This window comes from Dysidea avara, chromosome 11 (genome assembly GCF_963678975.1).
Source record: "Dysidea avara chromosome 11, odDysAvar1.4, whole genome shotgun sequence".
Classification (NCBI taxonomy): Eukaryota; Metazoa; Porifera; class Demospongiae; order Dictyoceratida; family Dysideidae; genus Dysidea; species Dysidea avara.
In genome coordinates, this window is record NC_089282.1 from 15,456,772 (window position 1) to 15,593,722 (window position 136,951).

General features: G+C 38.2%; 1 protein-coding gene, 3 long non-coding RNA genes and 1 pseudogene across 7 annotated transcripts; 3 read left to right on the top strand and 2 right to left on the bottom strand.

Moving 5' to 3' along the window:
• Positions 1-1,533: 1,533 nt before the first annotated feature.
• LOC136237613 (long-chain-fatty-acid--CoA ligase ACSBG2-like) lies at positions 1,534-117,562 on the bottom strand. Of its 4 annotated transcripts, XM_066027821.1 has the most exons (23): positions 116,625-117,562; positions 113,366-113,617; positions 113,230-113,318; positions 110,685-110,805; positions 89,664-89,744; positions 76,017-76,118; positions 73,142-73,189; positions 72,968-73,075; positions 71,129-71,197; positions 71,025-71,083; positions 70,909-70,974; positions 70,534-70,861; positions 65,841-65,957; positions 65,744-65,777; positions 65,550-65,689; positions 65,296-65,490; positions 65,191-65,245; positions 65,052-65,141; positions 34,132-34,718; positions 28,628-28,777; positions 8,797-8,974; positions 5,866-5,973; positions 1,534-1,763 (listed from the first exon to the last, which is right to left on the bottom strand). In XM_066027821.1, the coding sequence occupies exons 1-23, from the start codon at positions 117,546-117,548 to the stop codon at positions 1,693-1,695; spliced, it is 3,972 nt and encodes a 1,323-aa protein (XP_065883893.1). In that variant the 5' UTR covers positions 117,549-117,562; the 3' UTR covers positions 1,534-1,692. The 4 variants fall into 4 exon arrangements, with proteins under 4 accessions (XP_065883893.1, XP_065883894.1, XP_065883895.1 ...); XM_066027822.1 differs by lacking the exon at positions 72,968-73,075; XM_066027823.1 differs by lacking the exon at positions 5,866-5,973.
• On the top strand, positions 29,337-30,832 carry LOC136237618 (uncharacterized). The gene is made up of 3 exons (XR_010692586.1): positions 29,337-29,459; positions 29,527-29,647; positions 30,635-30,832. It is a non-coding gene; the product is annotated as an uncharacterized lncRNA (long non-coding RNA).
• Positions 41,226-42,832, top strand: LOC136237619 (uncharacterized). Its single transcript, XR_010692587.1, has 3 exons — positions 41,226-41,264; positions 41,329-41,458; positions 42,759-42,832. It is a non-coding gene; the product is annotated as an uncharacterized lncRNA (long non-coding RNA).
• LOC136239175 (uncharacterized) lies at positions 91,059-93,273 on the top strand (annotated as a pseudogene).
• On the bottom strand, positions 102,017-102,677 carry LOC136237984 (uncharacterized). The gene is made up of 3 exons (XR_010692694.1): positions 102,596-102,677; positions 102,269-102,502; positions 102,017-102,217 (listed from the first exon to the last, which is right to left on the bottom strand). It is a non-coding gene; the product is annotated as an uncharacterized lncRNA (long non-coding RNA).
• Positions 117,563-136,951: the final 19,389 nt, after the last annotated feature.

The following is a 136,951-nucleotide window of genomic DNA, read 5'->3' on the forward strand; positions in this document are numbered from 1 at the left end:
AGATATTTTGTGAGTGGTACAATGAGTAATGAACTACAGGAAAATTTTGGTGTAGAAAAGTTTTGTCTATTAAAATTTCAACGCAACGAATTTTCGTGACTGGCATAATCGACAAAAATTTGTTGTCCTAACATTAATGGCTATTTGTATGCCTTCATTGATCTGTGCTTGCTTTCAATCTCCTTTTGCATCGGTGTATGTGTTTGTGGTAATTAAAAATCACCATCTCCAGTTAGAAGTATACTGACTTTAAAGCTCAGTTTAGTATTTTATAGCTACCTAAAAACGAGAATCCTACAAATTTTGGATCTAGTTTCACAGTTTTAGTTCTACGCTTTATAAACTTTGTCATTGGATACCTAAGTATGTTTGTAACAAAAGTATGGAAGTAATTATTTGAAGTACTTGATCAAATGAGCTATTGAACTCTCTAAATTTTCTATGAAAAATAGTAATCTCTCTTTTGAAGCCATAGTAGTCATTAGGCATGAGGCTATTATGCTCCAAAAATTGAGCATTATGCTTTTGAGCAGTGCTCAAAAAATCATCTATTATGCTTTTGAGTATTGCCCATTATTCCCAAAATTGTGCCACAATAATTGGCTAATAATGCCAGTTTATTGCTGTATCAGACCATTTTCATTGATGTTTAAGCTTCCAATAGTCTTGAATTCTTTAGCTGGTTGTTGTATTAGAGTATTTTGTTTCAGTGTGACTGCTTTATTAGAGTAAATAATATTCAGTGACTGTTCTATTAGAGTTACTGACTGCTCTATTAGAGTATCTCGATTTTTTAATGGAATTGTGCAATCTGCAGATTTTCCTACTGTTAAAGCTTTATAATCACCTCAAAATGCTAGCATAATTCCTGATTCCCACACATACCTATTATGCCTGAAATTATTCCGGCATAATTGCTGCATCCCTAGTTGTCATTCCTAAAAAAACTGTTTCCATACTTTTAAAGATAATGTTATTACAAGCCACTGCAAGAATTTTTGGGAGTTTCACAATTAGCTGTACTATGTAAATCTTAGTTTAAGACTGCCAAATCATAAGGTGGTGTATGGTTGACTGCTATTCATTATACCACTCAAAGGTTTTAAGGTTAAAACCATATAATTATATGTATTATGTATATAGAAGCTAGTGCTTGATATTATTTCGATATATAATCAGTATATGCCTTAGTTAGATGGCATTTTACACCTCCACTAAATACGAAAGTACAGTTTCTACTCAAGACAGAATTGTGTTGGCAAGCTTATTGCAGTATATTGTTGTACACCAGTCCATATCCTTTCATATGTACACTTTTCATACAAATATTTCGGAGAAGCTTTACAAGATTGTTTTTTTAGATTGTATCAAAAACAGATACTGTGTTTAAATAAATACGCAGTATCTTGCTCAGCACTATGCCATGGATGCTAAATCCGTTGAGTGGTAAGTCAGGTAGTAGGTATCACATATATATAGCTGACTAGCATGATTAAACTCATGCCAAAAATGTCAAGTGGTTAAAACAGTAAGTCTGACCATTCATTAAAAATATTTATGCTACAAAATATTACTGTGAATGCCACTCAGTTGTATGAACAAAAAGACACATACATGTAGATACCTATAGCATGTGCATGTACAGTGAATGCAGAAAAACAAGAGTAAAATTGCAGCTTCTCATTCCATATATCATTTTGACTCTGCTTCAGTAGGCGTGTGGGGTTCACGGCTTGATGGATTGTCATGATATTGAATTGCACCTGCAAGTAAAATTGTCAGTTAAGATATATATGAAACATAAAAATTTTATCGAGTCTTAATGCTGCTACCAGTGCATTAATTATTTGATTGCTGCGACATCTGAAATTTTGCATAGATATTGGATTGTCTATCCATTATAATGTGTTTATATGCTTAAAACTTCTTTTTAAAAACAAGCTGTAAATACATAATATGTGATTGGATTTGAGAAAAGGGGTCTTCCACACACATCCAATTCTACGAACTTGGAAGACCATAACTTAGTGATAAAGAAACATATTAACCTGACATTTCCTCCATCTACTAAGCTGTGTTGGTTCTCACTACTGATCAAATGTGAAGTCCACAGCTTTTTCTAGTCTTAAGGTATGAGTCATCAAAGTTAGTAAATTGGATGTGTGTGGAAGACCCCTTTTTGCAAATCCAGTCACATATTATGCAGTTGCAGGTTTAGAGGGGTTTAAAAAGTTTACTGCTTCTGCAACAGACAAGATTTTATTTAATTATTTTTATTTATTAATACTTTACAACACAAGTGTTGAAGGTCTGTAGGACACTTGGTCCTACTTTAATTACATTTTGTGGTGTGCATTTAAAATTAGTGGTGCGCATGCTCAGTGCTGTGTGAATAGACAAGACACATATGAAGCCATTACAGTAGTTTAGACAATGAAATACTCCTTTGCAGCATTGTTGCTGAAATGATCGAAACACTCTAATAGAGCAGTCACCTCTGTAGTAAAATATTCTAATAGAGCAGTCAAATGTTTTGTTAACTATCCCACCAGGGGCCTGCATTGAAAGCCTGTGAATTGATGGACTATAGCTGGCGTAAATTAACTGTATGGATTATCTAAGTCATCAACACAAAAAATTAGCTACTCCAAATTATAAACATATTGAAAAATTTAACCATTGGACATAAAAGAGATTTACAAAGCAATTTAACAAACTGACTGCCTGTATATACAAGTGGGAAGTTGTACCTGCAACCTCAGGATAAAAGTCACATGATGGAGATATCATGGGGTATGTAACAGCTGGACTTTATATCAAGTTGAAGTGGCTTCAATAAGAAGACTAAGGACACAGTCATGGAGGGGGGCCACTTCAGCCTGAGAAACAACTGCTGCATATCCCATCATATAACTTCTAATCTGGAAGCAGCAGAAGCAGTTTACAAAGCTTGTACATGTAATAGGGACTGTCAGTTAACTAGCTAGAATACTTTGTGAATATCTTCATGTTTTAATAGTTGAAGTGTTTTTGGTAGCTAACTTTCAGTGTTGATGAGTTAGCTAGTCTACATACTTAATCTATACCAGCTATAGTCCATCAATTCACAGGCTTTCAATGCAAGTCCCTGGTAGGATAGTGAACCATACATTCTTGACTGCTCTATTGGAATATTTTAATGCAGGTGATTGTTCTATTAGAGTACTTCGAACGTTTTAGTAGAAGGATCCAAAAATGCTGCAAAGATGCATTTCGCTGCAAAATCCAACCAGTATTGCATGATGATCTCTATCCAGCATTTTCTGTTGGTCATTCCCGTCCCCGCTTTCTACTCCAATTTTCCTAGAATTTTACTTACCCCTTGTCTGATAAGCAGCTCTGAGTTGAGTTCTCACAGCATTGGTTTTACAAGCTGTACTTTCAGTGCAGTATGCACAAAGTGTAACTTGTAGAAACCTACAATCGGGTATCAGTTAACTATCGGTAAAATATGGCAAAAAAATATCAGTAATTGGTGGCTTCGCCTAAAAATGGGAATTGGTACAACATTACGATAGTAACCTTAAATTGATGCTAAAACAGATTAGTTGCATGTAAGGCCTTCAAAATGCAATCAGTGTTAATTGTCCATTGTGCAACCACTGAATGCTGTGTATGTCCATTGCCCATAAAAATATATTGAAGCCAATGGGAAAACAATGATATCCTACAGTAAAACTTACAAAGTATAGGGTATGTTCAATTTTCTGTACATGGAAAGAAACTACATCGATCTTTCTGTCGTTTCGTGGTTATCTGCTGTGAATAGGATGAAAGATGCCTGAGTTATAGGGTAAGACAGTTACCAGACAAAAAGCTTTTCACAGCTGATATTTGTAAGTTCAGAGTTAGAAAATCATTCAAGAATGCCAACAAATCTTAACTGACAATAAGCTTTGTTGTGAATTGCTTTGCAAGAAAGTGCCAAATCAACATGACAACCATCTAAGTTAACAGCATGTTCAGCAAGCCCAGCACATTATCCAGGCGATTCAGTAGCACTTGTTCTTGTAGTGTACCTAAGGAAAACAAGCAGCTGTCTGCATATTTCGTCTTGCAAAAACATTTTCATCACTACTATACTTTACTGGCTCATAATTCACTATTGGCTTAGTGCATTCAAATATCACAGGGCGTAGAAATCAATGTAGTGTAGTTTCCAGTGCTGCTTTGGATAGATTCTAGGTGACAATAGATTTTGTGCCCATGGTCATTTTTATGCCTAACTACAGCATCCATTGGTTGTGCAAATGCAACTTGTTTAAGTACTTTCCCTTACATGCAACTGGTTTATCAGGTGTGGATCCAGGACCTGGCAAGGGGAGGGGCACAAATAGGCCAAGTTGTAGGTGGTTGGGGAGAGCCAGCTGCAGATTCTCAGTTGCTGCATTTTGAAACAACAAATAATACACCTCATAGTAGTATCACACTGTTGATTTTTACAATTTTGGCCTTTGAAGATGGTTGTGAAGTTTTAAAAACTGTTTAAAAGGCTCTGAATGTCTTAAACAACAGCAACACAATAATTATTTTTAGAGGTGCTTAGTATGCACGAAGGTGCAGGGTGACAATTTCATAGCTAGACTTTGGTTCGCTTTGGTTTCAGGTGAATTTGCAATAAATGCTAATAAAATGTGCATATTTTTGTGAATTATATCAGTTGATCTTGGCCTGACAAAGTTTAGTATTTTAATTAGAAGTATGGCTCCTCCACAAGTTGAGGAGGGGGCCCATCCTGGATCTGCCATTGCTTATTGTATCCAAATGCAGTCTCAGAGCATCTATATATATATATCTCAAAATTAAGCATGCTCCCAGACCATCTAACACATACTGCAATGTGCATGTGCTTCACACAATAACTTGAATGTCAACTATATACACTTGAAACCCCCTTTACAAATTTCTAGATTTGCTATTACTATAGTACACGTAAATCGTTAGTCCAGTTCAGTTTGGTTTGTTGTTTCACGTGTGAAATATCAAGGGCATATCATTGGTAGGTTGGTATATAAATGAAAATATGAATTAACAGAAACCAGATAAGTGCAGAAATTGAAATACAGTGGAATCTGTTAATCAGAAAATTTGAAAATGAGGACACCTGCATAATCCGGCACTTGGTAATGGTCTCGAGGTATAATACTAACTGACCTGGAAAATCATGACACCTTGACAATCAGGGCTCACTTAAGGTATCAGGGGCGGATCCAGAGTTTGGAAAGAGGGGGGGCACCTTTCTGAAAAACAGTTGAAGACCAAAAAAACTTGCTGAAAACCAGTTGAAGACCAAAAAAAAAAAAAAAAGGTCACGACAATAATAGCTAGTTATCCTTACCAACTATATCACGTCTGTTATGTAAAATAAAATCCTATTTATAGCTTCATAGGTAAGCTACACTGCCTCATGAACATTGTGACTGCTTTATTAGAGTAATTGACTGCTCTATTAGAGTATCTCGATCTTGTATGCAATTTCTTGAAGGGGGGGGGGGGGGGGGGGGCATTTGCCCCAAATGCCCCATCCTGGATCCGCCACTGGGTATCCTTATTACAAGGTGTCTTATTACACAGGTTTCACTAAAAATTAAGAGAGAGGATGTGGTCTGGATACTGAGTATAGCTCATTTGCAGTCATAGTGTCTGTAGGAAGACATTTGTGTGTGAACAGGAGAGTTAAATGAACTAGAATGAATACAAGGCTGTGGTCACAGATTATAGTAATATTTTTAGTTTGATTTTTTATAGGTTGGTTGGTCGAGCCTGGGGAAACAGTAAGCTGACTTGGCCTAACTGTATATTGTAATCATTTAATTGTGAAGGCACCTGATGAATTCCTCAATGCAAATGCTTCATTACTCCATCTCTCCATTCCACTAGAGGTATATGTATAATACACAGACAATTCTTGCATATGTGGACAGCTGGCAGCAACTACAAAAAGTGGAAATTGTAGTAAGCAGTAGCATGTTAAACATAGTTCTATCTTTGTACATACAACATGAGCAGGCACACAGGGTGTCTACAAGCACACAGGTCTAACCAGTTGACATGCACTAATAGTGTGTAGCACCACTTTTTGCATAGCAATGTCACACATTGCATCTGCAAAGTTTGCATTCACTGCTTTTCAGTACTTACTCCTGACCCCAATATACACATTTGAATAAAGGAGTGCAGTGAAACTGTTTGACAAATATGTAATACTGATAGCAAGTTAGAGCCATAGCAATATGAGAGATGTGCATGCCACAGTGATGTCCCATTCATGTCACAGTGATGTCCCAATGTATCACCAAATTTGTGTGCCTTACATAACAATGTAGTGTCCCACCCTATTTGGTGACCAGATCTGCAAGCACCCAGTTAGGTGGTGTTTTGCTTTACAAGTGCCAATGTAAAGCATATAGTATTTTAAAAATTGTTAATTTAAAAATGAAGTAGGGATCTATACAATAAAAAGTAGTGAAACAAGAGATGAATGATGGTGTTACAGCATGGCTCAGTGGGAAGTCCCTACTTTGGCATTGAACAAAATAATAATAGCTAATGTGCCAAAGTAGGGACTTTCCCACTGAGCTATGCTGTAATACCATCATTCATCTCTTGTTTCACTACTTTTTATTGTATAGATCCCTACTTCATTTTTAAATTAACAATTTTTAAATACTAGTTTGTTTAGTTGTTTTGTTGTGGCACAGTTAGCTACAATATAACTTGTATTAGTCCACTAGTATTTTCCACATCTGCAGGTATGGGAAAGGCAGATACCATCACTTATAAACATCTTGCCCATTTGCTCAGTGAGAAGTGGAGTTCCCTATATTCTGTGGTTATGGGCAGGCTTCGCTGTAGTTTGAGGTTCTCCTTGCTGCACTCTTCAGTAATGAGTATCAGGGATCGCATTCTAGATGCAAGCGTCCCTGTGTGTCTCCAGCTGTCGACCTTGCTGTTGCTGAGGGGTACCTGTCTCCTTTAGAACAATGTTATACTAATATTATAATATTATTGTGCTTGCTTCTTTTTCTTATAACAATAACTATGTCTTCCAGAACAATGTAACTTGTAACTGTTCCATCATACATGACTGTTGTATTAGAGTGACTGTTGTATTAGAATATATCTCGAGTCAGCTAAAGGGTGTGCAGCTAGCTATAACAACAAGGAGTGAGGTGATCGTGTTTATTGCTAAGTAAACAGCTAGATTGTTAAGAGGTCGGGTCTTAGTACTCTTTCGCGATTATCTTTATTTGGGGGGCGTGGTAGCAAACCTATCGCGAACGGGATCCCAATCGTGAAGTTGCAGATATCTAGCAAGGTAACTCATATAGTAGCGCCGGGACTGAAGCGCTTCTGAAACCCAGCTCTGAAATAATTCTGTAGCATCTATATATGCTCCTGAAAGAAAGCGTTGATACGAAAAATTAACGCCTCGATATGGTTTCGTTGGATGAAGAAGAAGACAAGCAGCTTGATTGAAGATAAAAGAAAAGACAAGGTGCAGAGGGCCTACACTCGTCAGAACCCCAAAAAGGCACATCCCACTGGTGAGTTTATTATTGTGGCTTAAAATGGTGGCCATGCGCTGCTTCGTTTGGCCTCTAGTCTTGCGACTGTGGTCAGGCAGTGAGGCAGTGAGGATAAAATTCGAGTTTTGTTGATTTAAAATTCTATATCCGGCCACCTGTTAACCATGTAAAACAATTGAAATAGTTGCCAAAAACTGGTTAGTCATTTAAGGCTGTGTCATGAGTGTTAATTGATTTTTGTGATTGGGTGAACCCAGATTCTATTGAGCTTAATGCACAAGTGTAGTAGTGATGACATAATGATGTAATATCTAGGATGACCATGTGTATCATATCCACAATTATTCTATAGTGCACTGCGTTTGTTCAATAAACACAACCACTGAGATATTTCACTGACCATCATTGTATGATACCACAAAGTACAGTACTAGCAAATTAGAAGTTCTGCATGGGTGGATGTCTTTCAAGAATAATTAAAACCTGGGCTATTTGAAATTGAATATTAAGGTATTTCAGTTCATGGTTATAGTGTAGCAAAACGAGAAAAAAATTCAGGCTTTCTGAGATTAAATCTAGGGGTAATTTTGCTGGCTGTGCATGCCATTTTGAAAGTAAACCGGCTAAATTCTTTTGCAAAATTATACTCTCTGAGATGAATTTAAGGACGAGTTAAGCATATTACTGTATTTAGAAAACAACTAAGAAGTTTGGACTCTCAGATATTGAATAGCCATCACTTTATGTAGGGATTTTTGTCAGTCGTATACTGTATGTACCCTAGGAGATTTTTAAAAATCAATGATCTGATACTGAATCTGAGAGCTTTAAATTTTTAAGGTTATGTTTGCAACTTTTAACCTGGGAAAATTTTACTTATTTAAACACTCTGAGATTGAATTTGAGAGAATTTTTGATACGTTTTGTGTGCCAATATAAAAACAAATTTAACCTAATTGTAGTGTACTCACTCATAATTTTAGGGAGTGAGTCTGAGATTTTGGGGGGGGGAGTTCCCCCCTAACAGCCCTAGAATAAACACTGGTGTGGAAAGACAAACAAATATACAAACAAACAAACACACACATGCTTTTGGAAGAAAATAAACATGTGCCCACAATCAGCTGCAAGGCAGCTGCAGGTGTGCACCTAATAAAAAGCACAAATTTGTGACAAATGCAATACACAAAAAGTAGAGGTAGTATTACTTAAATACCATATATAATACCTTGAATTAGCAGAGTCATAGTAGAAAGCACTTTAGGTTGATCACCTTGCTGATTATGAGTATGTATCTCAAAAGTGGTATACAGTTGAACAAAAGTACTCTGACGAATTACCCTGATTCTGAAACATGGTGAATGCTCATCCTGACAACTTTGATGTATGATTTTATTAGCACTGACCTACAATTAATGAAAATGACAATTCACTCAACTCTCAGACATCACGTTAATCAATCAGATATATTAAATAAGTATTCTGTAGTATCAAGACCCACAGTAGTGTGTCGTGCGGCCAAGAAAGTCAGTGCACCACATTGTGAGTATATTGAAAAGAAGAAAGAAAACAGCATTTTCGTGCATGCATAGCTCCATGGCCCCTTCTTTAAAGCGCATCAGTTTTGCATTCTAGCTGTCTGCAAAGTAGGGTAGGTCACACAGCAAATTTGATTAAACTCGCACCAGCCATTTGCAAGATATGGGAGTTCAAAGTTTCCTAATTTCTTCATTTTGTTTCTTGTTAAGCCATAGGGGAGCTACGAGGGCTTTGATTTATTTGAAGAGCTATAAAACACAAACGTGTAAATTTGATCTTTGGTGCAAATGAAGACAGTATAAAGGTGAATCACGTACAAAGTTTGCTGAATCTGATGAACATTCAAGGATTTATGAGCATTTATTAATGCAAACATCTGTCATGGCTATAGGGTAAGTGTATACATAAGCTGATCATTGTAGCAGTGCCTTTTGATGGTTTGAATGAAAAGCAATAGAGTTATAGCTAAAAAGTTATGAAGTAAAAACCCAAACAAGTGTAAAATCACAGGTTCAAGATACTCTAATAACTATAGAGCAGTCACCGCGGGGCAAAAAGGTGCACAAAATATGAAAAAAATCTTATCACAGTTTGAATTAACCAGGGACCTCCATACCTAACACCTGCATCCTCAACCACTAAACTGCTGCTATCTTGGCTGATCACCTTAGTTTAAACAGATTTTAAAGAATTTAATGTTATAACGGCACGTCATGTGTTGTGTACAATACTTTAATGAACACTATTTAGAATAAAATGCATGCATGTATTCAGACTCACACATTTCATAAGTCTGGTTGCAGGTAGTAGTTGCTTCTGATATTCTTCCCCTCGAGTTCCTGCCCAGGACAGAGAGATACGAACAGCACTGAACCAGTTCGCCAGGGGAAGTGACAAAGACCAACCGGTTTGTCCCAACCTGAGACTCACCCTCATACCAGAAAGAGGGCAAGAAGCGAGGCCTCCCCTTCCAGAGGCAGATCTAGGATTTTTTGAAAGGGGGGGCTAAGCTGGACAGGGACATAGGTAACTAGCCAGACATTAGAAGATACCAAGCCTTCTCACAAGGTCCTAGTGGTAAGATTCCTGTAGTATCCATCGTCAAATTAGCTATTTGGAATAATGATTACATTAGTGTGCCAACCTAGGGGTCTGAGGAAATGCCCCCCCCCCCCCCTCTGAAAATTAGGCCCTCTAAAGATGAATCTGAGAGTGTTTTTAGCGGTTTTGGAAAATAATGGAATTTCAGTTTGTATTATCATTAAATTTTACTTTTCCATTAGATCAAGACTGATTGCAATATGCATTGAGTTGCTATCATGGGTGCATAATAATCTTTTCATTTGTAGCTACCAAGCATTTAGATATAGCTAGCTACGTATATACCATAATGCATCAGCTCCTCTTAGTCATGCTCTAATCAGCTAAATCTGTGAGGCAGAAACATGTATAGCGGAGTAGTAGTGGTGTTGAATGTCACAATTAATAGTATGCATGCTCCTTAGCCTAGTAACACATTTTGTTAGACTTAACAGCAATAAAGTGTACTGAAAGCAAATGCAGTGAAGGGTACTAGTAGGTATTAGCTAGTCCTTAGCAAAGTGCAACTGTATTTGCATTTATGGGCTTTCTGAATTTGCTGTTGTGATAGTCAACTTATTTATAGACCTTGCTGGATTATGAAGACTGATCTGGTGAATATGCTATAGCTGTCTTATGAGACTGTAAATTACCAAATGACTACAGTTTGCTAAATGGCTGCCTACATATTATACTGAAGCTGATAACTCTAAACCAATTAAACCAACTAACACCTTTTTGAATATATAACCACATTAATCACCTCCTATAGCCATAGTGGATAATTATCTGAATAAAACAAAACCCACAATTAAAACTTTTGTAACTGGAGATGTAACTTCCAATCGAAACCTGTTTTTTTGAAGAACTTTTGAGGAAAAGGAAGCTATACTCCCCTGGAATAGAGTTGAACAATAGGTATAGTTCATCGTTGAAACCGGGTCACTACTGCTGACCTGGATGACCCACTGATCCAGATAGCAATCCGGGTCAGACCCGGATTAATTAAAGCCGAGGCGTGTGATAAGAGCTATGTTTCGGGTAGTCTCGAGCGAACAAGACTACATTTTGAGCATTCGATTCGTGTTGAGTAAACGAGTAGTTATGTGATAACTAAGCCGGTAAGTTTATAATTTAAAGTCAGTCAGTGGGTTTGGTTCCACGTAGCTACTGTGTGTTTACAGACAGCAATTGGGTGTAGCTTCGTGCATACCTATTATTACAATTTCCTGATATATAAAAGTGGGTGTGGCTGAGTATATGTTTGTAACATGATAAGTGGGCGTGGCTCATGAAAGAGCTATGTGATTAGCATTTATAAGTTTCCACGTCATCAAACGAACAATTTTGTTTCTCACGTGATCCATTCCGGATCAGACCTGGATAATTTGTAAACCAGGTCGGACCCGGATGACCTGGAGAAAGGTTGACCTGACCTGGTTTCAATGCTGGTATAGTTACATAGATACTATTTGTGTTGGTAGTGATACATAGTGAATAAGTCTGCTTTTGATACACATAGAAGATTTAGGGTTTTATTGGCCAAGTACTAACTTAGAAAGGAAAAGGGGGAGCTACAGCCCCTTAGCCCCCCCCCCCCCCCCCCCCCTAAATCTTCCCCTGTCTTCAGCAACACACTCCTCTACTTGTTCTTCTACAGTGCACGTGGCACTGCGTCAATGCGTTCCTGTTACACTGTGGCGGCCTGTTCACCTTTGACCCAGGAAGTTACAAACAACTTGGTGAAGGTTTAATCATCCATTCCCGCCAATCAACTACTGAGACCTGCTAATATCCCAATCATTGTTCAAGCCGTTGGTCATGCTCTATCTACAGCTTTTGCAGGAAGTTTAATATCAGGATCCACATTAGTCAACTCTGGATCTACAACCAATGCACGACCTCCAGCCAGGTTCACCACATGGATCTACAGTCACACTTCATGCACCACCTGCTATATCTGCTAACCATGCTCCCCGTAAGTTCTTAGTTGTGCATATTCAAGTGCCTTAGGTTAATTGTGGCTACAATATGCTGTATCAGTTCACGTTGTGTTACCTATAGTGGTCTGAATATCCATTATGGCTGTGTGAAGTGTTACGCTTGCTGCATGTGACTGTACATATATGGAAATGTTGTCTTTCTGTGTGTATATCAATATACGTATGTGGAAAACATCACTTAACTATATGTTTGTCATATGAGTGCATTATCAGTATGTACATGCATTTACTGTATAAGTCTGTGGGTCGTATAAATCATATTAGGACGTACGCTGTACCAGTTTATCAGATTAATGAATGCATCATTGTGTTCCTGCATATCGCATTGTTTTTACATACCTTTTGTTGTGTTGTGCATATCCCGTATCTAATCTCTCTACTGTCACCTTATCTTGCCACACAGCTCTGGGCCAATTGCCACCACCATCACAGATAGCCCACATAGTTCAAATCTATACTTCCTAACATTAGTGCTGTCATTGCATCCAGCACTAGCAGTTACCTAGCTCCAAGGGCAGCTGCTACTACCCACTTGGTTTGTCAGATAATACATTAGCACCTCCACATTGTACAAATCAGCAAGATTTTGCTTTAATTGCTCTCGGTCTACCACCCATTACAAAGAAAATCCTTGAGAGAATAGAGCTGGGCAGTTTTATTAAAAATGGCCAAACTGTTACTGAAAACCTTAGCCTATCCATAGCTGCAGATAGGGACCAACCAAATACCAAAAAAATAAAATGCCATGTAGTTACTGATACGGTAGAATGACTTCACAGTTTCAGTACGTACACAGCAATAGTATTTTACAAGCAACCAGACCAAGTCTCAAATCTCTTGGGCTACCAAAACTTCATCATCCAGGCTTCTCGGGTAATTCTTGGCTGGGTTATGATTGCCGTTTTAGTCCTTGTCATCCATCTTCTGCCTGCTCACTGTTACATAATAGGAGTCATAATGCTAACCAAGGACAATTTATCAAGTCAATCAACCTTCCCATTCCAACAATCAACCTCTCAGCAATGCCAAAGGTCACCTTCTGGTCAGCTGTATTATTAAACAAAGAAAAAACGATCCTTTTTCGTCAGGATGTTCACCTGTACTTGGGAAAGACTGATGTTTATATTTGCCCAGTGACTGCTCTCCTGCCCCACCTGTCCTCACAGGCAACACCCTAGGGCTGTTGTTTGTTCTTGAAGATGGTTGATTTTTAAACTCGATCCCCCTTTTCAATAATTTCCTGGACAATTCGTTAGATGAACTACATCTCAGAAAGGAACACTAATATGCACAGTTATTTCAAATTGGTGCAGCATCTTCTGCCCAAGCCGCTAATATTCCTGATCCTCAAATTCAAATGCTTGGCAGGCGGAGGAGTGATGCTTACAAGTTATACATCAAGACCTCTACATCAAGACCTCTCCATCAGATCTTGCTAAATTGTCAAAAGTGTTAGCAGCTGGTCCTCAATCATAATTACACTACCTGCACTCCAGTTTATAATTTGTACAGCTAACGATCTATTAGATATATATATATATATATACAGATATATATATGTTTTTGTTTTCACATTGTACTTGGAGATCTACAGTTCATGTACAATCTACAGTATATTATGTGTGTGTTTATATATGCTTTAGCTGTAATCAGTCTCTGGATCCAGGCTGCCAGTTTCCAAATAGTCGTTATGATCATATCTGCTGTTGGTGTATTTTAACCCCTTTAATTACCAATAAACATCACAAGGCTTTATATTGCCCCAGCCAGTCTCAACAAGCTTTAAGACCTTTGTTTCTCAGCATTAGTCAGCATGTTGCCCACATCCCACCTTTGAAAATCACCCTAGAGAGATCCTACGCGATGAAAATCACCTTTAAGGAATAGTACTAGTTCATATGATATATAATACAGCATAAAATATAACAAAACGCTTACAAGTGACTGGATATAGGATTTTTTAAAAATCGCCAAAACTTGAATTTTAGTCTCACTGCCTGACTGACCACAATTGCAAGGCTAGAGCCTAAATGAAGCAGCGCACGGCCCTCATTTTATGTCACAATAAAAACTCACCAGTGGGATGTGCCTTGTGAGGTTCCAGTGAGTGTAGGCCCTCTGCGCCTTGTCTTTTCTTTTATCTCCAATCAGGCTACTAGTCTTCTTCATCCATTGAAACCATATTGAGGCATTAATTTACCATATCAACACTTTTTTCAGTAGCATATTTAGATGCCACAGAATTATTTCAGAGCTGGATTTTGAAGCACTTCAGTCCTAGCGCTACTATAAGAGGTGTACTAGCTAGATATCTGCAACTTTGCAATTGGGATCACGTTTGTCTGGTGGCGCCATGCAAATGGGTGGGCACTGCCTGACTAGTTTGTGATAGGTTTGCGACCACACCCATCTAGGTTAACTAATCACGATAGACTACGGAGACCATACCTCTTCACAGTCTAGCTATTAACTTAACAGAAAACAATATCTTATTGGTGTAGCTAGCTGCACACCCCTTGTCTGACTCAAGATACTCTAATACAACAGTCATGCATTTATGATATTCTAATAGAACAGTCACAAGTCTAGCTGAGCTACAACTAAAAACTAAACAAACTATATAGTATTTTTTAATAATTGTCAATTTTAAAAAATGAAGTAGGGATCTATGCAATAAAAAGTAATGAAACAAGAGATGAATGATGGTATTACAGCATAGCTCGGTGGGACAGTCCCTACTTTGGCACTGTTATAGCTCTTTGGCTCTTGTTGTCCTCTCTTATAGCTAATGTAGGGACTTTTCCACTGAGCTATGCTGTAATACCATCATTCATCTCGTTTCATTACTATTTATTGCATAGATCTGTACTTCATTTTTTTAAATTGACAATTTAAAAAAAATACTATTTCTGTATAGATATGCGCAATCATATACCATATATGTGTATATTATTCATCAGTTTGAGTTGTTCACTGAATTGCATACAAGTGTATATACATGTACCCAGAATTGAAACATACACATGGACGGAGCACCTTCCAGAGTCCTAGTTCTTCCCCAACCTTGCCAGATTCATACACTTCTTGTTGTCCTCAACTGGTCTAGAGCTTTTCAGTCCTACCCATTACAATCACTTTCTGAGTCCTTCCTTTCTGGTATCACCCATGGTCGGTTTCAATAGGCCGCCTGCTCCCCTTATAAGTGCTCGCATGCTTCATCCATAAGTGGTAGATGATTGTCTCCAGATGGAGGTTGATAGTAACAGAGTTGCTGCATCACATAGAGTGAATGATGGCATCCCTCATACTTTATGCAGCTTGAAGTCTATTACAATTGATGATGCTATTAATCAAATCATTGACACTGGCCCTAGTGCACTTCTTGCCAAAGTCGATATCAAACATGCCTTTTGCCTATCAACCCTGCTGATCGTCATTTCCTTGTCTTCCCTTTGGGCTTAGATCTACTCCTAAACTTTTTAACATCTTAGCTGACTTGCTTTAGTGGATCTCACAATGTTCGTAATGCACTATTTCGTGGATCTCACAGCAACATTGGGTGACATTCATAATGCACTATTTAGGTCAATTCCATGATACATGGAACCTCGCAGCTAAAAATTAAACTAAAAAAATCTTCAAACCATTATGTAATCATAAATACTCATATGCCTTGTAGTTTCACATAATACTATTGAACAAAAATTTTTGGCCAAAACAGCTGAGTTATGGCGGTATTATGATGAACCATTTTTAAATGTAAAATTTCATCATTTTGACACTTTAAAACTCAAAAGGGCAGAAATTCCAAATGATAAGGTCATTTTAGTCAATAATTGTTTAATGGATCAATTTTCATATGTTTTGTAAGAAATTATCACTAAAATCTTGTATTAATGTTTAAGAGTGCTATAAAGTGGTGAGCAATTAGAGCAATGCAGTACTGTACGTCGTAACGCATATACACACTAAAGTTTTTGCAGCAGTTATAAATTTTATGCCACTTTATCATACAGTACGATAGTAACTGTATAGTAGGGACCACAAAGGAGTAGGCGTGGCCCACGAAATAATATCACCCAAAAACCAGCCTCGATTTTCCCTTACGACGATGAGGCAGTATTGGTGAGGTAAAACTAAGCCCAAACAAGCTTTCAGATCGACCCGAAACGCTTTCAACAAGTTGCTATGGAATATTAAAAAATTTTTATTCAATGGAATTTTCTACTGACTGACTGAGTAACTGACTGACTGAGTGACTGACTGATGCCTTCAGACAAGCGTAACTCGATAACAGCTAAGGCTACGGGCTTGATTTTTTCACTGTTCGACGTCGCTTCGGCCCGACAGGTGCCTTTTGGCATACCACAGTACGTGCAATGCATTCTTCATGGACTTACCAGTGTCCTCCTTTGCATCCCATTCATCTTTGCTGACAGGGAAAGGTGTCGATTTGGCACGAGCACGTGATGGCTTCCCTTCGAAACGGAAATCGTCCATATTTTTCACCGTGGCTATTTCAATTGCAGAGGTGCTTTTCAAACAGTTCTTGATTCGTACTGCTGTGTAACGGGTTGAACATAGCCTACAGCAAAGCGTAATGGATACTTTACTTTTCAGATGATAATTAATATGAATGGGGTGCGCGGCATGATTTCTTTCTTTTGGTATGCGTGGATTGTAGAGGTGCTTTTTGAACAGTTCTTGATTCGAAATGCTGTGTAACGGGTTGAACATAGCTGACAACGAAGCGTAACGGATACTTCACTTTTTAGACGATAATTGATATAGCTGGGACGCGCGGTGCCTTTTCAGATGCGGTATGCGTGGGTTCACTAGTCATGATAAAATTATTTACAAAAAAAGTTAACAAACAAGTACACGAAAAAATTTGGTTGAGCACAGTAGGGATATAACACTTCTTATTGTTTTACAGTGATTTAATATCATGGACTACTCCAACTTGTTTCAGTACTTTTTATCGATGTGCTATGGTCCCTACTCTAGTTGAAAATTCCAAATTTTTTCGTGTACTTGTATTATAAATAAGCTTCCAATAAGGCACAACTACATACCGTAAAAATTGTGATTTTATTTAAAGAACAGTTAGTACTGGTGTTACGGATGTACAAATTGTTTGTACGTCCGTAACGTCCGTCCGTAACATGAATGGGAAACCCACCAGTATACTGCTTCTGAATGCTGTACAACAGCTTTATGATAAACTTCTTGTCAACAATAAAGTACATAACTGAGTTCAGCTCTCTTTAATACATGGTCATAGAATTAGAAGGCAATTGTACTGGAATGACCATAAAAGTCTCCCAGATCTACTAGAATCAGTTGGTAGTAGCCTTGTTGTCAGTCACCTTACCACACTCTTTTAATGGCAAATGGAAAGTATTAAGCAGCAAATAAATGCAGTATTCAGGTGACCTTGATTGTACATGTTTCTATGCATTATCTGCTGTTTGGCAGAGACTGGAATCATTGGATGTACAAGGTGTATCTCCAGGTTGTGGTAGTATCTGATCATGATTTGCTTTGAGAATCTAGGCTACCAACAGCTGTACAACATGCACCTAGGACACTGTCATTGGAATCGCTTCAGCTAATGTTCTGATATTTTCAAAGAGGAGATGGGCTCTCAAAAAGGGAATGAACCCCTAACCTAGCTTAGTCTGAGTAATCTGTCTCCCAACCCATTTTTGAGATTTAAAATTACACTAAATACAGTAATGATTCTTTCTTGGCCAGTTGAAATGTGTAAAAACTTTTACAATATCCTGTTGTAAAACTATATCAGAAATATTTCTTTTACAGTGTAATGATACAATGATGTGTACAAACTGTGAATGTACGTTCGTAACAACAGAATAGGCCATACTAGAAATAACTTATATGTACATGCCTCACTATGCTGTAATGTGCTTCAAATGTTACTCACAATGTTAAAATAAGTTATTCTGTGGAACATCCCCTCCCCCTTCAAAAAATAGCAGGATCAAGGATACAGAAGGGTACTGTTTTTGTTAGTACTATACGGAGCTGTATGTATGCAGCCTGTATTAGTAGTACAACTATACACACCATCTGTTTTCATGTCTACACACTGTTTATGCATAGTAGCTGTACAACGTGAACTGTACAAGTCCTCACTAAGTATTGAGCATATAAATCTATCTTATAAGCAAACTGAAATCAGAGCTGTACGTCCGTAACATAAGATTTGTATGTCCGTAACACCATAAAGCAGCTGCTAATTTCATATGAACTAAAAAACATAGTTCTCTTGCACTTAATTATAAAAGCCATCTCTATGGTGAAAATGTCTTCAATAAACATTGTTGAATATACTCCCATAGTTCACAGAATTTTAGAGTTTTAATCTTTGTATCAGAATTCGAGCAAGTTTCCACGTACGTCCGTAACGCTTAATATTATCCTTTTCTTGTCCAATTAAAGTAAGCAAAATATTTTTACACTGTGCTATGGTAAAGGTATGGCAGATATATACGTCCTTGTGATATTAGTATGATGAAACAATACTGTGTAATAATAGAGTAAGTAGAGGAAGTGTGTGAATGTATGTCCATAACAATGGAATTGACCTTTAGATGATTTTTCTCATAACTGGTCCCATCTGTCAACACAACCTGGAGATCTTTACACAAGCTTGTGCAACAGATCTAGAGAAAGCCGAGGAACCCTCCACACAGCTCACCTTCCTGGGCATTGTCTTAGATATACCCATCGTATTGAGATCCGTCCCCCTGATGACAAACTCCAATGCATTCATGCAGAACTGACATCTTGGCTGCACAAAGATTCTACTACCAAATGAGAAATCTTATCTCTGTAGGCCTACTGCAACATGCCACTAAAGTTGTGCAGAGTGGTAGAACATTTGTAGCCCGGATGTATTGTATTTGTATTGGCTGTAATAACTTCTTTTTGTTACTAGGTTTGTGACCTAGAGGGAGTGGATTTTCTCCCGGGATAGATGGAATGCCACCCCCAGAACTGGCTGTCAAGTGCTGGACAGCTGGATACCATGCAGGATTTGCAATACTGCTAAGAGAAATCAGGAGGTCGAAAATAAAAGTGGGTGCCCCTACCTAGCTGGCTTATATCAAGTCACTATGGGTATTTCTATCACATGTAAGTGGATGGTGTGTGAAGCACAAAGCATACTCATTCTAGGGCTGAGGGCATGCCCCCTACCCACTCCTCCTCCCTGGTAGCACTGAGGATTGATGTTTCCTGAAACAGACAATCAGCATTAAGAAGAAAAGCTTACAGTCATTATTATGTCTATTTGCCAACATGGGACAGTCCTTTTTTTTAAAGTGCACTTTGTGAAATATTGAATTGTATTGCTGCATGTTAGTCATTGTTTACTTGCGTGACATGTGATATGAGCAATTCAATTAATCACTACCTATCTGGCTATTGCTGCACGTATCAATTAGCCATTGTGTTTAGTTGGATGACATGAGATATGAGCAATTAATGGCTAGCTGTCTGGCTTCGAGCACCATGAACTTCAGGTCTGAATTTGGGAGTGAGTTTGTACGAGTAAAGGTAATCGCATGATATCACATGGATGGCGCTAAATGGAATTATCCTGAAAACTCTCCCTAGGGAAGTTACGTTCTTCTCGCTTTCACAGTACATTTATATGAGCGCTGGGATATGAGTCCATGCCGCATCTTTAAAAGTTATTTTTTGGATTAAGTTACATTAGTACGACCGATACAAGCAATATTTTGTGTATGCATGTATAATTTACTCTGTGTGTGCTTGTTTACAATGTGTGTGTGTGAGCATGTAAAAAAAATACAGTGCACATGTGTACTGTACCAGTTTGTGATTGATCTCCTTTACAAAAGCTGTGGCCTGTTTACCAACAACCTGTGCAGCAAGTGGCAAACCACCAGTAATCTTAACTACTGGCATGCCTTCCTCCAGTAAATCAATGTCTGATTTTCACTGCATGCCAAGAAAAACAACACTTTCAATGTGAAGAGAAGAGATTTTGGTAACAAGTTCGACATGCACTGTAGAGCACATTTACCATGCACAGTCAAAAATGAGAGGTTCTACACAATCTCATTGCACATAGGAAAACCAGGACACCTTCCTCATAATCTAGACACTGGTGCTTAGTACTTGTTACTAGTAATTGATCTGTAAAATAAAAGAAAATGACCCGGCCATGTGAAACTATTGGGACACCAAACATCTTACACCCAGACCATTGCCAGTCAGCACACAGCAAAAAATACATTAATCATACAAATGTTTATTTTCTATAGCTACCTGCAGCCGAAGTTCCTGGGACTTCCAATGATGCAGCCATCCAACACTGATAACTCCACACTACGTAGTTGCTCTATATGAATTCAGTCATTTAGAACACTGCCAGTCAGTATGCAGCTGGTCAAGAGTCACAACTATAACTGGACATAATATAGATGTCTGTGATGCGGTTCTATCCCTTGTGATGCAGTAGTCACAGACCACAAAAATGAGACCTTGACAAATGACAATGCAGGATAACCTCAGACCTCATAGTATAAACAACAAATTGGCACTAAAAATACGTAAAACAAGTTCTTTCAGCAGTTTTAATATACACCATGCAAGGTGAATTTCAACATCTAGCAAAACGTGACGAAACTTACTTTAGCTCTTCTCATGCTGCCTGACTTTAATGCAAACAACATATAAAGTATCAACCATCGTCTGAGGTTCCTCCTTACACATGCACCTTAACTGCTAACTCTAATAGATTCACTCATTTTCAGTCAAGAGAAGGGCTGAAATGCCTCACACATACAAAAACATCTGTAAAGCTTACAGTTACCTTCACAAAGTAAGCAAAGGTGATGTTCCATTTCCGTATTTGGCCATACCACTTCATACACGTGCCATACCCGGCCAGTAGATTATAGACACGTGTCAACCCATACAGCAGGCCATATATAGGGTGCGTGGCACTCAAATTTCATGATCAGTGACGTAGCCAAGGATGGGCATAAGCGGGCATTTACACAACCATCGCAGTTGCTTGCCCGACCATCATCAACTTTGCGGTGTAGGGGAAGTCCCTTGGAAAGTCCCTTTCACACCTCCAGTAGATGCATACGTGAACACTTGTAAACACATCAATACCCTTATAGATCATAACCGTGTGTCCTTTGTCCGAAGACACCAGTGGGAGTACACGATTAATGTATTGGAGTGCCATGAGGGATCCACTGCATCATGTTGGTAGCAATGTGAACTGTTCTTAGTAACTATGCTCTTGTATGGAAGAACGACTATGCCTATCTAAAAAAATTGTCCATGCAGTTAACCAAATCATAGCTTTAAGTCACTCCAGTAGTTCTTTATTTAAATTCTTATTCTTATTAGTACTTTACAGTGTCCAACACTGATAAAATGAATCTTATTCAATTTCAAAGGGAAAGTTTTTAAAACTATCCTGTGAGACATATGCATATCCAAGCAGACCCCCATAGTTGGCATGCTCTGCATGTGAAAAGCACACTAATGTGTATGTCCTCATATCCTCAGGTCTCCGCCATCAGAAAACATCTTGGCTACAAGCACCCATCCTCCCTTCTAAAAGTTGTTCCCTCTGCCTCTGTAATGGTACTCAAACATGCCAGTACAGTCTACCAACATACCAAAAGAGGTAATCACATTGTGAGATAAATCATGACATTAACATAATATTGGTGATACAGTACATAAGCAATTAATATTGATTTCACATTACATCAATTATTGTGATGTCAATGATAATCCTTCACTTCCCAGTACCTCTGTTTGGAGCACTGCAAGAACTTTTTAACACCTAGTAAGGACACTTGACTACTAGCTCACCTACAAGAGCATTGTGATATTAACTTGTTTACATCAAGTACAACCAATATGTGGTGTATATGTGTGAACATGTATAGTGTTTGCACATTTTGTGTGTGTGTCTTGTGATGTATGCATTTGTCTATGTAGAAATGAAATAATATTATAATCTGGTGTAAGGTGTACCACATTTGTGATCTCTTTAATAGACCGTCAGCAAAGCATCTTGTGCTGCGATTGGCAAACATAGTTACTAAGCTAATCTCAGGACACTACGGTCACTATGGTAGCGGCCATAGCAGGGTTTTATTCATGAAAAAATACTCTAATAGAACAGTCAGGCAATAATACTCTAATAGAACAGTCATCAAACAATATAGCAGAAAATATAAATTTCTGTCTGCAAACACACCCAGATGTAATCTCAAAAGTTGCTATGTCTCAAATGGAGCATCTCTAGACAACCTAGAAAAGCATGCCTTGCAAATACGTTTTTTGCACACATCTTTAGTGGTAATCTTGACTGTAGCCAGTACTTGGTCTGACCTAGTAAAGTGCAGTTTCCACCAGCCATGGTTCTAATAACAATTCACAACTACTAGGAATGCGTGATATATGTTCACCACTTATCAGCAGCTTTGTGTTTAGTCACAACACTTCCTCAATGCAGAATTTATCATACACTCCCATGGCTTGGTCAATTAATTGAGTCTGTAAATTATTAAACTGATAAAAATTAGTGATATCCCCCCAAAACACCTTTGCTGTAAAAAAAGGCGCGTCCAAGAAACTACAAGTACCTGTAACCCCACTCAGCTGTAGAAAAAGACTCTATGAAATTAACTAGCAACTGAAAGAGCTGATATCTGGAGCGGCCAAGAATCAATGTTACTACAACTAACTATGATGACCACCAAAGTTTTACCAAATACATACAAGAATACCTTAGTTGTTTAAAAAAGGTAAGTAAAAGTAACTGGCAACCAAAACAGTTGATATCTGAAGCGGCCAAGAATAAAATTTTTGTTGATGCGACTAACTACAATTATTCTTGCAACATTGAATCTTAATCATTCAACTGTGCTTTACATTCACCCTTGCTACATTCTAAATTAATTCTTTGTAACTCTAATTGGCTGGTAATTTGGCCGTCTTTTTTCTCTACACTAACTGTAAAAAACAGGTGGCCAAATTACCAGCCAATTAGAGCTACAAAGAATTATTTTAGGATGTAACAAGGGTGAATGTAAAATACAGTTGAATGATTAAGATTAAATGTTACAAGAATAATTGTAGTTAGTCACATCAACAAAATTTTATTATTGGCCGCTTCATATATCAGCTGTTTTGGTTGCCAGTTACTTTTACTTACCTGTTTTACACAGCTAAGGTATTCTTGTATGGATTTGGTAAAACTTTGGTCATCATAGTTAGTTGTAGTAGCGTTGATTCTTGGCCGCTCCAGATATCAGCTCTTTCAGTTTCCAGTTAATTTCATAGAGTCTTTTTCTACAGCTGAATGGGGTTACAGGTACTTGTAGTTTCTTGGACACGCCTTTTTTTACAGCAAAGGTGTTTTGGGGGATATATTTCACATGAGCTGGGTCATTTGTATTAAAATGATCACATGATGCTGTGGATATGCTGCAAGACCAAAAAAATTTAGAGAACAAGTGTGAATGAAATACAATACCAGAATGTCATGGATATGTCAGTGTGCACAAGTACGTGGAGCATTGCTGATGGCGGCAGACAGTAGCTACATACAATAATAGCAGTTAATAGCAAGCACAACCATGCACACAGCAATTATCAGCCTGAGGGCACATTTTGTGTATATTATGTTTGTTCTCTCCATCAGCGTTCAGTACGTGGGATGCAATTTGGCAGTGAATATTTATGTAGTATTCTCAGGGCCCATATCAGTGATCAGTCTGGCTGGCTGGAACTAAGAGGCTTCAGGTGGAGAGCTATGCATCATCACACAAACTTACCAGCTGGAAACTGCACCTTCTTCGCACAATGGCTTGCCAGGTGAGCCTTTCTCCCATCCCAAACCCGAGTGAAGGCAGCCTAGTTATGTGAGACTAAAGAAATAAGACTATCAAAGTGTATTAACCAACACAAACTAACCTCCAGTGATTAGTAGCAACTTCCAATCATGTTGTTTATTAAGCAGGCGTAGCAACCACTTGTCTTCCAATCAAAATAGTCGTTGTCGCCCACTGTCAAACACAAATGAACAGTAGTCTGCTTGTCTAGTGGGTGTCACGTGCTAACTGTTTTGATTGGCATTAAATAGAATTGTCGTGTGTTTCTATCACCTCCACAAAAACACCCGCCCATTATACAATTGTCTCTTTGTTCAACATGGATTCTATTCCCGGTGAGTGCGAAGCCTTAGGCCTTGTAGTTTTCTCAAACATTATTTATTTATAAATTCATTATTTATGACGTAATTTTAACCGCATTTCATATTATCTTTAGTACTTGGTTGTATAACTAGGCCTGGGGCACATACAACCAAGTACAATCACCAATGGGACAACCTACTAATAGGGCATGTATGGCCAGCACAGTGTGTGTGGGTGGAAAAAATGCACATACACAGTATTACAATTCTACTGGCACATAAACATAACCAGCATATTATCCCATATGGTACAATACACCCTGCTGTAACTAGAGACCGTTGTTTTGCACCTATCAATGTATTGCCTCACTACCCCCCTCGGGCAAATATGGGCTATAGTGGGGATTTGACACAGCTGAATGTCAAATGCCCCATAGAAGGGCAAACCTATTGTGTCAAATCCCCACTGTTGGTCCCAGTTGCAACATGGTGATTTATTATTATTATTATTGTTGTTGGCCCATGGTGATTTACTCGGGATTTGACATAACGTAGAAAGTTACAACAACAAAAATACTTGGGTGCTTAATGAACGATCGTCAAATGCTCCATAGTGGGACAGCAGTTTCGTGTCAATTCCCCCTGTAAAACCCCACTTATGCCTGAGGGTGGGGGGTGGGGCAATACATTGATAGCTGCATTATATACCAGTATACCAGCAGTGTGGCATTAGCACAGTGATCACAGTTTATATGCATAGTTGCATACACAACATACAGGAGATGGGTATGCACATGATTGTAGAAATGCTGGTATCAAGGTTGGTATGCAGCAATGCATCAATATTGCAGTGACTGTAGAAAATAATTCAGCTAGCAAGCCAGGTGAAGGATGAAACATACAAAATGCACAATACAAACAAAAGACTGAAACATTCTTTTCACCTTGTTATTCACGAGTGCATCAGCTGGTTGTTAAGTCACAAGCCACATACAAACTAACTAAAACAAACAATAAACATACTTGTAATGTTGTTGTTTACATGTAAAGTGCCTTCTGGCTCGCCTGCATTCACTCCATGGATGGACGCTACTCTTCTCCTTCGCACTACTTGAAGGGTGTGGTCCCTGGGAATTAAATAGAATGACATGCAGTGTTCATTCACCAGCATGAACAGGTCTAGTTATTATACGAATGTCTGTTTGTATAACATGGATTGAAATCCCGGTTAGTATGTAGCTCTGGGCCACGTAGTTTTCTCAAACATTATTATTTATTATTATTATTATTATTATCTAGGACAGCATCACATACAACCAAGTACATATACCAACATGACAGCCCCCTGGTGAGGCTATTAGGTGGTGAAGGCACGATCCCCAAATCAACTCAATATGTCACAGTAGTGACAGATACAACACAATAGTGGCATCGTAACTAAAGGCCACCAGTAGTAGCTAAGTGCCAGTACATCATTGGTGGGGTAATGGCACAGTGATGTGTACACAGTATATGCATACACAACCTACAGGAGATGCACATTACTGTAGGAGTATACAAGCCAGATGAACCAGATAAAGGAAGACAGCCAAGCCAGCCAGAGCCTAGTAAGCTAGGTAAAGGAAAAATGTACAATAATACAAGAAAACATTTAAAACATACCACACTATTTACAATACATTAGTACAAACAGACAACCAAACCAACCAGAGCCTAGCAAGCCAGAAAAAATATAAAATACAAGACATATGTACATTACAATACAAACAAACATACCTGTCCTTGTGCAGTTGGCATGTCAAACCTATTCAGGCGTCCTGCAGCCATAGATACATGGAGCGCATCCACTGGCAGCTGGCATGGCGACTTGAGACTTAGTGTGCCAGCTGGCAACACTTTCAAACACAAGTGAACAGCAATTCGCTCGTCTAAATAGCCATTTGAATCTGCTCGATTGGTAGTGGGTATATCACGTGCTGTTTTGATCGGCATTAAATAGAATTCGTACGTTTCTATCACCTCCATGGAAACATTCACCCATTATACGATTATCTCTTCGTACAACATGGATTCTATTCCCGGTGAGTGTGAAGCCTTAGGCCTTGTAGTTTTCTCAAACATTATTTATTAATTAATTAATTATTTATTCATTCATTATTAATGACGTAATTTTAACCGCATTTCGTATTATTCTTAGTACTTGGTTGTATAATTATTTATTTCTTTCATTATTTAATTATTTATGATGTAATCTCAACCGCACTTCTTATTATTCTTAGTACTTGGTTGTATAACTATGCCCGGGGCACATTCAACGAAGTACCATCACCAATGGGACAACCTACTAATAGGGTATGTACAAACAGTGCATCGCCAGCACAGTGTGTGTGGATGGAACAGATGCACATACACAGTAATACAATTCTAGAGGATTTGACTGGTACATAAGCATAAGTAATATATTATAGCACACAATTGCAATTAGTATGAATTCTGAGGGCCTATTATATCGAGTGACCGTTGTCTTGATTACTTGATCATGGAGATGTGAGAGCGTGTGATTACATTCAAACTGTGAGAATCATGGTATTGTATCCCACACATACAAGCAGTGAAGCTTAACAAACACTAAAGGATATTATTGTGTCACAGTTGTTTAAATGAGGATGGGTCAGGGCTCTGGATTAAGACATGGTTGGAGTTGCCAAAAGCAGACCACAGTGAGATGTGGAAGCAGAGTATTTCAACTGCCTGTCATCTACAACTGTTATCTCAGCTGTCGTTTGTCAAAAAATGATTACATGATGCAATGGATACTCTGCAAGACGAAATTAAATTTATGGAGAACATATCACTGCTTGTGGCTGAAATGCAATGCCAGAATTTAATGAATGTCATCAGTTTGCACAAGTACAATTCCAGTGTGTGGCAGTATTGCTGATGGTAGAAATTTTGTATTATTTTACTTCATATTAGCTAGTTGCTAAATGTTGCATGTATAAAGGGATCTTAAAACACGCTTGTTTCATATATGTATGGTTAGTTTTTGCATTATAACTAATTGATATTTAAACGATTTCCATTATGTTACTGAAGGTTTGTACTTTGATAGTTACCTGACATGTGCAACTAGTTCACATAAGTGTTTTAGCTGGTGGGCGTGACAACAAATCACAGCAAAGACGACTGCTCTACTGGAGTATCTTAATTGCATGACTTATGTATATGTTTCATGTGTATTTTGACTACTTACTTTTGAAAATTTTATTTTGTAGTACTCTAATAGAGTGCACCTTTTTCTGAGCACTTCTAATACAATGCACATAAATTGTTCTAGAACAGTTTAGAGTTTCCATGGATAGATCTATGAAATTATATTCTGGTGCAGTAAAGAATTTAAGGTAGAAATTAAGTGAGACGAGCAACTGACAGCAGTGGTAGAGTAGTAAGGGGTTTGGGCATATAGTCCCTGGTTTGAATGCTGAACAATTGTTAGACATTTTTTGAGCAAGTTTTTTTTACGTTTGTGACTGTTTTATTAGAATGTCTCAATCACATTTTTGGTTTTTGCTTTATATTTCCTTAGCTGATACTTTCAGTACTTTCAAATCACTAAAGGTCCGTACTACGATGGTTAGCTTATCTGCATACTGATTCTTAGTTGTTTCTGTCAGTAATTTGCCCAGCAAGCGTGACAAAAATTGCTCTCAATTTTGGAATATTGCTCCTAATTTAGCTCCACTTCTACTAATCTGTATGCAAATTGAAAGATAAATGCACTACAATATGCTCTTCATACTCTCCAAATTTGAAAAGAATCCAATAAGGCTTTATAAGTTATGGAAATTTTTGTAAGTGGTGCAAAAAGAAAAATTAACAGCAGAAGAAAAACGCAATGAAAAATCTTTGAAGGCATGTATCTCAAAGACGCTGGATCAAATTTTGTATGGATGATGTCCCACTCAGAGGGATTCTTTAAAGGAAAAATGGCTTTCTGTTTAGCTGTTACTGAGATATGAATGCGTGAAAATTGTGTTTTCTTGGTTCCTGTAAATTACACACTTAATTGTCTGTCGTGTGTCCAGACACATTGGCTTTCTTTGGCCACATGACATGACACACTATAATAAATGTGTGTCCTGATAAAAAAACTTTATTGTCATCTACTTACTGTGGAAAATTTATGCATATCATGTTATAATTATACTTACGGAGTTATGTCCAGAATAAGAAATACTCCAGCCATTCCCTTGACGTTTGTTTAAATGTAAATCAACGTCCTGGTGGTCAAAAATTTCTATGATTTCTTCATTTTCTTTGTCTTTTATCTTATCTTCTTTTATGTATTTGTCCTCAATTGTCTATAAAAACACAATAACTTATAAGTAAAACATGAATTTAAAAGGATGCAAGCTAAAACTTATTAAAACAGTCTTCAGAGTTGAAGATAATATAATAAAAATGTAATATGTTATGCAATAATCAATAACCAGTGCATTACATGACAGTAACAAGCAATAAATTGTAACACATCAATATGCATTGTATCCACCATGTTATTGGTTGTATTTTGGGTCCAGGCAGCACAGGAGACAGAATTGCAGGCATGAAAAAAGAGTGATGGTGTATGGGAAGTGACCTTAATTGAGGCCAAGACAGGGGCGGATCCAGGAGCTGGCAAAGGGAGGGGCACAAACAGGGTAAGTTGGAAGAGAATAGATTCTCTTGTTCATTGCTGTAACTTTGAAGAAGCAAATAATCACCTCGTAGTAGTATGATTTTCCAGTTTGGCCTTTACAGATGGCTGTAAAGTCTTAAAACTGATTAAAAGGCTATAGGATGTCTCAAACACCAGGAAAGAAAAATTATTTTTAGAGGTGCTTAGTATGGACGAAGGTGCTGGTTGGTCATTTGCATAGATTATATATACTACGTACCCGGGATTGGAAACGCCGGTTTTTATCCAAACTATCCGCGTTGGAGCGCACCCTTATGACAGCGAAGCGCCTAGCCAGGCGAGTAGTTGATTCTTTTCATCTTCTTGTGAGTTCATAGCTAGCTAATAGAGATATAAAGGCTATAACTTAACTCATCATTTCGTATTTCGTAGATTTACTAAATGAAGGCATTATTTGGAGTTAGCTGACCAGGTGAACTCTACAGGAATGGGCGGTCAGCGGCGGGGTCACCAGTTCTTTGAATTCTTACTCAGACCATGCTCAGACACAATGGTACGTACGTTATTGTTACAGAGCAGACAGCACACGTGATATGGCAAGGGAAATTACAAAACAAATTAAATTTTATGCAATTACAAAATTAGAGTGCATCTCTAGATGGAAAGTAGCCCTTAGAGTAGAAATTTTACTGGTGTGATGAGTTTGGGAGAATGGGACAATGACATTGATGGTATAGCCTGGTGGATCTTTCCATTGTAATGAAATAGTTGAACCATCCAGTTGGTGTCTAAAATTGTATCGGAATCTACCAATGATTGAAGTCTTCTGGTTTTATCATAATGTAATGTAATTTAAGCACACGGGGTCACTAATACTGCATGCTTGTGATGTAACCTCATGACATGTCAAGACAAATGGGGATTTGAAACAGACCATTTCTCCCCTACCCAGTGAGAAAGAGAAAAAAAAGTGGTCTGGCCTAACGGTATGGGTACCAGTCTTAAAACAACTACAGCATGTTCCATTGACGGGGTAACAGTAACTGTAGCTATGGTTGCAAGTATGGTGCATTTCTTGTACAATATTACGTTGTAATACAATTAACCATTGTGGGATTCTTCCATTGCTGAGGACAAGCTAAGTGTCCAGAATTACCTGCCCTACTTACCTTAAAGTGAATGTGCCATAGTAGTGACAAGAGTAGTGGTGATAAACGTACATGGCATCTCTGCTTAGCACAGTGCAGTATATGATTCCTGTGATTTCCCTCTCTTTTGACTGTTGCATTGCGAATGCATGACATCAATGTGTTTGATGTACAGTGGAACCTGTCCTAAGCCGGTCACCTTCAGGCCAACATTTCTTGACGTTTGCTTTATACAATTGGGTTAGTGTATAGCTGCCTCACTAAAGGAATTAAAGTTAGCCAATTTCAAGAGGTGACCTTTCTATACAGGACAGGTTCCACTATACATTATACAATGTTAGTGTTGCATTTGCTAATGTAGCTCAATCTTTATATGTAGACTGTTTTTGTAGGTCAACAAAACTCTTCCTGTGCTGTGTCTTTCTACCACTTGTCAAAGGATACAGTGACAGTGCTTGTTGCTGTGAAAGATTCATCTCACATTGAAACTGATAGGATTTTTGTAGTGGACAAGTTGACTATAGAAAAATTATATAATTTCTATGCTGTACCAAGCTCAGGCTGTTCTTAGTAATAAACTAACAACATGATGGTACGGCACAACAGTGTATGTTGCAACATATTGCTAGAGGGATGGTTGTGTGTATCCAGCAATGGAGTTGGGTATGACATGTCACTTATCTAGACTCTGTAGTTGCTGTGAATACATGTAGCTAAAACAGCCACTGCCGTGAAATTGAGTATGGTGGTAGGATGTAACATGCTCTATTACAACATTCATTATGTACACTCAATTGACTTTCTGTTCCGACACAGAAACATTGTACACTTGTCTCAATCAGTGCTCCATGTGACTATCAAATGTTAAAACTGTGTAGCTATTAGTAGGTCTTCTTTGGATAAATATTTTGACTAGCTGAAGTATTATTCAAGTTTGAGAGCTGTACAGTACCACTCTATATGGAATTGCCTATCATTTTAACTTCTGAAATCGTCCAGTTTACAAATGATTGAGACCAGAAGCACTTATGAGTATTAGGCCACACCAAGTCAAACCTTAGTTTCTGGTCATCCGCCCGCATGGTAAACCTGGAACCCTAGTTTATGAGGACTATTATTAATATTACAGGTGCTTAAGTGCATGTGACCCAGCAAGACACTTATTTTTTACTGCAAAAGATCGAGATACTCTAATAGAGCAGTCAGGGATTCCAATAGAGCAGTCACACTACTCTTAACTCTAATATTAGGTATATATGCCACACTAATAAAATGTTTCTAACTATAGCTAGTTTTGTCCTTGATTATATAGCTGTTCAGATTATAACTGTTACTAATGCTTCTGTAACCAAAGTAATTTCAATAGCATTAACTACTAGTCCATGCAGATGGGCCATAGCTTTAACTTTATAATTCAAATGTAGTCCTCTAATGATTAGTCTAGTAACTTCAAATTCCTTATCACTGAACACTACAGGGGTATGGAAAGCCGGCAACATTCGGTGAGCTTAAACTTAAACTTTTCCATAACTATAAAATTAGATTGGCAAGTAGAAACCCTTATAGTTTAAACATTCCCAGATGATCACTAAAAAACACCAGTCTGGAGCACTCAATGACTCAAAACTTTGACAGTTACTTTTCTCAAGGTTACTGAATAGAAGACTGGAAACACATAGCTAGTGGGCTAAGACTTCACATTTGAATGAAGAATTTCTGATGTGAAAATAGAAGTTAAATTTCATTTTGGATCATGATCATTTGAACAACTTAGCTATAAGTCATAGTAATACTTTCATTTCACTTGGAAAGCATAAGTAGCTACATGAGCAAAACATTTCCTATAGTATATTCTAAATAAATAAATAAATATACTTAAATGCTATACATCAGTATATAGCTAGCCATGATCCATCAACAACTTTCCTAGTGCATTTTTTGCCGAAGCACAATATTTATGTTGTGGTTAAGTTTGACTAAAAACAAAATCAACATGAATTTGCTAAATTGAGCAAATAATAATACCATACAGTATATTGTCACAGTAGAGTCTATAGTCCTGAAGTCCTGATCATCCGCCCACCCGCATCCATTTGTAGGCTTGGGAGTGACCAGAAACTAAGGTATGACTTGGAGTGGCCTTACCATATTCTTGTAGAGGGGGTAGGAACGAGGGTAGGAACAAAACAGCTAAGAAAGGGACATAATTACTTAGCTAGTACCACTTGGGTAACTAAATGTTAACCTCGTATACATTTTTTGTGGGTTTGAAATGCTCCCACTACACTGCACACTCCCGATAACTTTTTTGAGTCCATCGGCTAAATGGTTTAGACGCGACAGAACAACGAATTCACTAGGTACGAATCTCTGGCCCCGGTAGGCGTCTAAGTAGCTATTAACCTACCAGTATTAGTGGCTTTAGGCGTATCTCAACCTGGATATTAAGCCTTCTCCTTCGTCTTCTACCATTCAAACACTTTGAAAATGGGCGGTTATTTGGGGGGTGCGCTCCAACGCGGATTGCTTTTAGCAAATGTACACGAGTAATTGGATCACGTGTCTCCGTTTCCAATCCCGGGTACGTAGTATATATAATCTATGTCATTTGACAGGTGATTTAATTTTTCTTTTAGGTGATTCTGCAATAAATGGCACTAATATAGGAATATTTTTCATGAGATCTTGGCCTGACATAGGTTTAGTAAAGTATAAGTGCATGGCTAGATACTCCACAAAGTGGGAGGGGGGCATTTGCCCTAAATTCCCCATCCTGGATCCACCATTGCAAGATGCTATGCTTTGTGACTGAAATAGATCAGAGAATTAGGGTTTTGCTTGTCTTACTTTATAGCTTGTAACGAACAAATGTAATACGTAATATTGAGTAATGTGTAAGATGTAACTCATTGCCTTTTTCTGGTAGTAATATATGTAACAGAATATCGTTAATGCATAATATGTAACGAGTTACAATTTTAGAGCAACAACCCCAACCCTGCAAGTCTATATATAGCACCACAATTACCAACAGATACATATGTCATACATTAGCCATTGGTTATTGTGTATGTACTTGCATGCACACAATCTGCATAGACATGATATGATGTCTCTCCATCATAACTATTGTATTAGTTTTCCTAACAGTTTGCTACAGTACAACTATTTCAAGTTAGAAAATCTTCATCTGTAGTAACAGTAACTATGGGCTCTGTACAATAACAATGAGAATATATTCAACAGTATTAAATCTGTCGCCTTTTGCATTGTGAATTTTTCTTATTATTGCAGGTAATACAGGTTTTGGTAGTTGAATTCATCACTTAGGCGATAGAATTCGTCACTTTGGCAAATGAATTCATCCCCTTGGCAATTGAATTTGTCCCATTGGCAATTGAAGTTGTCACTTTGACAATTGAATTCATCGCTTTGCCATTAAAATTCATCGGTAGCAAGATCGGCAGCTGGAGAAAACACAAAAACAAGATGTGACAGCTGCTAAAAGACCTTGTTCAGGTACAACTGTAGTAAACAACTCTTTATAAGGTGATGATTCTTCCAGTACAGCTTCTTCAGCAACGTTCGCAACTGTACTACACCATTAGCGATGGGCATGGTCACTTGCGAGCAAGCTAATTAACTTACCAGACAGCTATCAGCTTCACTTACAATCAGCTTAAATTACCTTCTAGCATCTCAAGTGTAACTCTCCAAGGTGAAAATGATTCACTTTGTGATGGGCGATTGTTTTCTTGAAGACAATTTAATTATGGTGAATTCTAATGCCAAAGTGACGAATTCAATTGCCAAAACCTGTAAATTAGATTAGATCATAAATACTGCAGCAAAAAGGATGCAAACGTAATGGAAATAGATACATACCTACCTTTTTAAGGTACTTCAAATTACAACAAAGACAAATCTCAATGGTAAAGTCATCTAATTCTGCATAATTCTTTGGCAGAAATTGACGCACTATTACGTAATCAGGAACTGCTACACTATCAGTTTTCTTTACTACACATGTACATTTAGACTTGGTCTTGTAGGTATAGACTGTGCTCCTTATTTTACAGTGACCGGGGTAATTGCTGGAAGCTTCACACATCTCATCATCATAGCTCTGATATCCAGACCTACTTCCTTTCTGGACTTCCATGATACGTAAAGAAGTAATATCTTGTTCCTTTGTAATAACAGCATGATGCTCCACTTCTACAATCAGGTGCTCTTTAAAGTCATATTCAGTTCCTATTGACACATAGGGACTGATACGAGAGTGCCCATTTGGAATTTTATATGACCCAAACAAACTGGCAGAAACTTCAATTGCAGCTATGTGGCCTTTTTCAACTGCCCCTTTAGGAATGATCACTGTTACATTATGCTCTTCAATTTCTACTTTATGTCCATAGTGGGTACATTTTATTGAATGTGAAATTGAATCAGCCAAATGGCACTGCTCTTTTTCAACTACACAAACAATATTAAAGCAATCACATAAGGTAACAAACCATATTGATATAAAATATATATCCACCCCAAAAACACCTTTGCTGTAAAAAGGCACATCCAAGAAACTACAAGTACCTGTAACCCACCAATTGTAAAAATAACTGGTAACTTAAAGAGCTGATATCTGGAGCGGCCAAAAATACAACTAACTACATTTACCAAAGTTTTAATCCATGCAAGAACACTTTGGCTATAAAACAGGTGCACTCATGAAAATAAAAGTAACTGGTAACCAGAACAGCTGATATCTGAAACAGCCAAGAATGAATCTTGATATACATTTAATTACAATTAACAAAAAATTAACATTAAACTTTTATCATTCAGCTGTGTTCTATATTCACTCTTGCTGAATTAATTTCTTTTAACTCTAATTGGCTGGTAATTTGGCCTCCTTTTTAATAATAGTCAGTGTATAGAGCAAAAAAAGGCGACCAAATTACCAGCAAATTAGAGCTAAGAGAAATTAATTTTGGATGCAGCAAGAGTGGACCACAGCTGAATGATAAAGGTTCAGTGTTAAATTTGTGTTAATAATTTGGTTGTATATCAACATTCATTCGTGGCTGCTTCAGATTTCAGCTGTTTTGGTTGCCAGTTATTTTTACTTTCATGGGTGTACCAATCTTACAGCCAATGTGTTCTTGCTAAAACTTTGGTAATTATAGTAAGATTGGTTTTTGGCCACTCCAGATATCAGTTCTTTAAGTTACCAGTTGTTTTTACTTTTATGAGGTGTTTCTCTACAATTGAGCTGTTTTTACATTGGGTTACAGGCACTCGTAATTTCTTGGATGCACCTTTTTTATAGCGAAGATGTTTTCGGGGTGGATGTCACTCATTTTTATCAGTGATAGGTTAACTGGGGAGCTAGAGCCTCACATTTCCCAGGCCTCATAGTACATGGAATAGCAGTTTATACCAAACAGATCTAATACATTGGATATGTAACCTGATAGCTAAATACATAGCCATTATTATCAAGAGCCCATGCATAATAAGAGTCCATTATGGACTTTTAATTGTTACTATCATACAACCATTTTTTGCAGAAAGGTAATACGGTGGTCACAGCTTCAGGATTGGAGCAGCAGAGAAAAGAGTAGAGGACTCAATCATCATGACTCGGGGAGATGAAACATGCACTATTGCCATGAACAATTAATTAATGTACCACAAGGGCATCAGAGTACAACTAGTGCATGAGATCAGAGCCTCTATCACCAATTATTTTTGACTGAAATTAAACAAACTTTCAAACTTGATGAAGCAATTAAAACTAATAATTGCAGTACTTGTACTTTCCTGAGGGAGCATGCCCCCAGACTCCATACAGACTAGTTGCCTTCAGTTCAGCAGCATTATAGAAGCCATAGCTACCATTTTCACCTTTACTCTGGTACCCCTGATGTATCAGAAACATACAGTAACTGTAGATAAAGCCAGCTAGTTAAAGCCATAATGTAGCAGGGGTGGGCTTTGCCTACCATCACAGTTCTTTGCCTGACCATCACACAAAAAAATTTGGCAGTGCACAAATAATTCTTGACAGCTTATAGTATCACATTGTCGAACCATGACTAAGAAGAAGTACCACCAGCCTGACAAGTGTCATGTGATCTATTCAGGGAAAATCTCTTGGAAAGTCCTCGTAACACCTCAAGTGGACACACAATACATGGTTTAAAATTGAATGTTAAAATGACAGTTCGAGTGTTGAGACAGATGAGGAGAGAGAAGTAAAGCCATAGTACAAATAATAAGCATTTGTTGTATTGTAACTGGATTTCATTTCTTGATAATGGAGTGGTGAGGTGTACTTTAATGCGAAACTGAAATGTTGTACACTGCTTCAGTGAAGAAGTCGAGTGGATCAGATCAGATAAGAGTCTAGAAAACTGATGTACTCAATGATATATATTGTGGAGGTTAATGAAATGAGTAGTGAAGAAAGATGAAGTTAGTATTTGAAGTGCCACATTGCCACTCACTGATTAACCATGATTGGTTTTTAGATGAGTGCAGTGCAAATTTACTGAGACCAAGCTAAAACTTCTGATGGTACCAAGCAGCAAATGCCAGTATTTTCTCATGGCAGGATTGTTGACAGGGTCTGGCCTGCAATTCACATAATTGTCCAGTGATTCAGTCTTGTGGCAAACAGGTCTAGTGTGCATGGTCCCAGACAAGCACAGATTTTGTTGAAAACCTTCTTGTGGAGCTTCTACTTTGCAGATATCTGTACTTACTGAGATTCTTGGTCTGTCCCATGGTTCTCCAAATCTGGTACATGTGATGGTGAGATGGCTATCTTCCATTGAAGACACCGGTCCCAAATCTGACATGCCACTTCCATCAGTCTGTGTCTCCCATCTTGGTCATGTATGAAAGAAGTCCATTCTGAGGTGAATGTGAACATGCTTCCTGTCTTTTGTGAAGGCTTTTACAGCAAACATTCCTTCATTCAGTAGTACATTGATGGGTTCTAGCTGCTCTTCCTGGAATCACAGCCCCTTGTTTGCACACCATTATATATTGCTCACCAGCCCACTAAGGAAGCGTCTGTCTATTATAAGGTTGGATGAGGTCTTTCCCATTCCAAGCAGTTACGTAGTTGGTCTGTCCACTATTGTACCATTGTTCAATGTGAAAGGTTGATTGAACGCTGCCTCAGAAACTGTATCTTCAGGAGTTGGAGGTGTTGGTATCATAATTATTAGCACTGACAGAATTGCTGGTGCAGCTGCTGTCATCTTTCCCAGTAGTTAGGAAAGTTGACAGGTTGTAACAGTCGGCTGCTTCAAAAGACTCTGGCTTGTCCATGCAATGTTGTGGACCTTCTCTTGTGGAAGCAACAGTATTATCAAGTTGGAGTTCTCTAGGAACACCAAGAATTGAAACTGTGTGTTGGGATGGTCTGTGATTTGAATCACTCAGGATGGCCTTCCGTTCCTCCTCCATCAGGTTCCGTTCAAAATTCACTTCTACAGATGACTTCTTACGTTGCTGAACTCTCTACAGGGTGACTTGTTGTAGCTGAATTCTCTACAGGGTGACTTGTTTGTAGCTGAACATTTTACAGGGTTAATTCTATTGTAGCTGAACTCTCTACAGGATGAATTGTTTGTAAATGAACCTCTACATGGTAACTTGATTTAATTTGTAGCTGAACTTTCTCTCTACAGGGTGAATTGTTTGCAGCTAAGCTGTCTACAGGGTGACTAGTACTGTAGTTGAACTCTCTACAAGGTGACTTATTGTAGCTGAACTCTCTACAGGGTGAATTGTTTCATAGCTAAACTGTCTACGGGTGACTTGTAGTCAAACTCTGTACATTTGTAGCTGAACTCTCTACAGGGAGACCTTACTAGTATAGCTGAAACTCTACTTGCTGTAGCTGAATTCTCTACAGGGTGACTTCTAATGTGACCAAACTCTCTACAGGGTACTGGTTGTAACTGAACTCTTTACAGGTTGGCTTGTTTGAAGCTGAACTCTCTACAGGGTGACTTGATGTATAGCTAAACTCTCTACCGGGTGACTTCTAATGTAGCTGAACACTTTATAGGGTGACTTGTTGTAGCTGAACTCTCTACAGAGTGAATTGTTTTTAGCTGAACTTTCTACATGGTGACTGGATTGTGACTTTTTTGTACCTGAACTCTATACAGGATGGCTTATAACAGAGGTAAATCCTCTACAAGGTGACTTGTGACATAGCTGAATGTTTTAATAGAGTAATTTATCTCTAAGTTGACTGCTCTATTAGGGTGGTTGCACTATTAGAATATTTCGATCTTGCACTTGCTGCATGTAGTTGGTTTTCATATTATAACTCAACAGCTTTAAATCTGATTCTCTCTAAACTATTAAAGGACCTTTCTAAGATGATAAATACATCTATACGCTGATTTTCAGCTAATTCCCCTGAGCGGTTTGTCCAGTAGGCATGGCAGGTAATCATTTTTAAAAGCAGTCTCGATAGTGTAGTTGTTACATACTGTTGATTTTTTTGCTGTATCTTTATGGTATTTACCTCGATTGGTTTCTAACTGCAAAGGTGTGAGGTTCAATAGTTACCCTATCCACGTACTGATTTTCAGCTTCTTCCTATAAGTGGTTTACCCTGTAGGTGTGACAACTTACTGGTATTATTTTTTGTGAATAATCGCTAATAATTCCTTGACTGTTTATTGTATTCGAACAAACATGGTACCAAGATGTGCCACTTTACCTCCCCCCTTCCCTTAAATGTGCCAAATATCAAGGCAATTGAATAATGCGCTCACATTTTATGGCAACGTTTCTAAGTGTTAAGCTGTGCTACTTCTAAAAACCAGGTTCCCAGTAAATACTACCCTTTGCCCTTGAATTAATTTTTTTTTTTTTTTTTTTTTTTACTCTTTATAAATTAACACGCAGCATGCTATTAATTATCGTAGTTTTGCTTCTCACCTTCTTTTGTAACAATACCTGCTGTACATTATTTATTTATTTATTTATTTAACCCATTAATGGCCACTGCTGCCATATGGTGGCATGATATCATAACTTGATCATAGAATAAACTTTAGCCTTGCCATAACTTGTAAAATGCATTTCATAACAAGATGCGGTAGTACTGAAATGGACACGCCTATAGAGGTCCTGTTTCTGGGATAACCGGACCTTTCCCAGACTAGTGCGTGTTTGTTATGCAATAGCATAAAGTGTAACCTATTATAATAGGCAAATTAAATCGTTCTTCGAATTAAAACCTAGTAGCTGATTACAAAGAAAGTGTTATACATTGATGGAGACAGGTAAAGTCGACAGTCAGCTGCTTTATCTCAGACATGGCATGGTGGACACAAGTGCAGATACGCATGTGCAACAGCAGAAATGGGACAAATCACAAAGAAACCAGCTATGGAATGGATCGCACTGTAAGTAAACTGTATAGAATAGTTCTTTGGAGTGTAATACACCTTAGTAAACAGTTAGTTGGGATTCCGTTGTTTGTTCGGGCTGGTTTTTACCAAGGTTTAGACTTTATTGTTTGAGTTATGTAAACAAAAACAGCACAGTTGACCTCCTTAGTTTATAGCAAGTATTTAGATATATGGTTTCTAAGTAGTTCTGTGTACTGGACGGTTAGTATGATGCGATTCCATAATTCGGCCAGGGGTCCTGGAGAATTTGTCCGTCAATGGGTTAATAAGGTTTTACAGCATGAGTGCTAAAGGTCTGTAGGGTACCTGGTCCTACAGCCTATTTAAAGATGTTCTATTAAGCATGTTTAAAGGGGTGCCAAGATTAAAATTCAATGGATTTCATGCTGTACATCGCTTTAGTAAGCATAACTAAAACAAACCACTTTAAATAACAAATTATGCACAGAAATGTCTTCTCAACTGTTTTATAGTTTGTTTATTGTGTTTTCATATACAAATTCTCTATAGAAAGCTTCATGGCTGCTTTTAATATTTACTTAAGTGCAAAGGGGACATGCCCCCTTTCAACTTGAAAGGATACACCATTCCTGGTAGCTTACAACGCCTGTTACATTGTTTTTCAGTCATTATACACCTATAACAGCATATAGCCTAGCCTCTACCAAATGTTTCAAGTGGCTGGACACACCCCCTTCAAGTAAACACAATGAAAACATAAAGCTAACCTTTAAAATAGTACATAACAGCCTCTATGTAGGTCAAAGTTTGTTTGCTCACGTGGGTGTTGGACAGGCATACCGACATTTAGACACACAGTTTTGTCAAACCAATTTCAAGAAACAGGCACATGTGAAGGCTGGCTGTGGGTGCATGCCTGGTTTATAAACACAATTGTGACTTTTTTTTATCCATAATAATTATTGTGTCTGTAGAAATGTGGGCAAAAACAAATCCATAGATTATATATACTATGTACCCGGGATTGGAAACGCCAGTTTTTATCCAAACTATCCGCATTGGATTGCATCCTTAAGACAGCGACGTGCCTAGCCAGTAGGGACGCGTCGATTTTTCTGACAAAATTTTTGGCATAATGGGTGGGTAAAAGCAAAGAGCAAAATACTGGCATAATAGGTGCATTTGTTGTGAAGTGGACATAAAAACTGTACAAAAGATCGAGATACTCTAATAGAACAGTCACATGTGATAAAAGTAATATCAACAATACATAGCTAACTGTTACAGGAAGAACAAGAGATGATCGAGATACCCTAATAGAACAGTCACACATGTTAAGCAATATACTAGCTAGTTTCTTGCTATGCATTGTGAGAGCAAGTGCAGATCGAGATACTCTAATAGAAGTCACTTTAAGGTGAAATTGTGATTTTCACTTGGAGATGGTCAATTAACAAAGACTAATTGTGAGCAAAATATATAATTTTTGAGCAAAATATGGAGCATAATAGGTGAAAATAAAAGAATTGCTGGAAAGAAAAATAGGTGGGAAAAAAGCAAAATAGACTTGTCCCTACTAGCCAGGTGAGTAGTTGATTCTTTTCATTTTCTTGTGAGTTCATAGCTAGCTAATAGTAACATAAAGGCTACTGAACTCAACATTTCGTATTTCATAGGTTTACTAAACGAAGGCATTATTTGGAGTTAGCTGACCAGGTGAACTCGACAGGAATGGGCGGTCAGCGGCGAGGTCACCGGTTCATTGAATTCGAGATTGAATTACTCAGACCATGCTCAGACACAATGGTACGTACATTATTGTTACAGAGCAGACAGCACAGGTGATATTAGTCTGGTGCCACCCACCCCTTTGCAAAAAGTAAGGGTCTGATGAAATACAGATACTAAATCATTTCTACTGCTCAGATTCGGAGGTAGTCATTTAATGCGTGCCAATGACGTTCACACATAAATTGCCTTGGCAACACAATGTGTTTGTTCGAATTGAAGGGCAATCATCTGACATCACCAGCAGTAAGTGCGCTGTCTAATTGAATTCCTTTTGAAATGATTTGGTATTTGTATTTCCCCAGACCCTTACTTTTTGCGAAGGGGCGGGTGGCGCCAGACTAAGGTGATATGGCTAGGGAAAGTACAAAACAAATTAAATTTATGTAATTACAAAATTAGAGTGCATTTCTAGATGAAAAGTAGCCCTTAGAGCAGAAACTTTGCTGGTGTGAATAGGTAGATGAGTTTGGGAGAGTGAAACAACGACAATGATGGTATAGCCCAGTGGATCTTTCCATTGTAATGAAATAGTTGAACCATCCAGTTGGTGTCTAAAGTTTTATTGGTTTCTATCAATGATTGAAGTCTTCTAGTAATTGTTGTTTTATCATAATGTAATGTAATTTAAGCACACGGAGTCACTAATACTGCATGCTTGTAATGTAACCTCATGACATGTCAAGACAATTGGGGATTTGAAACAGACCATTTCTCTCCCTACCCAGTGACAAAGAGAAAAAAGTAGTCTGGCCTAATGGTATGGGTACCAGTCCTAAAACAACTGCAGCCTATCCCATTGACGAGTTAACAGTAACTGTAGCTATGGTTGCAAGGCCTATCTTATGGTGCATTTCTTGTACAATTATATGTTGTAATACAATTAATCATTGTGGGATTCTTCCATTGCTGAGGACAAGCTAAGTGTCCAGAATTAGCTGCCCTCACGTACCTTAAAGTGAATGTACCATAGTAGTGGCAAGAGTAGTGGTGATAAACGTACACGGCATCTCTGCTTAGCACAGTGCAGTATATGATTACTGTGATTTCCCTCTCTTTTGACTGTTGCATTGTGAATGCATGACATCAATGTGTTTGGTGTACAGTGGAACCTGTCCTAGGTCACCTTCAGGCCAACATTTCTTGATGTTTGCTTTATACAATTGGGTTAGTGTATAGCTGCCTCACTAAAGGAATTAAAGTTGGCCAATTTCAGAGAGGTGACCTTTCTATACAGGACAGGTTCCACTGTACATTGTACAATGTTAGTGTTGCATTTGCTAATGTAGCTCAATCTTTATGTAGACTGTTTTTGTAGGTCAACAAAACTCTTCCTGTGCTGTGTCTTTCTACCACTTGTCAAGGAATACAATAACAGTGTTTGTTGCTGTGAAAGACTCATCTCACATAGGATTTTTGTAGCAGACAAGTTGACTATAGAAAAATTATATAATTTCTATGCTGTACCAAGCTCAGGCCGTTCTTACTAATAAATTAACAACATGACGGTGCGGCACAACAGTTTATATTGCAACATATTGCTAGAGGGATGGTTGTACTTATCCAGCAATGGAGTCGGCTATGACATTATGTCACTTATCTAGAGTCTGTAGTTACTGTGAATAGCTAAAACAGCCACTGCCTTGAAATTGAGTATAGTGGTAGGAACCATATAACATACTCTATTACAACATTCATTATGTATTCTCAATTGACTTTCTGTTCCAACACAGAAACATGCACAACATTGTACACTTGTCTCAATCAGTGCTCCATGTGACTATCAAATGTTTAAACTGTTTATCTATTAATAGGTCTTTGGATAAATATTTTGACTAGCTGAAGTACTATTCAAGTTTGAGAGCTGTACAGTACCACTCTATACAGAATTGCCTATCATTTTAACTTCTGAAATTGTCAGGTTTATAAATGATTGAAACTAGAAGCACTTAAGAGTTTTACCATATTCTTGTACAGGCTACAGGCCTGGGGTAGGGGCAAAACAGCTAAGAAAGGGACATAATTACTTAGCTAGTACCACTTGAGTAACTAAACGCTAATCTTGTATACATTTTTTGTGGGTTGGAAATGTTCCCACTACACTGCACACATCCCAAAACTTTTTGAGTCCATCGGCTAAATGGTTTTTACATGACAGAACAGCAAATTCGCTAGGTACGAATCTCTGGCCCCGGTAGGCACCTAAGTAACTATTGACCTACCAGTATTAGTGGCTTTAGGCGTATCTCAACCTGGATATTAAGCCTTCTCCTTTGTCTTCTACCATACAAACACTTTGAAAATGGGCGGTTATTTGGGGTGTGTGCTCCAACGTGGATTGCTTTGAGCAAATGTACATGAGTAATTGGATCATGTGTCTCCGTTTCCAATCCTGGGTATGTAGTATATATACACATCCCAAAACCAGTTGTTGGCTTTGGTGTATATACTGTAAAATCCACTGTGCATGGCTGTAAAAAGGGCATGCCTGTAAAAATAAAAGTGGCTAACAACTGAAAGAGCTAAATATCTGGAGCGGCCAAGAATGAATATTGCTACAATTACCAAAGTTTAACATGGGACCTTTATCATTTACTCAAGCATGTTCAACATTCAACTTTGTTGCATTCCTAATGAATTTTTTGTCTGGAAATTTGACCACTTTTCAATGGTAAATATAGAGAAAAGGGAAAGCTAAATTACCCAATTACAGCTAAGTACGTAGGATTGCAACAATGTTGAATGTGTAGAACATGACTCAATGATAAAGATCCTGTGTTAAAACTTGGTTAATTGTATGTAGCAATATTCATTCTAAGCTGCTCCAGATATCAGCCCTTTCAGTTGCCAGTTACTTTTACTTTCATGAGTGGAGAATTTCACTTACTTTTAAGAATTAAATGTAATGTTCTTTGCTTGCGGTAGAGGATGCTCTTTTGGGGACTTGGATCGTCAAGTCTCATCCTGGACAGTTATACCCACACTGCAACAGATGACTTGGTTATTGTGAAGAAGAAAGGAGGACCAGCTGTCTTAGAGTTACATATGATGCCATTGTTACTACTGTGGAGCAGAGGACAGGTCATTTCAATACCCTTGAAGTTTCTACATTGGTTACTGAGATGTTTGTGATCCTTAAAAGTACCATAGCTGCTGGAGTGGTTACTTCTATGATAACAGTTGCCATACCTTAAAACCATTGATTATTGAATTCTTGGCAACTATTGGCTGAATTATGTTTTATTGACGTTGCTACACACATAACTACTTAGTCAAAATAATCTTGTTTACATAACACTAACCATAATGAATAGCAAAGTTTAAACTTCAGTAAAAAACCAGCTCAGACAAGCAACAGAATCCTAACTAACTATTCACAAAAATGCCTTACATTTCATAGTATATTTGTGTTGGTCCTAGTACTGCAAAATCATTTTGGTTTAGTTCTATATAGTTTTAGTATTCAGTTTAAAAGGCAGTTTTAGTTAGTATTAGTTTGAGTACCTTCAGTTTACAGGAGTTTAGTTAGTTTTAGTACCCTTAGTTTGCAGGAGTTTTAGTTAGTATTAGTTGTAAGTACCCGGACGTTTAAAAAAACTTAAGTTAACAGGTTACAAAGGATAAATTAGAAAATGGTGTTTATTCAATTGTAGACATAGGGAACTTTCAATAAATGCAACGGGCCTGTGAAAACAGGGCATGTGGGCACCTACTTTTAATTGGCTTTGTAATGCAAGTTGTAGATTATTCTAGTGCTGAGATATAACCTGTTATGGTATAGTTTGTTCCCACATGCCTCAAGCCCGATCGCATAATACCATCTCAGCGAAAACCCATCTAGTTTGCACAAGCATGCGTATTGAGAAAATCGAAATTTAAAAATAATTTGTAAAATTATGCATGCTACAAGAAAAATACGCAAGTTTTTATCAGGCCAGTACTCAAAGAAGGAAGACTCCAATCGATTAAACCTATACACCATCTTATCCACCTACTCATGGGGGGTTTGAAAACCTCTATTTCATTTCTGTAGCCCCAATGGTTTGTGTGTCATGTGCGTTTGTTTATGAAGCTGTAGACGTAAACAAAATCATCGCCATTTCTTCAACAAAACCGCCTTCATACACCTATTCGCAAGTGACTGCAAAGCTAAAACTATACCTTGGTTGATCTGCCAATCCATGGTGAACATTGTAAGCCAAATTCCAACTTTGTAGACTAATCCTAACAGAAGTTATGGCTGTGAATGCAAGTGCCTGTAGTTTATTTTTAGTATAGTCACTGTACAAATTGATTTCCTTGTTCTTCCTACTTTTAAGTGCTGTAATTCCAAAACTTCTCACCACAGAAGGCTGAAACTTTGGTGAACCATTCCTTGGACAATGCAGATAATGCCGAGAAATTAAAAAAAAAATCGGAGGTTGTGCGAACTAGACGGGTTTTTGCTGAGATGGTCACATATTGTGATAATTGGCAGTGGTCCTTGCATCTTAGGATACTCAAACCATTAACATGCAGTTACTACACATCCTTGCACTCTTCTCCAGTGCAGTGTATCTTCTGCATACAAAAGGCACATCTTTGGTTAGTCTTGTGTCCAGAATTCACCCACTGCATTAGGTAGGGTCTGGTGTCAATGCTGAACGTTTTGGGCTCTACACCTTTTTTTCTGATCAGGCTCTCTGACTCAGCCTCTATGTGATTTTAGAATGACAAAGATGGCTAACTGAAATCATGGATACATACTCATAAACAATATGGTGGAGGGCCAAAAACGTAGCATAAGTCACCAGACCATACCTTACACAGTGGTGGGTCTGGGCACGAGACTAATCTTTGGTACAAGTGACATCTTATTTCAAAATATCAAGTCTCTGGCATATCAAATGGTACAGTAGTACTGTTTAAGTGGGGATCGTTCCAAAAATTTCATGAGCCACCCAAAATTCTGCCTTTGAAAATCATCCTAGACACATCTTATGCAATGAAAATCACGAAGTACACAGTAAATATAAATACTAGTGTAAAAATTAATTTTCAAAAATTAAAACATGGGAATAGAGATCACTGAAAAAAGTAAAGAAACAAGGGTCAAACAAGCCAGCATGTTAGACGCACAGAGATCTCTATTTGGACTCAACAGATATGGTAGAAACTAAAGAAAAAACAGTAGTTTCTCCATAAATCAGGGGAAGATAAGTACTGAGAATGCTTCTATATAGCTAAATGTTTATTCGAATCCAATAGAGATCTCTGTGTGTTTAACATGCTGGCTTGTTTGACCCTTGTTTCTTTACTTTTTTCAGCGGTCTCTATTCCCATGTTTTAATTTTTGAAAATTATTTTTACACTAGTTTGTTTACTTTTTATATATCTGTTTATGGATGGCTAACACGAGGTACTGGTGGTGCTTGATATACACAGTACTAAACATATATGTCAAGTTAGTCATTGTGTACAGTACAAGTACACAGAAAAATTTGGAATCTTCAACTAGAGTAAGGACCATAATACATCGATAAAAAGTACTGAAACAAGCTGGAGTAGTGCACGATATTAATTCACAGTAAAACTATAAGAAGTGTTATATCCCTACTGTGCTCAAGATACCATAATGGAAATGCACAGTAGGGATATAACACTTCTTATAGTTTTACTGCGAATTAATATCGTGCACTATTCCAGCTTGTTTCAGTACTTTTTATTGATGTATTATGGTCCCTACTCTAGTTGAAAATTCCAAATTGTTCTGTGTACTTGTTTGTTAACTTTTTTTGTAAATAATTATTATGACTGGCGAACCCACGCATATCGCATCTGAAATGGCGCCGCGCGCCCCAATTATTGTCTGAAAAGTGAAGCATCCATTACGCTCCATTGTTAGCTATGTTCAACCTGTTATGCAGCATTTCGAATCAAGAGCTGTTCGAAAACATCTCTGCGATCCACGCATACCGAAAGAAAGAAATTGTGCCGCGCACCCAGTTATGTCAATTATCATCTGAAAAGTGAAGTATCCATTACGCTTCGTTGTTGGCTATGTTCAACCCATTACACAGCAGTATGAATCAAGAACTGTTTGAAAAGCACCTCTGATATCAAAATAGCCACTATGACAAATATGGACGACTTCCGTTACGAAGGGAAGCTATCATGCGCTGTCGCCAAATTGACACTTTTCGCTGTCAGCAAAGATGACTGGAACACAAAGGAGGACACTGGTAAGTCCATAAAGAATGCATTGTACGTACTGCGGTATGCCAAAAGGCACCTGTCGGGTCGAAGCGACATCAAACAGTGAAAAAATCAAGCCCGTAGCCTTAGCCGTTATCGAGTTGCACTTGTCTGAAGGAATCAGTCAGTTACTTACTTACTCAGTCAATAGAAAATTCTGTTAAATAAAATATTTTTAAAATTCCGTAGCAACTTGTTGAAAGCGTTTTGAGTCGATCTGAAAGCTTGTTTGGGCTTAGTTTCACTTAACCAATACTTCCTGATTGTCATTAGGGGAAATTGAGGCTGTTTTTTTGGTGATACTATTTCATGGGCCACGCCTACTCCTTTGTGGTCCTTACTATACACTACTATCATAGTGTATGATAGCTTTTAAGTAGTCAGCTAATATTATCAGAGTTAGCAAACACGTTTCCATACTATTGAATGTACTTTGTACTATACAGCTTTGACATATCCAACTATAAGCAGTGTATAGCATGTTGTGGTTAGCCATAGTATGGCTTCTGATTTGTGCAGCTATGTGATCACAATAAATCAAGTACACAGTGGTACACAACAACATTGTTGCTCTGGTATGAACTTAATATACTGTGGTTAAATATAGGTCATGATATAAGGTTTCCAAATGAAGTTGTTAACATAGATAGATTGGATACTTATTAACACAATTAACACATTGGTTACCCTTGCAGAAATTAAGTCAGAAGGTTAATGGCAAAGTGAACCTACAAGAAGCAAATATGCTTGAGAATGGGTGTTATCATTGTAATTATACATTTAAAAATAGGTCATGGACGTGAAGAAAGACTAGGAAGGAAAGTTGTGTAGTTTTTATCCCCAACAAGTACTCACATTGTGCTCTAGCCCTGTGGAAAAATAATTATACAACCAAGTACTAAGAATAATAAGAAATGCGGTTGAGATTACATCATAAATAATAATGAATGAATAAATAAATTAATAAATAAATAATGTTTGAGAAAACTACGAGGCCTACAGACATGAACTAAGTGGGGATAGATTCACCTGTGAATGAAGGTATAACCGTATTATAAGTACGCCTGTTCGTGCTGATGACTTGACCGTACGTGTAATTCTATATAATGCCCAGTACCACACCCTTGCTAAATTACAGATTTCATGAAGGAGAAGATTAGTAAACATCTGCAGAATGTCTGCCGGAGAGCCAGAGGCCAATTTACATGTAAACAACCAGATTACAAGTATGTTTAAATGTTTGTAACTGTGTATTTTGTATGCAGGATATGTGCTCCAGGCATCAGTGAACAACCAGCTGATGCGCTTGTGCAAACAGCCAGTGAACAACCAGCTGATACACCTGTAAACAACCAGCTGATGCACTCATGAACAACAAGGTAATGAGTATGTTTCAGTGTAATACTTGTATTATACATCTTCATCCTTTACCTGGCTTGCTAGCTGGACTATTTTCCACCTGGCTTAACTACTACCCTACTGTTAGTCTGTATTGAACAAGAAGATGAATTGCTGCATATACATTATCTCCTGTATGTTGTGCATGGCTGTATGCATAATATTGTAGACTGTGATCACTGTGCCAACTAGTGCCAATGCCACACCACTAATATACTGGCACATCACCAGAGGCCTCTAGTTACAACAGAGTCTATTGTGCCATATTTGCTTGATTGGGATCATTTTCCAATTGTGTCTTCACCATGTCTTTTGTTGTGCATAGCCTCACTTTACTGCTGAGTCATCTTCAGAGACATGTCACACCTACAATATAAACTTCCAATATAGTTAATTTAACTTGGTTTTTGTGTAAGTTGTGTTTTAGTATTGTGGTTTTCTGATGTCAGTTAAACTCCCTTGCCTGTGTACATATGTCTATGTATCATTTCCACCAGCATGCACACTGCTCTGAGTGCTGGCTATGGCACTGTTTATACTTGCTCAATGGGTAGGTTGAAATGTTGGTGTATATGACCCGGTCCTAGTTATACAACCAAGTACTAAAGATAATACAAATGCAGTTAAAATTACGTCATTAATAATGAATGAATGAATGAATAAATAAATAAATAAATAAATAAATAATGTTTGAGAAAACTACAAGGCCTAGAGACATGAACTAAGCAGGGATAGATTCGCCTGTGAATGAAGGCACAACTTTATTGTTCATGCTGATGACTTCACCGTACGTGTAATTCTATATAACACCCAGCACCACACCCTCTAGATTGCGTGAAAGAAGAAGATTATTAAACGTCCGTGGAGTAATTGCAGGAGAGCCAGAGGCCACTTTAAACGTAAACAACAAGATTACAAGTAAGTTTAAATGTTTGTAACTGTGTATTTTGTATGCAGGATATGTACTCCAGGCGTCAGTGAACAACCAGCTGATTCCCAGCTGGGATACCAGCTGATGTGCTCGTAAACAACCAACTGATGCACTCGTGAACAACAAGGTAATGAGTAATGTAATACTTGTAGTTGTATTATACATCTTCATCCTTCATCTGGCTTGCTAGCGGCTGGAATTATTTTCCACCTGGCTTAACTATTACTCTACTTATTGTGCATGGCTGTATGCATAATATTAGACTGAGCAGTGTGCCAATGCCACACCACTGATATACTGGCACATCACCAGTGGCCTCTAGTTACAATAGAGTCTATTGTGCCATATTGGCTTGATTGGGATCATTTGCCAATTGTGCCTTCACCATGTCCCTTGCTCTGCATAGAGTCACTTCACTGCTGAGTCATCTTCAGAGACACGTCACACCTACAACATATACTTTCAATAGAGCTAACTTAACTTGGTTTTTCTGATGCCAGTTAAACTCCCTTGCCTGTGTACGTATGCATATGTATCACATCCTGTGCATCTTTTCTACATGATTTGCACACACTGTGTTGGCCATGCACTGTTTGTACGTGCCCCATTAGTAGGTTGTCCTGTTGGTGGTAGTACTTGGTTGTACTTGCCCCAGGCCTAGTTATACAACCAAGTACTAAGAATAATACGAAATGTGGTTAAAATTACATCATAAATAAATAATAATTAATGTTCTCGAAAACTACAAGGTCTAGAGACATGAACTAACCGGGGATAGATTCGCCTGTAAATGAAGGCAAAAACATATAATCATCGCGCCCGTTCGTGCTGATGACTTGATCATACTTGTAATTCTACCAGTACCACACCCTTGTTTATTTACATATTGCACGAAGGAGAAGATTAACGATGTCTGTGGAGTGACAGCAGGAGAGCCAGAGGCCACTTTACATGTAAACAAGAAGATTACAAGTAAGTTTTTATGTTTGTAACGTCTCAAGTCTCCATGCCAGCTGCCAGTGGATTCATTCACATAAAATATGTAATTAAACAATACAAGAAAACATTAAAACATATGCCACGCTCTTTACAATACAGTTACATATAAAATACAAGTAAATAATCTTGTCTAGTCCAGCTGGCATGGCGAACTTCCTTTGTGTTGGTGTCAGGCAATTCAATATGTGCTTAATCTTTTTCCTTAACCTGGCTTAGTTACTAGACTCTGGCTGGCTTAGCTGTCTTCCTTTATCTGGTTCATCTGGCTTGCATACTCCTACAGTATTGTGTAGCTATCTCCTGAAAGTTGTGTATGCATAATCAGGGCCGCCCACAGGGGGGGGGGAACTGGGGGTATTTTGCCCCAGGCCTCAGCCTGAAAGGGGGCCCAGGAAGCCCCATGAATACCTGTTTAAAGGATCGATATACTCTAATAGAGCAGTCAGATCTAGATACTCTAATAGAGTAGTCACAGTAACCTTCAGAGGAGCAGTGTAGCAAGCTTATAAATAAGGAGATATGGTTGGTGAGGGGTAGCTATTGTCATTGTCAGCATGTAACGACCTTTTTTTTTCTTTTCTTCGACCTACAGCTTGGGTAAAGTTGTGATTCAGAATGGAAACCTCCTTGCTCCTGGGGCCCCACTTTAACTCTTTGCCCTGGGCCCCTTAATTTCTCTGGGCGGACCTGTGTATAATTATAGTGTGTCACCCATCACTGTACCATTGCTACACCACTGATGAACCTTATTTATCTCTAGTTGATGTTGATATACTGTGCTGTATATTGGCTAATAATTTTTATCTGGTGATGTTGCCTATAATGTATTGCTACATACAATACTGCAATAATGTATAGTTCTCTCCTGTATGTTTTGTATACATATACGGTGTACACTTCACTGTGCCATTACCACACCAATGATGTACTGCCACTTAGCTACTGGTGGCCTTTAGTTACGATGCCACTATTGTGTTGTATCTGTCACTACTGTGACATATTGAGTTGATTTGGGGATCGTGCCTTCACCACCTAATAGCCTCACCAGGGGGCTGTCACGTTGGTGTATGTACTTGGTTGTATGTGACGCGGTCCTAGTAATAATAATAATAATAATAATAATAATTATACAACCAAGTACTAAGAATATTACGAAACGCGGTTAAAATTACATCATAAATAATAAATAATTAATGTTTGAGAAAACTACGAGGTCTAGAGACATAAACTAATCGGGGATCAATTTGCCTGTGAACGAAGGCACAAGCGTATAATCGTTGCGCCTGTTCGTGCTGATGACTTGACCACACATGTAATTCTATATAACGCCTGGTACCATACCCTTGCTTAATTACAGAATGTGCGAAGAAGAAGATTAGCGAATGTCCGTGAAGTGACTTCAGAACAGCGAGAGGCCACTTTACACGTAAACAAGAAGATTATAAGTAAGTTTTTATGTTTGTATAACGTCTCAAGTCTCCATGCCAGCTGCCAGTCACATAAAATATTTAATTAATTAACAATACAACAAAACATTAAAACACATGCCATACTCTTTACAATATGAAATACAAGTAAACAATCTTGTCTTGTGCAGCTGGCATGGCGAACTTCCTTTGTGTTGGTGTCAGGCAATTGAATACATGCTTAATCTTATTTGCCTTCACCTGGCTTAGCTACTAGATTCTGGCTGGCTTGGCTGTCTTCCTTTATCTGATGCATACTCCTACAATATTGTGTAGCTATCTCTTGCAAGTTGTGTATGCATAATTATAGTGTGTCACCTGTCACTGTGCCATTGCTACACCACTGATGAACCTTATTTAGCTCTAGTTGATGTTGATACTTTACTGTATATTGGCTAATAATTTTTATCTGTTGATGTTGTCTATAATGTATTGCTGCAGACAATACTGCATTAATGCATAGTTCTCTCCTGTACGTTTTATATACATAATTACATAATTATACTGTGTACACATCACTGTGCCATTACCACACCATGGACTGGCACTTAGCTACTGGTGGCCTTTAGTTACGATGCCACTATTGTGTTGTATCTGTCACTACTATGACATAATATTGAGTTGATTTGGGGATGGTACCTTCACCACCTAATAGCCTCACCAGGGGGCTGTCACGTTGGTGTATGTACTTGGTTGTATGTGACGCGGTCCTAGTAATAATTATACAACCAAGTACTAAGAATAATACGAAATGCGGTTAAAATTACGTCATTAATAATGAATGAGTAAATAAATAAATAATAAATAATGTTTGAGAAAACTACGAGGCCTAGAGACATCAACTAAGCGGGGATAGATTCGCCTGTGAATGAAGGCACAACCGTATAATAAGTATGCCTGTTTGTGCTGATGACTTTACCGTACGTGTAATTCTATATAATGCCCGGCACCACACCCTTGTTTAATTACAGATTGCTCCGAAGGAGAAGATTAGTAAATGTCCGCGGAGAGGCCAGATGCCACTTTACTGGTAAACAACAACATTACAAGTATGTTTAAATGTTTGTAACTGTGTATTTTGTTGCAGGATATGCGCTCCAGGCGTCATGCAGTGAACAACCAGCTGATGACCAGTTGGGATACCAGCTGGTGCGCTTATAAACAACCAGCTGGAACAACAAGGTAATGAGTAATGTGATGCTTGTACCGGTGGTAGTTGTATTATACATCTTCATCCTTCATCTGGCTTGCTAGCGGCTGGAATTATTTTCCACTGGACTTATCTACTACTCTACTGTGAGTCTGTATAATAGCTAAACAAGAAGCCGATGCAGTGCTGCATATACAACAATGTGTAACTATCTCCTGTATGTTGTGCATAGCTGTATGCATAATATTATAGACTGTGATCACTGTGCCAATGCCACACCGCTGATATACTGGCACATCACCTGTGGCCTCTAGTTACAACAGAGTCTGTTGTATATTGGCTTGATTGGGATCAATTGTTAATTGTGCCTTCACCATGTCCCTTGTTCTGCATGCATAGCCTCACTTCACTGCTGAGTCATCTTGAGAGACACGTCACACCTACAATATATAGCTACTTTCAATATAGCTTGGGTTTTGTGTAGGTTGTGTTTTAGTATTGTGGTTTTCTGATGCCAATTAAACTCCCTTGCCTGTGTACGTATGCATATGTATCATTTCCACCGGTACACGCACACTGCTCTGAGTGCTGCCTATGGCACTGTTTATACTTGCCCAATGGGTAGGTTGCAACGTTGGTGTATGTACTTGGTTGTATGTGACGCGGTCCTAGTAATAATAATAACAATAATAAATAATCAATCACTGGCCTGATCTCATTAGAATTAAAAGCTACCCTTCAGAGTATAGTTGAAGATGCTGATATTATGAAGATGATTTCTAAATTACAGAAAGCGGCACTTTTGGGCTTGTGCAGGATCATGAGAAATGTTCTACTAAGAGGCTAATTAGCCTTCTACCCCTACAATTAATGTCTACAATTACCATTGGTACTTGCTTAGTTAATTAATGCATATCACTAATGCTTTTTTCAGCTCTGTATATGTATGGTTTGGTTAATTCAATAAAAATAATAATAAGATGAACAACATGGCATGTTTCAGAAATTTAAAAAAGTACTTTCATTTATTCCTTTAGACTCCATATTTTCCAGTGGACCTAAAGTTCTTCCAAATTAACTTATAAGGCTTCTTTTTTGGTTGGGGGAGCTTCCTAAGGTGGTGTTTAGGTGTGTGTGCTATTAGGATTTTAGCAAAAAACATAGGAGATCTGTATTATGAACCACTACTGTGGTTCATGATAACAAAACACAGGTAGCCAGATATAACATTTCCAAACCTCAAATTTTAGTCTCCTTTATCTAACAAAACCACATCGAGGCATTAATTTTCCATATCAACACTTTCAGCAGCATATTTAGTTGCAACAAAATTATGGATTTTAGAAGCGCTTTCTGGTGCTACTGTAAGAGGTATACTAGCTAGATACCTGCAACTTTGTGATTGGGATCCCATTCATGACCACATTCCTCATATAAAGACCTAGGTTGACTATATTATAGCAATAGAGTATGGAGACCACACCTCTTAACAATCTATACGTAGGTATTTACCTAACACTAAATAAGATGCTAGCTAGCTGCACACCCCTTGGCTGACTCAAGATACTCTAATACAACAATCATGTGTGATAACAGTCACAAGTTTCACTGTAGCTAGCTGTGCTACAACAAAAAAAACTAAACAAACTAGCATTTAAAATAATTGTTAATTTAAAAATGAAGTAGGGATCCAGTGCAATAAAAAGTAGTGAAACAAGAGATGAATGATGGTATTACAACATAGCTCGGTGGGAAAATCTCTACTTTGGCACGTTACCTATAACAATTATTTTGTTCAATGCCAAAGTAGGATTTTCCCACCAAGCTATGCTGTAATACCATCATTCATCTCTTGTTTCACTACTTTTTATTGCATACATCCCTACTTCATTTTTAAATTAACAATTGCAAAAAATACTAGTATGCATTGCTGAGTTACGGTTTGTCTGAAAGAATCTGTTAGTTAAGTTAAATCAATCAGTTAGTCGGTCAGTAAGTCACTAAAGTTCTGATTAAAATTTCACATTATCAGGTCACATTGAAGGCATGTTTGGGTTCGATTACATACTGCTAAGGCATTTATAAGGAATCATGTTTCCTTTTGGCAAGTAAGTGAGAACCATTGTAATAATTCTTTTAAACACCACCACACTTTAGAGTCAGGTTGTTAAGCACATGTGTCTATTAAGGGGTGGTCCACAATTTTCAGCCGTTTCGCGAGTGTACAAACCGTACGCTAGGGGGGAGGGGGTAAAATCACATGTACACTTTTTTTTAAAATGATGATCACCTGAGTTGGCAAGAAATCCGAATGCAGTGATAAGGCTCTAGTAAGCTCTACTGCTACTTCATGCAATTCAATGTCCAATTAAACAGTGGACTAAGCGAGCTCATGCTGTTAATGCATGGGCCCAAGCCAACATGTGTGCTTTGGTGAACTCTGGAAAACAGTGCCAGCTACCAATGAAATGAGGCTTTATAGGCTGAAGGAAAAGATACACCTCATTGAATCATGTTTCAAACTACAGGTAAGAACAGTTATCAGTGTGATACCACATACTGCAGGCTTTATAACAGTACTTACTTATTTCTCTTTAGTCTTAGTCCAGCAATTAACACTGATAAACAATTACAATTGAATAGCATCTAGCTACACTGGTTGTTGCTTTTGTTTTTTAAAGGCAGAATGCATTGTTGTGGGTTTAGGAATACCATTGGGTAAGGGAAGCAGTATTATGTGGGTACTAATTTGTTCACACTACATGGTTGTGGTAGCTGTGGGTTGCCCATAGAGAAAACCTGTCTCTGAAGAGTGTACCCACATCTCCTGACTCCAGTCCACCTCAGACTATGGTGAAAATACCCTACAGACTAGTACTGTTGTTGCTATTGCCAGTGATATGGTTTTGTATGAACACATCAAAGATAGCCAAGAACAAGTTGTTTCTATGATGTGTATGTACACATTTGCAAATGTGCATCAGGTTAATACTAATCTAATCAAAAACAGCCAAGCTGTAAAAAAAGGCGTGGCCCCTAAAAAGGCCAAGGTGAAAAAAGATGTGAAATCCAAGGTGGCGGCCAAGAAATGGCTGTGATGGTAGGTTAATGGTAAAAATTTTAATAACGACAATTAAGGTGAATTTTGAGCCAAGACCAAGTGGCACCAAATTCACCTTAATTGTCGTTATTAAATTTTTTACCATTAACCTACCATCACAGCCATTTCTTGGCCGCCACCTTGGATTTCACATCTTTTTTCACCTTGGCCTTTTTAGGGGCCGCACCTTTTTTACAGCTTGGCTGTTTTTGATTAGATATCACTTCTTTTTGTATTTGTAGGCTTTTTAAACCTATCCTATTTCTTTACCACAGGAAGAATAAAAAGACAGAGCAGATTTTTAATAATTCAACTGTTTTTTGATTTTATCAGTAATTATATAAATATATTTATTACATGTCCATTATTCCCTATTGGATAACTTTTTCGCAGCTGATCTTTCTACTAAGGGACTTGAAATGTAGCTAAACTCTCTACAGGTTGATTTGTTTGTAGCCGCACTCTCTATAGGGTGATTTGTTTGCATCTGAACTCTCTATACAGGGCGATTTGTTTGTAGAAGAACTCTCTACAGGATAGTTTCTTTGTCACTGAACTCTCTGCAAGGTGACTTGTTTCTAGCTGGCTCTCTGCAAGATGACTTCCTCTAGCTGATTTCTCTACAAGGTGACTTGTATCTAGCTGAACTATCTACAGGATGATCTGTTTGTAACTGAAATCTCCACAGGGTGACTTGTTTCTAGCTGATCTCTCTATAGGGTAACTTATTTCTAGCTGAACTCTCTAAAGAGTGGGTTCTTTGCAGCTGAACTCTCTACAAGATCACTTCTTCTAGCTGATCTCTCTATAGGGTGACCTGATCTCTCTGTAGGGTGACTTTTATCTAGCTGAACACTCTACAGGGTGATTTGTTTGTAGCTGAACTCTCTACAGGGTAATTTATTTGCAGCTACACTCTATGCAGGATGATTTGTTTGTAGCTGAACTCTCTACAGGATGGTTTCTTTGTAGCTGAACTCTCTACAAGGTGACTTGCTTCTAGCTGATCTCTCTACAGGGTAACTTGTATAGCTGAACTCTCTACAGGGTGATCTGTTCATAGCTGAACTCTCTGGGTGATTTGTTTGTAGCTGAACTCTCTACAGGATAGTTTCTTTGTAGCTGGTCTCTACAAGGTGACTTGTTTCTAGCTGATCTCTCTACAAGGTGACTTCTCCTACTACAGAGTGACTTGTATCTATAGCTGAACTATCTACAGGATGATGATCTGTTTGTAGCTGAAATCTCTACAGGGTGATTTGTTTGTAGCTGAATTCTCTACAGGATGATTTGTTTCTACGTATAGCTGATCTCTGTATAGGATAACTAGTTTCTAGTTGAACTCTCTACAGAGTGGGTTCTTTGTTGCTGAACTCTCTACAAGATCACTTCTTCTAGCTGATCTCTCTATAGGGTGACCTGATCTCTCTGTAGGGTGACTTTTATCTAGCTGAACACTCTACAGGGTGATTTGTTTGTAGCTGAACTCTCTACAGGGTAATTTATTTGCAGCTACACTCTATGCAGGATGATTTGTTTGTAGCTGAACTCTCTACAGGATGGTTTCTTTGTAGCTGAACTCTCTACAAGGTGACTTGCTTCTAGCTGATCTCTCTACAGGGTAACTTGTATAGCTGAACTCTCTACAGGGTGATCTGTTCATAGCTGAACTCTCTGGGTGATTTGTTTGTAGCTGAACTCTCTACAGGATAGTTTCTTTGTAGCTGGTCTCTACAAGGTGACTTGTTTCTAGCTGATCTCTCTACAAGGTGACTTCTCCTACTACAGAGTGACTTGTATCTATAGCTGAACTATCTACAGGATGATGATCTGTTTGTAGCTGAAATCTCTACAGGGTGATTTGTTTGTAGCTGAATTCTCTACAGGATGATTTGTTTCTACGTATAGCTGATCTCTGTATAGGATAACTAGTTTCTAGTTGAACTCTCTACAGAGTGGGTTCTTTGTTGCTGAACTCTCTACAAGGTGACTTCTTCTAGCTGACCTCTCTGTAGGGTAACCTGATGTCTCTGCAGGGTGACTGTTATCTTGCTGAACACTCTACAGGGTGATTTGTTTGTATCTGAACTCTCTACAGGGTGATCTGATCTCTCTACAGGGGGTGATTTGTTTGTAACTGATATCTCTACGGGTAGATTTGTTTGTAAGTGAACTCTCTACAAGATGATTTGTTTGTAGCTGATTTCTCTACAGGGTAATTTGTTTGTAGCTTAACTCTCTACAAGGTGATTTGTTTGTAGCTGAACTCTCTACAGGGTGATGTTTTTCTAGCTGATCTCTCTACAGGGTGATTTTTTTTTGTAGCTGAACTCTCTACAGGGTGATTTGTTTGTAGCTGATCTCTCTACAGGGTGATTTAGGTTGTAGCTGCTCTTTCTACAGTGGGTGATTTGTTTGTAACTGAAATCTCTACAGGTTGATTTGTTTGTAGCTGAAGTCTCTACAAGGTGTTTTGTTTGTAGCCGATCTCTCTACAGGATGTAGCTGAACTCACTGCAAGGTGATTTGTTTGTAGCTGATCTCTCTACAGGGTGATGTGTTTGAAACTGAAGTCTCTACAGGGTGATTTGCTTGCAACTGAATTCCCTATATTGTGTCTAGTGTCTATATAGCTGATCTCTCTACAGGTTGATTTTGTTTTCTAACTGAACTCTCTACAGGGTGATTTGTTTGCAGCTGAACTCTCTATAGGGTGATTTGTTTGTAGCTGAACTCTCTACATGGTGATTTGTTTGTAGCTGATCTCTCTACAGGGTGATTGTTTGTAGCTGATCTCTCTACAGGGTGATTTGTTTGTGATCTCTCTACAGGGTGATTGTTTGTAGCTGATCTCTCTACAGGGTGATTTGGTTGTAGCTGATCTCTCTACAGTGGGTAATTTGTTTGTAACTGAAATCTCTACAGGTTGATTTGATTGTAGCTGAAGTCTCTACACGGTGTTTTGTTTGTAGCTGATCTCTCTACAGGGTAATTTGTTTGTAGCTGAACTCACTGCAAGTTGATTTGTTTGTAGCTGATCTCTCTACAGGGTGATGTGTTTGTAACTGAACTCCCTACAGGGTGATTTGTTTGTAGCTGATCTCTCTACAGGGTGATTGTTTGTAGCTGATCTCTCTACAGGGTGATTTGGTTGTAGCTGATCTCTCTACAGTGGGTGATTTGTTTGTAACTGAAATCTCTACAGGTTGATATGTTTGTAGCTGAAGTCTCTACGCGGTGTTTTGTTTGTAGCTGATCTCTCAACAGGGTAATTTGTTTGTAGCTGAACTCAATGCAAGGTGATTTGTTTGTAGCTGATCTCTCTACAGGGTGATGTGTTTGTAGCTTAACTCTCTACAAGGTGATATGTTTGTAGCTGAACTCTCTACAGCGTGATTTGTTTGTAGCTGAACTCTCTACAGGGTGATTTGTTTGTAGCTGATCTCTCTACTGGGTGATTTGTTTGTAGCTGATCTCTCTACAGGGTGATTTGGTTGTAGCTGATCTCTCTACAGGGGCATATGCAGGAATTTTGAAAAGGTGTTTCCACTACAGCTAAGTGACTGTTATATTAGAGTAGTTTATATATTGCCTGACTGCTCTATTAGAGTATCTTGATCTTTTCACTAAAATCACAATTCAGAACAATGCTATAAGTGTTGCTATCATGTTAGAAACTATTATTTAACTAAGATAAAAGTTTAAAATGTGTCCTGTTCCATGACAGATTCCAGATTCTGGAAACCTGAAGTATCAATTTCTTAATGTTTCGAGTACTATGTAAAATCCAAAGGGGTTTCCTGAAACCCCTGGAACCCCCCCTCTTATGCCCCTGCTCTACAGGGTGATATGGTTGTAACTGATCTCTCTAAAGTGGGTGATTTGTTCGTAACTGAAATCTCTACAGGTTGATTTGTTTGTAGCTGAAGTCTCTACACAGTGTTTTGTTTGTAGCTGATCTCTCTACAGGGTAATTTGTTTGTAGCTGAACTCACTGCAAGGTGATTTGTTTGTAGCTGATCTCTTTACAGGGTGATTTGCTTATAACCGAATTCCCTATATTGTGTCTAGTTTCTAGCTGATCTCTCTACAAGTTGATTTATTTGTAGCTGAACTCTCTACAGAGTGATTGGTTTGTAGCTGAACTCTCTACAGGATTGTTTCTTTGTCACTGAGCTCTCTATAAGGTGACTTGCTTCTAGCTGATCTCTGTAGACGGTGACTTCTTCTAGCTGATCTCTCTACAGGGTGACTTGTATAGCTGAACTCTCTACAGGGTGATTTGTTTATAGCTGAACACTCTGCAGGTGATTTGTTTGTAGTTGATCTCTCTACAGGGTTTCTTTGCAGCTGAGATCTCTACAGGGCAACTTCTTCTAACTGAGCTCTCTCTTGTTTCTAGCTGTTTTCTCTACAGAGTAACTTGTTTGTCTAGCTGAACTCTTTACAGGTGGGATTTTGGTTGCTGAACGCTCTACACTGTGACCTGTTTGTAGCAAATGCCTCTACAGAGTGACTTGTATGTAGCTGAATTCTGTACAGAGTGACTTACTTGTAGTTGAACATTGTATAAACTATAAAGTGACTTGTCTGTAGCTGAAATCTCTACAGGGCTACTTGGTCTCTATAGGTTAACTTGTTTGTATAGATGAACTCTCTACAGGGTAGTTTCTTTGTAGCTGAACTCACTCCACAGTGACTTGTTTGTAGCTGAACTCTCTAGAGAGTGTAGCCAAACTCTCCACAGGGTGCATGACTTGTTTATAGCTGAACTCTCTTCTAGTGTGACTTGTAATGTTCTGATTCTTCTGAATCACTACAGCAATATATCTGTAGTTGAACTCTCTATAGGGTGACTTGCTTCTTGCTGAACTGTCTATACGATTAACTGTTTGCAGCTGAACTCCCTACAGAATAACTTGCAATGTAATAAAATTCTATAATGGAGTAAATGAATTAGCTGAATGCTCTATTAGGGTGACTATTCTATTAGAGTATCTCGATTTCCCATATGTTACAAGTAGTTGGCTTTGGAATCATAACTCAGTGGTTTGTAATCCAATTCTTCTGTACTACTGCAAGGACTTTCTATGATGATTATTCCAGCTACACACCGATTTTCAGCTCACTGCTCTAAGCGGTTTGCCCAGTAGGCGTGAAAACTAATAGTTTTTTATTCATAAAAATCGATTGCATAATTGTGACACCGGTTGGGTTTTGTGTCATAGATTGGGTTTTGTGTCATATCTCGATGGACTTTAACTGGATTCCTTTCAAACCACAAAAAGGCACTCCGACGATAGTTACTCCATTTACATAGCAATTTTCAGCTCATTCCTTCAAGCGGTTTACCCTGTGGGCGTGACAGACCTTCGACCTTATTTTACGCAATAATCGGTAATAACTCCATGAATGTTCATCTGATTCCTACCACACTTGGTACTGAGATTCGCCTTAATGAGCCCTTTAAGTGTGCCAAATTTCAGCCCGATTAGAGCACGAATTTGTGTTTTATGGCGAATTTTGCAAAGTGTGTGAAAAGAAGTAGAAGAAAAAAAAACGAAGAAAAAAACCCAAACGTTGGCCAATCGTATCTCGGAAATGGATTGAGCGATTTTCTTCAAATTTGGAATGTGGACTCCCCTACCTAGCCAGCACGTTTGTAGCAACTTTGGTTTCAATCGGATAAGGAATCACGGAGCTACAAAGGTGTGAAAATCGCGTTTACTTTCTTCCTGTAAATATACTCACGGTGTGGCGCGCCGGCTTCTTGGGCCGCACGACACACTACCGTGTGTCTTGATGCCTGCTGTGTGTAGGAACATTTCCGTCAGGGTATCAGCTTCAAAAGCATCTAAATGATAAGTTGCCTAAAAGACAAAACAAACACCATACATGAATTTTGTATTATCAAAGTATCCGTGTGTTTGTTCTGCTATGCAATACATCCATGTGTCAACATTCATACAGAACGCTTTTGGCTGTGGGGGAGGGGGTCAGAAGAAAGAGTACTCTTTGTACGCTTGCAAAAAATCCAAAAATTGTGGACCACCCCTAAGCGCTTATTATTTGTTAAGCGCATACACATTTCTTGTGATTAACCATGGCTGATAAGTGCACATGGCCCAATGTGAGGCTTACACATGACAATGCGATGCACGGAAAGAAAACAGGAAATACTGGAAAATTAATGTCTCCTCAAGTGCTTATATGTCTCCCTTCGCTATGCATACAACAAATCAGCCTTCTGGATTACAATATTCTTGTTCATCACGAAGGATTTCATTCAGAAATGGAGTCAGATATCCTTATACACTGGTGTGTTGACCCCAAACTGCTCTATTAAAACGTGGTGATTCAGTGGTACACACCACAATTATTAATTTGGCACATGTGCCTAACAGATAGTATTATTTTTACAAAAAGTTTCTTCAAAAATTATAAGCCCGTGCGCTGAAAAATCCGACCCTACGGTACTTCATGATAAAACATGTTATGTTCAAAGTTAACAATGCTAAAACAAGAATTTCATTAGACCAAGTGTATAAAATCATGGTGGTGTCTAAATAGACTAATGTTGTACCGATTCCTACTGTTTAGGGAAAACCGATATCTGATATATTTTTATCCTGTTTTACCAATAGTTTACCGATACCCAATTGTAGGTCTCTAAAAGTTTTTTATTTATTTTTATTTAGGCTTTACAGCACAAGTGCTGAAGGTCTGTAGGACACCTGGTCCTACAGCCTGTTTAAAGTTGTTGCAGAAAATATGTTTGAAAAGGTGAAGACTTGTGTATACTCCACTAAAGTAGAGTTAGTAAAGCCAATGTTGTGAGATTGTACACCTACATCAACTCAAAGTTGCTAGTCATACAAGTGGGCTAGAGCCTGAACCATCACTGTTTATCGTTTATTTTTGTTGTCACTACAAAAGATAAACAAATTACATACCAGAGCCTTTGACACCAGCCCTCCAGTGTAACTGCAGCTGCTGAAGCTGAATAGACTAATAATCTGCTGACCATAGCCAGGTAGTTGGAAAAGGCAGATATGGTCGGACATGGACACGAACGCGGACATTTTCAAAATATACTTTTACATTTATACAACAGTTATTTTTCATACCTAACATTGTTCTATACAGTAGTCTTTGCTTCCAGACACAGAGATTGACTTTGAATAGTGCTTATCCATTTATAAGCGCATGTGCGGGGATAGGCTAGCACACTACAGAGAACCATACACCATATACTGTTGTACATGTGCTACAGAAATCCACTGCACACTCACAGAGATTCTGCTGGTATGCCCTAACTTAGCCTCGCAAGCTAGGACCTTAGTAGGTATAAGCTCCTGCACCTTATACTGAAAGCTGAGAGCTCCTGGATCTGGTTTACGACAGTAAACTAGGGTGGATCTCTACAATTACATAACTGCATTAAATTTCTAGAGCATTTGTACAACAGTACATTGTCTATAATTCTTGTAGCATGCTAGTCAATCCTCCGCACATGCGTTTATAAATAGATAAGCACTATGCGAAGACCATGTCTGGGCCTAGAGGTGAAGACTACTGTACAGAACAACGATAGGTACGTATGAAACTTAACTGTTGTATGGATGTAAAGGTGCATTTTGAAAATGTCCGTGTCCATTTGTCCATTAGGCCTACGTTGATTATGCCAGCATAATTTAGGATATAATATGTAGCCAAAGCATTGAGCATAATACCAGCACAATAGGCACAATTTTTGTGCATTGGTTATCAGAGAAGCTGAAACTCTGCCTATTTTGCATAATGCAGAATGGGATAGTGTGCAAACTTGATAAAAATAAGATTTACAGCTACGTTGTGAAGAAAAGATTAGTTATCCAGGTTATGGAACTGCCTGAGTTTTACATTTCTTGGTACATAATTCAGTATCATCAATCTGTTATCAATCTCTAAATTTCTTTAAATTTGTACCGTGTAGGCAGAATTTTTCAAGGAACGAAATTTTTACAAGTTTCACATGAGTGATGATCAGCTTCATGAAAACTTATGAGGTTACAGTATCACTTTCAAGTTGTGACAGCTAATTTATATAAATTTAAAAAAATGTAAAAATCCATTTCTACACAGTTTCACAAAAATTTCATCCCACAAAATATTCTGCCTATGTGGTATTCATACAAAGTTACTAAATGGCCAAACAGGATCTAAGTTTTGAATCATGCATCAGTTACACCAATAGCACAAAGAGAAAAGATGCTGATCAGTCAGCCATAGCTGATCAGTCAGCCATACCTATGTAGCTACATACATAACTTTGATACAATATGTCTACTTACATAAAAACCCTGGTTCGTTTCCATAAAGGTCTTCAATTTTTTCAGCATACTTCTGTGTAACTACTAATCTTCTCAGCTTCAATGTAGGACCTTTGATCAAACATTTGTATGTTACATAAATACTCATGAACTATCAAACCTAATTCTCTTCCGAATACAGTAAAATCAGTAGGCATCAATCTCCAACCAAGTATCTGGTATACATAATCAAATTAGTACTCACATTAAAAATGGTAGTTAATACTTTCTGAGCATTATTGAGAGATGGACTGTCATTATAACGATCAATACCATCCTGGATGTCTTTGAACACTGCTCTGTCCTCTGTCTCTATCACTTGTGACACTGTTGTACATTTGGTACCCAACTCCTGGAACATTTTGATCACTTGTGGTTGGAGGTCATCTGTGGCTTCTCCAGTATCAGGATCCACAACACACTATGTACAGGAACAACACTACTAGTCTCTTACTGGTCATATGTTAAACACGTCTGCACCTTCAAAGTCAGTAGACATGTCAGGTGTTCTCGATTATCTCCTATCAACATCGCATTACTTAGGAAATCTACTTCATTTTTGACTGCTGCTTCTATTTCAATCGGGTTGATTTTCGTTCCATCGTGCAATGTGATGATGTCTATATTCAGAATAAATTACAAAAATTTTTACAAACATATGTCACTTGATTTACCATCATCACGACATGTTATGTGCAAACACCCATCCTGTCAATGAATTAAAGTTATAGATTCTCAAGGTAGGTTGATTTTGTACAAACAATTACATACTTCATCCAGATACCCAATATCTCCTGTGTGTAACCATCCTTCTTCTTTAATAGCTTCCTTTGTCTTGTCTTCCATGCCAAGGTAGCCCATAAAGACATTTCTACCATGACAAACCACCTACCATAGGAAATATAAATCAGTATATAATGAATACTTAAAACAACTACACCATTACACAGAGTTTAATTATACCTACTATAAATGCTATAGCAATGCATTATGATAACCTAAGGGAGTATACATATGCTATTATTACATAATCCCAGTAATGATAGCACAAGAGTAGTTTCTTATATTAAGTCAATATATGTAAAAAATTCTAACAGCATACATTGACAATGATATCAGAATCAGCTAGATTTGAGTGGTCTACTTTTGCTGGATGCTTTTCCCAAGCCCAGTGGCAATCTGTATGTGTGGTGTGGGGCCTTAATGGAGCTATGGTTATGGTTGTATGTGGCTGTACAACTCTGTGGTGTTGACTAAAGACCTGTGCTGTGAATTTCTTTTCATTTACGCCAGTTTTGAGACCTGAATGGCCCATAGTTCATCCCTACATGTTCCTCTTCAATTTTTTGAACAGCCTCTTGCCGGGCCCCACCTCCCACCCCATTTGGAGCTCACCTGATACAGTCAACATCAGTTTAAAACTATCTAAAATGGTTGGAAACTTAGCTGCTGGCTACTTGTACAGTAGATGCTTTGGAAGGAAAGGAATTGGTGTAAAGCATGTGAAAAGTTGGTACACATAGCTTCAACCATTGGCGAGCTACAACATACTAAATACTTAAAACCAGCATTTCTCAATACTTTAAAATAGGCGATAAGCCCAGTTTTCCCAGACTGGGTCACATCTGTTTTAACATCAAGACACACAGTAGTGTGTCGTGCGGCCCAAGAAGCCGGCACGCTACACCATGAGTATATTGACAGGAAGAAAGAAAATGTGATTTTCAAACACATATGTAGCTCTGTGATCCCTCATCTGATTGGAACCAAATTTGCTACAAAAGTGCCGGCCGGGTAGGTACCAAATTTGAAGAAATTGCTATAGCCATTTCCGAGATATGAGTGGCCAAAATTTTGTTCTAATTTATTCGTATTATTCTTCTACTTCTTTTTGCACACTTTGTAAAATCTGCCATAAAACAACAATGTGCTCTCCAATCGGGATAAAATTTGGCACACTTAAAGGGCTCATTACAGCGGATCTCAGTACCAAGTGTGGTAGGAATCCAATGAACAATCACGGGGTGATGATCAATTATTTGCATACAATAAGGTCAAACTTCTGTCACGCCCACAGGGTAAACCTCTTGAAAGAATGAGCTGAAAATTACCATTTAGATGGAGTAACCTTTGTAGGAGTGCCTTTTTGTTGTTTGAAAGGAATCCAGATAAAGACCATCGAGATATGACACAAAACCCAACCTGTGTCACAATTATGCAATCGAATTTTATGAATAAAAAAACTATTAGTATTCATGCCTATCAGGCAAACTGCTTAGAGCAATGAGGTGAAAATCGCAATAATCATGACAGAAAGTCCTTGCAGTAGTACAGAAGAATCGGATTACAAACCACTTAGTTATGATTCGAAAACAAACTACACTTGTAGCAAAAGCAAGATCAAGATACTCTAATAGAACAGTCACCCTAATAGAGCATTCAGCCGCTGAGATACTCTGATAGAACAGTCACCTGTAGAGAGATCAGCTACAAACGAATCACTCTGTAGAGGGTTTAACTACAAATACGCCCTCCTGTAGAGAGTTCAGCTATAAACTAGAGAGATCAGCTAGAAACAAGTCACCCTGTACAGACAGAGTTCAACTACATTTCAAGTCACCCCGTAGAGTGTTCAGCTAAAAATAAGTTTCAACTTGTGGAGAGTTCAGCTACAAAAAAAAGTCACCCTGTAGAGAGATCAACTAAACAACAAGTCACCCTGTAGCAAGATCAGCTAGAAACAAGTTACCCTATAGAGAGTTCAGCTACAAGCAAATCACCCTCTGGAGAGATCAGCTATATAGAAATAAGTCGCCCTGTAGAGAGATCAGCTAGAGACCAGTCACCCTGTAGAGAGTTCAGTTACAAACAAATTACTGTTAGATCAGCTATAGCTAGAAACAAGTTACCCTATATAGAATTCAGCTACCACCCTATAGAGAGATCAGCAACAATCTAGTCATCATTTAAAGAGATCAACTAGAAACAAGTTACCCTGTAGAAGGATCAGCTAGCACCCAGAGTTAGGTTACATACAAATCACCCTGTAGAGAGTTCAGCTACAAACAATCACAACGTCACCCTGCAGAGAGAGAGGCTAGAAACAAGTCACCCTTTATAAAGTTCAACTACACTTTAAGTCACCTGTAGAGAGTTCAGTTTAAAACAAATCACCTTGTAGAGAGTTCAGCTACAAACAAATTACCTGAGAGAGTTCAGCTATGAACAAATCCCCCTGTAGAGAATTCAGCTACGCACAAATCACCCTGTAGAGATATCAGCTGCAAACAAATCACCCTGTAGAGAGTTTAGCTACAAACAAGTCAGAGAGATCAGCTAGAAAAAAGTTACCCTGTAGAGAGTTCAACTACAAACAAATTACCCTGCAGAGAGTTCAGCTACAAAAAAAATCACCCTGTAGAGAATTCAGCTACATACAAATCACCCTGTAGAGAATTCAGCTACACACAAGTCACCCTGTAGAGAGTTCAGCTACAAACAAGTCACCCTGTAGAGAGATCAGCTAGAAAAAAGTTACCCTGTAGAGTGTTCAACTACAAACAAATTACCTCGCAGAAAGTTTAGCTACAAACAAATCACCCTGTAGAGAATTCAGCTACACACAAACCACCCTATAGAGAAATCAGCGGCAAACAAATCACACTGTACAGAGATCAGCTACAACATTAATTTCACCCTGTAGAAAGATCATCTACAACAAAGGCACTATGTAGAGAGTTCAGCTACAAACAAATCACTCTGTAGATAGAAACAAATGATCCTGTACAGAGTTTAACTACACTTCAAGTCAATCTGAGTTAAAAACAAATAACCCTGTAGAGAGTTCAGCTACAATCAAATCACCATGTAGAGAGATCAGCTACAAGATATCACGCTGTAGAGAGATCAGCTAGAAAAAATACCCCTGTAGAGAGTTCAGTTGCAAACAAATCACTCTGTAGAGAGTTCAGCTACAATTAAACAAAGCACCCTGTAGAGAGTTCAACTACAAACAAATCATGCTGTAGAGAGATCAGCTACAAAAAAGTCACCCTATAGAGAGATTAGTTAGAAACAAGTCACCCTGTAGAGAGATTAGCTAGAAACAAGTCACCCTGTAGAGAGTTCAGCTGCAAACAAGAGAGTTCAGCTACACACTAGTCACCCTGTGGCTAATATTTACCCTGTAGAGAGTTCAGCTACAAACAAATCATCCTGTAGAGAGTTTAGCTACATTTTGTGTGACCAAGTAGAGAGTTCAGCTACATTTCAAGTCACCCAGTGGAGATCAGCTACAAATAAGTTATCCTGTAGAAACAAAATGGCATGGAACAATTCAAAATTTGTATAATTACTGATGAAATCAAAAATAGTTAATATAAAAAAGTCTGCTTTTAGGGACCTGTCGATTTTTCCGGCTAAATTTTTGGCATAATGGGTGGGTAAAAGCAATGAGCAAAATGCTGGCATAATACGTAGGTGCAATTTTTGTGAAGTGGACATAAAAATTGCACAAAAGATCAAGATACTCTAATAGAACAGTCAGACGTGCTAAAATATCGACAATGCATAGCTAATTGTTACAGGAACAACAAGTGACAATCGAGATACCCTAATAAAACAGTCACACATGTTAAGCAATATTAGCTAACTTCTTGCTTTACACGTTAGAAGCAATTGCTGATCGAGATATTCTAATAGAACAGTCACTTTAAGGCGAAACTCTAGCTTTGCAATTGGAAATATTCAATTAACAAAGATCAGTACTGAGCAATATTTATAATTCTTGAGCAAAATATGGAGCATAATAGGTGAAATATAAAAGAATTGCTGGAAAGAAAAATAGGTGGAAAAAAAGCAAAATATACTGGTCCCTATCTGCTTTGAATGCCTTTCTTCTTTATCTGTAGTAAAGATAAAATAACACAGGTTAATAACTCCAACACCGGCCTTGGTGTATACAAATACAAAAAGAAGTGATATCTAATCCAAAATAGCAAAGCTGTAAAAAAGGGTGCGGCCCCCAAAAAGACCATGGTGAAAAGGTGTGAAATCCAAGGTGGCAGTCAAGAAATGGCTGTGATGGTAGATTAATGGTTAAATTTTTAATAAAAACAATTCGGGTGAATTTGGTGCTGCTTGATTTTGGCACCAAATTCACTTGAATTGTCGTTATTAAATTTTTTACCATTAACCTACTTCTTGGCCACCACCTTGGATTTCACGTCTTTTTTTCATGTCTTTTTTCACCATGGTCTTTTTGGGGGTCACACCTTTTTTTACATCTTGGCTGTTTTGGATTAGATTCTATTTACATGTGCAACAAGAATCAACTAAAGTACAGCTTAACTAGAATCATTTCCATTGGAAGAACACATTCTTACTGTATTGCAATAATAGCGATTTTAGCTGCTCATTAATAAACACAATTTTAGTAAGACATGTAATTGGTATAGTAGCATACTTCTCCAATATCATTCTTGGGCTTTTTATAGTGCAAAAGCTCACTATACTCGGTTGCGTTTTCTATCTTGGTTTGTACACCATTGATACTGCTGCCACATGATCCAACTTTCTTTATATTCTTCAAATTTGTAGTTTGGGGTCCAGCAGTCTCACTCAATCCATACACCTCCAATACAGTCAACCTCATTTTCCGAAAAAATCTCAGAGTATCTGGGAGCATTGAGTCGGCTCCTACAAACATGAATTTGCACTTATCAAGGCCGAAATTCTTCTTGATCATTTCATAAATTCGTGTAGTCCCTATAGTTGCTTGGCTGAACTGAGAACTGCAACAACCACAGTAGATTGTACATAGACAGAGTGAGATTTTAACCTGGTTTCACTGGTTTGATCTTCTAGAAGACTTGCTTCTATCTTTTCTTTCATTCTTTCCCAAACACTGCATAAAATAATAGCTACATTTACTACTGCAACACACTTGTTGAGTACCGTGGAGTTGCAAAGAAGAATGTAGGCTGACACTCTTGCATGGCTGCAGATAGAGTACCCTAAAAACATTTATCAACAGATGATGTGCAAAACTATGCACAAACCTTTATGGCACTTGAATTAGCAAAGCACACTGTTCCACCAGTAGCAACAGGTAAAAACATGTCCACAAACTGTGTATTCAAAAAACCCTTTGTCATAAGCAACTTATGTAAGTGAGAATCACAAAGGTTTGCACTTTTGCATCAAAAGATTATCTAAAAGAGTCTCAGATTAATTGCACTTAACAACTTGGGTCAATAAATGTCAAACTTAAGCATTCTTTCTCATGACAGTTCACCTCTACAGTAGTAAACACATCTTACAAATTATGCACTGAGAAGACTGCATGAAATATTACCCATATTCACTAGATGCTTTTCGTGTACTAAAATGGATATACCCCAATGATTAAACTATTACAACTTCATATTAGCTGCAGGCCAGTTGAATAGCTGGTATTAAAAATTTGTTTGGGATTGTTTTCAATGAAAATGGTTTGGGCTTGGTGCATTTGTGTTTATGTAAAGTACCATATAGTAAAAAACGTTGGCAGTAAAAAAGTTGGCGAAGACCTAAAATCAAAAAAATTGGCAAATAAGGTAATTTTTTAATACACGCATTATGTGATTGAAATACCATATGCAAGTGTAAGTGTTGTTTGCTGGATCTTGTGATGTTGAGAGCAATGTTTAGTTATCGTGAACTCTGGTGGGACAATGAAAACTGACAACCAAATAGGAACTTGGAAATGCCTGCCCACGATACCCATGGTAACCTTGTATGGTAATCTTGGAGTTTATATCACTTGGTTTGGTCTCACGCCAGTTACTTGAATTGTTAAAGATTTATCTCACTATCACAGGTTTGGAAGAAATGACAGCCACTAATAATGATATTTTATCTATACATACTGCATTTATATTTACAGTATACCACCCTTGTTGCCCATGAAGCATTTCAATACGTACATATTTACCTAATTTCCAAATCACTTCTAGATTAGACCTCCCAGAAGTCATGGTCATATACATATTGGATATGGATAAAACTCTTGCAAACACTACACATAGCGTGGAATCGTATGCAGATATATGTGGGTGTTCAAAGGCATGCTTGCATATTGCCCAGGCAACATCGTGGGAATGCAGTTAGCTTATGGCTTTGATGCTCAATCAGTTGAAAGATATGCTCTGAAACTAAGCGACGTTGAGTTTTAAATTGTGGGATTTAGTTTACTAGCTTAGGCTAGGCTTAGTGTAATTGCTAAATTTCAACTGGTTTATACTGTGGTTACTAAAACTGTTTTCTAAGATGAAAGATTATTTGGTGATGCATGGATGCATACTTATACCCACCACATGTCATACATTAAGCAGACTATGGAACAACACACAATAAGCCAGCTACATCAAATTATTAGGTATAGTACTTAACTTAGTATATATTTTCTGTTACAATAGCAAAATTATATTAGGCCTAAGGTAGTAGAGTGAATTCTCAAACCTCAGTTATCCAATCACCTCAATTATCCGAATTCCAAAAGTGACTGTTCTATTAGAGTATTTTGTTACTAGTGTACACTCCATTAGAGTGAATGACTGTTCTATTAGTTTAGTGTAATTGAATGGAGCTTTGTATATAAATCAATCTGCTCAGTTTTATCTGAACAATAAACTTAAACGTGTACGCACAATCGTTTGTTTAGTAATTTTGTGTGTTGAAGCATAATGACATAGGAACAACATTCTGAGTGCTACTTGCCAACGCTATTAAAACCATGCATCAAGTGCATGTTCAATATTTACGTAGCTGCAAGACCACCAAATATCACACTGGTAACATTTCTTGCCAAAAACATATATGAAAATCACAAATATTTTGGAGCAAATATACTTATGTACCATTCCAGAAATGTGGGCCGTTGGCAGATAGCTAATAGCTGATTTAGTAACTTCCTCAGCTATGTCAGAACCAATTGTATCCAATAGAGCTTCTGTGGTCCATGTGAGCTGTATAGCAAGTTCAACCAGACATATCAAACTGTATAATACAAACATGCAAGCTTATTGACTCACATTGTCATGAGACAACATCACTCCTTTAGGATTGCCAGTAGTTCCTGACTGCAAAAAAAATATCATTAAATGTGGTACTGTCTAAATGTTCAAGTTACAAACATTTCCATGCATTCGGTCATAATTATGGTTAGACGACCTGAATAAACCAAGGAACTGGAAATGAAAAGAGTAGAGTTTTAGGGATGCATTGAATTTGCCAGAATGGTTTTTGGAACAATAGGAAATAAAAGCAAGAACAAAAAATGCTCACATATTAGGACAAGACTTGACTAAAATACACTTGTAATTTGAAAGCAAATGTGACCTGCTGAGTGAAAACTTGACTTGTTTGCACAATTCTGTTTTTGAGATAAATGCCATTGAAATACATTGGGTAGAAAACACGTGCATGCTACAAAAATAATTTTACATGTGTTTTATTTGCTCCAGTAAATCGTGAAGGAAGAGGTCTCTAATACACTACTGAATTTGCCTCTTCATGGAGAGTAAGAATATTGTTGTTTCATTTCTCTACCAAGAAGCAAACATGAGTTATGTGTGTTTGGTTCAGTTGCAGTAAAACAGACTTTATTGTTGCCATTTCTCAACTTGAGCAGCCTTCTTATTGCCTCAGTTCATGGTGAAAGTAGAACATTGCATTCGAAACTTATGATCGATTAAACAAGTGCCTGTAGTATTTTCCTACATAAACACTGTACAAATTGATTGTTTTGCTCTTCTTGTTGTCTATCACTATAACTCCAAATACACTTACCAGATAAGGCCGAAATATTAGCAGCTCATTGGCTTTTCCCTCTAGACAACAAAAAATTTATAAAATGAAGTTTTGAGGAAAATGTAAACAAGTTGGATTTTCACTCAGCCGGTCACAGGTATGGTTTCAACATACCAAACTACGTACCTCAATTATTGAGCCAAGATTTGTGTGATTCTGTGCCTTCTTCAGAATCCACAAATTAAAGAAATGTCAAGATACTCTAATAGACCAGTCACTAATAATAGAACAGTCATCACAAGGGCGTATGGAAAAGCAACCTGGATCAGCTGGAAAAGTGTTATTTTTGTGATTGGAATCACGTGTAAGCACTAGCATGCCACACATATAAAATCTCCATTGCGGAATAAACAAAATTTGTCTGCTCATATGTGACCGGATTTGCGAAAAGGTACCTTTTTCACACACAAAATTTGAACCATTTTTTGAACTTCAAAGCTTCATAACTTTTTGATCATGAAACATAATTGCTTGAATTCTTTAATAACTGTAGCTACAGTATCTGGCTACATTTTGATACTAAGAACAAGTTACTCAGTATAAGGAGTCAAGTGTTACATCATTTTGTTTACTGGTATGTCAAATGTGTGGAAAAGGTACCTTTTCGTAAATCCGGTCACATATGATCTGTAGCATTTATATAATCCTTACTTATAACAACTCTGCAGGATACACAATCAATCAACAAAGAGCGATTGTTAATTGACATGCATGTATAACTGTGTATCTAGCTACATTCCATACCATACTAAAGGATTTGAAACCTTTGAAAGACAATGCAATTTCTAGCTAGTATTGTGCTTACTCGCCACACAGCACAATTTGTAAGTGTGATTCCGATCAATTTAGTCGCTGACCACAAGTAGGCTAGCTAGCTTGCGCAAGTATAGCAAAACTGTGTCTTGAGATTGTAGTGATTGTATACTTAGGAAAGCTAAGATAAAGTTTTTGACTGATAAGTTAGATGCTATAGAGCATATTAGCAGACAAATTTTGTTTATTCCATGATGGAGTCTTTATAGTGCTTGCACGTAATTCCAATCACAAAATAACACTGTTCCAGCTGATCCAGGTTGTTCCAGAATTCCGGTTTTCCATACATCTATCATCACAATCTTTGTTTAACATATCTGCAGTGGTTTGTGGGTGCCACACAAAAAAAACTTGTAGCTGGTGACCGCAGCATAGATTTCTTCAGTGTGATGCCCATGGATGCCCATGACTATAGTTTACCTAGAACCATAGCTATATGCTAGAACCAAGGAGCATGAAACTGAGTTTCATGACAATCCAAATTACGTCAGTGTTTGTTTTACATCGCACACAAATGGCACTCCAGCCACACAAAGTAGAGATGAGTTCGCCACCACTGAAGAAGAGAAAGACCTCAAGGACTCAGCCAATTTTACCATCGCCATGTGTCACTGGTCACACGCAATTTCATGTATGGCTTCAAATAACAAGATTTTATTTCCTTATATGGAAACTAATCGGCGATTGATTTGGATTGTGATGGCACTTGGCAGGCAGTGTAAGTTTCATGCTCCTGCACGGCCTCATAAGCTTCTGCTAGAACTGATGATATTTATGCAATATATAAATCTTAGCTGACATTTGTACTAAGTTTGTAGTATGTTTTTTTGACATTGCAGCAGTAGTGAACCAATCATAACCTACACTTGAAACGTACTACATATATGTTACAGTACTTTATTACATCTTTAGCAGAACTGTAGCGAGCTAATCCATAATTGTATGTAAAAGAAGAGTTAGCATATTTTTACAGGGAATGTGGTATGTCTATAAATCCAAATAGGGATTCGTGGGTAACCACATTCCTTGTTGATCTACTGTAGTGATCCTTTTTTGTGTCGTGAATTTTTTCAGCAATATCTACTCTCAATTTTTAATATGCTTATTAATATAATGCTTTCATATGATGACTACTGGGTTAAATAACACTGACTTCATGGCTTGATGGTCTGCATTGTCACTCAGTGTACATACATACATGCACATGGTGTAATTCCATTGTACATAAATATATATACCTGTATGTATATCCATGCATGCAAAGGTTGCTGTGAAAATACTTACAGTGTATGTCAACATGGCACATTGTTCTGGTCGTTGTTTGTTGATGATATTTTCAATCACAGTGTCTTCCATGTCCTCGCCCAGCTCCAGAAACTTTGTCCACTATAAGGAGACATGCAACTACTCAATCACATACTATTACTAACCTATAGGCTACCACTGTACATATCGTATAGTAGGTATTTATCAAGGTAAATATATTGCAGATCATTGCAATATAAAATTTCAAATGGGAAAAATCCAATTTTGAAGGAGAAAATTATCAAATTGTGCAACTTTTGTGCAGTAGTACCACATGCATGTTTACAAAGAAATTGGGATGCTGCGATTGGGTTGACAGTACCCTGTCTGCAGGAGAGCTTTAATAAACATAAATGTGGCAATGATAGTTTTAAAAAGACAACATGGTAGTTGGCCACATGCCTAGAACAGTTCTCCCTATCTTAAGTTCAGTATCAAGACACACGGTAAAGTGTCGTGCGGCCCAAGAAGCCGGCGCGCCACACCGTGAGTATATTTACAGGAAGAAAGAAAATGTCATTTTCACACCTTTATATCTCGGTGATCCCTTATCCAATTGGAACCAAGTTTGCTACAGAGTTGCCCGCCAGCCAGGGGAGTCTACATTCCAAATTTGATGGAAATCGCTCCAGCCATTTCCGAGATACGAGCTGCCAAAGTTTCAATTTTTCTTTGTTTTTTTCCCTTCTTCTTCGTGTTTTCGCACACTTACAAAAATTGCTATAAAACGCAAACGTGTACTCCGATCGCCATGAAATTTGGCACAAAGAACGGGAGTCCAAAGGCGAATCCTAGTATCAAATTTGGTGCAAATCCGATGAATGGTGCAGGAGTTATGACCGATTATTCGTGTAAAACAAGATCGATTTGTTGTCATGCCTACAGGGTAAACCGCTTCATAGAATGAGTTGAAAATTGCTGTGTAGATGGAGTAACCATCGTAGGAGTGCCTTTTGGTGGTTTGAAAGGAATCGAGATAAAGACCACAGAGATATGACACAAAACCCAACCTGTGTCACAATTACGCGATCGATTTTTAGAGAGAGAATAAACGTCTTAATGATTAAGACAAAATATACATTACAAGCATACAGGGGCCTAGACACAGGGGTACCATGTGCTGAAGGATCAGTACAGGAGCCCTGGCAAGACTTACATTAACTAAAGGTAAATTAAAATACAATACACAAAAAAAAAAAAAAAAACTATATCTACATCAAGACACACGGTAGTGTGTCGTGCGGCCCAAGAAGCCGGCGCGTCACACCGTGAGTATATTGACAGGAAGAACGAAAACGTCATTTTCACACCTTTGTATCTCGGTGATCACTTATCTGATTGGAACCAAATTTGCCACACAGTTGTCCGCCAGCCAAGGGAGTCTACATTCCAAATTTGAAGGAAATAGCTCCAGCCATTTCCGAGATACGAGCCGCCAAAGTTTGGTTTTTTTTCTTCGTTTTTTTTCTTCTTCGTCTTTTCGCACACTTGCAAAAATTGCTATAACAAGCAAACGCGTACTCCGATCGCCTTGAAATTTGGCACACAGAAAGGGAGTCCAAAGGCGAATCCTAGCATCAAATGTGATACAAATCCGATGAATGGTTCAGGAGTTATGACTGATTATTCGCGTAAAACAAGATCGATTTGTTGTCACGCCTACAGGGTAAACCGCTTCATGGAATGAGTTGAAAATTGCTATGTAGATGGAGTAACCATCGTAGGAGTGCCTTTTGGTGGTTTGAAAGGAATCGAGATAAAGACCACGGAGATATGACACAAAACCCAACCTGTGTCACAATTACGCAATCGATTTTTATGAATAAAAAAGTATTAGTTTTTACGCCTACTAGGCAAACCGCTTAGAGTAATGAGCTGAAAATCGGTGTATAGCTGGAATAATCTTCATAGAAAGTCCTTGCAGTAGTACAGAAGAATCGGATTACAAACCACTGAGTTATGATTCGAAAGCCAACTCCGTGTAACAAATGCGAGATCGAGATACTCTAATAGAACAGTCACCCTAATAGAGCATTCGGCTAATTTATTTACTCTATTATAGAATTTTATTACATCACAAGTTATTCTGTAGGGAGTTCAGCTGCAAACAGTTAATCTTATAGACAGTTCAGCAAGAAGACAGTCACCATGTGGAGAGTTAAGCAAATATATCACTATAGAGATTCAGAACATTACAAGTCACACTGAAGAAAGTTCAGCTATAAAAAAGTCATGCACTGTGTAGAGAATTCAGCTACAATTAAGTCACTCTCTAGAGAATTCAGTTACACAGAATTCAGCTACACACAAGTCACTGTGGAGAGAGTTCAGCTACAAACAAATTACCCTTTAGAGTGATCAGCTACAAACAAAACACTTTGCAGGGTGTTCAGCTGCAACAAATCAACCTTTAGAGCGATCAGCAATGAACAAATCAACACAAATCTACCTGTAGAGAGACCAGCTACAAACAAAACAGTAAGGAGTTCAGCTACAAGTAAATTACCCTGTAGAGAGTTCATCTACAAACAAATCAACCTGTAGAACAATCAGCTAGAAACAAATCATCCTGAAGAGAGGTCAGCTACAAAAAATTACCCTGTAGAGAGATCAACTAGAAATAAATCACCCTGAAGAGAGGTCAGCTACAAAAAAATCACCCTGTAGAGAGATCAGCTACAAACAAATTGCCCTGTAGAGAGATCAGCTACAAGCAAAACACCCTGTAGAGAGTTCAGCAACAAAGAAACCACCATGTAGAGAGTTCAGCTACAAACAAATTACCCTGTAGAGAGATCGGCTACAAACAAATCAGCCTGTAGCAGCTCAACCTGCAGAGAGATCTGCAGAGAGATCAACTACAAACAAATCACCTTATAGAGAGTTCAGCTACAAACAAATTACCCTATAGAGAGATCGGCTACAAACAAATCAACCTGCAGAGAGATCAGCTACACACAAATCAACTTGTAGAGAGATCAACTACAAACAAATCACCCTGTACAGAGATCAGCTAGAAACTAGACACAATGTAAGGAGTTCAGCTACAAATAAATCACCTTTTAGACAGTTCAGCTACAAATAAATTACCTTGTAGAGAGATCGGCTACAAACAAATCAACCTGCAGAGAGATCAGCTACACACAATTCAACTTGTAGAGAGATCAGCTACAAACAAATCACCCTGTAGAGAGATCAGCTAGAAACTAGACACAATGTAAGGAGTTCAGCTACAAGCAAATCACCGTGTAGAGAGTTCAGCTACAAACAAACCAACCTGTAGAGCGATCAGCTAGAAACAAATCACCCTGAAGAGAGGTCAGCTACAAAAAATCACCCTGTAGAGATATCAGCTAGAAACAAATCACCCTGAAGAGAGGTCAGCTACAAAAAAATCACCCTGTAGAGAGATCAGCTAGAAACAAATCACCCTGAAGAGAGGTCAGCTACAAACAAAACACTTTGAAGAGAATTCAGCTACAAACAAATCAGCTTGTAGAGAGATCAGTTACACACAAATCAACCTGTAGAGAGATAAGCTAGAAACAAATCACCCTGTAGAGAGTAGCTACAAGCAAAACACCCTGTAGAGAGTTCAGCAACAAAGAAACCACCATGTAGAGAGTTCAGCTGCAAACAAATCCTTATAGAGAGTTCAGCTACAAACAAATCACCCTGTAGAGAGATCAGCTAGAAACTAGACACAATGTAAGCAGTTCAGCTACAAGCAAATCACCCTTTAGTGAGTTCAGCTACAAACAAATCAACCTGCAGTGAGATCACCTACAAAAAAGCACCTTGTGCAGAGTTCAGCTACAAACAAATTACCCTGTAGAGAGATCGGCTACAAACAAATCAACCAGTAGAATGATCAGCTACACACAAATCAACTTGTAGAGAGATCAGCTACAAACAAATCACCCTGTAGAAAGATCAGCTAGAAACTAGACACAATGTAAGGAGTTCAGCTACAAGTAATTCACCCTGTAGAGAGTTCAGCTAAAACAAATCAACCTGCAGAGAGATCAGCTACAAATAAATCACTTTACAGACAGTTCAGCTACAAAACAATTACCTTGTAGAGAGATCGGCTGCAAATTAATCAACCTGCAGAGAGATCAGCTACACACAAATCAACTTGTAGAGAGATCAGCTACAAACAAATCACCCTGTAGAGAGATCAGCTAGAAACTAGACACAATGCAAGGAGTTCAGCTACAAACAAAATCACCCTTTAGTGAGTTCAGCTACAAACAAATCAACCTGCAGTGAGATCACCCACAAAAATGCACTTGTACAGAGTTCAGTTACAAACAAATCACCCTGTAGAGAGATCAGGTAGAAGAATTCACCTTGTAGAGAGTTCAGCAACAAAGAAACCACCATGTAGAGAGTTCAGCTGCAAACAAATCACCCAGTAGAAAGATCAGCTAGAAGAAGTTACCTTGTAGAGAGTTCAGTTACAAAGAAACCATCATATAGAGAGTTCAGCTACAAAGAAATTACCCCGTAGAGAGTTCAGCTAGAAGAAGTCACCTTGTAAAGAGTTCAGCTACAAAGAAACCACCTGTACAGAATTCAACTACAAACAAATTACCCTGTATAGAGATCAGCTAGAAGAAGTTACCTTGTAGATAGTTCAGCTACAACAATTCACCCTGTAGAAAGATCAGCTAGAAGAAGTCACCTTGTAGGGTGTTCAGTTACAAAGAAACCATCATGTAGAGAGTTCAGCTGCAAACAAATCACTCTGTAGAGAGTTCAGCTACAAAGAAACCGCCATGTAGAGAGTTCAGCCTCATATAAACCACCTTGTAGAGAATTCAACTACAACAAATCACCCTGTAGAGAAGAAGTTACCTTGTAGAGAGTTCAGCTACAAAGAAACCACCATGTAGAGAGTTTAGCTGCAAACAAATCACCTGTAGAGAGTTCAGCTAGAAACAAATCACCCCGTAGAGAGATCAGCTGGACAAAGTCACCTTGTAGAGAGTTCAGCTGCAAAGAAACCATCATGTAGAGAGTTCAGCTGCAAACAAATCACCCTGCAGAGAGTTCAGCTACAAAAAAATCACCCTGTAGAGAGTTCAGCTAGACGAAGTCACCTTATAGAGAGTTCAGCTACAAAGAAACCATCATGTAGAGAGTTCGGCTACAAAGACACCACCATGTAGAGAGTTTAGCTGCAAACAAATCACCTGTAGAGAGTTCAGCTAGAAACAAAATACCCTGTAGAGAGACCAGCTAGAAGAGGTTACCTTGTAGAGAGTTCAGCTACAAAGAAACCATCCTGTATATAGTTCAGCTACATTTCAAGTCACCCAGTAGAGAGATCAGCTGCAAAAAAATATCCTGTGGGGAATAATGGGCATGTAATAAATATATGTATATAATTTGTATAATTACTAATAAAATCAAAAATAATTGAAGTACTAAAATTCTTCTTTAAGTTCTTTTCTTCTTCCTGTAGTAAAGAAAAAAACACATGGGTTAAAAAAGCCCCAAAGCCAGCCATAGGCCGGCTTTGCAGTATACAAATACAAAAAGAAGTGATATCTAATCAAAAACAGCCAAGCTGTAAAAAAAGGTGCGGCTCCCAAAAAGGCCATGGTGAAAAAAGATGTGAAATTCAAGGTGGCGGCCAAGAAATGGCTGTGATGGTAGGTTAATGGTTACATTTTAATAACGACAATTCAGGTGAATTTTGTGCCGCTTGGTCTTGGCACCAAATTCACCTGAATTGTTGTTATTAAAATGTAACCATTAACCTACCATCACAGCCATTTCTTGGCCGCCACCTTGGATTTCACATCTTTTTTCACCATGGCCTTTTTGGGGGCCGCACCTTTTTTTACAGCTTGGCTGTTTTTGATTAGATATATGTTATACTTAAAGTTTACCTAAGGTGGTCTAAAAGATCCCAGCCCGGGGAGGCTCTAGAATTAAAAATTCTGTAAGAACAGGACACAGCAATGCGAGCTGCCTGCTCAAACAAGGATCTTACAGTTTTCTTTGGCACTTCACAAGCAGTAGCCATTTGAGCAATTGTTTCTGACAAAAAGTGGCCTAAACAACCAATTTCAATTGGAACAAGATTGACAGTTAACCCAGAAAGCTGGAGGTCATATTGCAAGGAGCTATATTGATCTTCCTTTCTAGCTCTAGCAGCAAGAAGATGTTGCTGAGTATTAGTTGGTACTGTCAATTCGAACAAACAAATGGAATCATTAGAAACCAATACCAAGTCAGGCCTGCTGAGGGTGGAGGAAAGATTGGTTGGGATGGTACTAGGGGGGCTGGAACTAACTAGATAACCTGGAAGGTCAGCGTAAAGTTTGAATGTTTCAGGTAAATGCTGTTGGAGCCCATGAACAAGGACCTGTAAAACTGAATCATGTCTCCAGGTATACCTGCCTTGATCTAGAGCAGCAGGACAGCCAGTCAAAATATGGTTTGTTGTGGGTTGAGGAGCTTGACAAAGAGCACATCTAGGATCAGTAATGATGTTCCATCTGGCCAGGTTCATAGGGGTTGGTAGAGTGTCACAACCAGCACGTAGCAGGAAGGACAGCTGTTTTTCAGGGAGGCGATACATCAATCTCTTCCACAGAGGGCAAGCTTGCTCCAGAGTTACAATATCTAAAAAATTATTTTGAACAGTTAATGGTTCCAGTTTTGATTTCCAATATTCAATGTGAGCAGAACGTAAGTTGTGGCGAGCATGGTTCTTGAAAGTTGCAGAGTGAATGTTGGCAACTGAAGCCTTAGCAGCAGATAAACAGTCAAGGACAGTGGAAGAGATATCGGATCTGTTAGCTAAAATAGAATGTCGCAGCTCTATAATCAGTGGATCAACTGACCGTTCAATAGCCAGAATGTATGAAAGTTTGGCTGATTGCTTCAGGTGTGGTAAAAAGGGGAGATCCAACACATCCGGGTGAAAAACAATTCCAGGAGTACAATTTCTGGGGAGGTTCAACCAATTTTTCACAAATTTCAATACTGATGACTGTGCTGAAATAATAGAAGACACGGTAAGCCTCTCAACAGCTAAATGAAAATGTAGAACAGAAGACACAAAGTTTTTTAAGATCCATATCTTATATTCTCCCCGAACAGAACACTTATCGATGGATTGCAAAAATTGTAAAATTTGTTGCTTCATGTTAGCAGAAGCTACCGATCGAGCAATAGTTGGAGAAACACCAATAGTGCGACCCAGAAACTTAGTACAATCCACATTACAGATATTGATGGTATTCCCAGCCGCCATTGAAAATACAGTAGAGGAAAGCATACGATGACCATTAAAGTAAAGGGAAATACACTTTGGAGGTTGAAATTCAAAACATATGTCTATTGCCTTTAGGACAAGTGATGATAAAGCCTGCTGATGAGACTTGACATCTTTGGAGAAGACAGTCAAGTCATCAGCAAAAACCTTTGCTCTATGCATTGATGAATAACAAATCTTAGGTAGAGCAGCAGCTGCACTAGTAGAGGTTGATGGTTGGGTATTAGGTTTATCAGAGCGATAAACTTTGCGATATCTGCCTGCATAGCACCATTCCACAGTGTGAAGATCCACAGACTGCTCACTATCACCATTATCATAAACTAGATCACAGGAGCCATCACAATGATAAGAGGTCACGATTGCTCTGTACCAACCAGATGGTGAATCATCCCAGGAATCAGACCATAACACATAGATTGCAGTCTCAACAGGAGGCAGCCCAACAGAGTTGGCAGCCTGTAGTTGAGCAGAGTAGCCACAATACTCTGATGTGGAGAGATAAGCTAATAACGGATTAATGGCTAAGTTGAATAACAAAGGTGATAAAGTATCACCCTGGAAAACTCCTCGTTGAATAGAAAATACTGAAGTGTTCCAGTTCTTGGTAGACACATATGCTGACAATTTTGAATAACAGCTAGTAATGTACGAAATAACAGGAGAAGACACCTTGATGTAATATAAGATATCAAAGAGGTATTGATGACATACTGACCCAAAGGCATTCCTCAGGTCAAGAAATGACATAACAATAGGATTCATAGTAGCTCTGGCATTCTCCAATAGTGATTCAGTACTGAATATATGTTCCATAGTGCCGTTCACTCCATAGAGAAAGCCTTTCTGCAGTGAGGGGTCTAACAATTTGTTGTTCAAAGCGAACTTCTCCAAACGGAGAGACAGTAATCGATGAAATAGCTTGCCAAAGACTGAGGTCAATGTGATGGGACGAAAGTTCTTGGGATAGTTTGGATCCCCTTTCTTATAGAGTAATATGGTTTTTCCTTGGCACCAACACTGAGCAGCAGAGTGGGAATGTAGTAGTATCTTGGAGTATAAGGTTGCCAAAAATAAATGACAACTAGGTAGTTTCTTCAGATGAAAGTAAGTGATCTTATCATTTCCTGGAGCAGACGAAGAAGAACACTTCTTCAGAGCACACTTTACTTCACAAGGACGGATTGGGGACATATCAAATTCATAATCATGATTTGGAACTGACCATACCTCATGAATCCAATCCGGAAAGCCATTATATTGAGACGGTGTAGAAGTTATAGATTCAAAGTATTGAAAGCATTGGTCTGCTGAGAAAGCAGGATCTACCTTTTGAGGTGGTCTGCAAATGGACTGAGCAAATTTCCAAGGATTCTTGTGAAATGATTGTTCTTGGCTCTTGGTGGAACATCGAGATGTAACTTTCCTAGCCTCACGAATAGCCTTGGAGTGCAGACGCACAGAAGTCATGAAGTCCGCAGAATGAGATCGTCTTAGATCATTCTTCAGGTGACGAAGGCGTTCTGTTAGCCGAATAATGGCTCTGTCCCATTGCGGACCTGAGTAGGAATGTTGCGGTAATATACCAGAATCTCCTAGGTGTGCTTCAATTAGAGATGAAAGAGTTGAAGCAGCTTCATCCGTAGATATCGCGTCGCTGTTGAGAGCCTCCCGGAGCGGGAAGATCATTGAAAACAATTCTTCGTCAATCAAAGGCCAGTCAAATTGTGCTCGGGTCGCAGGTTGCGAGGAGGAATCTCTTTGAGCTACCATCTGGGCCTGTTCAAACACGAAAGTTGAATAAAAAAGTATCAGTTTTTACGCCTACTAGGCAAACCACGTAGAGCAATGAGCTGAAAATCGGTGTATAGCTGGAATAATCTTCATAGAAAGTCCTTGCAGTAGTATAGAAGAATTGGATTGCAAACCACTGAGTTATGATTCTAAAGCCAACTCCGTGTAGCAAATGCGAGATCGAGATACTCTAATAGAACAGTCACCCTAATAGAGCATTCAGCTAATTATTTACTCCATTATAGAATTCTATTACATTACAAGTTATTCTGTAGGGAGTTCAGCTGCAAACATTTAATCTTATAGACAGTTCAACAAGAAGCAAGTCACCCTGTGGAGAGTTAAGCTACAAATATATCACCGTAGAGATTCAGAACATTACAAGTCACACTGAAGAGAGTTCAGTTATAAACAAGTCATGCACCCTGTAGAGAGTTCACCTACAATTAAGTCACTCTCTAGAGAATTCGGCTACACACAAGTCAACCTTTAGAGTGATCAGCAACAAACAAATCAACTTGTAGAGAGATCAGCTAGAAACAAATCAACCTGCAGAGAGATCAGCTACAAACAAATCAGGTTGTAGAGAGATCAGTTACACACAAATCAACCTGTAGAGAGATAAGCTAGAAACAAATCACCGTGTAGAGAGTTCAGCTACAAAAAATCACCCTGTAGAGAGGTCAGATAGAAACTAGACACAATGTAAAGAGTTCAGCTACAAGTAAATCACCCTGTAGAGAGTTCAGCTAAAACAAATCAACCTGCAGAGAGATCAGCTACAAACAAATCACTTTATAGACAGTTCAGCTACAAACAAATTACCGTGTAGAGAGATTGGCTACAAACAAATCAACCTGCAGAGAGTTCAGCTACAAACAAATCAACCTGTAGAGAGATCAGCTACAAGCAAATCACCTTATAGAGAGTTCAGCTACAAAAAATCACCCTGTAGAGACATCAGCTAGAAACTAGACACAATGTAAGGAGTTCAGCTATAACAAATCAACCTGCAGAGAGATCAGCTACAAACAAATCACCTTATAGAGAGTTCAGCTACAAACAAATTACCCTGTAGAGAGATTGGCTACAAACACATCAACCTGCAGAGAGATCAGCTACACACAAATCAACTTGTAGAGAGATCAGCTATAAACAAATCACCCTGTAGAGAGGTCAGATAGAAACTAGACACAATGTAAGGAGTTCAGCTACAAGTAAATCACCCTGTAGAGAGTTCAGCTAAAACAAATCAACCTGCAGAGAGATCAGCTACAAACAAATCACCCTGTAGAGAGGTCAGATAGAAACTAGACACAATGTAAGGAGTTCAGCTACAAGTAAATCACCCTGTAGAGAGTTCAGCTAAAACAAATCAACCTGCAGAGAGATCAGCTACAAACAAATCACCTTATAGACAGTTCAGCTACAAACAAATTACCTTGTAGAGAGATCGGCTACAAACAAATCAACCTGCAGAGAGATCAGCTACACACAAATCAACTTGTAGAGAGATCAGCTACAAACAAATCACCCTGTAGAGAGGTCAGCTACAAACAAATCAACCTGCAGAGAGATCAACTACAAACAAATCAGCTTGTAGAGAGATCAGTTACACACAAATCAACCTGTAGAGAGATAAGCTAGAAACAAATCACCTTGTAGAGAGATCAGCTACAAACAAATCACCCTGTAGAGAGATCAGCTAGAAACTAGACACAAGTTCAACTACAAGCAAATCACCCTGTAGAGAGTTCAGCTAAAACAAATCAACCTACAGAAAGATCAGCTACAAACAAATCACCTTATAGACAGTTCAGCTACAAACAGATTACCTTGTAGAGAGATCGGCTACAAACAAATCACCCTGTAGAGAGTTCAGCTACAAACAAATCAACCTGTAGAGAGATCAGCTACAAACAAATCACCTTATAGAGAGTTCAGCTACAAAAAAAATCACCCTGTAGAGACATCAGCTAGAAACTAGACACAATGTAAGGAGTTCAGCTAAAATAAATCAACCTGTAGAGAGATCAGCTACAAACAAATCACCTTATAGAGAGTTCAGCTACAAACAAATTACCCTGTAGAGAGATCGGCTATAAGCACATCAACCTGCAGAGAGATCAGCTACACACAAATCAACTTGTAGAGAGATCAGCTACAAACAAATCACCCTGTAGAGAGATCAGATAGAAACTAGACACAATGAAAGGAGTTCAACTACAAGCAAATCACTTTGTAGAGTGATCAGCTAGAAACAAATCACCCTGAAGAGAGGTCAGCTACAAACAAATCACCCTGTAGAGAGATCAGCTACAAACAAATCACCCTGAAGAGAGGTCAGCTAGAAACAAATCAACCTGTAGAGAGATAAGTTAGAAACAAATCACCCTGTAGAGAGTTAAGCTACAAAAAAAATCATCAGCTAGAAACTAGTCACAATGTAAGGAGTTCAGCTACAAGCAAATCACCCTATAGAGAGTTCAGCTAAAACAAATCAACCTGCAGAGAGATCAGCTACAAACAAATCACCTTATAGACAGTTCAGCTATAAACAAATTACCCTGTAGAGAGATCGGCTACAAACAAATCCCCCTGTAGAGAGTTCAGCTACAAAAAAAAATCAACCTGTAGAGAGATCAGCTACAAACAAATCACCTTATAGAGAGTTCAGCTACAAGCAAATCACCCTGTAGAGAGATCAGCTAGAAACAAATCACCCTGTAGAGATTTCAGCTACAAACAAATCAACCTGCAGAGAGATCAGCTGCAAACAAATCACCTTGTAGAGAGATCGGCTACAAGCAAATCACCCTGTAGAGAGATCAGCTAGTAGCTAGAAACTATACACAATGTAAGGGGTTCAGCTACAAGCAAATCACCCTTTAGTGAGTTCAGCTACAAACAAATCAACCTGCAGTGAGATCACCTACAAAAAAGCACATTGTACAGACTTCAACAAATTACCCTTTAGAGAAATCAGCTAGAAGAATTCACCATGTAGAGAGTTCAGCTGCAAACAAATCAGCCTGTAGAAAATTCAGTTACAAACAAATCGCCCAGTAGAAAGATCAGCTAGAAGAAGTTACCTTGTAGAGAGTTTAGCTACAAAGAAACCATTCTGTAAAGAGTTCAGCTGCAAACAAATCACCTGTACAGAATTCAGCTACAAACAAATTACCCTGTAGAGAGATCAGCTAGAAGAAGTCACCTGGTAGACAGTTCAGCTACAAACAATTCACCCTGTACAGAGATCAATTAGAAGAAGTTTCCTTGTAGAAAGTTCAGCTACAAACAAGTCACCCTGTAGAAAGATCAGCTACAAGAATTCACCTTGTAGAGATTTCAGCTACAAAGAAACCACCATGTAGAGAGTTCAGCTGCAAACAATTCACCCTGTAGAAAATTCAGCTACAAACAAATCGCCCTGTAGAAAGATCAGCTAGAAGAAGTTACCTTGTAGAGAGTTCAGCTACAAAGAAATCATTCTGTAAAGAGCTCAGCTGCAAACAAATCACCTGTACAGAATTCAGCTACAAACAAATCATCCTGTAGAGAGATCAGCTAGAAGAAGTTACCTTGTAGATAGTTCAGCTACAAACAAATCACCCTGTAGAGAGATCAGCTAGAAGAAGAGTTACCTTGTAGATAATTCTGCTGCAACCAATTCACCCTGTGGAGAGATCAGCTAGAAGAAGTCACCTTGTAGAGTGTTATGTTACAAAGAAACCACCATGCAGAGAGTTCTGTAATAAATATATGTATTATATATATAATTTGTACATTTACTGATAAATTCTGAAATATTTAAAGTATTTAACATCTGCTTCATCTTTTCTTCTTCCTGTGGTAAAGAAAAAAGTTAGGTTTAAAAAGCCCCAAAGCCAGCCATAGGCCGGTTTTGGGGTATACAAATACAAAAAGAAGTGAAATCTAATCCAAAACAGCCAAGCTGTAAAAAAAGTGTGCGGCCCTCAAAAAAGCTATGGTGAAAAAAGATGTGAAATCCAAGGTGGCGGCCAAGAAATGGCTGTGATGGTAGGTTAATGCTAAAAATTTTAATAACGACAATTCAGGTGAATTTGGTGCCACTTGGTCTTGGCACAAAATTCACCTGAATTGTCGTTATTAAAATTTTTACCATTAACCTACCATCATAGCCATTTCTTGGCCGCCACCTTGGATTTCACATCTTTTTTCACCATAGCTTTTTTGAGGGCCGCACACTTTTTTTATAGCTTGGCTGTTTTGGATTAGATTTCTACAACAGCATCCCTTGTGCAGTATCCATGTGGGCTGCTGCATTGTTATCTCCAGAAGTCATTGGTACTATTCCAACCAATAAACTGCTAGCCTAGGATTTGGCAACACATTATCTTCCCAGGATCTACATTCATATGTTTAAAACATTTAATCAGAACCATTTCATTGAAAATGTTAACATTCTTTTTTGAACTGCCATTCCAATGATGAAAAATTTTCTACTTGTAAAATCCAGATACATAATATTATGGCACAACAATACATCATCATACTGTGTAGGTACTGGAATAGTACTCCCTGAGTCCTTCCTTGTACTGAACAATGGCCTTCAAGTCCGGAAGTCTTTCACGAATCTGCAACAATAATTTACAATTGTGCATAATGAATAGCATTGAAAGTATAGAAAGGTAATTAACTAAGTTTCAAAATTGGTAATCAAGAAACATGGTAGTGTGTTGTGTTACCAAGGAAGCTGGCACTACAACAATGGTACAATCTTCATGCATACATACGTAGTTTAGTAGTACTTCCTTTTTAATGGAATAACTTTTACAGAGGAGATTTTCAGGTAGAGCAGTTCATGTACCAAATTTGAGTGAAATCTCCTATGCTAATTCTAGGATATGTGCAACCAAAATTTCTTCATTTGTGACCGGATCTGCAAGAGCATCATCACCTGCTAGCACATTTTTCAAATTCCATTTTATTACATTTTCTTTGTCTAGATAGCCTAAGGAATTGTCAACCAAAGTCTCAGCTCTAGAAGCCAAGAACTTTCAAAGTTACAGTGCTACAAAGTAGTAACAACAGAAAAATTGATTTGTACAGTGACAATATGGAAAATAAACTGTAGGCGCTTAATCAAATGGTCATAACTTACGAATGTAGTCTTCTACCAAGATGCAACTTACACCGTTGGGTTTTCCATGAACTGGTCAATCCATTGCTGGAAAAGATTTGTCTTCTAGGCGCTTCCTATGACCAGGACAAAGGAGAAAATGTGAGAAAACAAGTTGATGGCGCCATGCAGTTAACAAACCTAACTGGAATTAATTAACAATGTACTAAACTAATTGTGACCGTCTTAGCAAAAACCCAACTTGTTTGCACAAACATGCATATTGAGAAAAACTAAATTTAAAAATAATTCGTAACATTACACATGCTACAAAGAAAATATGCAAATTTTTATCGGGCCAGTAATTGAAGAAGGAAGACTCAAATCGATTAAAACTATATATTGTACTTTGCGTGGGAGGATCAAAGCAAGAGTTCATAATGTAAAAAAAGAGGAGAGTGTCCTACTCTAGGATAGCCTGTACAAACGCGTATGTTGAAGTATTCCCATAAACTAACGTTTTCTATCGCATATTAAATTTGTACCTGTGGTGTCAATTACGCCTCAGACACATGCTCGCTCTAACTGTTAAAATGATATTATCGAAGTGAACGCTATAGAAGGTACACCTCAACGACCTGTATCTTCCTTATGTATCATAGCTAATTCTGTCGCGGACCAAACGACTGATCATGATATGATGGGTCCTCTTTGCAAGCGTACGCGACTTTCCGTGACGTTGACGTGGGAACTACACCAATAGAATCTCGAATAGGATCACCAGAACACAGAGAAACTGAGGAAGTGTCTGTTTCTATTGATAGCTATGATGGCACTGTTGAGACGATCGTTTGTAATCCAGTTGGAGAAAAAGCAGTTCCAGTATTGAGGTCGTCATCAACAACTTCAGTGGCTGCACAACCCTTACACTCCGGTGATGCTCAGCCCACTGTACCTAGCACTGTGCCTCCTTTAATTAAGTTCTTGCTTGCAGATTTCTTGAACTTCAAGCAATGTTGCTGGAAGGTGCATGTGGCACTACTCTATTGGAAGTGACCCACTGTTTAGTACAAAATCATCCACCAGCTGGAAATGTTCACTGTGTACGAGCCATTTTATTGCCCGATACAAGTGGATACTGTTATGATGTGCAAGTGCTCCTGGTATCAATCAAAACTGGAGTAGTTTCTAGTGAACAGGACTTTATTGAGCTTTGCAACAGCTTATTACGACTCAAAGGCTTTGTGTTTTTCCCTGGAATTGGTTATCGGAACTACAATGACAATTACTACTCTGTGATTCGGTTTCACAAAAAGCAAGCGAATTTGGTTGAATCTCCATTTCAGCGTGTAGAAGCAATAGACTGCTTTCGGTGGTACAAGCTTCCAAAGAATGCCACACTGCAAGAGCAAGCATCTAATGAAGTTCTGTGTTCAGCTTGCAAACAGCTTTTACGACAATTAGAACAACAAAAGAAGCAATCAGCTCTAGTAAGTCCAAACAGACGAGTTAAATGTCAAGCAGCTAATGCCAACTACCCCACAAAGTATTTGTCACCAGCAAGCACTGTGAAGCGGAAGAAAAATGCCCAGACAGAAAGAGCAAAAGCCAAAGTATTGTTAGCCAAGTATTCCAAACATGATGTGACCTTGGATGATTCCCAACATGAAGAAATGTGCAATTTAGTCTCAGAAATAGAAGAAAAGCACAGTGATGAGCTAGAAGAAGTATACAAGGAAGCTAGTGGTTTTGCAGTATCAGATTCTATTCGTGAAGTGTGGACAATGGACAAACAAAGACATCAATTTTACTCTGATCAGGCTAAAAACAGTAAGTGACAAGTTAACTCCATAGCTACTTTTTAAAATATTTTCCTGTAGAACATGGGAAACGTGGTAACCGGTGGAGTTCAGTTACTATTCGAATTGGTAAGGTAATTAACATTCTTATAGGAATGTATGTATATATGCTTTTCCTTTCAGCTCTAGCAGTGTTTGTCAGAAGCCCAACAGCTTATGAAGCATTGAAAAGTTTTGGGATTCTTCAGTTACCTGCCAGGAGCACTTTGCAGGCATACACTGGTTGTTTTCTCCATGAAAGTGGAGCAATATGGGAGAGTATTTCTAAACAAGTTGAAGGCTATGAGCATTTCATAAATTATTTTGCAAGGCTTCTGGAAAATTAGAGCCAATGGCAGATAGTGTCTTGATCTTTGATGAGGTCAAAGTTATATCTCGACTTATGTGGAATTCTAGGAGTCAGACAATTATAGGATTAGCAATGGGAGCAGAGGAACAAGCTTCACTCCATGATGTGTACCAGTTATTTGACGGCCAAAAGGAGGCAGAACAAACTAGTTACATTATGCAATTTCTGTGGAGGGATCTAACATCCTCATACAATATAGTCGGACCTTACTATACTAGTTCTAATACTTTTTAAGCTAAGACTATCCATGTTTGTGTCCTTGAAACTATGCATCTCTTTCAGGTATAGGTTAGGACATACATTAAAATGTGTATTTAATATGTGTGAATGTTGCATTGTAGGTACATGGATTTTCCACAAGTCTACTTGTGTGTGATGGAGCTGCACCTAATTTGACCGTACTTAAGTCAACACATGACCATTCAATTCCAACCAAGACTTAAGCGATGAGTATCAAGTAAAGCCATACTTTGTAAACCCATTTAACCAACCAAACCTAGTTTATTAGCTGATATGTCCTAGCCATCAGGTACTATTTGAAATTTGTTAATGTAGAATCAATTTTGCTAATTTCACAAAAACTTTTCTCCGTAACAAAGTTAGGCATTTACAATAATTATGTACTTTTTCACACTCAGCTAAAGAATATGGTCAACGCACTGCATTCATCTCGAGCAGATGGAACAAAGCGATTTACTTTGGATAGGAAAACTTTTGGATGGAAAGCTATAGTAGACATGTTTGAGCGAGAATGTGGACGTGTGAAGGATGGTTACACTAGAATGATTCCAAAGTTACGTGAAGCTCACATTATACGAGACTCCTGGATCAAGTGAAATGTGGCTCCTGCTAAAATCATGCAGGTAAGCATGCTGTTTCTCTATAGCACAAGTTTACATCTTCATATATAGCAAGAACAAGCATTGGGAGAGCTATTTGATTATGTAAACCAGTAACCTTTGCCCCCAGATGCTCCACAAGTACAACTAACTTTGAAATATTTGGAAACTTGCAATAAGATTTTTGAAAACGGCCTTTTAAGCCACGACCGTGTGTCCACTACAACTTCAAGTTCTGAAATACTCAAATCCATCAGGGACGGGTATGAGTTTTTCCGTAGTTGGCATCGTAGTCTTACTCAGACAGCAGGGGGTAAGTATATTTGCCATGAAAACATCTGTGGTGTATGATTGAATATTTGTTCAATACAGACAAACCAATACAGCCAAATGAATTCCTAGCATGGCAGAGTAAGTTTGCAAATTGGGTAGGGAGTTTGCTTTTTACATTGTCTGTTTGCTGTTACAGCCTGGGATTTTCTTTGAATCTGTGTGCACGGCTTTGAGTCATTTTGTGTAGATTTCTTAAATTGTTACCCTGGCCATTTTGTCAGCCCTTTGAGAGTGTCTGGCAGTGCTGTGGAGTCACTTTTCAGCCAGTACAAAAAATCAGCTGGTGGCAAGCTGGATGCTGCTAACTACACTGAATCGAGAGCAGCCCAGTTGGTTAAGCAGACTGTCTCTGCCCATCACAGTGGTACTGGATACAGAGATTTATCCTTAGATACATTAAGTGACATTCAACTAGAGAGAAAGAAATAATTATGACAAAATACTTACATCATAGGTGTTATGTAATAATTATGTAAACATTAATTATTTATGTAAACATTATTCATGTAAATGTTAATTTATGCTATGAATTACAAGGTTAACAATCATTGTTTACTCTTAGAATTTACGTGTTGAGTAAGCAAAGTGTCTCGCAAATTTTGCCCAGAAACAGAAACGGTGCCTTTTTAATGGCTGAGGTGGCTTTGTAAGAGTCCAAAAATTCTTGTATTCTTGTGTTAGTTAGTTTTGACACAAAGTCACTGAAAACATCATTGACAGTTGATATCTTGAAGCAGTCAGTGGACCCCAAACAACTTGTTAGGACAGTGCAGAACTTATCTTTAAGCCTTGTTTCACCTTGGTTGTCTCTAACACAAGTGGTGTTCCATGTTTACGGAATCCATTATCATTGTAAACTATTTTCACGGTTGCATCTACATCCTGTAAAAATGGTATAAGTTCTCTGCAGGGAAAATACATATATCCTTCATCTCTATATCTCAAGTAGCTTGGAACTTCTTCCTTATCCTTTGTATTCAAAGCCTGTAAAATGTGTATCTTTTGAGATTTTTTTCTTTCTGTTTTGTGTGCTCAAGCTTCATGGCTTTATATCGACTATGCAACATGCTAGCCAATGTTGCTCCTCCAAATCGGTAGTAGACATCCACTGGGTCTAAATGTTTAGTGGCTGCGGAAGAAGTACTATCTGAAGCCACATGCAACATAGATTGGCTGTGTTTAAGCAGTTTGTTGTAGACTTCCAATGAGAAAACAAGCATAAAAATCTTGGAAACTTTATGCCCAACTTTCCTTGATTGATAAAAAATTACCCATTGTTGCCAAGCTTTGACTAGAGTCTTAACATCATCATCCTCAGGATCTAAGCTCAGCTTAGCAAGGTCTGCAGTATCTTTTACCAGAAGTATGCTGCAACGCTGGTGCCACTGAAAATGAAAGGATATGCTCTTCTTATTTTTCGGCTTTGTAACACAACTGGTATAGACGCTAGCAAATGTTTCTTTCAAGAATGTTACTACAAAATGTATATTGCTAGCCTCGAATGCTAAGGCAAACTGAATTACCAAAGGATTTAGGTGATCTTTTAACTTGGTACGGGTAGTATCAAGACAATGATTTGTCATCACGGACGTGATAAACAACCAATTCTTTAACTAAGCGTTCTCGTTCTTTCTTGGTTACAGCCTTCTGTCGACGTACTTTCTTCTTGGGGGGTTCCTCTCATGACTCGTCAAGGTCAGGAGATGTCTCTATTACAGTTTCTTCTAGACCTAAATTGAAATCTTCCATCACGATTATATTTAAACTGCACTCCATATCGAAACTGTTGACTGGCTTTTTTGCCGACTTCAGTCTGTAGCATCTCACGTGATCACTTAACAAGCATAAGTGATGATGAGTATTGCATCATAACTTTGACATACACGTTTGTATAGGCTATCCTAGAGTAGGACACTCTCCACTTTTTACTGTTCTATTAGAATGATTGTTCTATTAGAGTGGTTGACTGCTCTATTAGAGTATCTCGATCTGGCATTGCATTAAATACAAGCACTGAATGAACTACTTGGAGCACTTAATTTAGCTTCTTATTAGTGGTGAGCAAATGGACTTTTGCTACTGAAAATTTGGACTTGCATATATTAAAATTGTGGACCTTTTTGGTAAAATTGTGGACTTTTTTACTGAAATTGTGGACCTTTTTTCCAAGAGGGCGGTTCTTCAGAACCCCATGAACCCCCCCTGGCTACGGGCCTGTAATCCTACTAGTATGTTCTACAACTAGAAATTAATTAGCTAAACACTTACTGATATCCTGATCACCAAAAATCACAGCGGTTTGAGTACTACAGAAAATCGCTCTGAACCAGACGACCAGGAAGTACAATATAACAGTTAAAGCACTGCCTACGCTTGTATGTATGAAAAATACAGCACTCAGGGGGTGTCTTGAGGCAAATACAGCACTCGGCTTTGCCTCATGCTGTATTAGCCTCTCAACACACACCCTCGTACTGTATTTTCCATACACACGCGCGGCAGTGCTTTAACTATAACATACAGTACCATCTTATTCGCCTGCTCATGGAGAGTTCAAAAAATTTTGTTTTGTTTTTGTAGCTGCAATGTATGCGTGTCATATGCATTTGTTTACAATGCGGTAAATGTAAACAAAATCATCATCATTTCTTCTACCAAACTGCCTTCACATCCACATGCACAAGTGACTACAGGGCTAACACTATACCTTGGCTGATGTGCTAATGCATGGTGAACATTTTAAGCCAAATTGCAATGTTGTAGACTAATCCAAACGGAAGTTATGTCTGCAAATGTACCGCCTGTAGTTTATTTTCAGCACAACCACTGTACAAATCGATTATCTTGCTCTTCCTAATGTCTAGCACTATAATTTCAAAACTACTCACCACAGAACGCTGAAACTTTGATGATCCATTCCTTGGGCACTGCAGATAACACTGAGAAAACAAAAAGAACTTCCAAAATTGTGCAAACAAGTCGGGTTTTTGCTGGGATGGTCACAATTATTTATTTTGGGTTTTGCTTTGTTGCTACATACAGAATTATCAATTGAATCACTGTGTATTTGTATTTTGTAATTGATGAAGCATTTCTTAATTCTGTAATTATGTTGCTATACACTGCTAAGGAAGCATTCCTGGATCTTAAGTAATCTCCAGGTAAAGAATCAAAGTTGCTGTTAATTTTCATTCGTGTATGTACAGACATGCCTCCCTTTCAACTCGAAGGAATTCATTATACACGGTAGCTTAGGAGGGCAGCTGTGTTGATTTTCTGCTGTTGGACGCCTATAGAGCTGATTGGGAAAGGTGTTCACCATGCCTTATAAACTCGTTTCACTTGTATTTCAAACTGGCATATATTAACTGCCTTAAACCAAAGCTTACCTGCCCAGAAGTTTAATGCAGACTTCATATGGCCTTTGCTTCTCACATAGTTGTTTTTAGTGAACAAAGTTTAGCTCACATGGGTGCAGAAAGACAAACAACTATACATATGTACACACACTTTTTGGAAAACGATTTTAGTAAACCCGATGTGCACCCACAGCCGGCCTTTGGCTGGCTGTGGGCAGGAGCCTGGTTTAAACACAAAGCAAACTACTCATCTAATGCAAGGAAGACTAACACTCATGACATGAAACAAAACTCCTCTTGCTTTGGGGATCATGATGCTACTAAGGTTTTCCCATTACCACTTTTCTTCATCATGAAACAAATGTTAAAAAATTTACAGAATTTTTCTTGATTTTGTAAATATTTCCCTATTGTGTTTATTGCATTATACTGTAAAAATTTTTCCCTTATTTTACTTCCCCACATGTATACTTCCACCTGTTCATTCCCTTTAAAATGTATTTATATATACATTGCCATTAGACAACGTAGGTACCCTCTCTAGGACTTCAGGGCTGGAGGACAAAGTTCAAGAGTTGGCTATATCAAACAGTATGGTAGTACCATTTAACTAGGCCTAAATAATGCATGATGCATAAAATGCTGCATTAAAAGTCATCCTAGAAACATCATGACAAGAATCAACCTTACGGAATAAAACAACATCAAGTACAGCATTTAAAAACAAGAAAACAGACTTATAAAAACATATTGAAATAAACTGGATAAATTTACAGACATTTTAATCACTTTGGCATGTACTGAAACAAAGCTCAAATCAATAAAACCTATATACCATCAGATTCTCCTGTTCATGGGGAGTAATAAAAGCTTTGTTGTGTGTTTGTACAGCGTACGGCACATGAGGTATGGATGCTCATTTACAGTGCAGTAGAAATGAAGTTAACCATCATCATTTCGTTGTTGAAATGACCTTCTTCTTTGTCTGTATGGAGATGAACAGGAAAAACACTGCACCTTGATCAATGTGCCAATTCATGGTGAACAGACTGAGCCAAACCCCGTCATCATAGTTTATTTCAGTCATGAGTTATGATTGATTAATTAAACGCCTGTAGTTTATTTGCCATATTGATTACTATTTGAATTTATTCCTGTTCCAACTGTCTAGCACTATAACTACAAGACTATTCATCACAAAAGACTGAGGCTTTGGCTATCCACTCCTTTTTTTTTACTATAGATAACAGAGAAGCAATAAAATGGAATTTGAGGAATGTACGAAAACAGCTGGCTTTTGCTCAGCAGGTCACATCATATGAATCATGGCTCACTTTAGTGTATTGCACTTATATGTACAAGTACACAGAAAAATTTGGAATTTTCAATTAGAGTAGGGACCATAGCACATATACGTAGATAAAAAGTACTGAAACAAGCTGGAGTAGTGCATGATATTAAATCACAGTAAAACAATAAGAAGTGTTATATTCCTACTGTGCTCAAGATACCATAATGGAAATGCACAGTAGGGATATAACACTTCTTATTGTTTTACTGTGATTTAATGTCGTGCACTACTCCAGCTTGTTTCAGTACTTTTTATCAATGCGTTATGGTCCGTACTGTAGTTAAAAATTCCAAATTTTTCTGTATACTCGTTTACTACCCTTTTTATAAATAATTATTATGACTGGTGAACCCATGCATACTGCATCTAAAATGGCACTGCATGCCCCAGTTATATCAATTATCGTCTGAAAGTGAAGTATCAATTACGCTTCATTGTTGGCTATGTTCAACTCGTTATACACAGCAGTACAAATCAAGAACTGTTTGAAAAGAACCTCTGCAATCAAAATAGCCACTATGAAAAATACGGACGATTTCCGTTACGGAGGGAAGCCATCATGTGCTACTGCCAAATCGACACTTTTCGCTGTCAGCAAAGATGAATGGGACACAAAGGAGGGCACTGGTAAGTCCATGAAGAATGCATTGTACACACTGCAGTATGCCAAAAGGCACCTCTCAGGCCGAAGCGACATCAAACAGTGAAAAAATCAAGCCCATAGCCTTAGCTGTTATCGAGTTATGCTTGTCTGAAGGCATCAATCAGTCAGTTACTCAGTCAGTCAGTAGAAAATTCCAATAAATAATTTTTTTTAAATTCCGTAGCAACGTTTTGAAAGTGTTTCAGGTCTATCTGAAGGCTTGTTTGGGCTTAGTTTTACCCAACCAATACTGCCTCATTATTGTCAGGGAAAATTGAGGCTGGTTTTTGGGTGATGTTATTTCGTGGGCCACGCCTACTCCTTTGTGGTCCCTACTATACAATACTATCGTACTGTATGATACACTCTTCCTCAGCAGAGTTGGAGGTAACTAGTTGCTTTTGTAATATGTGACTAGGTTATGGTACACAGGAAACTCAGCCAATTGGAAGCAATACAAGCCAGAAGCCATACAGTTACTAAAAATTCATTTTTTTGCATCACGCAATTACATTTACATGATAACAATATGGTTACACTGCATGTTACAGCGAGTGGCTTTGTATTAAGATGTAATTAAATTTGTTGTTGTGCACCGATATTGATATTGGTATCAGAAAATGGAAAAAAAGTTGACCTTTAACAGATATTTCACTTAATTACTATAATGACACAATCTGAAGCATAGTTGACTTTGTAGTACAGTGTTTAAAGGTCCACTGAAATGATAAAATCAACTTGTGCTATTGCTAATCCTCACTAATAGTAATACAAGTTGATGCATGTGATTCAGTCTATTTCCACTTAGATCAATAGATATGACAGATTTTAGGTCTTTGTGGTTGATGATGCAAGATGCGTCATAAAGCATCATACTGGGAAAGTTCAATACGCATCACCGCTATAAAAATCATATCTAAAACGATGTTTGCTTTATAGTCGATCCATATAGCTTCTGATAACACTTTAATCATGCCAAGACGCTGTGTAGCAGCCGATTGCCACACTGAATGTGGACAGGGATACAGTTTACACGAGTTTCCTAGTGATGGTATGCTGAGAGCAAAATGGACACAGGCTGTACAACAGCAGCAAAGGAACTGGGGAGGGCCAACGCCCTATTCTTTGCTTTGTGCAAAGCATTTTACACCTGAGTGCTTTGAAACTGACGGCTCACACTATCGAGATGCCATAGGTATCCCTGCTAAGAAGCGCTTGAAGCGAGGTGCCATCCCGACCATATTCCCCAGATCTATTCATGGTGGCAGCAGCCAACCATCTGCACCACCCAAGAGACCAGCTTCCGAATGAAGACGAAAATCAGTAAGTTGCAGTAAAATTAATACAACACATTGAAAATCAACAAAATTTATAGCTATTGAAAAATCAAACAGTAAACTTTTTCATACAGATAGCTGATGAGGTCCTACAAACTAGTTTAACAGAAGATCTGCAGAGTACACCGCTGTTAGAATATGCCAATACCGAACAGCTGGAGTCTGCTACATCTGAACAGTTGGAGTCTGCAACTTTTTTACAGTAGGATACTGAGTCTGATCAGCTAGAAGTTGAGTTAGAGTCTGCTACTACTGAACAGCCACCTGCACAAATGGAAATACAGATACATACACAGAATAAAGGTCAGTCCTGGTATTAGTTATGAGATAAAATTGAAAATAGGTTCTCTGGTAATAGAGTCAATCGGAATACAGTGTAATCTTCTAGCAGTACCTCCACTGAAAAAGTTTTCCTGCACCACTGATTCCTGCACCACTGAATTGTTGCTTTCTAGTGAGCCTGAGGAAACTGAGCCAGATGAAACTGACCTTGAGAGTTCTTTCCATATTTCTCAGGATGAAGCCTCAACAGAGTAAGTAATATTTTGTCTACACTTATAAACATTTCATCAGCACCTATTAATTTACACAGTGATGACATTCAGCAGCCATGTTCTTCAATTCAGTCAGGTTCAACATTAGATGAATTAAAATACATAGTGTTTAGATCGACTCTGTTAGAGCTGTTCACTCATTGTCCATCATGCCATAGCTTATGTCCTGGAATAACAACAAAGCCACAGGGAACATTTGTCACAGTAAAGCAGGCATGTTCTCACTGTGGGTATCAGAGATCATGGTCAAGCCAACCTCACATCAAGGACACACCTGCTGGAAACATCATGCTGTCTGCAGCTATTCTATATAGTGGAGGAACTGCTGAAAAATTTCTTAGAGCACTGTCCCACATGGATGTTGCCTGCATCACTGATCGAACATACTATATTCATCAAAAGAAATATTTACAGTCAGCAGTGATATCAATTTGGAATGCAAAGCAATCTGAATTATTGAATAAATGCAGAGCTACTGGTTCTCCCCTCACAATTGGTGGTGATGGTCATGCTGATAGCCCTGGTCACTCTGCTAAGTTTGGGTCATATGGGATCATTGACTTGACTATCAATAAAGTTATACATATAGAGTTAGTTCAAGTAAGTCATAATAAATAATTAATACATAATTCTTTCCAAGCACAATATCTTTTGCGTTCTTGCCTACTATAGAGCAACCTTGTCAAATCCAGTAATCATATGGAAAAAGAAGGGCTATGTCAGGCACTCAAATTTCTAAGTGATAATTCACTGGATGTTAGTCTGCTGATAACTGACAGGCATAAGCAAATACAAGGCAGAGTTATCCTGATATAGAACATAGATACGATGTCTGGCATGTTGCTAAAGGTAAATGAACACTTTGAGTGTGCTTGCATATGACTTATCTTGTGACTATTCAGGGCTGAAGAAAAAATTGCAGAAAGCTGCCAAATACAAGGATTGCGCTGTGGTTGGGGAGTGGACCAAGAGCATCACCAACCACATGTATTGGTGTGCAGCATCTTCTCCATATGGTGATGGTGATGAAATGGTGAAGAGATGGAAATCTTTAATCGACCATCTCTGTAATATGAAAGACAGGCATAGAAAATGGCTAATACCAGGTATATACATGCAATGTTTCAAATATTTAACTATTTATAATAATTTAATCATTGTTACACAGATAACATGTTATATTATATGATACATACTTAATCTAAGGTGTAGGTGGTGGGTATTGATGCCCAGTATATTCTTCTGAAGGAAACTTGTGCCTGATCCTGGACACAATGCATGACGGTAGCACTACACGCCTGTACCTGCCCAAATAGTGCCACCCCCACCAAGTCATCTGCCTATAGGCAAGGTATCGGAATCTCCTGGAGGGAAAGATTACTATAAAATACAGAAACAAATTTATTAGCAGCAACCTGTTTTCATCATCAGGAACATCACTACTGCCATGGTGGTAACGATGACTATGCAGTGAGACCAGTAATACTGTCCGGCATAAGCACACTGTAGCAAAATCAGTGTGCTGCGTAACACATACAGGATGGGTTGCAGGACCAGAATCTTCCAAAATGAAAAGAGTCTGCTCGAGTTCTTTACAACAGATAGATTCTCTGTGCGTGGACATTACTTCACAATGGCCACACGTACACCTATATTACAGAACAAAAGGAAGGCTTTAAAGTTATCTTCTAGATACTTGTATTATCTATACACACAAAACTTCCCAGCCCTTATCAACCTACCAGTCAGTATTCCCCACGCGGCTAACTTCAGAATCTTCGGTTTTGGTGGGTAGGCTAAAACGCGCACTAGTAGAAGGCCCAGGCTCCTTGTCAGAATTGTACAGCGATATGGCAATACTTCGGATGATAGAGACAAGTGCAACTCTTTGATCGCCTCTACTGATGAATATGTGGAGGAAGATTTGTCTGAATCATTACTGCTGAACGATGAATTGCGCGAGCTGCCACTTTCTACCATTGTAACATGAGTAATAAAATTCTTGCGGTTCCCGATCTTATGTCACAGATTCAATTATTCGTGACGTGATCGAACTTTGCGGGTTAATATCTCGGTATATCATTACAATGAAATCATTAAAAAGGTATTTTTGTGCACTGCACCTTATAAACAACACATCCATACAATAAAATAGGAGGTAAAATTTCCATTTTAGTGGACCTTTAAAGCATCAGTCTGAAGATACAGGCAGACTTTCACTTTCAAAGTGCAGGGATGCAAATACTCAGTAAGGAAACCCTTTCTCTTTCACAGACCTTTTATCACCTTTTTGTTTTCCTTTTACAAAAAGGTTTTTTCACACTGAAAACCTTTATGATCAGATACAGCCCACTGCCACTAAATATTGGTATCGGTAAATTTGTAGCCAATATATCGGTTACTGGCATATCGATAAATTTCCATATCAGTGCACCTCTGTTGTTTATTGTGTAATCCTAAAGAAGACATTCATAGAAGTAAGTACAACGGTGAAGAAGCTTTGCTTAAGGGGATTCAGGTAGTTTATGCAAAAATTTGTAGCAAGGATAAGAATATGGTATCCTAAACGGTGAGAGGAGCACTTCTGCATCAGTTTTCTTTAGTATACTAGTGAGTAAGACCTCTGTATTTGTGTAATATATGTAGGTATAGTAACCAGTGGTGTAAATAAATGGCTTCTGTTGCTATAGCAAATAGTACATGCAATGTTTCACAACTTTGCTGATGCCTCACACGTTTTAAGGGTTAATAGCTCCATTGTGTTGCAAGTTGTCTATTCGTGTTTTTACTGGTTACTAACTAGTAACCCATACTACCATACAGTGTCACGACAGTGGCTTAATACAAGGTCTCTCCATCGCTATTTGATGACAAGCAATTAACTTGGAGGCGCACATATCTCGCTGTGTAACTCGGTAAATAAAGACCGCGCTTATCTGAATGTATAGTTGCACCTTGTTCTTTCAATAGACAAATTTCATAAAATTAACCATTGCCTAGCAACCTAAATTTTATATTACTTATATGGTATGTGTCAATGTCTAAACTCACCTCTCCAAGTTTTAAAAGGGTAGCATAATTATATAAGTCATGAGATATCACATTTGTGACTGTCTCAGCAAAAACCCTACTTGTTTGCACTATTAAAATTTTTTTTTATTCACTCAGCATTATTGGCAGTGTCCAAGGAATGGATCACCAAAATTTCAGCCTTCTGTGGTATGTAGTTTTGAAATTATAGCGCTAGACAGTAGGAAGAGTAAGATAATCGATTTGTACAGTTACTATACTGAAAATAAACTACAGGCGCTTACATTCGCAGTCATAACTTCCGTTTGGATTAGTCTACAATGTTGCAATTAGGCTTAAAATGTTCACCATGGATTAGCACATCAGCCAAGATATAGTGTTAGCCCTGTAGACACTTGCGGACATAGATATGAAGGCGATTTGGTAGAAGAAACGATGATCTTGTTACATTTATCGCATCGTAAACAAACGCATGTGACACGCATACCGTTGAAGTTACAGAAACGAAACAAAGATTTTCGAACTCTCCATGAGCAGGCGAATAAGGTAGTATATAGTTTTAATCAATTTGAGTCTTCCTTCTTCGAATACTGGCCCGATAAAAACTTGCGTATTTTTCTTTTTAGCATGTGTAATTTTACGAAATATTTTAAATTTCGTTTTTCTCAATACGCATGCTTGTGCGAACAAGTCGGGTTTTTGCTGAGACGGTCACATTTTGAAGTTGTAATTTTCTCATGTATTGTCAATGAGAGGAACAACAGTTGCCTCTTCTGAGCAATCACATAAATCACGGGATTCAAAAATGTCATATCTTATACACGTACTATCCATTTAAAACTTGGAGAGATTATTGTTGACATTGACACTTACAAATTATGTAAAAGTTGAGATATAATTTTTTGAATTTTTGATTTTTGCCTATGTTGAAATCCCTCAATTATGTGATTACCCAGAAGGGGCAACTGTTGCCCCCTCACATGAATATGTATGGGAAAACCACAAACTTCAAGATGTTATATCTTACGACACGTATATGCTATCCTTTTAAAATTCGGAGAAGTTACTTTAAATATTGTCACCTACATATTATGCAAAATTTAGGTTGCTAGGGGTAACAGTTATAATAATACGATATAAAGCCTTATTATGACATATGTCTATTGCAATCTAAGTTTAGTGTGTAATATGTAGGGTCTGTGTGCTAGAACCATAGTTTGTGGAGAATGCATATAATTAGAATTTGAATGACATCATAACCTTAAAGTAACTAGTAATCCACACAAGAACAGCCAAGCTATATAAAAAGGGTGCGACCTTCAAAAAGCCTGGGTGAAAAAAGTTGTGAAATCAAAGGTGGTGGCCATGAAATGGCTGCAATGATGTTATTGATTTCACTTCTTTTTGTATTTCAAATATATACCTGAAATTTCAAATATATACCCAAAAGCCAACCACAAACTACCAATACAGAAATATACCTTACAAAGCCAATTAATATAATTTTGTGCTTGTTTGTTATAAAATGTGCCTGTATTTGTTTGCAATAGTGTTTTATAACAAAGTAAATTCCTTCCAAGTTAGGTATACATGATTGTACTACATATTTGTCTGTTAGGATTTTGTAGTGGCTGTTCTATTAGAGTATCACAATTTTGCCTACAAAACATGATAAGTTACGGTCGCTCAATTTTAACAAAGCAAATCCTGTGATAGAATACGATTTCCAGCCTGTTGTCACAAGTTCTATAAGCATAGCACTTATTATGATGACAATTGGCACGAGCAGGTCTTAATAGTAGTGTACTACCTGTACCAAAATAGCTATAATATCGGCCTTGATTTGATGGAATAGTAGAGAAGTTGCAATAGTTTTTTTGTATTACACAGTTTACTTCATTATTTTTGCAATGCTCTAATAGAGTGCATATTTTTTTGAGGATTTCTAATAGAACACACATAGAATATTCTAGAACAATCTAGATTTTCCATTGGTAGATCTCTGAAATTATGAGCTTTTACTATTGAGGTATAATTTTCATTTATAAAGTAGAAAATTAAGTTAATTAATTAAGTGATGTGAACAGTCATAGCTCAATGGTTAAAGATTTGGATGTTCGGTCCCTGGTTCGAACGCTGTTAAGTTTTTTCCGACATTTTTCATGCACATTTTTTACAAGTATTTCAATCCTGCGATTTACAGTTGTTTGGTTTTAGCCTTGTAACTCTATAGCTGTCAATGCAATTTCTTTTAAACCACAAAAGATTTGAGCTATGATGGTTAACCCATTAAGGGCCACTGCTGCCATATGGTGGCATGGAATCATAACTCACTCATAGAATAAACTTTAGCCTTGCTATAACTTGTAAATAACTTGTAAAATGTGCTTCATAGCAAGATGCCCTAGTACTGAAACAGACACACCCATAGAGGTTCTGTTTCTGGGATAACCAAATCCTTCCTGGACTAATGTGCATTTGTTATGCAATAGCATAAAGTGTAACCTTTTATAATAGGTGAATTAAATTGGTCTTTGAATTGAAAACTAGTAGTTGATAACAAAGAAAGAGTTATATATCGATGGAGACAGGTAAAGTTAACAGTCGGCTGCTTTATTCCAGATGTGGCATAGTGGACACAAGAGCAGATATGCATGTGCAACAGCAAAAATGGGACAAGTCATGAAGAAACCAGCTGTGGAATGGATTGTACTGTGTATAAAATATTTCTTTGGAGTGTAAAACACCTTGTAAATACTTAGTTGAGATTTCATTGTTTGTTTCGGCTGGTTTTTACCAAAGTTTTAGACTTTGTTGTTTGATAACTTCATTGTGGTTACTGTTATGTAAACAAAAACAACACAGTCGACCTCCTTAGTTTATAGCAAGTATTTAAATATGTAGTTATGTGTATTGGACAATTAGTATAATGCAATTCGGCCAGTGGTCCTAGAAAAGTTGGCTGTGAATGGCTATACGCATACCAATTTTCAAGGTATTCCCATAAGCGGTTTACCCTGTACGCGTGACAACAAGTTGGTCTTTTTTAACGTAAATAATCGTCCATAGCTCTATGACTATTACTCAGATTTGCACTAAACTTGTACGTAATTATGCTGCAATACATTCTTAAAGTGTATCAAAGCTCAAGAAAATTGAGCTACACATTTGCATTTATAATGGCTTTTGCAAAGTGTGTGAAAAGAATAATATAATCATCCCAAACCTCCTAAATGAAGAAAAAATGAAGAAATTAAGCCAAATTTTGAAGGCCCATATTTCACGATTGCGTTAGGCAATTTTATTCACATTTGGTATCTGGGGTGCTGAAGGTGGCAGGCATTTGCAGTGTAAAAATGATTCCAATTCGAGAAGGGAGCATGGAGCTACGTATGCGCAAAACATCCCATTTTGTTTCTCCCTGTAAACTCACGGTGTGATGTGTCGGTCGCACAACACACTACCATGTGCCTTCATATAACTAGTTACATGCTTTGTAACTAGTAACCAGAAGTAACTGCCTGAAAAGCAACTAAATTACAATAGTAACTATAGGTAATGACACTTTTAAAGCAATTTTTGTGCCACAGAATCATAGATGGTACAAGCACATTAAGCAGACACATTCCGTGTACTGTTCTTCATGATTCAGCTCGAGTAACAGACATAGCAATAATTGAAACTGGTCACACAATTGTTACTTCCAGTCCACATATGTACTGCATGTTCTCTTCTTCCCTTGCTGATGCATATCTGGGCAAATCAATCATGAAATTATGTTACAAAAGTTAACAAACAAGCATAATTTATACTATGAATCTAACTAGTAAATAAAGTGCTTAGTTACCTTTTTAAAAGTAACTGTAACTTAGTTACAATTATTATGGGATAAAAGTAATGAGTAACTAGTTACTTTTCTGAAGTAACTGCCTCAACTCTGTTCCTCTGTCATTCTAAGTTTACTGTTGATACGTAAGTGCAATAAACTTCATAGCCATGGTTTATATATTACATACATACTAGGTTCTCTTTGTAATACAGTACTTTTCAACTCAAAGAACAATTTAACTTGTCTATTTTAGCAACAAACACATACTCGCAATTACACCATAACTATGTGTGCTATAGTACATTCGCGTTGAGCTGAATCCTGGATTGTTGATTAAGAAGCCATACAAGATCAAAGGCTTTAAGCATGATGTTGATGGTGTATTTATTCGTAAGCTCATGTTACAGGCACGCACTTAATTGTTGAGAATATGGCGTCCAGTGCAGCGTCAGCGAGTATGGAGCGAAACCTTACTGGAAAGAGGTTAAACAGCCAAACGAAGTATCTATACTTATGAAACTATGGGAGTACTTTAAGCAAGAAGCGAAAAACTGTAAATTTTCCATCAACATCAAGGAGAGAATCTCAAAGGCCACCGGTAATACCTTCTTTGCTGAGTTTTAGCATACATTATGCCATGCAGGGATTTCAAAGACATCTATTGTAAGAGATAGATTGGAGTACCGCAAGTAAGGCGGTTTTTCTACTCCAAGAAAACAGTTCAAAAGGTACTTTGCACAAACCCACTCAATTGTAATCATCAGGTACAAACATTCGTGAGTCTGTGTTGATGCAGACAGTTTCGACCGAGATGCCATGAGATGGAAGATCCATTCATTGTACGGAAGGAAGGAAAATCTATTGCTCTCAAAGATTTTGGTAAGTTAAATCTTGAATCCTGGAATCTTTGTCACCTACTCCGTCTTGGGCCAAATTTAAGAATGATAGTGTTTTCTCTGGGGGGAGAACATAGCTTTAAAGAGTGTTGAGTGATATGGGATTTAAGTACAAGACAATTAGTGACAAGAGGTTAGCATTGCAACAGTTTGTGCTTTAATGTCACTACACATATACGCAGGGTATACTATGAGCAGCCATAAGCATCATTAATATTTAAGACGAATGAAGTGCAACAGAACTGAAGGAAGACCAGTTGTGTACTTGGATGAGACTTGGTTAATGAAGAACTTCTAACCTCATCCAAATCAGCAGTGATAGCCGTAATGAAGATGGTGATGGTGGCAATGGTGGTATTAATGACTCTTCCACTAGCAGCAGCAGGTCCAAGTCTTCTTCTGAGCTTACTTCATCTGATGTAAGATTGTTTGATATTTGCAGCATTGGTGTTACAACTTGATGTTGTTCCCCAGGAGTCATTGGGTAGCTAGGATTAAACTCTGTGAAGTACATGAAAATGCAGATGAAGTGTAAGTGTGTGCACTTTAAAACAAATTGCTGGCTGGAAAAGTTGTGTACATGTGTGGCAAAGTGATGAGAAAAGGATTAAAACGATAAATTGACTAAATGGGAATAGAAGACGATGGGCAGCTGTGTGGTAAATGTGAAGTAAAATACATGTTGTTTAGCTCACTTGCAGGTACATCAATGCTGTAAAACAGATTTTGAGTTGTTATAATTTGGTTTTTCCTCTTTTGAGGCTGAAGAAGTTTTTCCCTGAACAATAAGTAGGCCACTTATCTTCTACGTAAATGCAATGCAACAGTGGCCCCAGCTCTTCTACTCATGCAACTCTGTTTTACACACAAAAATTGTTTTATTTTTCTTGCAAAAGTGTATTACAGCCTCTAACATAACGGATAGTGAAATCATGCATGTTGAGGGTGGGAGTGTGGCGTCTGGCTTCACCACAAACATGTGTCAACATGAACATCAAAGGGCCATCCTTTAGAGGCTTCCCCATTGAAAATGTATGGCGAAACTTTACAGCGTCATAACTGGAGTGTCTTACATTTGAATGAAGCACCTTTAATGTACTTTTAGCGGGTTGAGAGGCGCTACGTACCTAACGAGCAATACAGGAAGCCTGTGTGATGTAACAATCACAAGTTATTAATCATTTTGAGGATTCAGCTCAACACGAACATACTATAGTCTGGGAATCATCCAGTTATCCCAGTAGCAGCACTCTACGGACTTGTCCACTTTACAGGTTTTTGCAATTGAATTTGTCACCTTTGCAGTTGACTTCATCCCATTTGCAGTAGAGTTTGTTGCTTTTGCAGTAGAATTTATCCCGTTTACAATTGAACTCGCCAGTTTTGCAATTGAATTCATCATTTTTGCACTAGAATCATTGCACAAGGATTCGTCCATAACACGATTGGCAGCTGGAGTAAACACGAAAACAAGATGTAGCAGCTGCTTCGTGATCTTGTTGAAGCACAACTGTTGTAAACAACTCTTTAAATTCTTCTGCTACAGCTTCTTCAACAGCATTCGCAATTATGCTTCACCATTGGCAATGGGTGTGGTCACTTGCAAACAAGCTAATTAACTCGAATGGCTTTGCATATAACCAGCTCAATACGAGTCCAGTCACCCTGTAGTGTCTCAAGTGGTATTCTCCATGGCAAAAATGATCCACCTTGTGATGAGTGGCTGGTTTATAGCAGTCGATATAATTATGACAAATTTTTGTGCAAAATTGACAAATTCAATTGCAAATGGGATGAATTCTACTGCAAACAGGATAAAGTCAATTTCAAAGGTGACAGATTCAACTGCAAAAAAATGTAGCACTAGCGTATCTTACTGTGAAACTTATACATGTATGAGAAAAAAATTGTAGTAAAGCTTAGATTTTATTTCTGCGTGATCTATAATACTAGTCACACTACCGTATGGCATTAATGGGCAACAACAAGATCATTAGTTTAAAACACAGATGTGTTGCTTTGTGTACTTAATAATAAAATACTGACATGTATAACCACAAAGGTATATATACGTACCTTCAAGATGATGCTCAGCAAGTTTGAATTTTCCACAACCACTATGTTTGTCTTAGAGTCCTTCAAAATGTGGTGGCATGTTTCTTCATTGCTCGTTGTATATATACCGGTTGCCATTCCCCTAATGATATTCAAAGCATTTAATATAATATAGTGGTGTGTGGGAACATTAAAGGGGATGCTAGAACTGCATTGTGATCTATCCCTGCTAATCACTTTTAAGGTTACATTTACAGTGCAGATTATATATTTACAGCATCATACATTACAATAGTACAGTAGGACCTTGATTATCCAAATTCTTGATTATCTGAACAGTATAAATGACTGTTCTGTTAGATTACTTTGACATTAGGTGTATGTCCTATTAGAGTAGTTAAATGGAACTGTTTTTGATTTGCAAACGCAAAGGCAGAACAACTGCTGAACTAACATTGCTGAAACAATGGTGGGATGTAACTAAACCACACAATGGACTTGGAAAATGGACTCGCTGACAGACTTGCCTTACAACTTCTATTTACTTACTGTGTAGCCAAAGAAGGCAAAATAATACACAGCAGTGGCCTTAAACAAGGCCCAATGCATTTTGCAGACTGGACTCACAGACTGAACTTGTGGACTGAGCTGGAAACAGCTTCTTAACAGTAATCCAAGCCTCATCTATCTTTTCTAATGCAGGGCACACCATTATTGAGCTACAACTGCTGGTACTGCTCCTCCTCTTAAGTCATGAAGGTTGCACATACCCTAAATTTTTAGAATATTTTATAAAACACATGACAGTAGTTGAACCATAGTTTTGTAGGGTTCCTACTCAGATTTATGGTGAATGCACAACTGCAGATTGGTATAAATTTACTGATTTGATATTGAGTAGGTGGGTGGCACGAGACTATGTGGTTATGATGCCAAGAATACCTACTGGCTTATTACTGAAGCTTAAACACTAGTGCTAAGTACTGGAGCAACAAAGGAATGAATGCTACAACAACTGCCTTTACCACTACTAGTATGCGTGTTTCATAAATATTCTAATAGATTAATGCACACACGACCTTCATGACTATGAGAAAGAGCAGTAGCAGCAGTTGTAACTTGATAATGGTGTCCTCAGTATTAGAAGAGATAGATAATGCTTGGAATATTGTTCAGAAGCTGTTTCCAGCCCAGTCCATGAGTCCAGTCCGCGAATACATTAGGCCATTAAACAAACCTCTGAACATTTATTCAAACCGTACTTGAGCTAATATTAAGCATTGTATTACGTCTTGTATTACAGTATGTTCTTTTCCTGCACAATTAAAAGCACACTATGCTATGCATATATTACAAGCTTCACATGCTGTTGAAGATAATACTTGGATACATTGCTCTACAGGTGCAATTATTGTGGTGCTTGTATGGATGATGGGTGGAGGCCAGACCACATGTTGTAATTAATTGGCCGTCAAGGCAAATAGAATTCATGTCATCTTCCTTGTTTCAACAACAGTATTATAATGCTTGTTTACAATACTGTTATTGACAACTTTGCTACCACTCATGCTGTATCACTGACTAGTGTTGAGTGCAGATCTCAATAATAGTTAGAACATACTTTGTAAAGGCTTGTGAAGACCATTGTTGGGTGTGGCATTATATTTGGCTGCTATTTTGTAAACTACTAGTATACTGGTAAATCAAAGCTTTAGGCCTACATGAACCAGTCCATTGAAGCATTAATTTTGTAGTTAGTTCTGTGTTTAATTACATTGTAAATCCAAGACCTGCACTACCAAAGCAAGTTGCTGTATTAGTATTAAAATGGACTTCTTTGATCCACACACTCACGCACACAAACACACATATGCATTAAAAAACAGTCTGGAACAAAGAACAAGGAACAAGGCCAGTGACCCTTGGGTGCCATGTTTACATATCAGGTACAAACCTTGATCATTGTGTGTCGTATCTTAAATTATTGAGGATGTGACATGGGATGTTCAGATATGTACACCTTCGGTTTTAGCGCAACAGGCCTAAGGGCATGCCAGGCAAATTTCTATTGTAAACTGTTGTGTAATCTACACTGTCACTACAGTTTTCCATCAATACAGAAAACTATCTACATACCCATCTACTCTGATACCCAGCAGCAAATTTCACTGATACAGATACCAAAACCGATAATTGTATAATTGCCATACAATTTTGTTTGATTGTTCATGCTATATCATATTGTAGCACCTGTGGCAGTAGTGAAGTAAATACCTTCCAAGTTAGCAATGTTCTATTAGGACATATTATTTTGCAGTGAGTGTTCTATTATAGAATTTTGATCTTTTTCATGCAAACGTGATAAGTTACAGTTATTATGTCTAACACAACCAATTTTGCACTAGAATGATTTTACACCCAAAGTTGTGCTAGCATAGTGACAATTGGTGTGAGTGGTTATTGATCGGTATTGGAAAAGCATAAAGTCTGATACTGACTGATACCAACATGGTAAATATTGGCTTCAATTTGATATCAGTGGAACACTAACTGTCACTCAACGTACCCAGCAAACACTGCTCCTATACTAGATGCAAACCATTCCACGGAATTGGAACCCATTACAGCAACTGTATGATATGGCTCCAGTCCAAGCTACAAATGACACACATAAAAATTAAACTGATCTGCTGGTACAGTACCTTTTTAAAGGACTTTGCCACATTGTAAATTATTTCTTTGTATTTTTCATATGTCAAACTCTCCTGTAGGCCATCTTTGTCCTTCCAACGTAATGCTGTTTTGTTTGGTGCCATGCTAAATGTTCTCTTATAAAATTCTGGAACAGTCATTGGTTCTTTAGCTGCAATGCCAGTCTCTCCTTTCTTGATGTGCACTAGTTCAGCAGGGTCAAAACAATATAGCTTTTCTGAAAAATGCCTTTGTTTAACGTCCTAGTGTAATTACACAATATATTTAAAACAAATAGCTAAACCACCTAGTACATAGTAAGTGAACACGTAAAACAAGAATTATAATAGGAGTCACAATAAACAATTAAAACAAAACAAATATAGTTGAAACCAAACCCCTGCTGTATATTCATGAAAATTTAACTAGTAATTTTGTGTATTATGCATGGATTTAAGTTTTAGCTGAAAAAAAAACGTGACTGGATCTGTAAAAACCTTAGTGATTTTACAGTACAAAACATTATAACAGGTTTAATGCATGCATATTATTTGAAAAACCAATACACTTTGTTCTGGTGAAGTCAAACTCTAACAGTCAAAATTATCCTATTTGCTTTCTCTCAAGAGGAGTTTGAAAATCTTTGTTTTGTTACAATGAACACATGAAAACAGGACATGACTAAAACACGGAACGGACTGAAAAACGGACTACAGGGCCTGAAATTATGTTTCGAAAATGATCTGACAAATCCTGCTATTTGGTCAGACATACTCAATAGTACTGTACAAAAAAATTCTAAGTGTTCAGACATTAGCCAAAAATGGTCAGAAAATGTGACCATAATTTCAGGCTCTGGACTGGGAAAAACTTACCCAAATGTCTATTTATCACAGTTACCCACTCCAAAACAATATCAGATGCTGCAGTGACAGTAAATAAACCTCTTAACATTGTCTCAAAGCTTACTTAAGCTGATATTAAGCACTGTGCTTAAACCTGCTCTTGAAATTTATTCTTTTAGTGCTGAATTAAAAGTGTATTCTTTGTGGCAAGTGACTGTATAATGCTGTAAACAAGCCAGGAAACAACCCAAGATTCAAGACTTGCTGAAGAGATGCTGTTACTGATATATTTGTGTTCCGGTTAATTGCTGCAATTAGTTGCTCTAAACATGGTTGAACTATAATTAACATAGTGTGAATTTATTATTGCAGTCAGCCTTGCCAGCCAATGAAGTACAACATGACTTCGAAGCCTCCTTCACCTGTTAAACTGAGAAGCAGCTGCAAAATTAACCTGAACACAAATCTATTAGTAACAGTGTCTCTTCAACAAGTCTTGAATCTTGTGTCTTGCTTGTTTACAAAAAGAATGAAGTTCAAGAGCAGTGGCGGTGTTTAATATTGGCGTAAGCAAGCTTCGAGACGGTGTTCAGAGGTTTATTTACTGTCACTGCAGAGTCTGATATTGTATTGGAGTGGGTAACTGTGATAAATAGACGTTATGGGTAAGTTTTTCCCAGTCCATCTGTGTTTTAGTCATGTCCCATGAAAACAAGATATATGAGCATTTGTTCACAGCATGGAAAGATAGGATTCTGTTAATCTTTCTTTACTGATGTAACCCACTCACCACCACAACTACCATATGACAGAATATATTATGGTCACTTCTGGCATTCACTAAAACCTGGATTGGACCAGACTGGACCAAAGGTCAACTTTTCGAGTAAGCTAATTCACACAATCAACTACAATGTATACTCCTCACCTTGTAGCAACTTTGCCAAGGATGTGATTGATGGCTCAGACAGCAAAAGTGAGGCTAATAGGATGCACATAAAACTATATTCACTCTAAAAACAGCCTACCACTACTTTCCAATACACTTCACTACATAATCACTGCAAAACTACAATATCATATTCAACCTCCATACACGAGTAATGTACCTATCAATGTGTTGCCCCACTATCCTCCCGGGAATACATGGGATGTCAAATGCCCCATTGTAGGGCAAACATATCGTGTCAAATCCCCACTGTTGGCCCCAGTTGCAACACGAGGATTTGATGCTAGCATTGAAAGTTACAACAAAAAATACTTGGGCGCTTAATGAACGATCGTCAAATGCCCCATAGTGGGGCAGCAGTTTCGTGTCAATTCCCCCTGTAAAGCCCTATTTACACCTAAGGGGTGGGGTGGGGCAATACTTTGATAGGTGCATAATACATTGCCCAAATTTACTAGAATCGAGTTGTACAAAATGACAGAAAGTTAAAGATCACAAACTTAATTTTAAAATGTATGGCCATGTATGACAAAGCTAATTAAGCCTGTAATAATTAAATTAGGCTATTCCAGGGTAGACAGAGTAAAACTTTTGAAAGTATAGCTAACCTTATCCTTAAGCCTGCAATATGCAAACAGTCCCTTGGAGTTTATCCATTGCCTCATGTCTTAAACAATTTAGGAGAGCAACCTTATATTTAACTTATGCCACCTCGATTCTAATAAATTTGGGGGATTACTCGTGTATGGTGGTTGACTAACTAAAAATAACTAATTTTGTAGCGATTGTGTAGTGAAATGTATTGGAGAGTAGTTTAGCTTATAGGCTGTTTTTAGGCTAAATACTTTCATATGCATCCTATTAAGCCTCGCTGTTGCTGTCTGAGCCATCAATAGCATCCTCGGCAGAGCTGCTACAAGGTGACGAGTATACATTATAGTTTATTGTGTGAATTGGTTTACTTAAAGAATTGACCTTAGGTCCAGTCCGGTCCAGTTTGTTCCGGGTTTTAACGAACGCTGTCACTTTCTATGTGGTCTGTAAGTTCTGTCGAACATTTCAGTACCCATGCATTTATCCTGTAATGGTCACACCATTAAGTGAAAGGGAACAGGGAAAACTGGTCCCTCATACACTATCATGGGTAAGATGACATTAATGCCAACCTTTTAATAGTTGATAATAAGCACTGTAGATGATTCTTCACAGTGATAATGGCACTGCTAATGAAGAGAAACAGTAAAGAAACAGGCCAATTTTTGTACTTTAAGTGGTATAATGGCTTTGTGGTAGCCACTGTGCACACAACTAGATAACCAAACTCCTTGTTTTATAGTTTTAGATTATATTGCATATAGCGGTTTAGAAGCAGTAGATTGGAGCCTCTACAAATTTGAGGGTTTTAACCTTGTTTATGGGATATAGAGAAAAATTCATATGCACAACATTGAATTTGATAAATGATGTAAGACTAACCTCTCTGGTTTGTGCTGCTTGATTTTTGATAATAATTTTAATGGTCTCAGATACTTCTTTAATCGAAGGACGTTTAGTTGGGATTTCACTCATACAACACTCCACCACTGACTTCAGAACTTTGCAATCCGCTAGCGCTAAAGTTATGTTCGAACTGTTTTGAAGATCTCGACGCTGCTTTTCCATAGTATTTGGATCTTCACTCATCACTGGCAGCTCGGGTGAGTTCTTTGCAGCAGTATACCAGCAAACGGTACCAAATGAGAAGACATCAAATGATGGTTCATATTGCTGTGGCTTGGTACACTTTGCCTCAGGTGGGATAAACTGCAAGTAGGCATTCTTTTCCAGATTACCATAGTCTGTCAATTTCATCACTTTAGCAACACCCACATTGGCAATCTTTACTGCTTGCACACAAGCACAATGACCACATGAACTGAACTGCAGTAAAATGTTATCTGGTGTGATACCACAGTGGACAATCGGAGTACTGTGAAAACTATGAAGGTACCTTAGTCCTAAGGCCACATCCAGTAACACTGACAGCAAATTAATTTTTGAAAAATTTTCACCACGGCAGTCAGTTTTCGTCAGTGACTCGCACAAAAAACGCAGGCTGTACATGTGTTGCATCTCCTCCATCACTATCATTGGAAATGAATTGCTGTCACCGTCACGATACCACACACCGATTAGCTGAACAATTTTGGGATTATTTACAGCACCCCAGACGCGACATACTTCGAGAAGATCCTTCTTGATTTTTCCGATGTCGTCACCCCCATCTACTTTGAATCCTTGAGCAACGTAGTTCATTCCTGCGCATTCTACACAAGCTAATTTACCATACGCTCCTTTTTCCAGATGAGATTCGCGTTCTTTTACATCTCGCAAGACCACTGCTGCGAGTAAAGTAGCCATTTGTAATTCGTTGGTTTGTGATTTTGCATTAGTAAGCACCAGCGGGATAATCCCATGAAATTTCTTGGAATTGGCTTATCTATGGCTTTCCGGTATTGCAGTGATAGCGGTGGGGGTTGCATGAATGAAGCCCCCCCCCTCAACTTAGAAACTTTTCGCGCATAATAATTTCCGGATAACGTTGCGCATGTAACTCCGGATACTAACTTGGCCAAGACTGATCTCGAGACCTCGCTCGAGACCACGAATAATATAAAAATTATATGTTGCACATGGATTGGAAACGACTCCGTAAATTGCACGAAACTGATTTCTCACAAGCTGCCTCAACAGATTTTTCAATGGTGTCTCGCATTCAACACCTTGCAGCGCCATAGATATTCCCTACCCTATGGCAGAACAGAGCTACCCGACGATATTCACAACTACTGGTGAAACTGATTAGCATGTGAGTATGAAGCAGCTTGTGTTTGCTAAATAAATGGACTGAAGATTAATCTTTTATTTTTTATACTTAAGTATTTGGCAGTGGATATCCGTCCGGCAGTCACGTGAATAAAAAAACAGTGGCTATTCGTACGGTTCCGGACGCCGATTTCACCTTTCACCGTTCGTCCGGTACTATTCGTCCGACAGCGGGGGGTCCGACACTCTTGAAATCTCGTACGCTTCGTCAGAAATCACATTTGAAATCATGAAATCACACACTCAAAAGAAATCAGAAATCACACTTTTTGAAAACGAAAATCGTAAAACTCCGTATATTTCCGTAAATTACGGACGCATTGAATTACGCGATATTATTAATTGGAACATAACAGAAGTGATTTAAGGCCCGAATCACTTGATCTGGCACTGGTTCGGCTGCAAATCTCTAGAATTTTACAGCCCAAGCTGAGTCCACTAATGGTCAAAAGCTTCCATCACTGGAGCCATAGATTTTAGAGGCGTGTAAGCGCCTCTAAAATCTATGCTGGAGCCACACGAGTGATCTGAGAATCTATCTCGGAATCTTATTCAGTTTTAACTACCAATTTAGGCTCTACTCGCAGCCACAAGTGACGGTACATCATAGTGACTGCATGGGTTAATGATGAAACGGGTAAACCATGTAGAAGGGCTGCAAACTATAAGCACACTTTTGCAAAGAAAGTAGTTCCCAGCATTAGCTTCAGGACAAATAATTATGCAGCTTGTCTAGAAAATATGTATGTCAATACTGGTTAGTAACTAGCTACTAGGTGTAACTTTTCAAAGATTAGCTCACATAATATGATTCTGCTTGTTCAGCTGACCCACTAAACATCTTTACATAACTCGCAAGCAAACATTTCATATAAAACAATCCTGGCATACACAATGAAGACCATGGATGTATCCAGATCAGTTGACTGTGTACTTAGGTGTTTCCTGCCACTGTGGTTGTTAGTCAATATGAAATGAGATCAGGGTTGTTAACAGAGAGCCATTCCAGTTTTCAATACCATTGTGAAGGAAGGGATGTGCACGTTACTGATGTTAGCAGAGATATTGTTTATGTCAACTTTCAGGTGTGATTTAATCTATTGTGTATTATAAAACTGGTAGGTAATACATACAAGTAGCTATCTTTCTGCATATAGCTAAGTCAGCTTCATGCAGATTAAATACATCACATATTGATCAGATAAGGTTTATAAGTTCTGCTAAATTTTGCAGGTATGTTCATTGCTGGCAATGCATCATACTGGTTTGCATTATATTATCTGAAGAACTGATAATGCAGGATGCATTGGAGAGTGTATAGCACACAAATTTACGGAGAACAATTACCTAATCAGTGACTTTATGGAAATACAATTCCAAAATGGTCCTCAGACACTATGCTCTTTGCTCGGAGGACATTATAGATTTTGTTTAGGTTTTATAATGTAGTTAAGTAGATGTAGCTTGTAAGTAGTTTAGTTTATTGTAATTAGTGTGGTAGTTTGTAATTTGCTAGTCTTTGTATTCTTTTGTGCTTAACTTTTCTGTGTACTTGTTTGTTATCTATTTTTGTAAATAATTTTACACCTTTTTCATTACCTAATCATTACTGATTGAGTCCAAGTCTATCTCCTACCAAAGATACTGTTTTAAATTCATCATAACTCAGTGATAAAAGTGTAACTGAAATCATGTGGACCCACTGATCACATGCAACCATGTAATAGTAACCAATTCCAATATACTTAATTAATCATATGTATCACCATCAGCTACTTTTATTATTATTATTGCTGCATGGGCATGCCGATGTGCCAAGGGGATGTGAGTAATGCTCCAAGGAAAAAAATACACAAGATAACAACAGTACTACTTTATTATATCTACCGGTAAAGACGATACTCGACAATGTCTAACATTGCCTATACCATTTTTACTTTACAGCACAAGTATGTAGTAGCTTTTTGATAATGCATGCTTTCTGACTCAATCACTGAAGTTGGCAAATTATTCCAGTCGATGACAGCTCTTGGAAAGAAGGAATGCCGGTTCATGTAGCTAAGTACCTGGATGAAGTGGTAAGGGTAGTGATGTCTAGTTGAACATTGTGTGGCTAAGAGGATAATGGTATTGATAGGCTGCAGATAAGTCGTGGATTGCCTCGTAAAAATGCCGGCGGCTAGCTATAACTAGGCCAGTGCGGCATTCCTTGATCCACGCCTATTATTTTTTTACCCTTGTTAGAATATAACTTATGCACGAAGTTCTGGGACGGTTCTATTCATTTTTAGACAGCCTCTTTACACTGTTAGCTTGCCTGTTAATCATCAGCACTACCGTACGACCACAACCACAAACCATCACTACTGGTGCCTGGAATCATCTCAGCCAGACGGCTTTGGCCCCAGCATCTTTGCTTACGAACTAGACTCTAGTGAAGATATAACTTTTACCATCCAGTTTACTGATGACGAAGCTTCTGGACCTGTTCTAGCTCCATGAGAGTCAACCATGGTGAAATCACGGAAATCAAGAAATCAAAATTGAAATCACGAAATCACAATTGAAATCATGAAATCACTAATAAAATCATTGATTTCAGAGAAATCACTGATTTCGAAATCTCGTACGCCCTTCGAGAAAGTGGCGGACCCCTCGACCGACAGTGTCACCCATAACTCGAGTATCAAACACACTAGTTGTATGAAGGTAAGTTTTTGGGTGAGTTCGAGGCGAGCTAGGGTTGGAGCTCGTCTCGAACTCACCCAAAAACTTACCTGGTTGGAGCTTGCCTCGAACTCACCCAAAAACTTACCTTCATACAGACAGTGAAAGTCATCATTGTGCTTAACAGGCAAACGTCACGTTAGGGTTAGGGTCGGGTTCAGCTTTGGTTTCTTCTTCACTGGGTATTCTTCTTTTAATGGTTTCTTCTTGAATGACGTAGAGTAAGCCACCAATGTTCGACCACCATAGGTTTGGACGCGATTTTCCTTTAAACCTGCAAAGAAAATTTCTGCTCTTGCTATGCCTTTGGAGAGGTCTAGGCCATAAACTCTTGCATGCAAAATTTCAGACATGCAGCTTTCTTAGTCTGGCTGCAGGAGCTGCAAAAATGACCTGTCCGAATGTTCTCAATTCTCGGCCAAAAATATGTATTATCGGTCAAGTGGTGCTGCTCGTAATGCTTGAAGCTGATCAAGTCTTTCTGTGCTTGATATGAAAGAGCAACTCTAATACTCTCAAAATATATGAGGCTTCGATTGTGGGTTGTAGCTTGGCTTTTTCGTCTCCTTAACCCATAAACCCGTCTGGCTATTTTCCCTACGTACATTATCACCCTATTTGTGTGGAATACGAAGAATTGAACTCACTGTCATTCTTGGAACCGTGAAACACGAAGAATTGACCTCGTGGTCGTCCTTAGAACCACAAAACACCCTTAGAAGTCGTGGTACCATGACAGAGAGCGGTACCACATAAGGCTAGTGATACTTTCGAATAAAGTTTGGTCTTGCTGCATTGTGTCCTTTAGGAATATCAAGTTCTACTATGACATCCTTGGAGAAGACCATGGAAGCGTCAGTCTCGACGTCAGTTCAGATGACAGCCACGCAAGTGAGCACGCAAGTGAGCACGCAAGTGAAGAGACATAAGCCTGACTCAGATGATTCACCAGTAAAGGGAGTACTAAGTAACCTGTCAGGTGATGTTTGTGGGCATTGTAATAAGCAGTGTACAGAAACTGGAGAACAAGGTCAGGCTATTCAATGTGATCTTTGTGGGGTGTGGGTGCATGCTGTGTGTGATGGAATCAGTAAAGCTCAGTACCAAAGTCTGGTGTCACTGACCTCAAATGTTGAAAACTTGGCTTACCTCTGTAAACTGAACTCATGTCAAGCACGGCTTAAACAAATGATATTTGAAACTGTAAAAGTCAATAACAATCGTGGCGAGCTACAATCTAGGCTTGAAAAGGTTGAGGCCAAACTTGACAAAATAGTGCAAGAAGTTGGCTCAAGACTTGATAACCACAGCAAAACAATTGAATCTATCCCAAGTAGTGCTTCTGCTGTTGAAGTTAATTTGAATAAAGTAGTCCAGGAGCTTGGTACAAAATTGGACAGTCACTGCAAAACAATTGAAGCAATACCAGCAAAAGTCCCCGACCTTGCTACTACAATTGCTAGCGTAACCTCGTCCTTGGCTACAGAACAAATAGAAAAGGAAAAACGACAGCTCAACTTGATATTTCACAATGTTCCTGAGTCCAAATCTAGTGACCCTAATACTAGAAAGAAAAAGGACACTGACTTTGTACAATCGGTTTTTTCAGATGTGCTAAGCACTCCTGCTACTATCACAAATGCCATCAGGCTTGGGAAAAAAGACTCTCGTACCAGGCTTCTTAAAATTACTGTAGAATCACTTGATGAGAAAAAGGCTATCCTTCGTAATAAACTTAAACTTAGGAGGGAGTAGAACTCAGATCATGTACGTAAAATTTTCATAACTCTTGACCTTACTCCATCAGAACAAAGGGAAAATAAAGTATTAAGAGTTCAACTAACTGAAATGAATCAAGGTGGAAAGAAATATAGAATAAAAAACGGACAAATAGTGTAGCGCGAGCCTCAATGAGCCACTCCCGCTGCACTGATAATGTAATATTTAATGATTCCAATCTAACACCTTTAGATAACCCTAATCGCAGTAAAAATCACATAGTTAAACTTAATATGCACAAGTCATCCACCAACCATATATCACCTGATATAATTAAAGTTATTAGTGTCAACTGTTGTAGTTTAAGGTCAACATCCAGACGAGCTAGATTTTGTGGACTTTTACAAGAACACGAGCCGGATATTATAGTGGGTTGTGAATCACATTTTGAAAGCTCTTACTTATCATCTGAAATCTTCCCAGCAAGTTTCAATATATACAGAAAATACAGATCAGCTGGTGGAGGGGGTGTATTCTTGGCAATTAAAGATACCTTAGTTTGTACAGAAGAACCTAACTTAGATACTACTGCAGAACTTATCTGGGCTAAGATAAGCCTCCATAACTTACCATCTCTTTATATCTGCTCATACTACCGACCACCACATTCTGACCTACAATCAATTCTCGAACTCAATGAATCGATAGTTAAATTAACCAGACAAAAGCAAAGCTGCAATTTTATCCTTGCTGGAGACTTCAATCTTCCCAGCATTGAATGAAGTGACGGTCAGGGAACCATCTTACCCAATTCCACATGGCTTGAATGAAGCTTTTATTGACATTATAAATAACCACAACCTAGAACAGATTGTCAGTCACCGACTAGGCAAAATCATGTACTATACCTTGTATTTGTATCGACACCATCTCTAATTAAAGAACTTCATACTGCCCCTGGAATGTCGGATCATGAGATAGTAACATTTTCGATCAACTGCAACCGTCCCCTAGTTAACAAGAAAGCTTCTCGTAGAATATATCTATATCATAAAGGTGACATAACTGGTTTAAAAAATGAACTCCAAGAATTTCAAGAACATTTTAGTGCTTCAGATCCTTTGCAGAACTCAATCGAACACAACTGGTAGCTTCTAAAAGATGCTATTCAGACAGCCATTTCCAAGCATATTCTATCCAAACTTGCAAAATCCCGGGACAAGTTACCATGGATTAATCCGCTAATCAAACAGAAAATGAAATTGAGAAAGCGCCTGTATGACAAGGCTAAGCGAACAGGTAACTACACTGACTGGTGTGACTATAAGCAAGCTAGAAATGAAGTTAACACATTACTAGAAACTGCACATTGTAACTACTGTACCAACTTATTTAATGATTCTTCTTCAAGTAAAAAACGACTTTGGTCATATATTAAGACAAAAAGAAAATATAACACTGGAGTTGCACCACTTAAGGATGGAGAAAACATTTGCACTGATGCGAAACATAAAGCTCGTGTTTTAAATAACCAATTTCAGTCTGTATTCACAACTGAGGATTTATCAAATGCACCACAGCTAGATCACTCCGTTCATCCTTCAATTCAAGACCTCAGTTTCTCAATCCATGGCATCCAACTACTACTGGAGAGGCTCGATCCTACCAAGGCTCTTGGACCTGACCATCTTCCTACTAAAGTAATTAAGCTTTGTGCACCACAAATCGCTCCTGTATTGCAGACCATCTATTCCCAATCTTTAGAACATGCTACTCTCCCTCAGGATTGGTTGTCAGCTAACATCACCCCTGTCTTCAAGAAGGGAAATCGAAGTTCTCCTGCAAATTATAGACCAATCTCACTAACATCAGTCCTTTGTAAAGTAATGGAACATGTTATTTTTCACCATATGTGACTGGATCTACGAAAACCGTTCTTATCGCCCAAGACAGGAAGTTTGATTTTTTCTCACAAACACAAAGCTTAATCAATGCACTATCAAGTTTCACTGCCACATTCGACCAGAGTGAAGCAGTCTGCTTTTGCTGGCTGCTTTTAACAAGCATACACTGGAAGAATACTAAAATTTCCTGGGATCAGGAAACATGCAGTACAGGGCAGAATTTCCTATAGAATTTCCTGAAAAACCAGGAAAGTCTATAGGAAATTCTGCCCTGTACTGCATATTTCCTGATCCAGGAAATTTTAGTATTCTTCCAGTGATAGTGGCGAGCCGTACGAGTGAGATGGGGTCTTGATGGAGCCCTGGCCAACCAGGAGATGGCTGTGTGTGACTGTACAGCTCCGTGGTGCTGGACAATGACCTGTGCTATAAATTTTCTTTCATTGTAGCCAGTTCTGAGCCCTGAATGGCCCATAACTTGGCCTATTTCATCCCAACATGTATCTTTTCAATTTTTGAACACCATATTGCCCACCTTCCAGGGCCCCCGTCTCCCACCCTTCTGGAGCTCGCCTGATACAGATAACCTTGGTTTAAAAACTATCTAAAATGGCGGGAAACTTAGCTGTTGACTACTTAAGTGGATGATCAGGAAGGTAAGAAATTGCTGTCAACACCCTGAATATTTAAAACCGACGTTTCTCGATACTTTTAAATGGGCGATAAGACCGGTTTTCCCAGAGACAGTCACATACAACTATAGATTTATAGCTAGGTACACAAGAACAGCCAGCTTACCATTTTCAGCCATGAAACACACCAAGAAGCACTGATAGCTACTTAAAACAGCCAGAGGAGAGAGTTACAATGTTTGTACCGGCCGTCTAGGCCTCACATTATCTAATTCTGGTTGGCCCCTACGCGTATTTTCTCCATTCAAACCTGTAATCCCTACAATAACTTTTAAAGACACGATGTGGACACAAGCCCTAATGTCTGACAAACAAGTTGTGAAAGCGTGCAGACCCGTAAGTTCCCTAGGGAAGGCATTTTAAGCAGAAACATTTTAGAGTCCATTTAGTGCCACGCCCCATGCTAGCGTTTATAATGGGAAGATGTCTTATAAACAAGGTGTGAAAGCGTGAAGAACTTACAAACACTAGGGAAGGTGTATAAATCGTTAGTCAATACTCCATTTAGTGCCACGTACCACTTATGATACAAGAAATATTTTGCAAGTTGTGTGGAATGACCAAACCTCATGTACAGTCACAAACCACATTCCAGACAAAACTTTGTTTCCCTACATTATGTACATAATGAAAGCCACAACACAAGCTCCACCTTACACTGATGGTGCTTTGTGGAAGTGTGAACTGCTGTGACAGCTACTAATAAGGCAATTCTAATTGTGGATAAGATCGCTGCAGAAATCATGAAAATTTCTTGCAGTAGAGTAAACATGTAACAGTGCTATTACAACACATAACAAAAATTTAATACACATCAGTTTAACACCAAGTGATTATTTTTTAGATGCCTTCATGATGACACAAGATTAAGTGAGCCCTGTAAAAGAACAAACAGGCACTGAATTAAACATTAAAAAAAATTATATTCAAGGCTATAAGTGAATCTGGTGTACCAGAGGTAATGTAAATGTGTTTTGGTGCCTAAGTATGTAAACATGAACACCTGATCTTAAGTAACAACACCTGATCAAGTAACAATACCTGATCTTAAGTAACATTAAGTTACACTTGTGCATAAAAGTACAACTTACAAAGCAATTGCTGTGAGCTTGTGTACATACCTCAAGTCAAAGCTACTAATCAGACAACTGACCAATTATCATGAGGGCTGGGCTTGTGGTCACCACAAAACACAACTTGCTTGGTATTCTGACAACACAAGAGACCAGTCCTGTAAAACAACAAGCAAGCATTTTTGCCTGGCCAAACATGACATACCATGACTACACCCGACTGCTAGAACGTGAACTGCTATGACCAGATGGCGCCTGCAAAACTGATGGTGTCATTAATACGTACAATATACCAAAAAATCTTGGTACTAGGAAAACATTAATACTATACGCACAACACGTAAACTGACCTGGGTATTAGTTTGTTACCATCATATGAGATAGTACAATATCAACTAATTATGTAGAAATTCATGACAACTTTTGACATCACAATATTGAGCACTACAAAAAGAAAACACAATATAATTCCTCAAGTTCTGTATGTAAACTGATCTGAAATTCACAATATTAATAAGGGTCCTACCTGGTCCAGAGTTAAGTATCACAACCACATCCACTGTTGGTGGGTGAATCACAATGACTAGATAGCCTGTAAAAAACAGATAGGTGAGCATTAAATGCAATACACTTAAATTTGTCACTTTTTACACAAAATAAACATTTGGGGATTTTATTCGTTTAAACAGTTGACATTGTTACACAGAGACCTGAAAAAGCTGGCATATCAAGAAGTTTGCGGACATTTGCTATACTTTTGTTCATGGCAAAAATGCCAGCTGGAACAGGCATGTCCAATACATTTCAATTGACAAAATTATTAAAAATTAAATTAATTATCGTGTACCGCCTATCTCGAGTCTGTTTAGTAACTTTCTGAATTTGATACATGTAGAGCAACTCTCTGCGAGTACAATGAAGCCAAACGAAGTCCAATTCGGGGAAATTTTGGCTCGTCAAAATGGCCTAAACTGACCAGGTGTAGCAAATTTCCCAATCCATACATTTGTAATGAGTGTTTTGGAGTCATGCAATAAAAGGCATAATAACCCACGACATGTGATAGATATCTCAGATTCGAACCAGATTTGGAAATAGCAGTGAATAGCGATTAAGATGAGCTATAGCAGAAGGAAATCAGAGGAAATTTAAGCTTGTTATTTTAAGGTTGAAAATCATTAACTTTTTTTTCTATGGCGAATTGAATGCCGGATATTTGGAAAGGAACGCTCTGATCTATTTTGATGTCTTGACAGCCATTGTTAACCTTCACTACATAGTGTTACAATGAAACAAAAGCACTGTGAATTAGTTCTGCAGGTTAGTTTGTGAATTTTACAGTGTTCCTGATTGAGCGAAATAATGTCTGTGCCATACAGCAAACTTCTTCATATGTTTCACTGTACATTAATTCAATAATTTAGACCAGAACATGTGAATGGGTATACTTTTTCATACAAACATTGATATCTGACAAAGATTCACGTACTTTCACTTGCAGCCAAAGTTCCAAGACTTCTGATGATGATGTAAGTGGAAAATGACAAGATAGCCACGGTTTTTTGGTAATTGGTCCGTACACCTTGTCAACAATCTCGCCATGAGATAATACGAGCTAGTGAAGCTACTAGGAGTTTTCGCCTGGCGGGTCTCTAAAATACTGTAAATTTGGTTAATCAGTGTGTGTCGATGATCTAATCCTCGATCTAATTAGTTTTGTTAACTTCCACTCCAGACTCTTATTCTTTCGGCATACTTCAGAAACGGTGTACGGCCTCTGTATTAAAGTACACCTCACCATGAAATGAAATCCAGTTACAATAAGACTTAATGTAGTCTCGTTACTTCTCTCTCACTCTCCTTCTTGGACTGCCATTTTAAACAACATTAGTTCAATTTTAATTGAAACCGCTTATCACTTGTGTCTGCTTGGGGTGTTGCTGGCAGGGACATTCCAATGGACTTCACTTAAGTAGATCACGTGATAATTGTTAGTCTTGTGTGGTACTTGTCCTTAGTCATGGCTCAGCAATGCGGTACGTGTGTACTATAGCCTAGCTATATATAGGATTGTTTGTGCGCTGCTAATTTTTTCTGTGATGATGCATATGGTCGCATAGAACGCGTGATGGTAGGGCAAATACCCGCCCCTAGCTATGCCTATGGCATTAACTAGCTTTTTCTATAGCTACTCTATTATAATTATGTTACTGATACATCAGGGGCACCAGAGTAAGGTGAAAGTGGTAGCTAAGGCGAGGCTAAGTCAACTGGTTTATATAGTCTTGGTCCCTAGCCTGGGGCATACTCCCTCAGAAAATTTTAGTTAAGTATACTGCAACTTTTAATCCTTCAGTGACCAAATTTGCTTCATCAAGTTTGAAAGTTTAATTCCAGTCAAAATGCCTTGGATCTCAATGCACTGGTTGTATCTACTGTACCGGCTCTGATGCCCTATATATACATCGTCCAAAATATGGTTAGATTCCCATATTAAAATGAACCCTTGTTATATTATTATTGCATGGTTAAGCAGGGCAGACAGCCGAGGCTGATTAGGCCCTACAAGGTACAAGTAAATACATTACAGACATTCAATTATGGCCTCTGAAAATTTAGTTAAATTGTCCATTTCTATCGGTGGTATTGGTAGTGCATTCCATTCTCTGATCGTCTTCAGGAAAAAGCTTGTCATATATGCAGTGGTACTTGTGGATGGTATCATTAGGTGGAATGGGTGATGTTGTCTAGTATATGCGGTGGTAAAGTGATAGTAGTCAGGTAGAGATAAGCCAATTATGTCGTGCATTATTTGGTAAAAGATGTTTAGTCTTTGTTGCTTCCTTCTCTTTGCTAATGGCAACCAATTAAGCTGTTCCAGCATAGTAGCTACTGACACTACTGTGATAGTTATAGTCAGAAAGGACCCATCTTGCAGCACGCCTCTGGACTAGCAGAGTTCATGGTTATTGTATCAGCGAAGAGTTTTGAATATTAATTGAGATGTTTATTTAAGTGCATTTTGACTGTTCCTCCTATAATTATTGTTCAATTATCTGATGTCTTGTTGGTTTCCCTCTATCCTCTTTACTGATCCCTCTTTATTGATTCTATATGACTAGAAAATCTGTACACCAGTTACAACAGTTGATCTAAATATGATGATGATGCAGTTATTGAGATGAAGAGATGCATATAGTGTTTCCCTACAGTGCCACAACACACAAACACTTGAAATGTAATCTGAGACTTATGTGTATATAGCTGCAGTGAACTAAGTAAGATCACTATAGCTGCTGGTAAGCATTGCGTCGTATTACCATCCATCAGTGCTTGTGCAATAAATTGTCTGTATTATGAATTCAGTCAAAACTATGCATAGCTAGCTGTGTAGTAATTTATTAGGCACCCAGTCAATGCTTAAGTTTGAGCATAAGATGCCTGAAGTATTTACCACAGATATATTTTGTAAATAATATTATAAAAAAAGATAAATATACTGTAATAGAACAGTCAATAGCCAGCTGTGTAGTAATTGTGAACTAATTAGGCACTTGCTAATTATGAGTATAATCTAAAGCATTTACCACAGATGGGATATTGTAAAATTTTGTTAATAGTAAATGAATGCCACAGTAAACATAGATCTATACTCTAATAGAACAGTCTGTCTATTCTACACTGTAAATTCATACTTCCAAATTTACAGTGTGAACAGTGTCTGTAATGTGCATGTCTTTGTCAAACACGATGACAGGTGCACATGTTTGACTCTCCTAGATAATAATATTATTGCTAATTTCCAAATATCAGTCATCTAAATGTTACCATTTAACAATTTTGTTGTTCCACCAGTGAGACTATCACTATAACAAAAATGAGTGAAATCCACCCCAAAAACACCTTTGCTGTAAAAAAAGGCGCGTCCAAGAAACTACAAGTACCTGTAATCCAATATAATTAAAAACAGCTCAGTTGTAGGGAAAGACTTCATGAAAGTAAAAATAACTGGTAACTTAAAGAGTGATATCTGGAGCGGCCAAGAATCAATCTTAATCCAACTACTTATACTAATGTTTTTTAAACTGTGCAAAAACACCTAGCATTGGCTGTAAAAAAAGTGCACCCATGAAAGTAACTGGCAATTGAAATAGCTGATATCTGAAGCGGCCAAGAATGAATGCTGATATACAACTAATTGGAATTAACAAAAGTTTAACATCGAACCTTTGTCTTTCAGCTGTGTTCTACATTCACTCTTGTTGCATCATAAATTGATTTCTTTTAACTCTAATTGGCTGGTAATTTGGCCGCTTTTTTTAATATTCAGTGTATAGAGCAAAAAAAAAAGGTGGCCAAATTACCAGCCAATTAGAGTTAAAAGAAATCAATTTATGATGCAGCAAGAGTGAATGTAGAACACAGCTGAAAGACAAAGGTTCAATGTTAAACTTTTTGTTAATTCCAATTAGTTGTATATCAGCATTCATTCTTGGCCGCTTCAGATATCAGCTATTTCAATTGCCAGTTACTTTCATGGGTGCACTTTTTTTACAGCCAATGCTAGGTGTTTTTGCACAGATTAAAAAAAAATTAGTATAAGTAGTTGGATTAAGATTGATTCTTGGCCGCTCCAGATATCACTCTTTAAATTACCAGTTATTTTTACGTTCATGAAGTCTTTCCCTACAACTGAGCTGTTTTAATTATTTTGGATTACAGGTACTTGTAGTTTCTTGGACGCGCCTTTTTTTTACAGCGAAGGTGTTTTTGGGGTGGATAATTATTACATTAACATAAATCTATAGTCATAAAAGTAATTATCTATAGCTGATTTAAAATTATTTAATAAAGAATTTCCTACAATATCACTTGTAAGATTGTTCCAGGCATTAATTACTCTAGTACCAAAATAGTTGACCCGACATGAATGGTGGGCAGGGGGCTTAAGTAATTTATATGCATGACCTCTAGTTTGTGTATTGTGGGAGAAAGTAAAAAAGTTGGAGTGATCCAGATTGAAGTAATCATTCAACATCTTGGACTTCTAAGAAGATCTTTCTCCCTACAAAATTATGTCCAAGCCAAATCTCGACTATATACCTCTCTTGTTAGATCCCAATTTTTCTACTGCTCGGTCATCTGGAAACCCCACCTAATTAAGCACATTCAACAACTCGAACGTGTTCAGAGGCGTGCAACTAAATACATTCTAAATGATTACTCTACTGACTACAAGTCTCGTCTTATTAATCTCCATATGCTACCCCTGATGTACATTCTTGATGTAAATGATGTGATGTTCTTTCTTAAAAATCTCCACAACCCCCACAATGGATTTGACATCAATAATTTCATTAAATTTGCAACTGGTCACACACGTCTAGCTTCTGGAAACAAGCTACTCCAAACAAGATCACCTGACAATTCCACTAGTAACTTTTATTTTAACCGGCTTCCTCGCATCTGGAATGCCCTTCCCGTTATCAACTACCAGGACAACCCACTCAAGATAAAGGCCAAACTTTTAGATTATCTGTGGAATCATTTCACTGCCAATTTCACCTCCAACAACACCTGCTCTTTTTCATTTCTATGTCCATGCTCAAAGTGTTCAAAGATCCCTCACCAACCTAACTTCAACTCCCTTTAACTGTTAACTTCCCCCCCTTTTAAGTAATCTTAGACTAGTAAGTAAACTTTGTAGCTAATCACTGCTACAATTTAGCTTCCGGCCACTGACACAGGATGTCAGTGGACCATCAGTGTGCTGCCATATGTCCCAATTGTATCATACCAACATCTGCAACTTGTATGTATGTAGGTATATGTACACTGTAAAGTTTATTATTATTATATTATTATCTTGAAAGAAATATAAGTCACCACGTTTGTACCTGTACAAAAGAGATGGTAAATTCATTGATGTCAGTCGATCTATGCAAGACTTGTCTCTTAAAAATGTTACTAGTTTTGTAGCACGCCGTTGCACACCCTCAAGTTTACGTTGATCTAATACATAATGGGGTCCCCAAATTACATTTCCGTGTTCTAATATTGGTCGAACCATTGATTTGTACAATCGTGATAGTACAAATTCATTCAAATCGATAAAGCTTCTTTTCATACAAGCCAATACCCTGTTCGCTTTCATAGCTACTTCAGAAGCGTGTTGGTGGAACTTTAAATTCGCATCAAATATAATTATACCCAAGTCCTTATGACAATTAACTATCCACTGCGTAAGTTTTTTCCCTTGCTACACCCACTCATGGGGCATTTTATTGCCCTTTTCCGTGGTCGTGTGTGTCCGAGGACTCACTCACTAGTTAGCTATCAAGACACACGGTAGTGTGTCGTGCGGCCCAAGAAGCCGGCTCGTAACACGCGTGAGTATATTGACAGGAAGAAAGAAAACGCACTTTTCGCACCTCCGTAGCTCTGTGCTGCCTTGATGAAACAAGACGATTTTTGCTGTGGACACTCCCTCCAACTTCAGCACTCCAAATTCCAAATTCGAGCGAAATCACTTCAAGCGTTTCCGAGATATGCGACTTCAAAAATTGGCTCAGTTTCTTAGTTTTTTTTTCTTTTTATTTTCTTCCTCTTTTCGCACACTTACAAAAACTGCTATAAAACGCGAATGCCATATCCGATTGCCTTGAAATTTGGCACACAGAAGGGGGTATAAAGACGCATCTCGGTAACGACTTTGGTTGGAATACGATAAACAGGCAGAGTTATGAGCGATTATTCACAAAAATAAAACCAATCTGTTGTCACGCCTACAGGGTAAACCGCGTATAGGAAGAAGCTAAAAATCGGTGGGTGAATAGGTTAACTATTGAACCTTAAACCTTTTGTGGTTTGAAAGAAATCGAGCTAAAAACCAGAAAGATACAACGAAAAAACCAACAGTGTGTAACAATTACGCAATCGAGATTAGCTAATAAAAACGATTGCTTGCCACGCCTACCAGATAAACCGCTTGGGGTAATGCTTTGAAAATCGCTGTACAGATGGAGTAATCATCTTAGAAAGGATCTTCAATGGTGTAGAAGAATCAGACGTAAAGCCACGGAGTTATAACACGAAATCCAACTTGGTGTAGCAAGTGCGAGATCGAGATACTCTAATAGAGCAGTCATCCTAATAGAGCAGTCACCCTGAAGAGAATTCAGGAGATCAGCTAGAAATTATTAACCTGTATAGAGATCAGCTACAAACAAGTCACCCTGTTGTGAGATCAGCTACAAACAATTCACCTTGTAGAGAGATCAGCTAGAAGAAGTTACCTTGTAGGGAGTTCATGCAACTATGGAAAGAGATAGTTCAGCCAGAAGAAATCACCTTGTAGAGTTCAGCTACAAAGAAACCATCATGTGGAGAGTTCAGCTACAAACAAATCACCCTGTAGAAAGATCAGCTAGAAGAAGTCACCTTGTAGAGAGTTCAGTTACAAAGAAACCACCATGTAGAGAGTTCAGCCACAAACTAGTGACCTTGTAGAGACATCAGATAGAAGAAGTTACCTTGTAGACAGTTCAGCTACAAAGAAACCATTCTGTAAAGAGCTCAGCTACCTGTACAGAATTCAGCTACAAACAAGTCACCCTGTAGAAAGATCAGCTAGAAGAAGTTATCTTGTAGATAGTTCAGCTACAAACAAATCACCCTGTAGAGAGATCAGCTAGAAGAAGTTACCTTGTAGAGAGTTCAGCTACAAAGAAACCATCATGTAGAGAGTTCAGCTGCAAACAAATCGCCTGTAGAGAGTTCAGCTACAAACAAATCTCCCTGTAGAGAGATCAGCTAGAAGAAGTTTGCTTGGAGAGAGTTCAGCTACAAACAAATCACCCTGTAGAATGATCAGCTAGAAGAAGTCACCTTGTAGAGAGTTCAGTTACAAAGAAACCACCATGTAGAGAGTTCAGCTGCAAAGAAATCACCCTGTAGAAAATTCAGCCACAAACAAATTGCCCTGTAGAAAGGTCAGTTAGAAGAAGTTACCTTGTAGAGAGTTCAGCTACAAAGAAACTATTCTGTAAAGAGCTCAGCTGCAAGCAAATCACCTGTACAGAATTTAGCTACAAACAAATCACCCTGTAGAGAGATCAGCTAGAAGATGTTACCTTGTAGATAGTTCAGCTACAAACAAATCACCCCGTAGAAAGATCAGCTAGAAGAAGTCACCTTGTAGAGAGTTCAGCTACAAACAAACCACCATGTAGAGAGTTCAGCTAGAAGAAGTTACCTTGTAGAGAGTTCAGCTACAAAGAAACCATTCTGTAAAGAGCTCAACTGCAAACAAATCACCTGTACATAATTCAGCTACGAACAACTCACCCTGTAGAAAGATCAGCTAGAAGAAGTTACCTTGTAGATAGTTCAGCTACAAACAAATCACCCTGTAGAGAAATCAGCTAGAAGAAGTTACCTTGTAGATCGTTCAGCTACAAACAATTCACCCTGTAGAGAGAGCAGCTAGAAGAAGTCACCTTGTAGAGTATTCAGTTACAAAGGAACCACCACGGAGAGTTCTGCGATAAATATATGTGACCGGATTTGCGAAAAGGTACCTTTTCCACACATTTGACATACCAGCAAACAAAATGTCATAACTGTTGACTCCTTGCACTGATTGACTTTCTTTCTGTATCACAATGTAGCCACATAATGTAGGCACACTCATGGAAAAGTACAGATACGTGCTTGCAGTGATATGAAAGTTACAAAGTTTGGAAGTTGAAAAAATGGGTCAAATTTTATGTGTGAAAAAGGTACCTTTTCGCAAATCCGGTCACATATGTATTATATATATAATTTGTACATTTACTGATAAAATCAGAAATATTTAAAGTACATCTGCTTCATCTTTTCTTCTTTCTGTGGCAAAGAAAAAAAGATAGGTTAAAAAAGTCCCATTTGGGGTATACAAATACAAAAAGAAGTGAAATCTAATCCAAAAACAGCCAAGCTGTAAAAAAGAGTGCGGCCCTCAAAAAGGCTATGGTGAAAAAAGATGTGAAATCCCAGGTGGCCAAGAAATGGCTGTGATGGTAGTTAATGGTAAAAATTTTAATAACGACAATTCAGATGAGTTTTGTGCCAAGACCAGGCGGCACCAAATTCATCTGAATTGTCATTATTACCTACCATCACAGCCATTTCTTGGCCGCCACCTTGGATTTCACATCTTTTTTCACCATAGCCTTTTTGAGGGCGACACTCTTTTTTTTACAGCTTGGCTGTTTTGGATTAGATTTATTTATTTTGCAACTTTGTTATTCATCAATATTGATGGTTTCTCTCTCTGTACTTGTCTCATCAAAAATTTAATAATGGTGGTTCTCTTAGCAGCCAACACCAGTTTGTATGTCAGTGTACGTGTGTGTGTGTGTGTGTGTTTGTGTGAGGCAGTATAGCCAAGTGGCTAGAGCATTGACCTGGTAATTGAAAGGTTCCAGGTTCGATGCCTGGGTTACCAATTTGGTGTTGTTGTTGTTTCCTTGACCAACAAACATGATATTCACATGACTGCTGTAGGGTTTGCTCCAGTCTATCCAGCTGTATATTGGGGACCTGGTGGCCTGGTGTCATCTGGGGAAGCAGCCCACCCAGCTGTAACATCAATGGGTACCTGGTGTTTACTGGGGAAGCAAATGTCCAACTCTCATTGTCTCACTTAGTGGTGTTGGGGTTGTTGTGGAACTTTTGAGTTCCGTGACCTCTCTCTGTGAGACCTGGACAGTCCTTCTGCGGGTTACTAGCCCTGCCCCAGGAGGATTTGCCAGCACAAGGCTGAAGTTCCTGAATGGTGCACAGGCATCCCAGTGCTACTTTGCTGGGTGGCAATAGCTGTGTTTTACATGACTGCTGTAGGCTTTGCTTTTGTATGTGCGTGTGTGCGTGCGTGTATATGTTGCATACTAGGACATGCATCAACAGTCAATGAACAATGAACTTACAACTGTTACAGAGCTACCGTACCTTGAGGGGGACTGCTGGCCTAATGTCATTGAGGAACAAATTAAGGAGTTGGACTAAGAAGAGAGGACTCAAGCATCTGAAGAAGTACGTAAAAACTGAATGATGCCTTACTAGCTTGCAATCCTTTTAACGGTCAATAAATCTAACAATGCCATTTATTAATAACTAAATTAGAAGTTAAAGCATTGTTGTTTCTGGCTGTATCACCTAGAGCTGGGCGATATCACGGTATTTATTGATATCGGCAATATTCACATTAAACGATATTTGGTAAATCATGGACGATATTATCGCATGCATGAAAATAATAGAATCAATTATAATTGAGCTTGGGGAAATGGTGGAACTCGAAGAAGGTGATGATGAGAGTGACAAAAGCACAACTGAAAATTCGTCGAGTGAATTTGAGTTAGTCTCAAAAAAGAACATGAAGGCACTAGTATATATGGAAGTACTTTGGGTTTGAGGTAGCCGCAAATGGTCAGCCTCTCTTGATGGAAGTACCAAAATGTCGATTATGCTACAATACTGTAGCGGCGAAAGATTCTAATACCACTAATTTACACAGCCACCTGAAGCATAAACACCCTGAGGAACATTCTTTAGTGCAGCGCTAGCGTACCAGTGAAAAGGGGCGGAAGAAAGAGAAAGCACCGGATCCGATCCAACCATCGCTCATGGCTACATGGGATAAACAGAAGCTGTTATCGACGTCGTTTAGGGAGCACAAGGAGTTGACAAAGTCAGTGGCCAAATGCTTAGCCAAAGATATGCTACCTTTGTCCACAGTAGATAAACGTGGTTTTCGAGCAATGTTGTACAAGTTCAATCCA

What these genes read in the sequence shown, in the direction of transcription:
- LOC136237613 (XM_066027821.1), bottom strand. Translation starts at nt 117,548, where the DNA reads ATGGCTACTTTACTCGCAGCAGTGGTCTTGCGAGATGTAAAAGAACGC. An exon ending in ATAGGAGCAGTGTTTGCTGG is followed by an intron (nt 110,806 to 113,229) that starts GTACGTTGAGTG and finishes GAATATCATTAG; the next exon opens with GGGAATGGCAACCGGTATAT. An exon ending in CTCTCAATAATGCTCAGAAA is followed by an intron (nt 65,246 to 65,295) that starts GTATTAACTACC and finishes TATGTATACCAG; the next exon opens with ATACTTGGTTGGAGATTGAT.